The sequence below is a fragment of the Tubulanus polymorphus genome, chromosome 12, assembly GCF_964204645.1.
Source record: "Tubulanus polymorphus chromosome 12, tnTubPoly1.2, whole genome shotgun sequence".
In the NCBI taxonomy this organism is placed as follows: Eukaryota; Metazoa; Nemertea; class Palaeonemertea; order Tubulaniformes; family Tubulanidae; genus Tubulanus; species Tubulanus polymorphus.
The window spans coordinates 1,922,374-2,049,058 of record NC_134036.1 but is presented as its reverse complement, the minus strand read 5'-3'; the positions used below and the strand labels follow the sequence as shown (position 1 = coordinate 2,049,058).

At 38.3% G+C, this 126,685-nt stretch overlaps 9 protein-coding genes, 2 long non-coding RNA genes and 2 other non-coding genes across 13 annotated transcripts; 3 read left to right on the top strand and 10 right to left on the bottom strand.

Moving 5' to 3' along the window:
* Window positions 1-7,908: 7,908 nt before the first annotated feature.
* LOC141914253 (uncharacterized) lies at window positions 7,909-12,153 on the bottom strand. Its single transcript, XM_074805519.1, has 5 exons — window positions 12,088-12,153; window positions 11,839-11,970; window positions 11,650-11,741; window positions 10,343-11,423; window positions 7,909-10,232 (listed from the first exon to the last, which is right to left on the bottom strand). Exons 4-5 carry the CDS (start codon window positions 10,619-10,621, stop codon window positions 8,943-8,945), a joined length of 1,569 nt encoding a protein of 522 aa, XP_074661620.1. The 5' UTR covers window positions 10,622-11,423; window positions 11,650-11,741; window positions 11,839-11,970; window positions 12,088-12,153; the 3' UTR covers window positions 7,909-8,942.
* Window positions 12,154-17,441: 5,288 nt separating this feature from the next.
* LOC141914175 (uncharacterized) lies at window positions 17,442-19,867 on the bottom strand. Its single transcript, XM_074805442.1, has 4 exons — window positions 19,571-19,867; window positions 18,931-19,459; window positions 18,047-18,243; window positions 17,442-17,459 (listed from the first exon to the last, which is right to left on the bottom strand). Exons 1-4 carry the CDS (start codon window positions 19,847-19,849, stop codon window positions 17,442-17,444), a joined length of 1,023 nt encoding a protein of 340 aa, XP_074661543.1. The 5' UTR covers window positions 19,850-19,867.
* Window positions 19,868-21,105: 1,238 nt separating this feature from the next.
* On the bottom strand, window positions 21,106-24,469 carry LOC141914009 (uncharacterized). The gene is made up of 2 exons (XM_074805253.1): window positions 24,185-24,469; window positions 21,106-24,074 (listed from the first exon to the last, which is right to left on the bottom strand). Exons 1-2 carry the CDS (start codon window positions 24,461-24,463, stop codon window positions 22,548-22,550), a joined length of 1,806 nt encoding a protein of 601 aa, XP_074661354.1. The 5' UTR covers window positions 24,464-24,469; the 3' UTR covers window positions 21,106-22,547.
* Window positions 24,470-30,845: 6,376 nt separating this feature from the next.
* Window positions 30,846-33,217, bottom strand: LOC141914174 (uncharacterized). Its single transcript, XM_074805441.1, has 3 exons — window positions 32,927-33,217; window positions 32,054-32,816; window positions 30,846-31,768 (listed from the first exon to the last, which is right to left on the bottom strand). Exons 1-3 carry the CDS (start codon window positions 33,203-33,205, stop codon window positions 30,846-30,848), a joined length of 1,965 nt encoding a protein of 654 aa, XP_074661542.1. The 5' UTR covers window positions 33,206-33,217.
* Window positions 33,218-34,423: 1,206 nt separating this feature from the next.
* Window positions 34,424-38,116, bottom strand: LOC141913999 (uncharacterized). The gene is made up of 2 exons (XM_074805242.1): window positions 37,672-38,116; window positions 34,424-37,562 (listed from the first exon to the last, which is right to left on the bottom strand). Exons 1-2 carry the CDS (start codon window positions 37,948-37,950, stop codon window positions 35,895-35,897), a joined length of 1,947 nt encoding a protein of 648 aa, XP_074661343.1. The 5' UTR covers window positions 37,951-38,116; the 3' UTR covers window positions 34,424-35,894.
* Window positions 38,117-38,804: 688 nt separating this feature from the next.
* Window positions 38,805-39,509, bottom strand: LOC141914319 (uncharacterized). The gene is made up of 3 exons (XR_012620772.1): window positions 39,420-39,509; window positions 39,171-39,302; window positions 38,805-39,073 (listed from the first exon to the last, which is right to left on the bottom strand). It is a non-coding gene; the product is annotated as an uncharacterized LOC141914319 (long non-coding RNA).
* Window positions 39,510-43,964: 4,455 nt separating this feature from the next.
* LOC141914060 (uncharacterized) lies at window positions 43,965-46,263 on the bottom strand. Its single transcript, XM_074805326.1, has 2 exons — window positions 45,966-46,263; window positions 43,965-45,854 (listed from the first exon to the last, which is right to left on the bottom strand). Exons 1-2 carry the CDS (start codon window positions 46,242-46,244, stop codon window positions 44,262-44,264), a joined length of 1,872 nt encoding a protein of 623 aa, XP_074661427.1. The 5' UTR covers window positions 46,245-46,263; the 3' UTR covers window positions 43,965-44,261.
* An 11,160-nt stretch (window positions 46,264-57,423) lies between these two features.
* LOC141914093 (uncharacterized) lies at window positions 57,424-60,083 on the bottom strand. The gene is made up of 5 exons (XM_074805372.1): window positions 60,065-60,083; window positions 59,098-59,279; window positions 58,868-58,969; window positions 58,377-58,564; window positions 57,424-57,846 (listed from the first exon to the last, which is right to left on the bottom strand). The coding sequence occupies exons 2-5, from the start codon at window positions 59,153-59,155 to the stop codon at window positions 57,646-57,648; spliced, it is 549 nt and encodes a 182-aa protein (XP_074661473.1). The 5' UTR covers window positions 59,156-59,279; window positions 60,065-60,083; the 3' UTR covers window positions 57,424-57,645.
* Window positions 60,084-61,507: 1,424 nt separating this feature from the next.
* On the bottom strand, window positions 61,508-63,557 carry LOC141914113 (uncharacterized). The gene is made up of 3 exons (XR_012620705.1): window positions 63,497-63,557; window positions 63,023-63,190; window positions 61,508-62,547 (listed from the first exon to the last, which is right to left on the bottom strand). It is a non-coding gene; the product is annotated as an uncharacterized LOC141914113 (long non-coding RNA).
* Window positions 63,558-64,723: 1,166 nt separating this feature from the next.
* On the top strand, window positions 64,724-66,668 carry LOC141914004 (isochorismatase domain-containing protein 1-like). The gene is made up of 5 exons (XM_074805248.1): window positions 64,724-64,889; window positions 65,068-65,115; window positions 65,283-65,447; window positions 65,841-65,957; window positions 66,143-66,668. Exons 1-5 carry the CDS (start codon window positions 64,731-64,733, stop codon window positions 66,287-66,289), a joined length of 636 nt encoding a protein of 211 aa, XP_074661349.1. The 5' UTR covers window positions 64,724-64,730; the 3' UTR covers window positions 66,290-66,668.
* A 1,224-nt stretch (window positions 66,669-67,892) lies between these two features.
* On the top strand, window positions 67,893-67,965 carry Trnaa-agc (transfer RNA alanine (anticodon AGC)). Its single transcript has one exon. It is a non-coding gene; the product is annotated as a tRNA-Ala (tRNA).
* Window positions 67,966-71,056: 3,091 nt separating this feature from the next.
* On the bottom strand, window positions 71,057-79,293 carry LOC141914017 (uncharacterized). The gene is made up of 5 exons (XM_074805263.1): window positions 79,182-79,293; window positions 76,755-77,037; window positions 76,336-76,477; window positions 72,068-72,202; window positions 71,057-71,990 (listed from the first exon to the last, which is right to left on the bottom strand). Exons 2-5 carry the CDS (start codon window positions 76,977-76,979, stop codon window positions 71,650-71,652), a joined length of 843 nt encoding a protein of 280 aa, XP_074661364.1. The 5' UTR covers window positions 76,980-77,037; window positions 79,182-79,293; the 3' UTR covers window positions 71,057-71,649.
* Window positions 79,294-107,205: 27,912 nt separating this feature from the next.
* Window positions 107,206-107,278, top strand: Trnat-agu (transfer RNA threonine (anticodon AGU)). Its single transcript has one exon. It is a non-coding gene; the product is annotated as a tRNA-Thr (tRNA).
* The last annotated feature ends 19,407 nt before the right edge of the window (window positions 107,279-126,685 follow it).

Below are 126,685 nucleotides of genomic sequence, written 5' to 3'. Positions count from 1 at the left end.
AGAACCAGTTCTGCCGCCATTTTACCGTTTGATAAATAGGTCGTCGTCAATAGATACAGACATAATACAAACACGTAACTTAAAACGAAATTAACAATTGAAGTCGTTTTTAACTGTTGTTGCTACCAACACAAGAAAAGTGAATTGATATCATTCACAGTGTTTGATTCTAACCACGTGACTGATCGGTATTTTGAACCCCCCACGAAGGTACAGAGTCGCAACCTTCAGCGACCTTTACGCCAAACACGTGAACTATCTAGGTGCGCGAATGTTATGACGTCATAATAATCTAAATAAACCATACCGCTAATTTGAAATACAGACCCGATTATCAGATCTAGTGACGCAGATAAATCTTATAGATACAGATAAAACGGTTTCTCTATGAACTATATAATGACGTCAGTAATCAACTCGGGTCTTTTATAAGAACAGTCACGTGATATGTCCAGGGTCTTATTGAATTTGTTTTCAAAGACGAATCGCATTCGTTTTCAATTCGAAATTCAAGAAAAGAAAACTAATCTTCAAAACTATTTGAGCGAGAATTGTTGCAATTCGTCCATAAAAATGCGACAACCCTTCTGAATTACCCGCCCTGTTTTTTCAATGTTTGTTGATGTTGCTGTTCTGTAAGTGACGTCAGTCATACTTCCGGGTTCACCGAGGTCGAAATTACTTATTTAAAAATCCTCTCCAATAATAATTTTATTGATTTTTCGACAAATTTTTGTCATCGAAAATTTATATCATTTTTATCAAAAACGCTTATTTGTGGTAATTTTACAAAACTCATCATTGGCCCTTTAACAAGCCTCAATGGTGCTATTCATTGGACGGTCTTGTCCGTTTCTTGCACTGCACGCATTGCAGGGAAATTCGTTAGATTGGCAACATAATTAAAATGGTCTTCTAAGCAATGACTGTGCATCTGACCTCAGGATGATCCAGTGACCTGATGTTATACAGAAGACCAGAGAGAAAAAATAATAAAGCGGAAATTACAACTGGTTGATGATCATAATAATTATTTTTGTTATATTTTCTTTTTTGACGATACAATTATAGTTAATCACATTATTATTATAATTCTAATAATTATCATTTCGTCAATATATTAGTTTTTTAACAATACAATCATGATTGATTACATTCTTACAATAATTCTAATGATAATTACTTTTTTCATAAAAATTTTCTCTTCTCAACTTTTAGTCTCTTTTCTTTTATATTATCTTACGTAATAGTATGACTGAAAAGTCACATTCCGCAAACAGGTTTCAAAAAACCTTAAATTCTTTCACTTTTAAAAAATCCACATTTTGACTATATATGGATTGAATCCCGAATGAAACGTGTTATATCATAATTAGTTTAACATGTCAAAGTCGAAAACTTAGTGAGTCGGAAAATCCCATAAGTTCCAATTATTACTAACAGATTAGGGTAGAACTCCTCAACTCAGTGATTTGATTTTGCTTCACAAGAAACAGCCCATAATAACGTCAAATCTCAAAAAAGAATTTCAGATCATTTTCCTGTTTTGTTGAGTGAACATGCTCAGAAAATTTCGTGGGAATAAAACTAAAGGGGCTTATTTTATAGACTGGTGTCAACTTCAACCCGGGGGTTAACACAATTGAAAATGAATAAAGTTAACCCCCAGACCAAAGTTAATACCAGTCTATAAAACCGCTACTAGGAACTTAATTTTAAGCGTGGATTACGTATTTACCATTAAGAACTTGCGCCCCACTTTCACCAAAATTATGAATGTGCTTTGAAATAGATTTCAAGTTAACTTTTCTTAACTACTTAAAATAATTCATTCTTTGATAAATTAGTTAAACCTCAAAACGGCTTTTTGAAATCCCCGTTAAATGTACGACTTTATTAGCGATTTAATTACACAGACATTCGTGTCGTCAAACGCTAAATCACTAGACGTTATCGTAACCGTTAGTCTCATACTTGATATAAAATCAGGTTAAAACTGGTTTCTATTTTATGAAGTGTTTACATTATTCGGTTTATTACTTTTATCCTAGTGACGGATAACTCAAACTGTTACACACTTCATATATGTCTAATGTCCAACTTACAGAGCGTTTAGGGTTTTTATTGTGTACGAGTGAGTACAGTGTTTATATTATAAGCTCGCAGTGAGTCCTGTTTACTACTGATATCCCGGTGATGGATAACTACAGTGTTACTGTCACACACTTTGTGTATCTCTAATGTCGCATTGTCTGCAGAGTTCAATACTATACGCGGATGATCTATAAACCCCTCATCATTATATCTCATACTAATCACGGCATTGATTACATTCTCACAATAATTCTAATAGTAATGACTTCTTTCGTCAAATTCTTTCTTCTTAAGTTTTTTTTTTTCTGTTATGATATATTACGTAATAGAATGAATGAGAGTCTCATTCCATAAACAGGTCCTAAAAAGATACATTCTTTAACTTTTAAAAAATCCACATATTTTGACTATCTATGGATTTAATCCTTGATGAAACGTGTTATATCATGTTTGATTAAAACCGAATTTCTATTTTGTACGAGTGAGTACAGTGTTTATATTATAAACTCGCAGTGAGTCCGGTTTATTACTGTTATCCAAGTGACGGATAACTACAGTGTTACTGTCACATATTTTGTGTATCTCACCTGTCACACTGTCAGTAGAGTTCAATACTATACGCGGGTGATCTATAAACCCCTCATCATTATATCTCATACTAATCACGGCTCCTTTGTTACCAGTCCCAGAGTTTACCGATAGTAATACATGTTTATCATTGATTATACACGGGGACCCCGCAAGTGGATCAAATGTTAGTCCGGAATCTTCCACATTGAACGCGTTCTCAAATGTTTTGATACTTTCTCAGTTTGTATCAAAAATATTGCCGATTTTAGGTCCTGAAAGTCCTGAAAAATGATAAATTTACAGTGTAAAATCGTACAAACGTGTCATCTATACCACAAAACACTTTATTTCCTGACCAATTTATGATGTTATGTGTGGGCCATAGACCTCAATATCTGCCTGTGATCTCAACTTTCAATTAAGATTACGTAAGCTACTCGTGCCCAAAACGCGGCAGGCGCACAATAGAAAGTTACGCGCAGGGTACTTTTATTGTCACCGACAAAGAGGACCGATATTTTGCTAATTGGATTCGGGAGGTTTAAACCTCCCAAGGTCAATTTACTAAAATTGTGACCTTCAGGGAGATTCTACGAAAGGCCGATCGTAATCAATTTTGGTTGAACTTGATACCATAATGCTCACTGGTTTTAATGTCAAACCATGTAGTCCATATTTGGTAAGTTGTAAATTACTTAAAACCGAAAGAAAAACCCATTATTGGATCGAGTTTTTCCTAATTACACGAATTACTTGAAATATCTAATAAATGAAATGTATACACAATACCAATAATAACAACCTGATTTGATTCTGTTCGGAATTCATTCCTATATTTTAGTCATAAAAATCGGAGGCAGTATTTCTCATTGATTTTTTCAATAGCGTCATTTCAGCCATGGATTGTAAAAAAACGTTACTGAATCCATGGTTATGCTCGTTTTCGAGTAAAATATTGCATTTGATTCATTTCTCGTTGTGGTTTTGTCAAAGCTATATTTTCACAGTCCGATCAGTGATACAAATAGCTAGTCAGTTACCAACGGTATAGCCAATAATCTACAGAACCACCCGAATAGCGAAAATTAGCAAATTGTACCAGTGATACCAGTTTTTGTCATGATTTATCGAACATGTCATTCAATAATCGATGTGATCGGGTAAAAACTCGCCCCGTAAAGGTCCCTTTCAGTAAAAATCCCCTAGTTAAATATACCCCAAGGTAAAGGCCCCTGGTAAAAACCGGAATAAAGATTTTTCAGTGTCTAGTTGGATGTTCTTTTCTTGTTCCTCTGTATACCTGTATACCTTCTCTATCAGATAGAAATGTTGTTAACTGCAACTATCCGTTAATCAAACTGTTGAATTATTTTTGATAATCGGGAGTGATGAAAAGTTAGGAATGAAAATTAACGGTTTAGCTACTTATATCTAGTTTAAAATCATGTGTTCTGCTTTAACAAATGCACTGTTTTATGTAAAAATATTATCTGACCCGAGTGCCTCAATCAAGGCTACATCAACAGTCCATCTCACTGATTACTTCATCACAAATAATCACCAGCCATTGAAGTGTTTAATCCTCACACAATACAATACAATTATCTCAAATCTAAATTTCATGAGATAAATGCCCCTAGATTTCATAGGTTTTATTCCAACTGTTGCGACAGTCATATCAAAACTGGACTATTCATATCAATAGACGTTAAACTGGACTGTTAATATATGAAAAGTCTTTAAGGCCATATCATATATCTGAAGTGCGCTATGTTTTGCCTTGCAGTAATAATTTGATTTGTCACATGATTACTCCATATCTTCATATAATTTCCAAATAAACGAATACATTTCCATTGTTATGTTAAATGACATCAGCAAAAGCAAATAGACACAAACTACTACACTACTGTGTTTAGGATGGTTTAAGTGATTGGACGCCGATTGATACGAAAAGTAGATTTCATGCAATCATTTTCTTTCTTTAAAATCGTTGCGAATTAACGAGTGTTCGACTCTGGACGAACGGTTAATGGAATTTTATCGGGTTAGTCTTTCTATAGCCGACTAGATATTGAATACCAGTGATTAAGCCATGAGTAAATACAGAAGTTAGTTGGGATGTTTAATCAATTGATGACAATGTACAAGTAAAACCAGGCCTATGAGACACCCGTAATGTAAAATGATATCAAGCAAGATATTCATATAAGCGTATTTTAGTCCTGATTTGAATGAATGTACCCACATTTTAGGCAATTAATCGAGACTTGGTTTTATCCCATAACGTCAGCGCTAGTACATGCTTGAGATGAGATTGTTGGTTTATATTTTGAACTCTGTAAAGAAGTTTTGTACATATAAGCGTGAATGACGCACTGTCATGAACTATTGTACGAAATAACATATTTAATTCAATGAAAGAATCTTAATGCTCCAAAAGAAATATAAGTGACGTTAAGATTAATAGTTGTTTTTTTTCTTAATGAAAACCGATGATATAAAATAATTTAGCTTATTATCCCCAAAGTAAAAATCCCCCGGTAAAATATTCCCAATATTTGATTTAACTAACATAAAATCAACACAATTTATTATGTTAAAAAAAACTCAACTCATAGATTCTAGATTTTATTGCACTTCTATTAACTGAAGATGATAGTAATGATGTATAGATGTATAATATGATGACCGAACGTTTGATGAAGAATGACTACTGTGGTTAGATACAATTCTCATTCTTAGGATACGAATCGGTTGATTGAATTCGGTCATTTAAACTACTGGCTAATTTGAAGTGGTCACTATTGAAACGATTAATTGAAGTGCCCTTGAAATCAAGATAGATTCCTGTTGCATAAATAAACTAATTTTTAAGCGACCACCTTCTTTTGTCGGTATTCGGTTAGCTATTGGTTAGCCAGAAGTTTTACCATACAGACTCGGACTAGATGATTGAATTAAATCTTTGAATCAAAATATTGTCACTGGAGTAAATATATATTCCTTATTACACTTTCAGCAGTGATCATATTTTACATGTAAATTGAAGGTATTACTGTCATCTAAAGTTAATAAGGTATTAGAATCGCAAAATTTAAGTTGTTCAAAACCAACATGAAAATGAGAAGGAAATACACAATCCGTGTATGGTGAATAACGAGACAAATCCCACAATGAATTCAGCTAAAAATCAAATGTTCTACGAGCAATGTTTCGGCTAATGCTATTAGCCATCATCAGGCTCCCGTCAACATGAAAATATTGATACGTAAATCGAATCCATATCATAAGCATACTATACCACAAGTAAAAAAGAGTTATTTAGTTCGAATTAAAAGATAGTATGAATAAAATATGAAAAGAAAGTATGAATAAAAAGTTCATGAATTTCATTTATTCTATGAATTTATTTAAAGATTTATTTCAACAAAAGAGATCAATGCACAGTTAAATATATTGCAGTTGTATTGTAGATGAATATGTTTGAATAGATATCGTGCTTTCAAATGTTCTTGAAAAATCGCCAAGTGAGGATTTTACCTAGGGGAATTTTACCTACAACCATGTAAAATGCCCCAGGCCCTAAATCCAGTAGGTTTATGGCGAGAGATTAAGATTAGGAATGTATTAGCAATATAATTTTTTGAAACAGTATTTTGTTCTCCCGATGATTTGATTTGCAGGTCAGACTTATTGTTGACCAAAGTTCTTAAAGTGAATCGCTTTAAAGTAATAAATATCAATGAAACAATATCATAAATTTTGAAGTGAGTTATTTTGTAATAATCCAATTTAAGTGCACTCCGATGCATGCTAAATTCTTATAAATTCATTTATAAATTTAATTTATACATTTTCCCTCCTCACTTATTCATTCTATATTAGTTTTACTAATGAACATAACAGTGACTTGTGCCTAATGTCAATAAGCAGCGATTGGGTGCCGCCTCTCTGTGTTAATCTATCACGAAAGATTTAACTCGATTAAAGCCGCTGAAAACGTATTTCTTTGCAGCCTAGAGTTTATGCATACATGTTCTAAATCAAGACAATATGCTCTATATCAGAGCCTATACTAAAGCATGCACTCATAATTCGTTTAAGAGTCCGAGGCTTAATTGTGAGAGTTGTTATACAATGAGTAATTGAATGGTGGGATTACAATGGGAGAGATCATTTCATCAGCCACATCGTTACCCCAGGGAGTTAGTTATACTCGTTATAGCCAAAATACCTTGACCATGGACTCTAAAACGTTTTAATGTCTAAATCGTTTTAGAGTCCATGACTTGACAGAATATAGAAATTTGCCCAGAAAAAGTTATGCATATTCCATCAAAAAAGAATCAATAAAGACTTATATTATTTGAATTTAAATGAAGAGACGAGTAGTACTTTAAAGGTTAACTATTTATTTCGACGCACGAGCTTTCACTTCTAATGTATAGAAGCTTCAATGAGTGAATTATTAGAACTGGTACATTTAGTAAATTCCGGAAACAAAACCTAGTCTTAAGAACTACTATTAACCAAGTTTCAAAGAATTTTGTTCCCTTATGATATTGAACGGTGTGAAATTGAAGTGTCCCTAATGATATATCTTTATGTAAGTTCAACTAACTTACCCAGTTAGTGATGATAGTTGAATAATTAACAAAATAATAGTTGGAATATCGTTTAGGACAAATTAGGATTCCCAGAAAATTGTAATTTTTGGGTTCTTGAAAACGGTCAATATGTTATAGCAGGTTAATGTATAAAACCGCATAGAATAGCTACAATAAACAAAATGTATCCAGGAAAATATATATTTCAGAACACGATCGATTTCACTGAATTTAGCCTCATCATGTAGGATAAAATGAACTTCTGTTGATATTGCGATTGTGCTGTCGTTAGCTGTCGCATAGCTTATTCGAATCGCTTATCGAAAGTAACAAAACAATGGTCACATGTGTCAATGAACTTATCGCTATTCGGAGTAATGGGCGTATTGATAAATTTCTCAAGCACTTCGAATTTTCGATTGCTTAATCGCCAAATTTGCATTCGAAATATTAAGCCGATCTATTCTAATTCATACCTGGTCGTGTTATAAGCAATTCAAGCGTTTAGTTTGTACTTTAAAATAAAATGAAATAGATTGATTGATGAAATACAAAACAAGTCAAACAAACTCAACTAACTGACTACTGCTGAGATATTTATATTTGATGAAAGAACATATTCTAGTTACTGACATTGGCTCGAACCTTGATTATTGTCTAAGTTGTACTAGAACTAAGTATGCCAATGGATGTGTACATGCGCCTCTCTGATTGGCTAGAATCCTTGCATTCGATAGAAACTGACGGCATCAGTGAACTAACGGGGAAATTAAAATTGTATGTTTGACCACGGATTCTTCGTTTTTGAGTCCATGGTTTTGGCTCTGGTTTTATCGTGAGTTTGATTAACGTACATTGTAGAGAACAATGGTGGGGATTCGAATAACTTGCATCTTTTATTCAGAAAGAGTATCATTACGTATATACATGTAGAAATTAATACAATAACTTTAATCAGAATTATCTCATCACGCAGAACCAGTGAAATAGCCGTTGTAAAGCCGCAAAGTAAATTGAATGAAATTGACATAATGTCAACGTCTTACGGTCAAAAAATGAAACATATTGTACAATAATGAACGAATCAATGAGTAGTGCTCACGCATTTGTTTCCATTTCATAAGAATCAATTCCAAACAGATGGTTCGGATTCGAATTTTTGCTTCTTCGTTATGCAAAGTTTTTTTTTATACCAGGGACTCTTAAACGATTTAGGTTTTAGAGTCCATGGTTATATGAATATCTTATGATTTCTCAACTTTCATCAAATACTTAGGAATGCCATTGAAAGATTTTCAAACCATTGAACGTTTGGGTTAAAAGTTCTGCTAAATTTGATTACCATCGGCTTTTTAGATAATCTCCACGAAGGTCACAATTTTAGTGATTTGACCTTGGGAGGTTTAAACCTCCCGAATCCAATTTGCGAAATATCGGTCCTCTTTGTCGGCGGTAATGAAAGAATACATAGAGCGAAGTTTCTATTGTGCGCCGGCCGCATTTTGTTCACGAATAGCTTACGTAATAAATTGAAAGTCGAGATCACAGGCGGATATAGCGCTCTATGGCCCACACTCAATTCATAAACTGGTCCGCAAATAAAGTGTTTAGAAGTATAATTGACACGTTTGTACGATTTTGCGCTGTAAATTTATCATTTTTCAGGACTCAAGGACCAGAAATTGGCAATATATTTGATACAAACTGAGAAAGTATCAAAACATTTGGGAACGTGTTATTGATAAAACTGATCAATTCCGCATCAGCTGTTAGATAGAGTAATCTTCCCGATCTATTACAGTATACAAACATGCGTCCCCGCGTGTCGACATCTAAACTGTTGATATATTTGTACTCTCCATCCGGGAGCTGATATTTTTTCACACGGTTTCTATCAATTAAACTGTTTACAGGGTTTTCTAATAGACGTAAAACACGAACGTCTCTATCTAACTGGATGTAAATATTGTTACCGCGAATAACTAGTGTTCCACATCCAGACACAATATCAGTGACATCTTCCTCTAACACTTTGTCCTGATCTTTATATTTTCTCAGGCAGAGTTTCTCGTTTTTCTCCACGACTACAAACAGGTGACCGTTACTATCTGTATCGAGTCCAAGTACATAATCACCATCAACACACTCTATATATCTCTTCATTACATTATTATCATCCATGTAATATATATCACTGGACTCCTCGTAGTCCGCACATATTATACGTGACTGTTGACCCGTCTGCTCACCAGGTATAGACGTCACTAGGTCAGGTAAGAAGTCTGTCTGAACCTGTTTACTGATCGTTAATGAATCAATGACGTCACCAATAGAACTCTCCACTTCATCCACTCTCCCTGTGACGTCATCGATAGCGTTGTTCAGTTTAACTTCTAATGCTTCAAGTTGTTGTTCAGTACAGCACCGGTTCAGCCTCTCTTCAAGTTGTTGTTCAGTACAGCACCGGTTCAGCCTCTCTTCAAGTTGTTGTTCAGTACAGAACCGGTTCAGCCTCTCTTCAAGTTGTTGTTCAGTACAGAACCGGTTCAGCCTTTCTTCAAGTTGTTGTTCAGTACAGCACCGGTTCAGCCTCTCTTCAACTGTGTCTATAGTCCGCTTCAATTGAGAGAATTGATTTTCTGAATTATCATGAAACAGTTTGACATTGTCAATTAGAGAATTAAGACGTTGATCAATGTCTGGTTGAACTGTTCGCGCTTCACTGATCGGTACAGTGTTCACTCTAAACACGTATTCGTTCCCGTGACGACTAGCACCGATCACAAGACCCGAACCTATTGATTGTGGAGATTGTTGAAGTCGCGATTTGTAGATTTCACACATTTCTTCATTTTCACATTTAACGATAAACACGTGATTCTGAGGTTGATGATTGAACGGGATCGGATGATTCGGTATCTCCACACCAGAGGGCGCATCTCTCCATTCTAATTTCACCTGAAATATAAAAAGATTTTTTCTATTTGACTCTCACCTCGCAGTGGTCACCCGTTTAGTATCACACGCGGGTGATGATGAAACTGAAGATGAGAATTACAGATTCTTACCTCATCAAACGGCATCATCTGCACCGCTATTACGTGACCTGTATAGATGGTTTTTAGTTCGTGTTTAATAGCAGCCTCTAATTCTTCACACCACAGAGTTATATCAAGTTGTAATATATTTCCATCCGCAGTTATTCGATCAGATTCCAAATTAAACAGCGGCTGATAAAAGTAATTTTGTGTCGTTCTGTACTCATTATCCTGATCGGACCAAACGGTAACGCGACGTCCTTTGAAAGGTACGGAAATCTCGAAACGATCCGGATTACTTGTAGCCATGTTGACCGTCAGTTATTAACACCAGAAATTGTGAATGCGGTTTGGGCGTAGAACAGTCAGGTGATATTAGTCCCAAGGTCTGATTCTAATCGCGGTGACCGGTATTTTCGGTTACGAACCCGATTATCAGATCTAGTGACGCAGTTTAATGTGTCTGATAAATATTATAGACATACTAGAAATGGTTTCCTGTGAACTAGATAATAAGTAATCAACTCAGGTGTTTTATAAGAAAATTCATGTGATATGTCCAGGGTCTGATTCTAATCAGGGTGACAAATCGGTATTTTGACATTCCTGTCAAATGTCATGAACGCAGTTTTTTGTCGACATACTTTGAAAAGACACAAATAAAATTGATAACAAGAGTTTCAAGTTCTACGTTCCCACTTGGAAAGTGATCTGAAATCTGGTGTTTGATTAGTATTTGAAAGCATCCGTAAAGCGAATCTCTTGATTATCATAAAGGCCAAGGGCAGGAAACCACCAAATGACATCCGCCGTATGAAAATTGTCTTCAAGTGGCGAATTAATATTTCGGATCATTTTCAAATAATCTATGCGCATGACTTTGTTATCACGGATTTTTTTCAAATATGACTCACGAATGTGTCAAGAGTCAAGTGCACGTCATTGAACTATGGAACATTAATGTATAAATGTCTGGGACGATTGAACCGGTTTCGAGCGGGCGACAAAATCTGTTTTTTTTTTACATTTCATAATCAAGTTTATGGAATAAATCAATAGTTAACTTTATCTGGTAAATCGCTGCTCATAAGAACTCGACTTGAACTAAAATCTGTAAAAGGTGAATTACCACATTTAATTTGAAAACATATATTGCAACAATTCATGATAATTTTAGTTTTTCAAACTCGAAGTATCGACTGAACCAAGTCACTGGTCAGAAATTAACTTCCAGTTAAGAGTCTACTGTATCTGTGTTTGTTGTAACGAGGTTCTATCCGTTTGAATAAACTTAAACCCCACCCAAGTTCCGTATAAAACAAACAATGTCTACTCACCAAATTCAGGAATGGATTTTCATTACATGTACATTCACCTTGGGAGATGTAACATCCAAGTTAACAGTATCGGCAGGAGAGGCTGCATCTGTCTGAAAATGTAACGCAAAAATCAACATTAGAACTGTTGATTTAACACAAAACATATACATTCTATAACGGTACCCAATATTAAACCGCTTCGCTCACCCGAAATTTATTTCAGTGTAGAGCATCATGGATTACCTAACAAGGTCTCGAATGAATCAGTGTAGGTCTAGTCAACCTCCGGGTATCGGCAGCAAACAGATCCAGATGATGAGAAAGTAAGGAATCGCTGATCTGGAAAAAGCAACGTCGATTGAACACATGGAACGTCCTAATTCTGAATTGAAACATTATGTATGGGTATTAGGTAAATAATAATGTACAACAGGTCCAGACGAAGCCCAGCCCTACCAGATAAATCCTTTTACTGTCCTTACTACAACATGAGTAACCGGGTATAGCGTCCTTACAATATCCTCCAACATTAACTTATATCGAAGCGGTGCCTAGAAAAACGCAAAATGAGTTCTTTTAATAATTTTGACAAATATAGCGCAGTGTCAATGACCTTGAAATCGATTCGCCACAGTATGGTTGTACTAAGATTGTAGAACGACGGATATCTGTGTGGAGACCAGGACTGAGAGTGAACCCAGCTTTATATAGCGGTCCTGGAAATCTACATGTCACTATCTTCTGATAACGCGCTCCTATTTCCTCTCATCACGGGAGATCAGACCAAATGTCTTACACCAGAACAAGTTTTATTTCATTTTTTATTTTTCTATTTCGATTAATTTAGGAATTTCAAATCAACCTTGCTTAAGTCTTCTCAGCGTTTTTTGACTTATCGAAATGATGACTTATACCTACTCCAGTACATTAAAGAAATAGAATTAAAGATGACGAGTGATTCGATGACTTATTTGATGATGACTTAAGCTAGGTTAACTGTAGTGGCTCGGCGTAAGTCCCGGTGAACGAGGTTGGACACAAAATGCAGAAAGAAAAAATCTTCTGCGTAAAAAGTAAGCCTACGTATGTTACTAACATGAATTCGCCTGTGGGCAGGAGCGCCATCCTGTGCCCACCACCCAGCTAGTCGCCTGTGGGCAGGAGCGCCATCCTGTGCCCACCATCGAGCTAGTCGCCTGTGGGCAGGAGAGCCATCCTGTACCCACCACCGAGCTAGTCGCCTGTGGGCAGGAGAGCCATCCTGTGCCTACCAACGAGCTAGTCGCCTGTGGGCAGGAGAGCCATCCTGTACTCACCACCGAGCTTATCACATGTGGGCCGGAGAGCCATCCTGTGCCCACCATCGAGCTAGTCGCCCCTGGGTCGGAGCAACATCCTGTACCCACCACCGAGCTAGTCGCCTGTGGGCAGGAGCGCCATCCTGTGCCCACCATCGAGCTAGTCGCCTGTGGGCAGGAGAGCCATCCTGTACCCACCACCGAGCTAGTCGCCTGTGGGCAGGAGCACCGTCCTGTGCCCACCATCGAGCTAGTCGCCTGTGGGCAGGAGAGCCATCCTGTGCCTACCAACGAGCTAGTCGCCTGTGGGCAGGAGAGCCATCCTGTACTCACCACCGAGCTTATCACATGTGGGCCGGAGAGCCATCCTGTGCCCACCATCGAGCTAGTCGCCCCTGGGTCGGAGCAATATCCTGTACCCACCACCGAGCTAGTCGCCTGTGGGCAGGAGCGCCATCCTGTGCCCACCATCGAGCTAGTCGCCTGTGGGCAGGAGAGCCATCCTGTACCCACCACCGAGCTAGTCGCCTGTGGGCAGGAGAGCCATCCTGTGCCTACCAACGAGCTAGTCGCCTGTGGGCAGGAGAGCCATCCTGTACTCACCACCGAGCTTATCACATGTGGGCCGGAGAGCCATCCTGTGCCCACCATCGAGCTAGTCGCCCCTGGGTCGGAGCAACATCCTGTACCCACCACCGAGCTAGTCGCCTGTGGGCAGGAGCGCCATCCTGTGCCCACCATCGAGCTAGTCGCCTGTGGGCAGGAGAGCCATCCTGTACCCACCACCGAGCTAGTCGCCTGTGGGCAGGAGAGCCATCCTGTGCCTACCAACGAGCTAGTCGCCTGTGGGCAGGAGAGCCATCCTGTACTCACCACCGAGCTTATCACATGTGGGCCGGAGAGCCATCCTGTGCCCACCATCGAGCTAGTCGCCCCTGGGTCGGAGCAACATCCTGTACCCACCACCGAGCTAGTCGCCTGTGGGCAGGAGCGCCATCCATACCCACCACCGAGCTTATCACATGTGGGCCGGAGAGCCATCCTGTGCCCACCATCGAGCTAGTCGCCCCTTGGTCGGAGCAACATCCTGTACCCACCGAGCTAACCTCCTTAGTCTCCTGAGAAAACTCTACGACAAGTGAATACGAATACGAATACGAATATTTATTACACTCCAACCATCCCCATGGTATATGGAGGAAAAAAAACAGTATTTACAATTATTTACAAAAACAGTAGATAAAAGCACTTTGAAACATAACAAACGTTATTTACAACATACTATTTACACACACTAACGGAGGGATCTATATACATCCAGACCTAATTTGATAAATTTAGCAAGTTTAAAAGTTGGATTTTTTAAAACATCAAGATTCCGAAAGGTATTTGAATTTAGGTAGCTTTCACGGAATACGGTAAGTAATTTACAGTCAAAAATGAAATGTAGTTCGTCGCCTAAAACGTTACAGGTGGGGCATAATCTATCGGTTCTCGGTAGATGGAGATTTGACAATTGATTTACAGGTAGGAGATAAGACCCAATCCTGAACTGGAATAAGCTGGTCACTAAGTCGTCATCAAGCCGATTTATATAGTTTTCAAATTTGATATCCTTCTTATATTGTCTAAAATTAATGTATAACGGGTTATTATTTAGCCTAAATTCTGTCTCCTGCACATGCTGATCACGGAGTAAACGGTGTAATTGTTTTGGGGAAGTCCTAGAGTTTACCATAGATTGTTGTGTCCATATATACGAAAGGCCACAGTCATCAAAAGTCTTCTTAATAAATAACAGCCAGGGGCTCTTAAACCTATCATTCAGATATAAATTATAAGATATCTTATAGAGAATTGAACTAAGTTTACTTTGTTTGCACTCTATCGTTTTGACCCACAAATTAATCATTCTACGCTTTACGCTTATATACATAGGATAACGTCCTAACTCCGCTAATACTTGAAGGTTATGGGAATATTTTGTAACTTTCATGATAATTGTACAAAATAAACAGTGGAGGTTTTCTAATAAGTCAAGGTTTTCATATCCCCAGATTTCGCAACCGTACAACGCGATAGGAGCGACGCACATGTCAAATATTTTAAACATTACATCTACTGGAAGTTTCAAACGTCTGCCCTTTTGAATAATAGAATACATAGCTTTCATAGCTTTATCATAGAGAAATTTTTTTGCTTTAGCGAAACAAGTGAAAATTAAGCGAAGGCGACATCTATTGCGGTTTTTAGAACCACCCTTTGTAGTAACCACAGTCTCCGAACCAGGAAGCGTACATTTTATAACATTAGCCATTACGTGAAATAGTTATAACCGTCATTAGATATTCTATACGCTGTAACCCGGTTTAATCGACTTTGACCGATCAGGACTTTGAAATATAGGTCTATTTACAAAATGAAGCGATCAAGTTACCGTAACGACTGTAGAACATGACTAACTAATAAAATCGATATTGGGCTCTCATTTGAGATTCACAAAAAGTAAATTATATTTTATTTACGAAAATGCAAACGAATAATTCTGTCATTGTTTGATGATGAATTTCTTAAAGATTAATTGCATCCGATTGAATTTAAAATTCAAGAAAAACTAATCTTCAAAACTATTCGATCGTGAATTGTTGCAATAAATCCTTAAACGATGCGACAACCCTTCGCAATCCTTCGCTCAACTCCTCAATCGTCTGGTACTTTTAAGTGGACGGTCTATAAGTCCGCTTCCTTCATTAATTATTTGATCTCCTCTCAGGTATAATAGGACGGTCTCATGGTCCCTCAGTCCTGTATTGCAGGGCGATTCGCTTGATTGGTTATAGAAACGATCTAAAATTCTAAGCAATGACTGTACAACTGTCCTCAGAATGATCCAGGATGATATGAAAACCTGAGACAAATTTGACTATCGTGGAATTTAAAACTGGATAATGATAATAATATTTATTTGTGTTATATTTTCTTTTTACAATATTAGATCGTAATTGAATACATTATTATAATAATTCCAATAATAATTAATATTTTTTTCAAATAGCGAAGTATCCAGTGACCAGGCGCCATTTTGAGGCGGTCCCGCGGGTCCCGCATGGTTGGACAGATTTTAACATTTTTTCAACTAAAACTTCTAGCGCGATTCATTGTAGTCCACCACTCTTTTAGCACAAAAATTAAAGTCATGAATCGTTAGAAAGGAGACAATTTCTATTTTCTGATGGTGTTTAATTCATTTTTCTCGACTGCAACAATCGAACACAGTTACAGTTTAAAAAAGATACGTCACTTTAAGGAAGGCGTACTTCTCAAAAAATTGGTAATTTTGTGTTATTGACTGTAACTTTTTCATGTTAAGAGATACAATGTAGAATTTTTCATTGAAGATAGAGTTTTATCTCAGGATTTTGTTGACACTGCATTCGTAAAAATATGTTCATAGAAACGCGCGTGGCCACCGGTTGAGTCAAGCGCAAAGCGCGCACGAGTGGATGACCGTCGATTTTCTGCATGCGCGTATTGCGCTATTTTTATGGCAATTTTCTAGATACTAAATATTTTTATAGATTAAAATCAGATACTTTGCATTAGGAAAAAATGTCAAGAAACTTGTCTTATCTGACCTAGAATGTTCAATCGTCGAACGTTAAACATTGGACCGAGCGCAGTGTCGATCAGAGAATAGAGGATAACGGCTTCTAGGTGACACGACACAAAGATGCAGTCTTTCAATAAAAACAAGCGGTCGTTGTAAACATCAAGCATCGTTTCAAATCTAATTATGCTGGGGAGACACCAAATACCCTCAATTCAACATGGAAACAATCAAACGATGATTTAAATTTAAAAAAACTTTAAAATTTCCATGAAATTGGCTTAGAACGGGTATGCAGAAAATCGACGGTCAACCACTCTTGCGCGCTTTGCTCTTGACTCAACCGGTGGCCACGTGCGTTTCTATAAAGATATTTTTACAAATGTAGTATCAACAAAATCCTCAGATAACTCTAGCTTCAATGAAAAATTCTTCATTGTAACTGTTAACATGAAAAAGTTACAGTCAATAACACAAAATTACCAATCTTTTTGAGGCGCATTCCTTAAAGTGACGTATATTTTTTAAACTGTAACTGTGTTCGATTGTTGCAGCCGAGAAAAATAAAATAAACACCATCAGAAAATAGAAATGGTCACCTTTTTAACGATTCATGACTTAAATTTTTGTGCCAAAAGACGAATGGACTACAATGAATCGCGCTAGAAGTTTTAGTTTTAAAAAATGTTAAAATCTTTCCAACGATGCGGGACCCGCGGGACCGCCTCAAAATGGCGCCTGGTAACTGGAAACTTCGCTATTGTTTTCTTTTGCGATACAATCATAATTGATTACATTCTCTCAATAATTCTAATAGAAATTACTTTTTTCGTCAAATTCTTTCTTCTTAACTTTTAGTCTTTTTTTCTGTTATGATATATAACGTAATAGAATGAATGAGAGTCTCATTCCATAAACAGGTCCTAAAAAGATACATTCTTTCACTTTTAAAAAATCCACATATTTCGACTATCTATGGATTTAATCTCGAATGATACGTGTTATATAATGTTTGATTAAAACCGGGTGTTTATTGTGTACGAGTGAGTACAGTGTTTATATTATAAACTCGCAGTGAGTCCGGTTTATAACTGTTATCCCAGTGACAGATAACTACAGTGTTACTGTCACATATTTTGTGTATTTCACATGTCACACTGTCTGTAGAGTTCAATACTATACGCGGGTGATCTATAAACCCCTCATTATTATATCTCATACTAATCACGGCTCCTTTGTCACAAGTCCTTGAGTTTACCGATAGTAATACATGTTTATCATTGATTGTACACGGGCGTCCCGCAAGTGGATCAAATGTTAGTCCGGAATCTTCCACATTGATAAAACTGATCAATTCCGCATCAGCTGTTAGATAGAGTAATCTATCTGATTTATCACAGTATACAAACATGCGTCCCCGCGTGTCGACATCGAAACATTTGATATATTTGTACTCTCCATCCGGGAGCTGATATTTTTTCACACGGTTTTTATCAATCAAAATATTTACAGGGTTTTCTAATAGACGTAAAACACGAACGTCTCTATCTAACTGGATGTAAATATTGTTACCGCGAATAACTAGTGTTCCACATCCAGACACAATATCAGTGACATCTTCCTCTAACACTTTGTCCTGATCTTTATATTTTCTCAGGAAGAATTTCTCGTTTTTCTCCACGAGCACAAACAGGTGACCGTTACTATCTGTATCGAGTCCTAGTACATAATCTCCATCAACACACTCTATATATCTCTTCATTACATCATTATCATCCAAGTAATATATATCACTGGACTTCCATCCCGCACATATTATACGTGACTGTCGACCCGTCTGCTCACCAGGTAATGACGTCATTAGACTATGTCTGAAGTCTGTCTGAACCTGTTTACTGATCGTTAATGAATCAATGACGTCACCAATAGAACTCTCCACTTCATCCATTCTCCCTATGACGTCACCAATACATATCTCCAATTTATCTATTCTCCCTTTGACATCATTGATTGTTCTTCCTGTGACGTCATCGATAGTCTTATTCAGTTTTACTTCCAATGCTGCAAGTTGTTGTTCAGTACAGCACCGGTTCAGCCTCTCTTCAAGTTGTTGTTCAGTACAGAACCGGTTCAGCCTCTCTTCAAGTTGTTGTTCAGTACAGCACCGGTTCAGCCTCTCTTCAAGTTGTTGTTCAGTACAGCACCGGTTCAGCCTCTCGTCAAGTTGTTGTTCAGTACAGAACCGGTTCAGCCTCTCTTCAAGTTGTTGTTCAGTACAGCACCGGTTCAGCCTCTCTTCAAGTTGTTGTTCAGTACAGCACCGGTTCAGCCTCTCTTCAAGTTGTTGTTCAGTACAGCACCGGTTCAGCCTCTCTTCAAGTTGTTGTTCAGTACAGCACCGGTTCAGCCTCTCTTCAAGTTGTTGTTCAGTACAGCACCGGTTCAGCCTCTCTTCAAGTTGTTGCTCAGTACAGAACCGGTTCAGCCTCTCTTCAAGTTGTTGTTCAGTACAGAACCGGTTCAGCCTTTCTTCAAGTTGTTGTTCAGTATTGAACCGGTTCAGCCTCTCTTCAACTGTGCATTTTAATTGAGAGAATTGATTTTCTAAATTATCATGAAACAGTTTGACATTGTCGATTTGGGAATGATGACGTTGATCAATGTCTGGTTGAACTGTTCGCGCTTCACTAATCGGTACAGTGTTAACTCTAAACACGTATTCGTTCCCGTGACGACTAGCACCGATCACAAGACCCGAACCTATTGATTGCGGAGATTGTTGAAGTCGCGATTTGTAGATTTCACACATTTCTTCATTTTCACATTTAACGATAAACACGTGATTCTGAGGTTGATGATTGAACGGGATCGGATGATTCGGTATCTCCACACCAGAGGGCGCATCTCTCCATTCTAATTTCACCTGAAATATAAAAAGATTTTTTCTATTTGACTCTCACCTCGCAGTGGTCACCCGTCTAGTATATACACGCGGGTGATGATGAAACTGAAGATGAGAATTACAGATTCTTACCTCATCAAACGGCATCATCTGCACCGCTATTACGTGACCTGTATAGATGGTTTTTAGTTTTTGTTCAATAGCAGCCTCTAATTCTTCACACCACAGAGTTATATCAAGTTGTAATATATTTCCATCCGCAGTTATTCGATCAGATTCCAATTTAAACAGCGGCTGATAAAAGTAATTTTGTATCGTTCTGTACTCATTATCCTGATCGGACCAAACGGTAACGCGACGTCCTTTGAAAGGTACGGAAATCTCGAAACGATCCGGATTACTTGTAGCCATGTTGACCGTCAGTAATTAACACCAGAAATGAACTGAATGCGGTTTGGGCGTAGAACAGTCAGGTGATATTAGTCCCAGGGTTCTGGTTTGCCTTCTCTAAATAGTAAAAAAAGACGGGCGTACAAAAGACGGGCGCGGCAAGAACCAGTTCTGCCGCCATTTTACCGTTTGATAAATAGGTCGTCGTCAATAGATACAGACATAATACAAACACGTAACTTAAAACAAAATTAACAATTGAAGTCGTTTTTAACTGTTGTTGCTACCAACACAAGAAAAGTGAATTGATATCATTCACAGTGTTTGATTCTAACCACGTGACTGATCAGTATTTTGAACCCCCCACGAAGGTACAGAGTCGCAACCTTCAGCGACCTTTACGCCAAACACGTGAACTATCTAGGTGCGCGAATGTTATGACGTCATAATAATCTAAATAAACAATACCGCTAATTTGAAATACAGACCCGATTATCAGATCTAGTGACGCAGATAAATCTTATAGATACAGATAAAACGGTTTTTCTATGAACTAGATAATGACGTCAGTAATCAACTCGGGTCTTTTATAAGAACAGTCACGTGATATGTCCAGGGTCTTATTGAATTTGTTTTCAAAGACGAATCGCATTCGTTTTCAATTCAAAATTCAAGAAAAGAAAACTAATCTTCAAAACTATTTGAGCGAGAATTGTTGCAATTCATCCATAAAAATGCGACAACCCTTCTGAATTACCCGCCCTGTTTTTTCAATGTTTGTTGATGTTGCTGTTCTGTAGGTGACGTCAGTCATACTTCCGGATTCACCGAGGTCGAAATTACTTATTTAAAAATCCTCTCCAATAATAATTTTATTGATTTTTCGACAAATTTTTGTCATCGAAAATTTATATCATTTTTATCAAAAACACTTATTTGTGGTTATTTTACAAAACTCATCATTGGCCCTTTAACAAGCCTCAATGGTGCTATTTATTGGACGGCCTTGTCCGTTTCCTGCACTGCACGCATTGCAGGGCAATTCGTTAAATTGGCAACATAATTAAAATGGTCTTCTAAGCAATGACTGTGCATCTGACCTCAGGATGATCCAGTGACCTGATGTTATACAGAAGACCAGAGAGAAAAAAGAATAAAGCGGAAATTACAACTGGTTGATGATTATAATAATCATTTTTGTTATACTTTCTTTTTTGACGATATAATTATAGTTAATCACATTATTATTATAATTCTAATAATTATCATTTCGTCAATATATTAGCTTTTTACAATACAATCATGATTAATTACATTCTTACAATAATTCTAATGATAATTACTTTTTTCATAAAAATTTTCTCTTCTCAACTTTTAGTCTCTTTTCTTTTATATTATATTACGTAATGGTATGACTGAAAAGTCATTCGCAAACAGGTTTCAAAAAACCTTAAATTCTTTCACTTTTAAAAAATCCACATTTTGACTATATATGGATTGAATCCCGAATGAAACGTGTTATATCATAATTAGTTTAATATGTTAAACTCGAAAACTTAGTGAGTCGGAAAATCCCATAAGTTCCAATTATTACTAACAGATTAGGGTAGAACTCCTCAACTCAGTGATTTGATTTTGCTTCACAAGAAACAGCCCAAAATAACGTCAAATCTCAAAAAAGAATTTCAGATCATTTTCCTGTTTTGTTGAGTGAACATGCTCAGAAAATTTCGTGGGAATAAAATTGAAGGGGCTTATTTTATAGACTGGTGTCAACTTCAACCCGGGGGTTAACACAATTAAAAATGAATATAGTTAACCCCCAGACTAAAGTTAATACCAGTCTATAAAACCGCTACTAGGAAATTAATTTTAAGCGTGGATTACGTATTAACCATTATGAACTTGCGCCCCACTTTCACCAAAATTATGAATGTGCTTTGAAATAGATTTCAAGTCAACTTTTCTTTACTACTTAAAATAATTCATTCTTTGATAAATTAGTTAAACCTCAAAACGGCTTTTTGAAATCCCCGTTAAATGTACGACTTTATTAGCGATTTAATTACACAGACATTCGTGACGTCAAACGCTAAATCACTAAACGTTATCGTAACCGTTAGTCTCATACTTGATATAAAATCAGGTTAAAACTGGTTTCTATTTTATGAAGTGTTTACATTATTCGGTTTATTACTTTTATCCTAGTGACGGATAACTCAAACTGTTACACACTTCATATATGTCTAATGTCCAACTTACAGAGCTTTTAGGGTTTTTATTGTGTACGAGTGAGTACAGTGTTTATATTATAAGCTCGCAGTGAGTCCTGTTTACTACTGTTATCCCGGTGATGGATAACTACAGTGTTACTGTCACACACTTTGTGTATCTCTAATGTCGCATTGTCTGCAGAGTTCATTACAATACGCGGGAGATCTATGAACCCCTCATCATTATATCTCATACTAATCACGGCATTGATTACATTCTCACAATAATTCTAATAGTAATGACTTCTTTCGTCAAATTCTTTCTTCTTAAGTTTTTTTTTTTCTGTTATGATATATTACGTAATAGAATGAATGAGAGTCTCATTCCATAAACAGGTCCTAAAAAGATACATTCTTTAACTTTTAAAAAATCCACATATTTCGACTATCTATGGATTTAATCTCGAATGATACGTGTTATATCATGTTTGATTAAAACCGAATTTCTATTGTGTACGAGTGAGTACAGTGTTTATATTATAAACTCGCAGTGAGTCCTGATTATTACTGTTATCCCAGTGACAGATAACTACAGTGTTGCTGTCACACACTTTACGTATCTCAACTGTCATACTGTCTGTAGAGTTCAATACTATACGCGGGTGATCTATAAACCCCTCATCATTATATCTCATACTAATCACGGCTCCTTTGTTACCAGTCCCAGAGTTTACCGATAATAATACATGTTTATCATTGATTATACACGGGGACCCCGCAAGTGGATCAAATGTTAGTCCGGAATCTTCCACATTGATAAAACTGATCAATTCCGCATCAGCTGTTAGATAGAGTAATCTTCCCGATCTATTACAGTATACAAACATGCGTCCCCGCGTGTCGACATCTAAACTGTTGATATATTTGTACTCTCCATCCGGGAGCTGATATTTTTTCACACGGTTTCTATCAATTAAACTGTTTACAGGGTTTTCTAATAGACGTAAAACACGAACGCCTCTATCTAACTGGATGTAAATATTGTTACCGCGAATAACTAGTGTTCCACATCCAGACACAATATCAGTGACATCTTCCTCTAACACTTTGTCCTGATCTTTATATTTTCTCAGGCAGAGTTTCTTGTTTTTCTTCACGACTACAAACAGGTGACCGTTACTATCTGTATCGAGTCCAAGTACATAATCACCATCAACACACTCTATATATCTCTTCATTACATTATTATCATCCATGTAATATATATCACTGGACTCCTCGTAGTCCGCACATATTATACGTGACTGTTGACCCGTCTGCTCACCAGGTATAGACGTCACTAGGTCAGGTAAGAAGTCTGTCTGAACCTGTTTACTGATCGTTAATGAATCAATGACGTCACCAATAGAACTCTCCACTTCATCCACTCTCCCTGTGACGTCATCGATAGCGTTGTTCAGTTTAACTTCTAATGCTTCAAGTTGTTGTTCAGTACAGCACCGGTTCAGCCTCTCTTCAAGTTGTTGTTCAGTACAGCACCGGTTCAGCCTCTCTTCAAGTTGTTGTTCAGTACAGAACCGGTTCAGCCTCTCTTCAAGTTGTTGTTCAGTACAGAACCGGTTCAGCCTTTCTTCAAGTTGTTGTTCAGTACAGCACCGGTTCAGCCTCTCTTCAACTGTGTCTATAGTCCGCTTCAATTGAGAGAATTGATTTTCTGAATTATCATGAAACAGTTTGACATTGTCAATTAGAGAATTAAGACGTTGATCAATGTCTGGTTGAACTGTTCGCGCTTCACTGATCGGTACAGTGTTCACTCTAAACACGTATTCGTTCCCGTGACGACTAGCACCGATCACAAGACCCGAACCTATTGATTGTGGAGATTGTTGAAGTCGCGATTTGTAGATTTCACACATTTCTTCATTTTCACATTTAACGATAAACACGTGATTCTGAGGTTGATGATTGAACGGGATCGGATGATTCGGTATCTCCACACCAGAGGGCGCATCTCTCCATTCTAATTTCACCTGAAATATAAAAAGATTTTTTCTATTTGACTCTCACCTCGCAGTGGTCACCCGTTTAGTATCACACGCGGGTGATGATGAAACTGAAGATGAGAATTACAGATTCTTACCTCATCAAACGGCATCATCTGCACCGCTATAACGTGACCTGTATAGATGGTTTTTAGTTCGTGTTTAATAGCAGCCTCTAATTCTTCACACCACAGAGTTATATCAAGTTGTAATATATTTCCATCCGCAGTTATTCGATCAGATTCCAAATTAAACAGCGGCTGATAAAAGTAATTTTGTGTCGTTCTGTACTCATTATCCTGATCGGACCAAACGGTAACGCGACGTCCTTTGAAAGGTACGGAAATCTCGAAACGATCCGGATTACTTGTAGCCATGTTGACCGTCAGTTATTAACACCAGAAATGAAGTGAATGCGGTTTGGGCGTTTAACAGTCAGGTGATATTAGTCCCAAGGTCTGATTCTAATCGCGGTGACCGGTATTTTCGGTTACGAACCCGATTATCAGATCTAGTGACGCAGTTTAATGTGTCTGATAAATATTATAGACATACTAGAAATGGTTTCCTGTGAACTAGATAATAAGTAATCAACTCAGGTGTTTTATAAGAAAATTCATGTGATATGTCCAGGGTCTGATTCTAATCAGGGTGACAAATCGGTATTTTGACATTCCTGTCAAATGTCATGAACGCAGTTTTTTGTCGACATACTTTGAAAAGACACAAATAAAATTGATAACAAGAGTTTCAAGTTCTACGTTCCCACTTGGAAAGTGATCTGAAATCTGGTGTTTGATTAGTATTTGAAAGCATCCGTAAAGCGAATCTCTTGATTATCATAAAGGCCAAGGGCAGGAAACCACCAAATGACATCCGCCGTATGAAAATTGTCTTCAAGTGGCGAATTAATATTTCGGATCATTTTCAAATAATCTATGCGCATGACTTTGTTATCACGGATTTTTTTCAAATATGACTCACGAATGTGTCAAGAGTCAAGTGCACGTCATTGAACTATGGAACATTAATGTATAAATGTCTGGGACGATTGAACCGGTTTCGAGCGGGCGACAAAATCTGTTTTTTTTTACATTTCATAATCAAGTTTATGGAATAAATCAATAGTAAACTTTATCTGGTAAATCGCTGCTCATAAGAACTCGACTTGAACTAAAATCTGTAAAAGGTGAATTACCACATTTAATTTGAAAACATATATTGCAACAATTCATGATAATTTTAGTTTATCAAACTCGAAGTATCGACTGAACCAAGTCACTGGTCAGAAATTAACTTCCAGTTAAGAGTCTACTGTATCTGTGTTTGTTGTAACGAGGTTCTATCCGTTTGAATAAACTTAAACCCCACCCAAGTTCCGTATAAAACAAACAATGTCTACTCACCAAATTCAGGAATGGATTTTCATTACATGTACATTCACCTTGGGAGATGTAACATCCAAGTTAACAGTATCGGCAGGAGAGACTACATCTGTCTGAAAATGTAACGCAAAAATCAACATTAGAACTGTTGATTTAATGCAATACAAGCGACATTCTATTACGGTACCCAATATTAAACCGCTTCGCTCACCCGAAATTTATTTCAGTGTAGAGCATCATGGATTACCTAACAAGGTCTCGAATGAATCAGTGTAGGTCTAGTCAACCTCCGGGTATCGGCAGCAAACAGATCCAGATGATGAGAAAGTAAGGAATCGCTGATCTGGAAAAAGCAACGTCGATTGAACACATGAAACGACCTTATTCTGAATTGAAACATTATGTATGGGTATTAGGTAAATAATAATGTACAACAGGTCCAGACGAAGCCCAGCCCTACCAGATAAATCCTTTTACTGTCCTTACTACAACACGAGTAACCGGGTATAGCGTCCTTACAATATCCTCCAACATTAACTAATATCGAAGCGGTGCCTAGAAAAACGCAAAATGAGTTCTTTTTAGATGAGTTTTCATAAATGAAATAATTTTGACAAATATAGCGGAGTGTCGATGACCTTGAAATCGATTCGCCACAGTATGGTTGTACTAAGATTGTAGAACGACGGATATCTCTGTCTAGACCAGGACTGAGAGTGAACCCAGCTTTATATAGCGGTCCTGGAAATCTACATGTCACTATCTTCTGATAACGCGCTCCTATCTCCTCTCATCACGGGAGATCAGACCAAATGTCTTACACCAGAACAAGTTTTATTTCATTTTTTATTTTTCTATTTCGATTAATTTAGGAATTTCAAATCAACCTTGCTTAAGTCTTCTCAGCGTTTTTTGACTTATCGAAATGATGACTTATACCTACTCCAGTACATTAAAGAAATAGAATTAAAGATGACGAGTGATTCGATGACTTATTTGATGATGACTTAAGCTAGGTTAACTGTAGTGGCTCGGCGTAAGTCCCGGTGAACGAGGTTGGACACAAAATGCAGAAAGAAAAAATCTTCTGCGTAAAAAGTAAGCCTACGTATGTTACTAACATGAATTCGCCTGTGGGCAGGAGCGCCATCCTGTGCCCACCACCGAGCTAGTCGCCTGTGGGCAGGAGCGCCATCCTGTGCCCACCATCGAGCTAGTCGCCTGTGGGCAGGAGAGCCATCCTGTACCCACCACCGAGCTAGTCGCCCGTGGGCAGGAGAGCCATCCTGTGCCTACCAACGAGCTAGTCGCCTGTGGGCAGGAGAGCCATCCTGTACTCACCACCGAGCTTATCACATGTGGGCCGGAGAGCCATCCTGTGCCCACCATCGAGCTAGTCGCCCCTGGGTCGGAGCAACATCCTGTTCCCACCACCGAGCTAGTCGCCTGTGGGCAGGAGCGCCATCCTGTACCCACCACCGAGCTTATCACATGTGGGCCGGAGAGCCATCCTGTGCCCACCATCGAGCTAGTCGCCCGTGGGCAGGAGAGCCATCCTGTGCCTACCAACGAGCTAGTCGCCTGTGGGCAGGAGAGCCATCCTGTACTCACCACCGAGCTTATCACATGTGGGCCGGAGAGCCATCCTGTGCCCACCATCGAGCTAGTCGCCCGTGGGCAGGAGAGCCATCCTGTGCCTACCAACGAGCTAGTCGCCTGTGGGCAGGAGAGCCATCCTGTACTCACCACCGAGCTTATCACATGTGGGCCGGAGAGCCATCCTGTGCCCACCATCGAGCTAGTCGCCCCTGGGTCGCAGCAACATCCTGTACCCACCGAGCTAACCTCCTTAGTCTCCTGAGAAAACTCTACGACAAGTGAATACGAATACGAATACGAATACGAATATTTATTACACTCCAACCATCCCATGGTATATGGAGGAAAAAAAACAGTATTTACAATTATTTACAAAAACAGTAGATAAAAGCACTTTGAAACATAACAAACGTTATTTACAACATACTATTTACACACACTAACGGAGGGATCTATATACATCCAGACCTAATTTGATAAATTTAGCAAGTTTAAAAGTTGGATTTTTTAAAACATCAAGATTCCGAAAGGTATTTGAATTTAGGTAGCTTTCACGGAATACGGTAAGTAATTTACAGTCAAAAATGAAATGTAGTTCGTCGCCTAAAACGTTACAGGTGGGGCATAATCTATCGGTTCTCGGTAGATGGAGATTTGACAATTTATTTACAGGTAGGAGATAAGACCCAATCCTGAACTGGAATAAGCTGGTCACTAAGTCGTCATCAAGCCGATTTATATAGTTTTCAAATTTGATATCCTTCTTATATTGTCTAAAATTAATGTATAACGGGTTATTATTTAGCCTAAATTCTGTCTCTTGCACATGCTGATCACGGAGTAAACGGTGTAATTGTTTTGGAGAAGTCCTAGAGTTTACCATAGATTGTTGTGTCCATATATACGAAAGGCCACAGTCATCAAAAGTCTTCTTAATAAATAACAGCCAGGGGCTCTTAAACCTATCATTCAGATATAAATTATAAGATATCTTATAGAGAATTGAACTAAGTTTACTTTGTTTGCACTCAATCGTTTTGACCCAAAAATTAATCATTCTACGCTTTACGCTTATATACATAGGATAACGTCCTAACTCCGCTAATACTTGAAGGTTATGGGAATATTTTGTAACTTTCATGATAATTTTACAAAATAAACAGTGGAGGTTTTCTAATAAGTCAAGGTTTTCATATCCCCAGATTTCGCAACCGTACAACGCGATAGGAGCCATGCACATGTCAAATAGTTTAAACATTACATCTACTGGAAGTTTCAAACGTCTGCCCTTTTGAATAATAGAATACATAGCTTTCATAGCTTTATCATAGAGAAATTTTTTTGCTTCAGCGAAACAAGTGAAAATTAAGCGAAGGCGACATCTATTGCGGTTTTTAGAACCACCCTTTGTAGTAACCACAGTCTCCGAACCAGGAAGCGTACATTTTATAACATTAGCCATTACGTGAAATAGTTATAACCGTCATTAGATATTCTATACGCTGTAACCCGGTTTAATCGACTTTGACCGATCAGGACTTTGAAATATAGGTCTATTTACAAAATGAAGCGATCAAGTCAGCGTAACGACTGTAGAACATGACTAACTAATAAAATCGATATTGGGCTCTCATTTGAGATTCACAAAAAGTAAATTATATTTTATTTACGAAAATGCAAACGAATAATTCTGTCATTGTTTGATGATGAATTTCTTAAAGATTAATTGCATCCGATTGAATTTAAAATTCAAGAAAAACTAATCTTCAAAACTATTCGATCGTGAATTGTTGCAATAAATCCTTAAACGATGCGACAACCCTTCGCAATCCTTCGCTCAACTCGTCATTCGTCTGGTACTTTTAAGTGGACGGTCTATAAGTCCGCTTCCTTCATTAATTATTTGATCTCCTCTCAGGTATAATAGGACGGTCTCATGGTCCCTCAGTCCTGTATTGCAGGGCGATTCGCTTGATTGGTTATAGAAACGATCTAAAATTCTAAGCAATGACTGTACAACTGTCCTCAGAATGATCCAGGATGATATGAAAACCTGAGACAAATTTGACTATCGTGGAATTTAAAACTGGATAATGATAATGATATTTATTTGTGTTATATTTTCTTTTTACAATATTAGATCGTAATTGAATACATTATTAAAATAATTCCAATAATAATTAATATTTTTTTCAAATAGGGAAGTTTCCAGTGACCAGGCGCCATTTTGAGGCGGTCCCGCGGGTCCCGCATGGTTGGACAGATTTTAACATTTTTTCAACTAAAACTTTAAGCGCGATTCATTGTAGTCCACCACTCTTTTAGCACAAAAATTAAAGTCATGAATCGTTAAAAAGGTGACAATTTCTATTTTCTGATGGTGTTTAATTCATTTTTCTCGACTGCAACAATCGAACACAGTTACAGTTTAAAAAAGATACGTCACTTTAAGGAAGGCGTACTTCTCAAAAAATTGGTAATTTTGTGTTATTGACTGTAACTTTTTCATGTTAAGAGATACAATGTAGAATTTTTCATTGAAGATAGAGTTTTATCTCAGGATTTTGTTGACACTGCATTCGTAAAAATATGTTCATAGAAACGCGCGTGGCCACCGGTTGAGTCAATAGCAAAGCGCGCACGAGTGGATGACCGTCGAGTTTTTGCATGCGCGTATTGCGCTATTTTCATGGCAATTTTCTAGATACTAAATATTTTTATAGATTAAAATCAGATACTTTGCATTAGGAAAAAATTTCAAGAAACTTGTCTTATCTGACCTAGAATGTTCAATCGTCGAACGTTAAACATGGGACCGAGCGCAGTGTCGATCGAATAGAGGATCGGCTTCTAGGTGACACGACACAAAGATGCAGTCTTTCAATAAAAACAAGCGGTCGTTGTAAACATCAAGCATCGTTTCAAATCTAATTATGCTGGGGAGACACCAAATACCCTCAATTCAACATGGAAACAATCAAACGATGATTTAAATTTAAAAAAACTTTAAAATTTCCATGAAATTGGCTTAGAACGGGTATGCAGAAAATCGACGGTCAACCACTCGTGCGCGCTTTGCTCTTGACTCAACCGATGGCCACGCGCGTTTCTATGAAGATATTTTTACGAATGTAGTATCAACAAAATCCTCAGATAAAACTCTATCTTCAATGAAAAATTCTAGATCTTAACATGGAAAAGTGACAGTCAATAACACAAAATTACCAATTTTTTTAGAAGTACGCCTTCCTTAAAGTGACGTATCTTTTTTAAACTGTAACTGTGTTCGATTGTTGCAGTCGAGAAAAATATAATAAACACCATCAGAAAATAGAAATGGTCACCTTTTTAACGATTCATGACTTTAATTTTTGTGCCAAAAGACGAATGGACTACAATGAATCGCGCTAGAAGTTTTAGTTTAAAAAATGTTTAAATCTTTCCAACGATGCGGGACCCGCGGGACCGCCTCAAAATGGCCCCTGGTAACTGGAAACTTCGCTATTGTTTTCTTTTGCGATACAATCATAATTGATTACATTCTCACAATAATTCTAATAGAAATTACTTTTTTCGTCAAATTCTTTCTTCTTAACTTTTAGTCTTTTTTTTCTGTTATGATATATAACGTAATAGAATGAATGAGAGTCTCATTCCATAAACAGGTCCTAAAAAGATACATTCTTTAACTTTTAAGAAATTCACATATTTCAACTATCTATGGATTTAATCCTTGATGAAACGTGTTATATCATGTTTGATTAAAACCGAATTTCTATTTTGTACGAGTGAGTACAGTGTTTATATTATAAACTCGTAGCGAGTGCGGTTTATTACTGTTATCCCAGTGACGGATAACTACAGTGTTACTGTCACATATTTTGAGTATCTCACATGTCACACTGTCAGTAGAGTTCAATACTATACGCGGGTGATCTATAAACCCCTCATCATTATATCTCATACTAATCACGGCTCCTTTGTCACCAGTCCTAGACTTTACCGATAGTAATACATGTTTATCATTGATTATACACGGGGACCCCGCAAGTGGATCAAATGTTAGTCCGGAATCTTCCACATTGATAAAACTGATCAATTCCGCATCAGCTGTTAGATAGAGTAATCTTCCCGATCTATTACAGTATACAAACATGCGTCCCCGCGTGTCGACATCTAAACTGTTGATATATTCGTACTCTCCATCCGGGAGCTGATATTTTTTCACACGGTTTCTATCAATTAAACTGTTTACAGGGTTTTCTAATAGACGTAAAACACGAACGTCTCTATCTAACTGGATGTAAATATTGTTACCGCGAATAACTAGTGTTCCACATAGAGACACAATATCAGTGACATCTTCCTCTAACACTTTGTCCTGATCTTTATATTTTCTCAGGTAGAATTTCCCGTTTTTCTCCACGACTACAAACAGGTGACCGTTACTATCTGTATCGAGTCCTCGTACATAATCATCAACACACTCTATATATCTCTTCATTACATCATTATCATCCATGTAATATATATCACTGCACTCCCCGTACTCCGCGCATATTATACGTGACTGTTGACCCGTCTGCTCACCAGGTAATGACGTCACTAGGTTAGGTGAGAAGTCTGTCTGAACCTGTTTACTGATCGTTAATGAATCAATGACGTCACCAATAGAACTCTCCACTTCATCCATTCTCCCTATGACGTCACCAATAGATATCTCCAATTTATCTATTCTCCCTATGACATCATTGATTGTTCTTCCTGTGACGTCATCGATAGTCTTATTCAGTTTTACTTCCAATGCTGCAAGTTGTTGCTCAGTACAGCACCGGTTCAGCCTCTCTTCAAGTTGTTGTTCAGTACAGAACCGGTTCAGCCTCTCTTCAAGTTGTTGCTCAGTACAGCACCGGTTCAGCCTCTCTTCAAGTTGTTGTTCAGTACAGAACCGGTTCAGCCTCTTTTCAAGTTGTTGTTCAGTACAGAACCGGTTCTGCCTCTCTTCAAGTTGTTGCTCAGTACAGCACCGGTTCAGCCTCTCTTCAAGTTGTTGTTCAGTACAGAACCGGTTCAGCCTCTCTTCAAGTTGTTGTTCAGTACAGCACCGGTTCAGCCTCTCTTCAAGTTGTTGTTCAGTACAGCACCGGTTCAGCCTCTCTTCAAGTTGTTGTTCAGTACAGAACCGGTTCAGCCTCTCTTCAAGTTGTTGTTCAGTACAGCACCGGTTCAGCCTCTCTTCAAGTTGTTGTTCAGTACAGAACCGGTTCAGTCTCTCTTCAAGTTGTTGTTCAGTACAGAACCGGTTCAGCCCCTCTTCAAGTTGTTGTTCAGTACAGAACCGGTTCAGCCTCTCTTCAAGTTGTTGTTCAGTACAGAACCGGTTCAGTCTCTCTTCAACTGTGTGCTTCAATTGAGAGAATTGAGTTTCTAAATTATCATGAAACAGTTTGACATTGTCAATTAGGGAATTAAGACGTTGATCAATGTCTGGTTGAACTGGCCTCGCTTCACTGATCGGTACAGTGTTCACTCTAAACACGTATTCGTTCCCGTGACGACTAGCACCGATCACAAGACCCGAACCTATTGATTGCGGAGATTGTTGAAGTCGCGATTTGTAGATTTCACACATTTCTTCATTTTCACATTTAACGATAAACACGTGATTCTGAGGTTGATGATTGAACGGGATCGGATGATTCGGTATCTCCACACCAGAGGGCGCATCTCTCCATTCTAATTTCACCTGAAATATAAAAAGATTTTTTCTATTTGACTCTCACCTCGCAGTGGTCACCCATCTAGTATCACACGCGGATGATGATGAAGCTGAAGATGACATTAACAGATTCTTACCTCATCAAACGGCATCATCTGCACCGCTATAACGTGACTTGTATAGATGGTTTTTAGTTTTTGTGCAATAGCAGCCTCTAATTCTTCACACCAAAGAGTTATATCAAGTTGTAATATATTTCCATCCGCAGTTATTCGATCAGATTCCAAATTAAACAACGGCTGATAAAAGTAATTTTGTATCGTTCTGTACTCATTATCCTGATCGGACCAAACGTTAACGCGACGCCCTTTGAAAGGTAAGGAAATCTCGAAACGATCCGGATTACTTGTAGCCATGTTGACCGTCAGTAATTAACACCAGAAATGAACTGAATGCGGTTTGGGCGTAGAACAGTCGGGTGATATTAGTCCCAGGGTTCTGGTTTGCCTTCTCTAAATAGTAACTGTACAAAAGACGGGCGCGGCAAGAACCAGTTCTGCCGCCATTTTACCGTTTGATAAATAGGTCGTCGTCAATAGATACAGACATAATACAAACACGTAACTTAAAACGAAATTAACAATTGAAGTCGTTTTTAACTGTTGTTGCTACCAACACAAAAAAGTGAATTGATATCATTCACAGTGTTTGATTCTAACCACGTGACTGATCGGTATTTTGAACCCCCCACGAAGGTACAGAGTCGCAACCTTCAGCGACCTTTACGCCAAACACGTGAACTATCTAGGTGCGCGAATGTTATGACGTCATAATAATCTAAATAAACCATACCGCTAATTTGAAATACAGACCCGATTATCAGATCTAGTGACGCAGATAAATCTTATAGATACAGATAAAACGGTTTCTCTATGAACTAGATAATGACGTCAGTAATCAACTCGGGTCTTTTATAAGAACAGTCACGTGATATGTCCAGGGTCTTATTGAATTTGTTTTCAAAGACGAATCGCATTCGTTTTCAATTCGAAATTCAAGAAAAGAAAACTAATCTTCAAAACTATTTGAGCGAGAATTGTTGCAATTCGTCCATAAAAATGCGACAACCCTTCTGAATTACCCGCCCTGTTTTTTCAATGTTTGTTGATGTTGCTGTTCTGTAAGTGACGTCAGTCATACTTCCGGGTTCACCGAGGTCGAAATTACTTATTTAAAAATCCTCTCCAATAATAATTTTATTGATTTTTCGACAAATTTTTGTCATCGAAAATTTATATCATTTTTATCAAAAACGCTTATTTGTGGTAATTTTACAAAACTCATCATTGGCCCTTTAACAAGCCTCAATGGTGCTATTCATTGGACGGTCTTGTCCGTTTCTTGCACTGCACGCATTGCAGGGCAATTCGTTAGATTGGCAACATAATTAAAATGGTCTTCTAAGCAATGACTGTGCATCTGACCTCAGGATGATCCAGTGACCTGATGTTATACAGAAGACCAGAGAGAAAAAATAATAAAGCGGAAATTACAACTGGTTGATGATCATAATAATTATTTTTGTTATATTTTCTTTTTTGACGATACAATTATAGTTAATCACATTATTATTATAATTCTAATAATTATCATTTCGTCAATATATTAGCTTTTTACAATACAATCATGATTGAATACATTCTTACAATAATTCTAATGATAATTACTTTTTTCATAAAACTTTTCTCTTCTCAACTTTTAGTCTCTTTTCTTTTATATTATATTACGTAATGGTATGACTGAAAAGTCACATTCCGCAAACAGGTTTCAAAAAACCTTAAATTCTTTCACTTTTAAAAAATCCACATTTTGACTATATATGGATTGAATCCCGAATGAAACGTGTTATATCATAATTAGTTTAACATGTCAAAGTCGAAAACTTAGTGAGTCGGAAAATCCCATAAGTTCCAATTATTACTAACAGATTAGGGTAGAACTCCTCAACTCAGTGATTTGATTTTGCTTCACAAGAAACAGCCCAAAATAACGTCAAATCTCAAAAAAGAATTTCAGATCATTTTCCTGTTTTGTTGAGTGAACATGCTCAGAAAATTTCGTGGGAATAAAACTAAAGGGGCTTATTTTATAGACTGGTGTCAACTTCAACCCGGGGGTTAACACAATTAAAAATGAATATAGTTAACCCCCAGACTAAAGTTAATACCAGTCTATAAAACCGCTACTAGGAACTTAATTTTAAGCGTGGATTACGTATTTACCATTAAGAACTTGCGCCCCACTTTCACCAAAATTATGAATGTGCTTTGAAATAGATTTCAAGTTAACTTTTCTTAACTACTTAAAATAATTCATTCTTTGATAAATTAGTTAAACCTCAAAAAGGCTTTTTGAAATCCCCGTTAAATGTACGACTTTATTAGCGATTTAATTACACAGACATTCGTGTCGTCAAACGCTAAATCACTAGACGTTATCGTAACCGTTAGTCTCATACTTGATATAAAATCAGGTTAAAACTGGTTTCTATTTTATGAAGTGTTTACATTATTCGGTTTATTACTTTTATCCTAGTGACGGATAACTCAAACTGTTACACACTTCATATATGTCTAATGTCCAACTTACAGAGCTTTTAGGGTGTTTATTGTGTACGAGTGAGTACAGTGTTTATATTATAAGCTCGCAGTGAGTCCTGTTTACTACTGATATCCCGGTGATGGATAACTACAGCGTTACTGTCACACACTTTGTGTATCTCTAATGTCGCATTGTCTGCAGAGTTCAATACTATACGCGGATGATCTATAAACCCCTCATCATTATATCTCATACTAATCACGGCATTCATTACATTCTCACAATAATTCTAATAGTAATGACTTCTTTCGTCAAATTCTTTCTTCTTAAGTTTTTTTTTTCTGTTATGATATATTACGTAATAGAATGAATGAGAGTCTCATTCCATAAACAGGTCCTAAAAAGATACATTCTTTAACTTTTAAGAAATTCACATATTTCAACTATCTATGGATTTAATCCTTGATGAAACGTGTTATATCATGTTTGATTAAAACCGGGTGTTTATTGTGTACGAGTGAGTACAGTGTTTATATTATAAACTCGCAGTGAGTCCGGTTTATTACTGTTATCCCAGTGACAGATAACTACAGTGTTACTGTCACATATTTTGTGTATCTCTAATGTCGCACTGTCTGCAGAGTTCAATACTATACGCGGGTGATCTATAAACCCCTCATTATTATATCTCATACTAATCACGGCTCCTTTGTTACCAGTCCTAGAGTTTACCGATAGTAATACATGTTTATCATTGATTATACACGGGGACCCCTCAAGTGGATCAAATGTTAGTCCGGAATCTTTCACATTGATAAAACTGATCAATTCCGCATCAGCTGTTAGAAAGAGTAATCTTCCCGATCTATCACAGTATACAAACATGCGTCCCCGCGTGTCGACATCTAAACTGTTGATATATTCGTACTCTCCATCCGGGAGCTGATATTTTTTCACACGGTTTCTATCAATTAAACTGTTTACAGGGTTTTCTAATAGACGTAAAACACGAACGTCTCTATCTAACTGGATGTAAATATTGTTACCGCGAATAACTAGTGTTCCACATCTAGACACAATATCAGTGACATCTTCCTCTAACACTTTGACCTGATCTTTATATTTTCTCAGGCAGAGTTTCTCGTTATTCTCCACGACTACAAACAGGTGACCGTTACTATCTTTATCGAGTCCTAGTAAACAATCATCACCATCACACTCTATATATCTCTTCATTACATTATTATCATCCATGTAATATATATAACTGGACTCCCAGTACTGCGCGCATATTATACGTGACTGTTGACCCGTCTGCTCACCAGGTAATGACGTCACTAGACTGGGACTGAAGTCTGTCTGAACCTGTTTACTGATCGTTAATGAATCAATGACGTCACCAATAGAACTCTCCAATTTATCTATTCTCCCTATGACATCATTGATTGTTCTTCCTGTGACGTCATCGATAGTCTTATTCAGTTTTACTTCCAATGCTGCAAGTTGCTGCTCAGTACAGCACCGGTTCAGCCTCTCTTCAAGTTGTTGTTCAGTACAGCACCGGTTCAGCCTCTCTTCAAGTTGTTGTTCAGTACAGCACCGGTTCAGCCTCTCTTCAAGTTGTTGTTCAGTACAGCACCGGTTCAGCCTCTCTTCAAGTTGTTGTTCAGTACAGAACCGGTTCAGCCTCTCTTCAAGTTGTTGTTCAGTACAGCACCGGTTCAGCCTCTCTTCAAGTTGTTGTTCAGTACAGCACCGGTTCAGCCTCTCTTCAAGTTGTTGTTCAGTACAGCACCGGTTCAGCCTCTCTTCAACTGTGTCTATAGTGTGCTTCAATTGAGAGAATTGATTTTCTAAATTATCTTGAAACAGTTTAACATTGTCAATTAGGGAATGATGACGTTGATCAATGTCTGGTTGAACTGTTCGCGCTTCACTAATCGGTACAGTGTTCACTCTAAACACGTATTCGTTTCCGTGACGACTAGCACCGATCACAAGACCCGAACCTATTGATTGCGGAGATTGTTGAAGTCGCGATTTGTAGATTTCACACATTTCTTCATTTTCACATTTAACGATAAACACGTGATTCTGAGGTTGATGATTGAACGGGATCGGATGATTCGGTATCTCCACACCAGAGGGCGCATCTCTCCATTCTAATTTCACCTGAAATAGAAAACGATTTTTTTATTTGACTCTCACCTCGCAGTGGTCACCCGTCTAGTATCACACGCGGGTGATGATGGAACTGAAGATGAGAATTACAGATTCTTACCTCATCAAACGGCATCATCTGCACCGCTATTACGTGACCTGTATAGATGGTTTTTAGTTCGTGTTTAATAGCAGCCTCTAATTCTTCACACCACAGAGTTATATCAAGTTGTAATATATTTCCATCCGCAGTTATTCGATCAGATTCCAAATTAAACAACGGCTGATAAAAGTAATTTTGTATCGTTCTGTACTCATTATCCTGATCGGACCAAACGGTAACGCGACGTCCTTTGAAAGGTACGGAAATCTCGAAACGATCCGGATTACTTGTAGCCATGTTGACCGTCAGTAATTTACACCAGAAATGAAGTGAATGCGGTTTGGGCGTTTAACAGTCAGGTGATATTAGTCCCAAGGTCTGATTCTAATCGCGGTGACCGGTATTTTCGGTTACGAACCCGATTATCAGATCTAGTGACGCAGTTTAATGTGTCTGATAAATATTATAGACACATATAAAATGGTTTCCTGTGAACTAGATAATAAGTAATCAACTCAGGTGTTTTATAAGAAAATTCATGTGATATGTCCAGGGTCTGATTCTAATCAGGGTGACAAATCGGTATTTTGACATTCCTGTCAAATGTCATGAACGCAGTTTTTTGTCGACATACTTTGAAAAGACACAAATAAAATTGATAACAAGAGTTTCAAGTTCTACGTTCCCACTTGGAAAGTGATCTGAAATCTGGTGTTTGATTAGTATTTGAAAGCATCCGTAAAGCGAATCTCTTGATTATCATAAAGGCCAAGGGCAGGAAACCACCAAATGACATCCGCCGTATGAAAATTGTCTTCAAGTGGCGAATTAATATTTCGGATCATTTTCAAATAATCTATGCGCATGACTTTGTTATCACGGAATTTTTTCAAATATGACTCACGAATATGTCAAGAGTCAAGTGCACGTCATTGAACTATGGAACATTAATGTATAAATGTCTGGGACGATTGAACACGTTTCGAGCGGGCGACAAAATCTGTTTTTTTTTTTACATTTCATAATCAAGTTTATGGAATAAATCAATAGTAAACTTTATCTGGTAAATCGCTGCTCATAAGAACTCGACTTGAACTAAAATCTGTAAAAGGTGAATTACCACATTTAATTTGAAAACATATATTGCAACAATTCATGATAATTTTAGTTTTTCAAACTCGAAGTATCGACTGAACCAAGTCACTGGTCAGAAATTAACTTCCAGTTAAGAGTCTACTGTATCTGTGTTTGTTGTAACGAGGTTCTATCCGTTTGAATAAACTTAAACCCCACCCAAGTTCCGTATAAAACAAACAATGTCTACTCACCAAATTCAGGAATGGATTTTCATTACATGTACATTCACCTTGGGAGATGTAACATCCAAGTTAACAGTATCGGCAGGAGAGGCTGCATCTGTCTGAAAATGTAACGCAAAAATCAACATTAGAACTGTTGATTTAACACAGTACATATACATTCTATTACGGTACCCGATATTAAACCGCTTCGCTCACCCGAAATTTATTTCAGTGTAGAGCATCATGGATTACCTAACAAGGTCTCGAATGAATCAGTGTAGGTCTAGTCAACCTCCGGGTATCGGCAGCAAACAGATCCAGATGATGAGAAAGTAAGGAATCGCTGATCTGGAAAAAGCAACGTCGATTGAACACATGGAACGTCCTAATTCTGAATTGAAACATTATGTATGGGTATTAGGTAAATAATAATGTACAACAGGTCCAGACGAAGCCCAGCCCTACCAGATAAATCCTTTTACTGTCCTTACTACAACACGAGTAACCGGGTATAGCGTCCTTACAATATCCTCCAACATTAACTTATATCGAAGCGGTGCCTAGAAAAACGCAAAATGAGTTCTTTTAATAATTTTGACAAATATAGCGCAGTGTCAATGACCTTGAAATCGATTCGCCACAGTATGGTTGTACTAAGATTGTAGAACGACGGATATCTGTGTGGAGACCAGGACTGAGAGTGAACCCAGCTTTATATAGCGGTCCTGGAAATCTACATGTCACTATCTTCTGATAACGCGCTCCTATTTCCTCTCATCACGGGAGATCAGACCAAATGTCTTACACCAGAACAAGTTTTATTTCATTTTTTATTTTTCTATTTCGATTAATTTAGGAATTTCAAATCAACCTTGCTTAAGTCTTCTCAGCGTTTTTTGACTTATCGAAATGATGACTTATACCTACTCCAGTACATTAAAGAAATAGAATTAAAGATGACGAGTGATTCGATGACTTATTTGATGATGATTTAAGCTTGGTTAACTGTAGTGGCTCGGCGTAAGTCCCGGTGAACGAGGTTGGACACAAAATGCAGAAAGAAAAAATCTTCTGCGTAAAAAGTAAGCCTACGTATGTTACTAACATGAATTCGCCTGTGGGCTGGAGCGCCATCCTGTGCCCACCACCGAGCTAGTTGCCTGTGGGCAGGAGCACCGTCCTGTGCCCACCATCGAGCTAGTCGCCTGTGGACAGGAGAGCCATCCTGTACCCACCACCGCGCTAGTCGCCTGTGGGCAGGAGAGCCATCCTGTGCCTACCAACGAGCTAGTCGCCTGTGGGCAGGAGAGCCATCCTGTACCCACCACCGAGCTTATCACATGTGGGCCGGAGAGCCATCCTGTGCCCACCATCGAGCTAGTCGCCCCTGGGTCGGAGCAACATCCTGTACCCACCACCGAGCTAGTTGCCTGTGGGCAGGAGCGCCATCCTGTACCCACCACCGAGCTTATCACATGTGGGCCGGAGAGCCATCCTGTGCCCACCATCGAGCTAGTCGCCCCTGGGTCGGAGCAACATCCCGTACCCACCACCGAGCTAGTCGCCTGTGGGCAGGAGCGCCATCCATACCCACCACCGAGCTTATCACATGTGGGCCGGAGAGCCATCCTGTGCCCACCATCGAGCTAGTCGCCCCTGGGTCGGAGCAACATCCTGTACCCACCACCGAGCTTATCACATGTGGGCCGGAGAGCCATCCTGTACCCACCATCGAGCTAGTCGCCCCTGGGTCGGAGCAACATCCTGTACCCACCGAGCTAACCTCCTTAGTCTCCTGAGAAAACTCTACGACAAGTGAATACGAATACGAATACGAATATTTATTACACTCCAACCATTTCCATGGTATATGGAGGAAAAGAAACAGTATTTACAATTATTTACAAAAACAGTAGATAAAAGCACTTTGAAACATAACAAACGTTATTTACAACATACTATTTACACACACTAACGGAGGGATCTATATACATCCAGACCTAATTTGATAAATTTAGCAAGTTTAAAAGTTGGATTTTTTAAAACATCAAGATTCCGAAAGGTATTTGAATTTAGGTAGCTTTCACGGAATACGGTAAGTAATTTACAGTCAAAAATGAAATGTAGTTCGTCGCCTAAAACGTTACAGGTGGGGCATAATCTATCGGTTCTCGGTAGATGGAGATTTGACAATTTATATACAGGTAGGAGATAAGACCCAATCCTGAACTGGAATAAGCTGGTCACTAAGTCGTCATCAAGCCGATTTATATAGTTTTCAAATTTGATATCCTTCTTATATTGTCTAAAATTAATGTATAACGGGTTATTATTTAGCCTAAATTCTGTCTCTTGCACATGCTGATCACGGAGTAAACGGTGTAATTGTTTTGGGGAAGTCCTAGAGTTTACCATAGATTGTTGTGTCCATATATACGAAAGGCCACAGTCATCAAAAGTCTTCTTAATAAATAACAGCCAGGGGCTCTTAAACCTATCATTCAGATATAAATTATAAGATATCTTATAGAGAATTGAACTAAGTTTACTTTGTTTGCACTCAATCGTTTTGACCCAAAAATTAATCATTCTACGCTTTACGCTTATATACATAGGATAACGTCCTAACTCCGCTAATACTTGAAGGTTATGGGAATATTTTGTAACTTTCATGATAATTTTACAAAATAAACAGTGGAGGTTTTCTAATAAGTCAAGGTTTTCATATCCCCAGATTTCGCAACCGTACAACGCGATAGGAGCGACGCACATGTCAAATAGTTTAAACATTACATCTACTGGAAGTTTCAAACGTCTGCCCTTTTGAATAATAGAATACATAGCTTTCATAGCTTTATCATAGAGAAATTTTTTTGCTTCAGCGAAACAAGTGAAAATTAAGCGAAGGCGACATCTATTGCGGTTTTTAGAACCACCCTTTGTAGTAACCACAGTCTCCGAACCAGGAAGCGTACATTTTATAACATTAGCCATTACGTGAAATAGTTATAACCGTCATTAGATATTCTATACGCTGTAACCCGGTTTAATCGACTTTGACCGATCAGGACTTTGAAATATAGGTCTATTTACAAAATGAAGCGATCAAGTCAGCGTAACGACTGTAGAACATGACTAACTAATAAAATCGATATTGGGCTCTCATTTGAGATTCACAAAAAGTAAATTATATTTTATTTTCGAAAATGCAAACGAATAATTCTGTCATTGTTTGATGATGAATTTCTTAAAGATTAATTGCATCCGATTGAATTTAAAATTCAAGAAAAACTAATCTTCAAAACTATTCGATCGTGAATTGTTGCAATAAATCCTTAAACGATGCGACAACCCTTCGCAATCCTTCGCTCAACTCATCATTCGTCTGGTACTTTTAAGTGGACGGTCTATAAGTCCGCTTCCTTCATTAATTATTTGATCTCCTCTCAGGTATAATAGGACGGTCTCATGGTCCCTCAGTCCTGTATTGCAGGGCGATTCGTTAGATTGGTTATAGAAACGATCTAAAATTCTAAGCAATGACTGTACAACTGTCCTCAGAATGATCCAGGATGATATGAAAACCTGAGACAAATTTGACTATAGTGGAATTTAAAACTGGATAATGATAATGATATTTATTTCTGTTATATTTTCTTTTTACAATATTAGATCGTAATTAAATACATTATTAAAATAATTCCAATTATAATTAATATTTTTTTCAAATAGGGAAGTTTCCAGTGACCAGGCGCCATTTTGAGGCGGTCCCGCGGGTCCCGCATGATTGGACAGATTTTAACATTTTTTCAACTAAAACTTTAAGCGCGATTCATTGTAGTCCACCACTCTTTTAGCACAAAAATTAAAGTCATGAATCGTTAAAAAGGTGACAATTTCTATTTTCTGATGGTGTTTAATTCATTTTTCTCGACTGCAACAATCGAACACAGTTACAGTTTAAAAAAGATACGTCACTTTAAGGAAGGCGTACTTCTCAAAAAATTGGTAATTTTGTGTTATTGACTGTAACTTTTTCATGTTAAGAGATACAATGTAGAATTTTTCATTGAAGATAGAGTTTTATCTCAGGATTTTGTTGACACTGCATTCGTAAAAATATGTTCATAGAAACGCGCGTGGCCACCGGTTGAGTCAATAGCAAAGCGCGCACGAGTGGATGACCGTCGAGTTTCTGCATGCGCGTATTGCGCTATTTTCATGGCAATTTTCTAGATACTAAATATTTTTATAGATTAAAATCAGATACTTTGCATTAGGAAAAAATTTCAAGAAACTTGTCTTATCTGACCTAGAATGTTCAATCGTCGAACGTTAAACATGGGACCGAGCGCAGTGTCGATCGAATAGAGGATCGGCTTCTAGGTGACACGACACAAAGATGCAGTCTTTCAATAAAAACAAGCGGTCGTTGTAAACATCAAGCATCGTTTCAAATCTAATTATGCTGGGGAGACACCAAATACCCTCAATTCAACATGGAAACAATCAAACGATGATTTAAATTAAAAAAAACTTTAAAATTTCCATGAAATTGGCTTAGAACGGGTATGCAGAAAATCGACGGTCAACCACTCGTGCGCGCTTTGCTCTTGACTCAACCGATGGCCACGCGCGTTTCTATGAAGATATTTTTACGAATGTAGTATCAACAAAATCCTCAGATAAAACTCTATCTTCAATGAAAAATTCTAGATCTTAACATGGAAAAGTGACAGTCAATAACACAAAATTACCAATTTTTTTAGAAGTACGCCTTCCTTAAAGTGACGTATCTTTTTTAAACTGTAACTGTGTTCGATTGTTGCAGTCGAGAAAAATATAATAAACACCATCAGAAAATAGAAATGGTCACCTTTTTAACGATTCATGACTTTAATTTTTGTGCCAAAAGACGAATGGACTACAATGAATCGCGCTAGAAGTTTTAGTTTAAAAAATGTTTAAATCTTTCCAACGATGCGGGACCCGCGGGACCGCCTCAAAATGGCCCCTGGTAACTGGAAACTTCGCTATTGTTTTCTTTTGCGATACAATCATAATTGATTACATTCTCACAATAATTCTAATAGAAATTACTTTTTTCGTCAAATTCTTTCTTCTTAACTTTTAGTCTTTTTTTTCTGTTATGATATATAACGTAATAGAATGAATGAGAGTCTCATTCCATAAACAGGTCCTAAAAAGATACATTCTTTAACTTTTAAGAAATTCACATATTTCAACTATCTATGGATTTAATCCTTGATGAAACGTGTTATATCATGTTTGATTAAAACCGAATTTCTATTTTGTACGAGTGAGTACAGTGTTTATATTATAAACTCGCAGTGAGTCCATTTTATAACTGTTATCCCAGTGACGGATAACTACAGTCTTACTGTCACATATTTTGTGTATCTCATATGTCGCTCTGTCAGTAGAGTTCAATACTATACGCGGGTGATCTATAAACCCCTCATCATTATATCTCATACTAATCACGGCTCCTTTGTTACCAGTCCTAGAGTTTACCGATAATAATACATGTTTATCATTGATTATACACGGGGACCCCGCAAGTGGATCAAATGTTAGTCCGGAATCTTCCACATTGATAAAACTGATCAATTCCGCATCAGCTGTTAGATAGAGTAATCTTCCCGATCTATTACAGTATACAAACATGCGTCCCCGCGTGTCGGCATCTAAACATTTGTTATATTCGTACTCTCCATCCGGGAGCTGATATTTTTTCACACGGTTTCTATCAATTAAACTGTTTACAGGGTTTTCTAATAGACGTAAAACACGAACGTCTCTATCTAAATGGATGTAAATATTGTTACCGCGAATGACTAGTGTTTCACATATAGACACGATATCACTGACATCTTCCTCTAACACTTTGTCCTGATCTTTATATTTTCTCAGGAAGAGTTTCATGTTTTTCTCCACGACTACAAACAGGTGACCGTTACTATCAGTATAGAGTCCTAGTACATAATCACCATCAACACACTCTATATATCTCTTCATTACATCATTATCATCCATGTAATATATATCACTGGACCCCCAGAGGTCCGCACATATTATACGTGACTGTTGACCCGTCTGCTCACCAGGTAATGACGTCACTAGACTGGGTCTGAAGTCTGTCTGAACCTGTTTACTGATCGTTAATGAATCAATGACGACACCAATGAAACTCTCCACTTCATCCACTCTTCCTATGACGTCATAAGTAGATCTCTCCATTTTATCCATTCTCCCTATGACATCACTGATAGTTCTCCCTGTGACGTCATCGATAGCGTTGTTCAGTTTAACTTCTAATGCTTCAAGTTGTTGTTCAGTACAGCACCGGTTCAGCCTCTCTTCAAGGTGTTGCTCAGTACAGAACCGGTTCAGCCTCTCTTCAAGTTGTTGTTCAGTACAGCACCGGTTCAGCCTCTCTTCAAGTTGTTGTTCAGTACAGCACCGGTTCAGCCTCTCTTCAAGTTGTTGTTCAGTACAGCACCGGTTCAGCCTCTCTTCAACTGTGTCTATAGTCTGCTTCAATTGAGAGAATTGATTTTCTAAATTATCATGAAACAGTTTGACATTGTCAATTAGGGAATGATGACGTTGATCAATGTCTGGTTGAACTGTTCGCGCTTCACTGATCGGTACAGTGTTCACTCTAAACACGTATTCGTTTCCGTGACGACTAGCACCGATCACAAGACCCGAACCTATTGATTGCGGAGATTGTTGAAGTCGCGATTTGTAAATTTCACACATTTCTTCATTTTCACATTTAACGATAAACACGTGATTCTGAGGTTGATGATTGAACGGGATCGGATGATTCGGTATCTCCACACCAGAGGGCGCATCTCTCCATTCTAATTTCACCTGAAATATAAAACGATTTTTTTTATTTGACTCTCACCTCGCAGTGGTCACCCGTCTAGTATATACACGCGGGTGATGATGAAACTGAAGATGAGAATTACAGATTCTTACCTCATCAAACGGCATCATCTGCACCGCTATTACGTGACCTGTATAGATGGTTTTTAGTTTTTGTTCAATAGCAGCCTCTAATTCTTCACACCACAGAGTTATATCAAGTTGTAATACATTTCCATCCGCAATTATTCGATCAGATTCCAATTTAAACAGCGGCTGATAAAAGTAATTTTGTATCGTTCTGTACTCATTATCCTGATCGGACCAAACGGTAACGCGACGTCCTTTGAAAGGTACGGAAATCTCGAAACGATCCGGATAACTTGTAGCCATGTTGACCGTCAGTAATTAACACCAGCAATGAACTGAATGCGGTTTGGGCGTAGAACAGTCAGGTGATATTAGTCCCAAGGTCTGATTCTAATCGCGGTGACCGGTATTTTGAATTACGAACCCGATTATCAGATTTAGTAACACAGTTTAATGTCTCTGATAAATATTATAGACACATATAAAATGGTTTCTCTATGAACTAGATAATGTCAGTGATCAGCTCAGGTATTTCTTAAGAACAGTCATGTGATATGTTCAACCAGTGATTTAAAAGTATTGAGAAAATCTCGTTCGCATCTTAGTGTCTGTGGTACATCAGACACTAAGGTTCTTGGTGAAGTGATATGTCCAAGGTCTGAATCTAATCGGTGTTTTGACCCCTTTCTCGGATCTCTTGACGCACTTTGTTTGTCGAAATACTTTGAACAGACACAAATGGAATTGATAACAAGAGTTCCAAGTACACCGTGCCCATTTGAAATGTCGTCTGAAGTTTCGAGCCCCCTTCCTAACTACCGATATGTCCATACGAACTTGGACTAGTATCTGAACGCCTCGGCGGAGCCACTCCAAGAAGTCGCCAAACTCAGGCCAAGAAAACCATCAACTGACATCCGTATGACCCGTACTTTCCTGTTCCAAATCATACAGTCGGGCTCTGAGCCATCAGGCGGGTTGATGGCCGTGAAGGTTTCTGACAGTGGGGTTCGAATCCCGTTTAGTTTAGATGTAAACGGAACGCTTTAAACGCGTTTGAAACTCGCTTTCAATTTTCCCCAGGGCCCAGTTTCACGAAAAAGTTTAAGCCTAAAACGGTTAAGTTTGAATTGTTGTCCTCTTTCAAAACATGAAGTAACCAATAGCAATTACACCAAAAATTTGAGTTTAACTTTTTTGTGAAACTGAGACCAGAAGATAAATTCAAGTCACGATGGAAACTTTGGACGCAGACGCCGCGGTGAAGAACGGGAGACATTTGATGAATCAAATTTAAATAAGACAAGCGTCAAGTGATGAATTAACATTGTGGATCATCTTTCTAATATCTAAGAATGTTTCTTGCAAATATGACTTATAAATGTCAAGAGTCAAGTGCGCGATTGAGAGTTTGTGATTGAACTATGGAACATTAATGTATAAATGTCTCGAACGGTTGAACCGGTTACAAGACACGGTCTGCATGCTTTACATTTCATAATCAAGTTTATGGAATAAATCAATAGTTTTCTTCATCCAATAAATTGTTTTTTTTTACATTAGAACTCCTCTTTAACTAAAATCTTTTTAAGCTGAATCAACATCTTAAACTTGGACACATTTTTTGCAACAATACAATATGATGAATTCAGTTTATCAAACTCGAAGTATCGACTGAACCAAGTCACTGGTCAGAAATTAACTTCCAGTTAAGAGTCTACTGTATCTGTGTTTGTTGTAACGAGGTTCTATCCGTTTGAATAAACTTGAACCCCAACTAACCTAAGTTCCGTATAAAACAAACATTGAAATGTCTACTCACCAAATTCAGGAATCGAGTTTCATTACAGGTACATTTCCCTTGGGAGATGAAATATCCAAGCTAACAGTACTCACTCCCTGAAGTCGCCAATATCGGACCAGGTTGGTCTAATGTCCACTATTTATCTTTTTGATATAGTCAGTACGCAATGATGTATGTTAGCAATCGGGTCTTGAGGAAGAAGGGCTGAATCTGAAAAATGAAACGTAAAAATCAACTAGAAAATAGACCTGCTGATTAAACGCAATACACGTACAATCCATAACCCAGTAATAAACTTTTTACAACAAATCTACTCGCTTGCCACAAATATATTCCAGCGTAGAGCATCATCGATTATCTAGAAAGGTCTGGAATCAGTTTTAGTTTCGTCAACCTCCAGGTATCGGCAGCAATCAGATCACGTGTAGGAAAGGCTGCATCTGAAAATGTAACGCAAAAATCAACATTAGAACTGTTGATTTAACACAAAACATATACATTCTATTAAGGTACCCGATATTAAACCGCTTCGCTCACCCGAAATTTATTTCAGTGTAGAGCATCATGGAATATCTAACAAGGTGTCGAATGAATCAGTGTAGGTCTAGTCAACCTCCGGGTATCGGCAGCAAACAGATCCAGATGATGAGAAAGTAAGGAATCGCTGATCTGGAAAAAGCAACGTCGATTGAATACATGAAACGTCCTAATTCTGAATTGAAAGAAACATTATAATCTATGGATATTAGGTTTAATGTAAGAGTGACAACAAACTTATAACTTACACACACACATAGGAAAACGAAAATAATGTCCTACATTGACAACAGACAACAGACAAGTCCCAGCAGAGAAATCCTTCGTCCGTACTACAACACGAGTATCCGGGTATAGCGTCCTTACAATATCCTCCAACATTAACTAATATCGAAGCGGTGCCTAGAAAAACGCAAAATGAGTTCTTTTTAGATGAGTTTTCATAAATGAAATAATTTTGACAAATATAGCGGAGTGTCGATGACCTTGAAAATCGCTTCATTCGGAAATATTCAATGTCACCGAACATGATTACAGATTATACAACGCCCAGTTATAAACTGTTTGACCATTGTGAACGGAGATACGGTTCGAACCCCGTGTTATGTGCGGTCGACTTTTGGAAGAAAACTATTTCAATTTCGGCACCGAACACAATCCTCAGGAGGCGCCAAACACAATCCTCAGGAGGTACCAAACACAATCATAAGGAGGTACCAAACACAATCCTCTGGAGGCACCAAACACAATCCTCTGGAGTCACCAAATACAATCCTCAGAAGGTACCAAACACAATCCTCAGGAGGCGCCAAATACAATCATCAGGAGGCGCCAAATACAATCCTCAGGAGGTACCAAACACAATCCTCTGGAGGCACCAAACACAATCTTCAGGAGGTACCAAACACAATCATCAGGAGGTACCAAACACAATCGTCAGGAGGTACCAAACACAATCTTCAGGAGGTACCAAATACAATTTACTTCTGCTTTCTATAATTTCTATCGTGGAGGATTTCATAACTACAGGTGCTATATTTACGGGACGCCTTCTTCGGATTGGGTCGGGTTGATAATTTGCAGCACTCGGGTTAGAAATACATCCAGGATGATTGATGGAGAATTGTGTTGGAGGAGTTTCATACAGGAAGGTCAAGGTTAGAACAAAATCAACCAAAAGAAATAAAACAAAAACTGAAATAATTCTCATGCATTTAATTAAGCAATTATTTTTACCCTATCACGTGAATATGAAAAAAATCTGAATTAGAAATTGATTCATTTGAATGTAAGATATTAATCTGAATCAATAGAATTGAGACGATTACAAGATTGATGAATAAACACATTCAAAATAAAACTCAAATCCTCAAAAATTTGTTTTAGAAATTTAATTATTTGAATCTCTTAACACAAAATAAATCAATAATCAAGATATAATTTTACATTGAAATGAAAGAGATATGAAATAAAGAGCTTATAACAATAATGTGTGTAAATCTATTGATATCTGAGCATATGCAAAACTGAATTAAACAAAAATCGAAATGAGCAAGTCAAACATGTTTGAATGTGTTGAAATATCTATGTAAAATCCCAAAGAATGAATCATAATTTTCTTTTAACGAGTTTGAATATATAAAACATTAACAGACTCTAATTAATTGAATTAGAATCAGAATTTTAACGCATACAGAATAAACGACAATTTGATCTATCGCAAACACATTGCGAGCTGATTCACTTTTGATATTTGTAAACAGATTTAAAATGTTGTACTTGTACTTCAACAAACAGATTGTCAGAACAAATTCAAAAATTAAGACAATTACAAGATTAACACTACGTGCAATATTAAATATAGAGAGATATTAAATAAAATGCCTGCAACAATGTGTAAATCTATTGATATCTGAACATATGCAAAACTGAATTAAACAAAAATCAAACATGTCAACATAAATTAAATTTGCGAAACAAAATCATATTTGATTGAATTCGAATCGGAATTTTTACCCTATGAAATAAACGAAAATGTAATCTGTAACAAACCCAACTCGGGCTGAGTTACTTTTGATAACTGAAAAAGAAAATACTCAACAGATTTGAACCGTCAGTCAGAACGAATTCGTTCGATATTTCTAGAATGGCATTCTTTGCCGTGTACGTAAGAATCTAATGTGAAACTCGAATCAGAACAGAATCTAAAGCAATCAATATTTAGCACTATGGATGATTATAAATTCGTAAATTTCTATGAAAACAAATTCATTGAATATTTCTAGAATGACATTCTTTGCCGTGTATATAATAAGTATCTAATATGAAACTCGAATCGGAACAGAATCTAAAGCAATCAATATTTACTTCTAAGATGAAAAACAATCTTCCAAAATATAAATCCGATCATTAATTTAATCATTCGTTTAAAACTAAGCCTAAAAAGCAAAACATGTTTCAAATTCCGGTAGGGGGCGTGTGAGTCGAATTAACAGAATCGATTGTTTAAACAAAATGAAATAAGAGAAAAGCAGAGAAACCGCGGAGTAAATCATTGTATTCATCCTTAAGTAAAGAAATCAATTTTAGTCCTAAAATGAGAAAAAAATCTTCTAAAAAATATGAATCAGATCATTAATTCAATCATATTAGTATTAAGATGAAAAAAACACGAATCGTCTAAAATCCGCATTTGGTTTGAAATATTAATTAAATCATTCGTTTAAAGTGAGATATAATTCAGAAATATGAGATATAATCTCCGGTAGGTGGCGTGCGAGTCGAATTTAAAAGAATCATCCAAAACGGAATAACAGAAAAACCGCAGAGTAAATCATCATGTTCATCCTGTAGATGGCAGCACTGTTGCACATTTTGTCTTCGTTACAGCACAGCACATTGATCGTGTCTTTGCCATTTATCGACCACTCGCCTTGACATTTATCAGGATTCTCAGGCATACAACCTCGAATAACCGCCACTTTTTTGTACTTGAATTCCTGAATAAGAACGAAAAAATACAAATTAGCCAAAACCAACGAATGTCAGCTATATGTTTTCATCTAAAAGCATGGATGATTTTTCCAGTTGGGATATGGAGTATTCTGAAAACACACAGTCTCACATGCCACAGGCGGTGCCGTCGCGAAAACTTAATTCAGTATGATCGTACCTGAGGTCGAGGAAATAATGAAAACGGTCTGCGATGGAGATTTAAAATACGTCCCGATATAGGGAGAGGGAGAGCCAGGAGAGGGAGAGGGAGAGCCAGGAGAGGGAGAAGGAGAGGGAGAGCCAGGAGAGGGAGAGGGAGAGGGAGAGAGAGAGAGCCCCTTGTGTTTGGTCCTACACTTACCACGCATACGTGTTTTTCGGGGCAATCGATACCGATAATGTTTTTCAGGTAGAACTGATAATCTTCATCAACGCGTACCAATGGTCCATTGTCACCCTTGATAACCAATACACGGCGCATGCATTCCATGATGAAATAAGGCAGTTTACCAGTTCCGTTTGCGGTATTCGGATCAAGCATTCCAACTGAAGTTAAGTGAAATAAAGTTGTTAGACCCGTGCAGGGGGACTAGTAGGGGACTCGTGCTGGGGAGTAGGAGGGGGCTCATGCTGGGGACTAGTGATGGTTGAGTCTCGTGATGGTCGTGTTCTGTAAGGGAGTATGACCACTGGATGCGGTCTCGTGGCAATGGCGTGGTCCCGCGTGATAGTTCGGATCTCGTGGAGGTGGCACTAGGGGGCGTTCTCTGACACAGGATCCCTGCCATCACGCGATCATTATTATAACTAGAGTAGGGTTGCGTGTGAATTTCAAAGCTATAAATCCAACCATCGATGTGGAATGAAAAGAGGTTCTTCTTCTTTATCTATGACATCGCCAACGCCGCTGCGTCACGATGTGATGTACAAGGCACCTCCAATTATTACGGTCTACAGTAAATTCCTCCAGGAAAGTTAACGTTTCGCTTGGTGATGTGAATCAATAACTGATAACATTAAACAGGCCTCATCCTTGGCCTTGAATTGCGATTTACTTAATAAAGAATAAACTTACGTTTATCGGCAAAGTTTTTCATATCATCATAGATAGCCTTATCACCATCACGATAGTGCGCACAACTGGCACAAGTCAAACTCGTAACGACTGTGACTGAAAATAAGATTCCAAGGTATCAGAATTGAAGATAGCTGATCCCTTTCTAAATTAGTAAGTCATCGAATCGTTGCAGTTGTCGCTATTTTTGAGTCACAATTTTAATAATTTACAATTCAATTTCAAGTCGTCATTTCAATAAATCGTTTAAGGCTGGCTGTCGACAAGCAACGCGACGCCTTCCGACGCAACTGAGAGCAACCGCGATCGCAGCCCAGCTTATGTCGACTGCGCTCCGATTCGCAGCAACTGAGGTCCTCGATCCTCCTAGTTGCTTCCCTGCTTAATGTCGGTTACGATTACTGACAACTGCAACGGCTCAGATGGTCACGTGATAAGCATTTTGAGGATAAATTTACATGAACCTGTCCCGGCAAAGTTTTTCAGATCATCATAGATAGCCTTATCTCCGCCATGGCAAGCACACATGGCACAAATCAGTTTATCAGGACGAGCTGCAGTGCCTGAAGAGACAGCCACACTGCCAGGACTGGGTGGACATTTCAATAAATCGTTAACGTCCTCGCTATGATGACTTGAACGAAGTCAACTGTATATATTAGTAATAGGGATAATAGGCTTTCAGGTTAAAGGTTGAAAGGTTGAAGAAGTAGAAATTATTGTTATTTTCACATTTGGAAAATTTCTCAACCTTTCAACCTTTAACCTGAAAGCCTATTATCCCTATTACTCTTAAAATATTCATATACATGAATAAAATATAAATGAATAACATAAATAAGTAATTAGAAAAGCAGGCTTTCAGATCAGAGTACGAGAGTACGAGCTCTTATAGAATAGATAGATAGATATATCTTAAACATATTTCAATATTTATATTTGTATGAGTTAGATTTTTAAACATTAAAAGTGTAAGTAAAGTGTGATTGAAATAATTCATATTTAAAACAGTGAATATTTATATTTATATGTGTTAAATTCTTATTTTATGTTTAAAAGTAACGAGTAATTAACGAGTGAAATAATTCATATTTAAAACAGTGAATATTTATATTTATATGCGTTAAATTCTTATTTTATGTTTAAAAGTAACGAGTAATTAACGAGTTAATGAAAATATAAATTTTAATAAAAAAAATTATTTATAAATATGAATGAACAGATACTACATTTCAAAGATATCGATTTAAATGAATTAGAAAAAAATTTTTAAACAATTAAAAATTTCATAAAAGATTTCATTAAAATAGTAATTTAGCATCAATAAGAATTGAATAAAAAACATTAGAAAAACAATAAGTTACTTTAACAACACTAGCTTATTCAATTGTATTGTTTTTTATTCAATTCTTATTGATGCTAAATTACTTTACATTTGACTAGAATAATACTAGAAAAACTTTACCTTGAATAAGTTAGTATCATCTCGTATTATTCTAGTTTATGTAAAGAAATTTTATAACATATATGAATAAATTAAAAAATAAATTACTTCTGTGACTTAAATTTAAAAGATAAAGCATAATATGTATTTAATACCATTAATATGTATTAAATACATTAATACGTATTTAATACGTATTTAATACATTGATACCTCAACCCCCCTTTTTAATGAAATATAATTTTTTCAATATTTCAACCAATTTAACAGTCTTATTCTCAATTTGAGATATATTAATCTTTAACCACTCAATAAAGATTCAACATATTTTTCATTATTTGGATCACTATTCCATAATTCAATGAATTTCTTTGCTTTATCTAATTGATCCAAATATAATTTCATATCAAGTTTGTTATGTTTGATCATATTTTCTTTCTTTTCAAGAGGCCTTAAATTCTTCCAATTCCAAATAAGTTTTTTATTGTATTCATCATCCATATCAAATTTAGATATTGGTAACACGTGATCAATATGAAAATAATTTCCATAATTATTAATATTCATTTCATCATTGAACTGAAATATAATCCATGATTTTAAAAATTTATCTGAACAATCCAATAAATGTGTTAGTGTAGTAGTCTGAGTTTTTATCTTTACTGAATAAATGTAATAATCTAATTCTTAAACATTTTTTAAATTCAAAATTGAAATCTGTTTGATATCTTTCTTTTTGATAATTTTTATTCAGTTCTTTATAATATTCTCTATTATTTGCTCGATATTGCTTAATCTTATCTTTGCGTGTTTCAGTATTATTTCTATAATTCTGTTTGTTTAGTTTACTACAAGTTTTACAAATATTTCGTATACCACCTTTAGAATATTTATGATTATAATATTCTGTAAATGGCTTACTTATTTTACACTTAGAACATTTCTTCTGATGTATATTAACAACACTATGCGTAATATTTACAGTTTGTGGCTGTTCCATTTATTATAGATATTTTTATTAAAATATCATTAAAAAACTTAATTTGAATTATACAGTTTATCATTTAGCTCATGAATATATTTATGAGTTTTTAAACTCTTTAAACTTTTATATCTTTTATTACATACTTCACAACACTTAATATTATTAATTCTATCTGATAGATAATTTATATTTTCTTTCAATTCTGTGTATCTAATTTTACAGCAATCATAAAATTCTAACAAATGTTTTATACTATAAATCGAAAAAGAAAATAAACCTGTAAGCATAATAATTGATTTAATATTCTTTTGATTTTTATATATTAGATGTAATAAGTTTAATATATTTTCACTCATTTTTATAGTCAAAATATATGAAATTAAAAGATGCTGTTTTAATCCTCTAAATCATTTTCTAAATTAACTTTTTTTATTGTTATTCTTTCTGTGATTGTTTCCATTTAACTTCTTTAATTTTTTACTCAATTTATTATTTTCATTCATCAAATCTTTTGAAATATTCTCATAGTAAAAGTATAATGCAGCCAAAATTAATCCTCCTGCTACTAAATAATGCTTCAAATCACTTTTTCCAGTTGTAATGCTGAAATCATCCATTTATTTAAAGAAAAAAAATTAAAAGTAATTTGAAATATCTTATTTTGAATATGAATATTTAGAGTTGAATTATTATTTTTGAGTTATGATATTTTGATTTAAGATGGTGTGATTTATTCCTTCGAGTATAATATTTTCCACAATTACATAAAACGCTTTCATTAGGATTATATTTAGGCGCAACAATTTCATCATCTAAATTACATTGAATTCCAACATCTTTATATGAAAATATATACAAATATAAATATTGAAATATGTTTAAGATATATCTATATATCTATTCTATAAGAGCTCGTACTCTCGTAGCCTACTTTTCAAATTACTTATATATGTTATTCATTTATATTTTATTCATGTATATGAATATTTTAAGAGTAATAGGGATAATAGGCTTTCAGGTTAAAGGTTGAAAGGTTGAGAAATTTTCCAAATGTGAAAATAACAATGATTTCTACTTGAATTAGGAGTGTACGCGACTAATTCAAGTAGAAATTATTGTTATTTTCACATTTGGAAAATTTCTCGACCGTTCGACCTTTGGCCTGAAAGCCTATTATCCCTATTACTTATATTGATTACACAAATGATAAATAGAAGCTTTGATAAAACCTTTTTGAGAACTATTTATAAAATACGAACTTACCCTGAGCTAACAGAACCAACAGAAGTGCTGTAACCGTAATAAACTGTATCAGTTCCATCCTGTTGTCTTTTGAAGTTTCAGCAATTCCACTGACGATTGGTTGGGTAATCTTTGTAGCGACTGTAACTGCAAGAGTTCGAACAACTAACTGATCAGGCGGATTGGAGATTTATATATTTTGACTGAAGATACCGTTTAGGCTTCTAAAGAATTTATCAGGACACTGGCGGTATCGGCTTACATTTGTTAAATCAGTATGATCAGCCGGTCCAGTTACCGTTTAGGCTTCTGAAGAATTCGTGTTCTATCTGAATCGGTACAGGTTTGTCATGAAATGATTCATTTATTTGTATCCAAAACAATAAACGTTATGGTTACTTTCCTTATATTTTTTCCAGTCTCGTAGGCGTTGAAAAAAAGAAAACTTTCGATTCGAAATAATTCAAATTAACGGAGAAAAATCGAAATTCTCAGAGCAATGACGCTACAATTGTTGTGAGTTAACGGTAACGGTTTGTCGAGATAAAGAATTTCATTAATAATAGCAAGACGTTTATTGGAGATTGACAAAAAAGTTGTTTTTTTTAAACTGATAGAAACGCTGAAATAAACGGACATTCTTTTACTATAAGTTGGATAACAGATTTGACGGAGTTCAAAATGATTGCCGAGGTGGGAAAAATATTTTTCGAAAATAATTTTTTTCCTCAAAACATAGTAATTCAGTGAACGAGGAATTCAAAAGATAAATGAACAACTTGTCTTGGAGGTTGTTTCGGGATAGTTATATCCGAATGTAGTCTATTTACTGCTTACAGTCAACTGACGCCGCCATTTTTGCAAGTGACGCTATTTACCGAACGAAACCGACAAATATATCATCCTGATAGTCCATGCTCATTTCGATCAAAAAAGTTATGCTGTTCTACTTCTACGTTCTATAATTGCTATCGTGCAGGTTTTCATATAACTACACGTGCTATATTTACTGGACTAATCCCTCGGTTTGGGTCGGGTTGATGAGATGCAGCACTCGGGTAGAAATACATCCAGGATGATTGATGGAGAATTTTGTTGGAGAAGTTTCATCCAGGAAGGTCAAGGTTAGAACAAAATCAACCAAAAGAAATAAAACAAAAACTGAAATAATTCTCATGCATTTAGCGATTACTTTTACTTTATCGCGTAAAAATGAATGTAAAAATTTCAAATAAAAACATAAAATTTGAATAGAAATATTAATTAATTGATAAATATAATTGAGAAAATTACAAGATTATGATTTGTACATTGAAAAATGAAACGAAATTCTTGAAATATTAAATATGAATTAAAATCGATTAATTTGAATTATTTAGATAAAAAAAATCGCTAATCAAGATAAATTCGACATAGAATGAAAGTGATATGAAATAAAGCGCTGGTAACAATAGTGTGTGTAAATCTATTGAAATCTGAGCCTATGCAAAACTGAATTAATCAAAAATTGAAATAGCAAACTCAACTCGGGTTGAGTTACTCACCTAACAATAAGCCTAAAAAGCAATATACATTTCAATTTCCGGTAGGGGGCGTGCGAGTCGAATTAACAGAATCGATTATTTAAACAATATGAAATAACAGAAAAACCGCCGAGTAAATCATCATATTCATCGTAAAGGTGGCAGCACTGTTACACATGTTGAAATCTTCACAGCAGAGCACCTTGACCTTCTTGTCACCGACCAGCCACTTTTCTTGGCATTTACCAGGATTCTGAGGCATACAACCTTTGATAACCAGACTTTTTTTGTACATGAATTCCTACAAAATGGAAAACAAACCAAATCTGTAAAAAAACATAGTTATAATAGCGATGTGAGTTATGAAATCTTTAAGTGCATTTTCTCTCGAGCTTCTGTTGAGGACCACATGGGCCACATGGGCACCACGCAGCGAGACTTGGTCCAAAACCATTTGACAAGGTTGGAAGTCACCATTTTGATAGGATAACATTTTTCGGTATGGCCGTTTTTTATCATTAATTTTTTTATATATCTATGAGGCTTATTTCGACATATTTCACCGGTCCATGGATTTCTGCTTGATTCTTGGAGATTTGTCTCATCTCGGACACGCCTCTCAGGAGAGAAGCCTTCACCCTAGATACCCCTCTCAGGAGAGAGGCCTCCACCCCGACACGCCTCTCGGGAGAGGGGCCTCACTCCGGATACCCCTCTCAGGAGAGGGGCTCCAACCGGGACACACTTTTCCTGGAGAGGGGCCTCACCCCGGAATCCCTTCCCTGGCGAGACACGACCCTCCCAGACGGAACCGTAATGCTCTACACTTACCACGCATTCATGTTTTTTGGGGCAGCTGATCCCGATTATGTTATCCATAAAGAACTGGTACCTATCATTGTTAAGTTCCATGGAGTCAGACTTTCGATCATCATCGTCCCATATAGTGCGCGTGCATTCCTTGGTGAAATATGGCTGTTTACCAGTTCCGTTTGCGGTTTTCCAATCAAGCATTCCAACTGAAGTAAAATTGAAAAAATTGGTTAGACTCGTGCTGGGGAGTAGGAGGGGGCTCATGCTATGAGTATCACTACTCGGCACGGTTCTGCGGCAGTGTCCCGCATGATGGTTCTAATCCCCGTAAGGATGTGGGGCAGGGGATCTTCACTGACACAGGATCCTTGCTATCACGCGCGATCCTAACTAAGTCCGGGATTTCCTATAAAAACAAATCTCATTATCGATGTGAAATAAGAAGATGTTGAATTTCTCGCTGCTGACCGACACAATGAATAAATAATCAAAATATAGTAACAACTTACGTTCGTTTGCAAATTTTTTCACATCATTATAGTAGGCCTGATTGCTGGCATCATGGTAACCACAACTGGCACAGGTGAGATTATCAGGACGACCTGCAGTGCCTGAAAAATAGAATTCCAACGTATCAGAACTGAGGAAATGTGAATTTCCCTGATCACAACCTCTTAGGGTTAATCAAATTATGAACAATTGCTTCGAGGGCTGAGATATATATTGAATACAAACTTACCCTGAGCTAACAGAACCAGCAGAAGTGCTGCAACCGTAATAAACTGTATCAGTTCCATCCTGTCGTCTTTTGAAGTTTCAGCAATTCCACTGACGCCACCGATGGATGATCTTTGTAGCGACTTCGAACCACAAACTACTGTCGATGAGGCGGATTGAGAAAACCCGAAGATACCGTTTGGGCTTTAGAAGAATTAATCCAAGCATTTGGGGGTAATGGCTGAACAAGATAAAGAATTCATTTATTTCATATGTGTTTGGTTCATATGATCAGTTGGTCCGGTTACCGTGTGAGCTTCCAAGGAATTCGTATTAATTCTGAAAATCGGTCCAGGTAACAGGTTTAAATGAATTCATTCGCATAAGCAATCAAACTTTTCTGCCAGGTGTCGAGCCAGTGTAGAACTCCAGGAAACCAATATTGATTGCATTTTAAAACTAATCAAAGACTTGCCTGTCAACAAAGCTTGCGGTCCTGGGGCCGGTTGCATAGTCATGGCTTAGACTTAACACCAGTCTAAGACTAACTTAGTTCTATAGCCAATCTAACCACTTAAGACCAGTCTTAAGATTTAAGAACACTTTTGGACTTAAGTCACGGCTGTGCAACTGGCCCCTGATGGCATTACAAATCAGATGCTCAAACTATCTATCCGCTACGCATCACCTTTTAATTGCTGGACTTTTTAATAACTTAATGGCAAAGGAAACTTTTCCATCGGCGTGGAAATTAGGTATTGTCACTGCAATTTAAAAAAGGGGATTGATCTGATCCTAATAACTATAACTACTCAGCACCCTATCAAATTGTTCGAAAGAGTCCTATGTGATCAATTATAATTATTTCACATTTAAACTCACACGATTTATTGTATTCTAGAGAGACTGCTTCCAGTTCCACAGTTCCAAGTTAAGATTTAACTATGAGTTAGCTCATTGAAAATGAACTAACTTTAAATCTAACTCACGATATAAACGATATCACTATATTCCTCAATCGATCTTGAAAATCCAAATGTTGGTAACCGAATACTTTTGAATGATCTTGAATGGGTGTCTCGCTTGAAACTTGATTTTAAAGTTTGTAAAAGCTATGACCTAACTTTTTCAAAAAAGAAGTAATATATTATACGATCAATTGTATCTGCGTGACAACCCGATACCAATAGTAAATAAACATAAGCGCCTTGGATTTATTATTGGATTAAAAACTTTCATTCGAAGACCATGTTAGCTATGTGTATGAAAAAGTTTTAAGATGCCTAAACCTTATTAAATCACCGTCTTATAAACTTAAATCATCACATCTAGATACTATCTATAAATCATTTATATATCCTCATTATGAATATTGTGATATCATTTACAATAGTGCTCCTAAAATAATATCTTTACAAAAGCTAGAACGTTTAAGGCAGCACTATTGGTGTCGGGTTGTATACATGGTTCAAAATACAAGTAAATGTTTTAAATGTACTCTACTGGCAAATCTACTGGCAAACTTTGTCATCAAAATGGCACGAGCTGCTACAGTTACTTATGTATAAAGTATTTAAATGTAATGTAATGTAATTTATTTCATCATCAATTATAAATACAAATAGAATTTATATAATAATGAATAATAGGAGATTGACAAAAGAGTTGTTTTTTAAACAGATAGAAATACTGAAATTAGCGGACATTTTTTCTCATAAGTTGGATAACAGATTCGATGGAGTTAAAATGATTGCCGAGGCGGTGAAAATATTTTTCGAAAATTATTTTTTTCTTAAAATCATTGTAATTCAGTGATCGAGAAATTGAAAAAACAAATGAACAACTTGACTTGGAGGTTGTTTCGGGATAATGATATCCGAAATTACTGCTTACATTCATAACTGACGCCGCCATTTTTGCAAGTGAAGCTATGTACAGAACGAAACCGACAAATATATCATTCTGATAATCCATGCTCATTTCGATTAAAAAAGTTATGTTTTTACAAATGGTTTTAGCAACGTTTGGCAACTTTGAAAATCGGAGGCAACAAACAATCCTCATGAGGTACCAAACACAATATTCAGGAGGCACCAAACACAATCTTCAGGAGGCACCAAAACACTATCCTCAAGAGGCACCAAACACAATCCTCAGGAGGCACCAAACACAATCCTCATGATATTAAGCGAAACTACTTTTAAATTCTATAATTTCTATCGTGCAGGATTTCATCACTACACGTGCTATATTTACTGGACTAATTCCTCGGTTTGGGTCGGGTTGATGAGTTGCAGCACTCGGGTTAGAAATACATCCAGGATGATTGAGGGAGAATTGTGTTGGAGGAGTTTCATCCGGGAAGGTCAAGGTTAGAACAAAATCAACCAAAAGAAATAAAACAAAAACTGAAATAATTCTCGTGCATTTAATTAAGCAATTATTTTTACCCTATCACGTGAATATGAATCTAAATATTTCAAATAAAACGAAACGAAACGAAATTCAATAAAGTTTGAATTAAATATTGATAACTTGAATGAAAAAGTACTGAATTTAATCAATAATATTGTGAAGATTACAAGATTGATGAATTTACATGTTAAAAAAAGATAAAAACTAAAATCTTCAAATCGGAAATATTTGAATTAAAAATTGATAAATTTGAATCTCCTGACAAAAGAATGAATAAATAATCAGATATAATTTTATATGATATGGAAGAGATATTGATTTAATCGCTCGTAACAATAATGTGTGTAAATCTATTGAAATCTGAGCCTATACAAAACTGAATTAAACAAAAAAGAAAGTCAAACATGTCAAAATAAATAACATTTACGAAACAAAATCAAATTGATTGAATTCGAATCAAAATTTTAAACATATGAAATAAACGACTCAACTCGGACTGAGTTACTTTTTTAATACTAAACAGAGTTGAAATATTGTACTGCAACAAACAGACTGTAAAAACAAATTCGTTCGATATTTCTAGAATGACACTGTTTGCCGTGTACGTAAGCATCTAATATGAAACTCGAATCGGGACAGAAAGAAAAGCGATCAATAATTAGCCTTAATGTTGATTGCAAAATTCGTAAATTTCTAAGCATGAACACAAATTATTTACTTCTAATATGAAAAACGATCTTCTAAAATATAAATCCGATCATTAATTTAATCATTCGTTTAAAACCAAGCCAAAAAAGCAAAATATGTTTCAATTTCCGGTAGGAGGCGTGCGAGTCGAATTAACAGAATCGATTATTTAAACAAAATGAAATAACAGAAAAACCGCGGAGTAAATCATCATATTCATCCTATAGGTGGCAGCACTGTTGCACATGTTGATTTCGTCACAGCATTCCACCCTGACGTCCCTGCCATAAATTTCCACATCACTTCGACATTTAACATATTTCTCGGGCATACAACCTTTGATAACCAGAGTTTTTTTGTACTGGAATTCCTGTGAAACAAAATATATTAGCAAAAAAACATAGTTATAATAGCGATGTGAGTTATGAATCTGTAAGTGCATTTTCTCTCATGATTTTGTTGCGGGCCACATAAGCCACAAGGGCACCACGCAGTGAGACTTGGTCCAAAACCATTTGACAAGGTTGAAAGTCACCATTTTGATAGGATAACTTTTCCGGTATCGTCGTATTTCATCATCGATATTTCTTATATCTATGAGGCTCATTTCAACATATTTCACCGGTCCATGGATTTCTGCTTGATTTTTGGAGATTTGTCTCATCTCGGCCTCCAACTCCGGTACACTTTTCCTGAAGAGGGGCCTCACCCCGGACACCCTTCTCAGTAGAGAGGCCTCTAACGCGGGTACACTTTTCCTGAAGAGGGGCCTCACCCCGGACACCCCTCCCTGGCGAGAAATACCCCTTCCAGATGAATCCCTATATGTAATGTTCTACACTTACCACGCATTCGTGATTTTCGGGGCAGTCGATAGCGATTATTTTATCCAAGAAGAACTGGTGCGATTTTCAGCGGTTGAGTGGTATCATCCCATATACTTTCCATGCATTTCTCGTGTAAATATGGCAGTCTACCAGTTTTGTCTGCGGTTTTCCAATCAAGCATTCCAACTGAAGTAAAATCGAATAGATTGGTTAGACTCGTGCTGGGGAGTAGGAGGGAGCTCATGCTATGAGTATCACTACTGGTCACGGTTCTGCGGCAGTGTCCCGCGTGATGGTTCTAATCCCCGTAAGGCTGTGGGGCAGGGGATCTTCGCTGACACAGGATCCTTGCTATCACGTGCGATCCTAACTTAGTGCGGGATTTCCTATAAAAACTAATCCCATTATCGATGTGGAATAAGAAGATGTTGAATTTCTCGCTGCTGACCGACACAATGAATAAATAATCAAAATATAGTAGAAACAACTTACGGCCATTTGCAAATGTTTTCACATTTTCATAGAATGCCTTATCTTTGCTGTCACAATAATAGTAAATACAAGCGGCACAGGTGAGATTAGCAGGACGACCTGCAGTGCCTGAAAATTAGATTAAAACGTATCAGAATTTAGAGAATGTGATTTTCCTGATCGAAACCACTTAGGGTTAATCAAATTACGAACAATTGCTTCGATAAAATGTTTTCGTAAAGAACTGAAATATACACAATATGTATATTGAAGTCCTTAACAAAAAAACTTTAACTTACTTTGAGCTAAGAGAACCAACAGAACTGCTGTAACCGTAATAAACTGTATCAGTTCCACCCCCTCGTCTTCCTAAGTCCAGTGACGAAACCGTTTAGATGATCTCTGTAGCGACTGTTACCACAAGAGTTTGAACCACAAACTGATCAGTCGGATTGGAGATTTATATATTTTGACTGAAGATACCGTTTAGGCTGCTAAAGAATTCGTATTATATTATCTGGATATTGGGGGTAACGGCTTCGCGAAATAAAGAATTCATTTATGCATCTGATTATTACAAATAAAATGAATTAATCAAAAACACAATAAACGCTATGAATAAATTTTCGATATATTTCTCAACTTTCATCACACGAATTGAGTGATATTACATAGTTTGGAGATTGGTAACGGTTTTAACGAGATTATGACTTAAATTTATATGCATTATAACAATTAAAATGAATTAATGGAGAATTCAATTCTAGTCTAGATAACTTTTATTATATTTTTCAATTTTCTTTATTGCATCTTGTTTGTAGGCTAAAAGGCGTTGCTAACGAAGGCCAGCATTAATGCCAATCCCACTGAGTTTAAAAGTTGACCCGGCCGGCCGCTTCTACTGCATAACATATTTCAAACTCGTGATCAAGCGGACAGTTGTAGAAATGAACTGATTACGACCCGAACGATTAGGAGAAACAAGGTGTTATTTATTAGACTAAATCACTAACAACCCGAACCGAACCGCAAATGCACGCCGTCGTGTTCAATATAGTACATTTGCATTGAATTTGTCAACTGTACCGTGCTGCCACCTTGCAAGATCGAAAACAATTTTGCAAATATTTTCTATTATTGACAGCACGCTAATTGACTTCTGAAATTATTATGTCCCTGCGTTTATAAATATTCGTTTTATTCCTGGTAACTTCTTGATTTCTATTCGCATTACGGGCACAACAGCGCAGATCACATGACCAGTTCCGTGGACAAAATGGCGGCGCCCATGTCGGTAGAATATTTAGGAAATTTAGAACCGTCCCGTACGGCCGTGTTTATGTGTGACATACAGGAAAGGTTCCGGCCGTCTATCAAATATTTCAATGAAATTGTGGAAATCTCTAAAAGATTGGTGAGGACATCAAATAACACGTCGAATATGGGTTCGAACTGTGCACAACTATTGAATCTCTCCTTTCCCCCCTCTCTTTCTCTCCCTCTCCGGCTCTCCCTCTCCCCCTCTCTCTCTGATGAGTCTAAGTCCTCTCGCTTGACTCTTCTGATCATTTTTGTCTCTGTTTTTTTTTTAGACTGAAATGACGAAGATTTTAGAAATTCCACTCATCGTAACTGAACAGGTAAGCGAAAGAAAATTCACAAAAGTTTAGCGCTGTAAGTAGACCATTTCATCGTTACCTCTGGTGGTGGTGTGAGATTTTCTTTGAAATTCCTTGAAAACTTCTTATATCCAGAAATGACTGATCTGTAGTCAGTACACATAATCAATAGTTTATCGTTTCTACAGTATCCTAAAGGATTGTTGCACACGGTCGCCGAGTTGGACATCTCACATGCCACAGGCGGTGTCGTCGAGAAAACTAAATTCAGCATGATCGTACCTGAGGTCGAGGAAATAATGAAAACTATTTGCGATGGAAATTTGAAATACGTCGTTCTTTTTGGTGTCGAGGTTTGTTGAAACCATTTGTTAATTTTTTCCAAAAACCGGTCTCTGAGACTTTCAATAAGTTATGCAAGGTATTGTGAGCCTTTCTTGATACCGTATTGAGGGCTAGGCTGGGCTGAAGTGAACCTGGGTTAGGTTACAGCATGTTGGTTGTAGGTTCGGGTTTGGTTGAAGGATTATGGGCCTAACTCAGTGGAACTAGACAAATTCCTGGACTGCGAACTGAGGCCAGCTGCTGCTAGTGCTGCTGCTGCTGCCGCTGCTGCTGCCAATCTATCAGATGCATTTAACTTTAAATCTTCCAGGATTCCTTCTTGACTGCAAACTTTTAGACCTAACTGCAAGATGTCTCACAATCTCATGTCAACCTATAGTTCGTTTCAAATTAAATTTCAGACGCACGTGTGCATACAACAAACTGCTATCGATTTGATGTCGAAAGGCATTAAAGTTCATATTGTCGCTGATGCGACGTCGTCAAGATTTCAATCAGATCGACTCATCGCATTCGACGTAAGAAAATTGGCTGCATTTCCTCGAGTCCTCGATATATTTAATATATCTATTGATTATTATTATCATTATTTTGACCATGTCTGTACGGTGGTGCCGTCTGACCGGAAAACTAAACATTAATATCTGGGAATATAATAAATCTCACCTTATCTCTCTCTCTTTTATCGGTTGTATATTTGTAGAGATTACGCCAGTTCGGGGCTATTATTACCACCAGCGAATCGGTCCTGTTTCAACTACTCGGCGATAAGGATCATCCACATTTCAAACAGATTCAAGCCCTCGTGAAAGGCGACACACCCGATACTGGACTCTTACATAGATCGTAATAAATTGCTACTATGAAATAACTTGATATTTGTTAATACAGTCAAACCCGTTTAGTCCGGATTTTTGTCCAATCCGGACTATATTAATTGCAGTTTATTTGTTTGATTATATACAAGAAAATGACTCAATCCGGATTTCTCGTAGACTGGATGAACTTTGTTGGTCCCAAAACATTCTACTGTAAAATCATCGAATAACTGTTAATTGTGAACATGACTGTGTTAGACAGCTGTCGTGTTAAATGTTCGTTGTAAATGTGCATGTGCAGTATAGTCTCAGCCTTCGTGATGTACATTTACGTCGATGTTGCTTTGGGTGTCACTGTATAGAGTATCTAACTTGCAATTCTGTACTTAGAAAAAATATATTGAAGTATACTTGTAATAAAGTGGTTTGTGTTGTAGATTCTTTTCAAAGTTTTTTCTTACGAAACTTCAAACCTTGAATTGGAACAAATAACATTTAGAGGACAACAAGGATAGATAGAGATGGAGCCTAAAATCATATCCCAAAACTGTGGAACTGGGTTCAGAGTCAAATCAAACCCACACAACTGTGGAACTGGGTTCAGATCAAATTAAGTCACGCAACTGAGGAAAGGACAATTGCTACACAAGTGTTGTGGACCTTGTATGCACCAGGTAAACCCCTCACTAGTAAATCTCACTGAAGAGAATTGCTTATGATTTATCATTTCACTTATCACATTTACTAGTTACATAATTCAGATAACTAAATCTCTAGTTAGTGTCATTACTAGTGTTACTTAGTACAGAAAAATCGATATTTAGTTTGATTGGCATATTGTCCACTTGTAACAGTGCTATCCACTTGAATTAAGCGCTGATAATGTCAGTACTTTTTTGATATTCTGCGCCTTAACAAAAACAACAATATATCCTAAATACCGCAGCAGTGTCAGTGCGCTACTGTCAAATAGTTCCAAAGATTGATATTTGTGTCATCTTTACTTGATTTGTTATTTAGGCCTACCAGATTAGCTTTTGCGTTATGAGTACAGAGTGCGTGGTTAATTAAGAATATATCACATCTATAAAGACGATCATATATGTAAATAATCTTTTGACTGAGGAATTGTGTTTAGATAGATTCGGTATTATTCTTGAAGATGACTAAATTTAGGATTAGAACTAAAAGAAATATTTCGGACTCTTTGATCAAACACTTGTGCATCGGAACAGGGAAAACGTAACTCCCGAAAACGTTTGAATAATCGATAAATTGTTTGCTCGTTAGTGAAAATGAGACTTCGTTCCTGCTGTTTTTTGCTACTGCTGTCTTTCAATCTCTGGATATTCAACCGTTTTCATTACGATGATTTCTTTTTACAACTTCCAGAATTGTTAATCGAATTAGAAGTCCCACAATTCAAATTTTATGACGAAATAATTTATTAAAATGAACCCACATAATTTCGGCTGAAATTCGCAGTTGTTGGATACCCTTTAGGAGACATTGAACTCCGTAACACAAATGCTCCCTACGCAAATTGCTTCTATATAAAATTTGACCATTTTCCCTTTTGTGAACAAAACATGTGGAACACAACAAAATACGCCCAACACGACATTTTTTGTCACTGGGGAACTAGCTCAGATGGTAGAGCGCTCGCTTAGCATGCGAGAGGTACCGGGATCGATGCCCGGGTTCTCCAAGGCATTCTTTTTTGTCAAACCCCAACAACCCCAGTGAGGAGGACAGACCAAGTCGAGACACCCAGTGGTTATTATGACAGCGGAACTACAAATCGTGGGGCACCTTTTTGAACTTCGATATGTTTTGTTTCAACCCGGAAGAAAGGCACTATCCTAAAGCCCGATTCTACCTAAAAACACTCTGCTATGATATTCTAATAAAGCCAAGTTGAATACTTCATAACTTGTATCAGGTGAATCTGATATCAAAGAAATTTACTTTTTATCTATTTCTAATAAATTCTAGATTTACCAAAAATAGACAAACTAATCAATGCGCATGCGCTATTCAATTAACAACTTCTCGTGTAGTCTGAGAAATTAATTACCTTCCAATAATTCAATTTCAGTTATCTTTACTTCTTAGTATTTTTGCCGCTCACTCCTCTGTCTCTCCTCCTCTCCCTCCTCTTCTCTCTGTCCTCTCCCCCTCTCTTTCATCGCCTCCATAGTATTTTTCTACTCTGGAAGATGATGGAAATGTCAAACGGCAACTTTGTTTTACAAAGAAGGGATTTATAAGGCTTCTGTCCCCACTCAATGTTCACACGTCGTCTCCGTGTATTTTGTTATAGTAGGTTTCTTCGTTTTCAAGAGTTTGTCCTAATCGTAGTCCTAATCCCGTAGTCCTAATTGTAGTCCTTAACCCAGTCCTAATCGTAGTACTAATCCCGTAGTCCTAATTGTAGTCCTTAACCCAGTCCTAATCGTAGTACTAATCCCGTAGTCCTAATTGTAGTCCTTAACCCAGTCCTAATCGTAGTACTAATTCCCAGCGCCCAGTTTCACAAAAACGTTCAACTCTCAAATCGATTTAATTTCTTCATTACTTCAGATTATCTTAAATCGATTCGGGCTTTAATCATTTTTATGAAACTGGGCCCCGGGTCCTAATCCTTAAGTCCTTATCCTTGTTCGTTTGTTAGGAACACATGTTTTTCCATATTGCTTTTTACAATTTTAACTTCGGTGCCAGCCATGCAAGGTATACAAACTAGACGAAAGACCCCCTATCTTATCGGCCTCAATCTACTCTCCCCTTTCTGATATCCCCTCTTCTCATTCATTCAATCACCATCTAACTCTCCCCCTCTCGTTTCTGTCTAGACTGGCAGACATAAAAGTCACAATCGAATGTCACCTTTCAACAAAAAATGGACAACTTCATATCGGCTTTTAACATCTCCGCAAGACAAATCTCTTACAGCGTTTTTAGGCCTTGGGCTTCACGTAAAGCTTCACCGCTGCTTTGCATGGGCGTGTCTCCTAACGCATTGCGGACAACGAAAGTAACAAAGCATTTAAAAAGATTAATTGGATTTTATTGAGGAAGCCTCCAAAAAACTTTTTTTTTGCGTTCAAAGAAAATTCAGTTATTCAATTCCATTCACTTTTGAGATACACAGATAAAGGGTTTCACAAAGATTTTTGACAGGATATTCTAAAGAGATAAAACACGGATAAAATTAAAGCCTTCGTTGAAAAATCTGGATAAAACCAAAGAGAACACTTCGCATTAAGGATTACCGATATTCAACTAGATGTATTGTAAATTTTCCAGGCTATCATCGATCAATGTTTTTGATATTTTGATAGTTTCAATTCCAACCGAACCGTAACCAATCGACATTAGATATTTTGATATTTTCTATGCCTTACAGTCAAAGTCCGTTATATTGCCAAGCTGCAACTGTTGGGATCGCAATGGCAATCATGGCGCTATAACGAAATTGACAGCGTTTTAAAGAAAGGTATTCTCATTGAATTTAAGCAAATTTGTTCGCTGGAAAATGATGGCATTGTAAGCAAACTTTTACTGAAATTCCAATAAAACCGCAACCAATCCACAATAGATAATCTAGGTTTGCTGGTATTTTTATATTTTCTTTATCGTTTGGCCTATATTTTTTTAAAATCCGAAATCAAGTCATACCACTGACGAGTGCATTCAAGTACGAATATTATACCGCGTTGCAAAGTTCGAGGGTTCGCTAAACGATTTTTAATTATTCTCCCCATGATTTATTTGTTCGTGACGCGAATCCGATAACACGAAAAAAAGTTATGCGCATGCGTGTTCGCTGGTTAGTTTTTGTTTGTGGTATCTTTGTTTATTTGTCGACACGACCACGGTTCAAAAATCAACGGTGTAACTCTGGACCCATTTCCACAGTTGTGTGGGTTTAATTTGTCTCTATGAATCCAGTTCCACAGTTGTGTGGGTTGTATTTGACTCTGAACCCAATTCCACAGTTGTGTTGGTTTAATTCGTCTCTATGAATCCAGTCCCACAGTTGTGTGACAGATTTAATTTGTCTCTGGATCCGAAAGATCTTCAAAAATACGTATCACGTGTGGCGACGTTTTTGCTGTCGTCCATAACGACATCAGCAGATGAGTGGGGAGAGAAGATAGTTAGTAAAGTCTGGGGCATTGGGAGTCGTCTGCGATTAACGCATGCGGGTGATACATCATAGCAGGTGTAGTTATTAACGGCCGGAGGTCGCAGACGATTCCCTGTCCGCGTGTCTGGCTGTTTAATTAATAAATAGATTATGAATCAAAGCAATAAATGCGACTTTTATTGGGAGCCGAAGAAAATGATAACATAAACATCACGCGCCGACCCGTTTTTTTTTTTTATTTAAAAAGGTGAATATTTCCGTTGCGTGGAACCACAGAACACAGGGTGGAAACTCAGAACACGGGGTGGAACCGTTTAAAAGACGAACACAGAGTGGAAACTCAAAACATCACAGGTGGAACTCCTTGAAACGACAAAAGACTATGACAACCCAGTAAAAAGTGTTCAGCAATATTTCAGTGAAGTAAAGAAGTATGCATCGTGAGAAATCAGTGATCAAAGGGGTCTAAGACCGAGGGTCATTTAAACAAACTTCCTTTGCAAAACCACTGGAAATGAGTATATTCAAGTTGGAATTCTAAAACCTACAGCGAACAAACCTCTGATCGGAGAATTATATACCATGTACTCTGAAAAGCGATTTACATTTTTAAACAACTTTATTTCATTTATCAACAGATGAAATGCTTCTGCGGAGTCCATTACACAGTACACAATATATAACAAATAACCATATTACACCCAGTGTCCAGTTCCACAGTGGAACTTGGTTCCCATATACAAAACTGTGGAACTGGATCCGCGGGCCATACATACCTATCTAATTGATATGATAGCTACATTTATTAAGTAGAATGATATGTAAAATTAATACATCGGCAGATTATTGATTTATTTAATAAAGTCATATTTACATATTTACTCTCCATTCGCAGTGAACCGCAGGATCAACTGGACAGAGGAACCGCCCCACAACCTAACCGACTGTACCACCCACACGTGGAGGTTGCATTGCTCCTAAATTCCACTGCAAATTGAGAGTTTCTTTAAACATTTAATACTCAGTTCATTGACATTTAATGTGTTTTCTAAGGCACGAAATAAATCGATATCGACACAATAGTCAGAATACTGTTTTATGTGACAAGTAACGCCCTCTTTATCTCTACGCAGCACCGCGTGAGGCCTCGTGAGCTACAGTCCTTCCCGAAAACTAGGACTATCGGATCGGTGCACTGAAAATGGGACATTTTCAAAGATAATACTTTTTTTTCGGTGATTAATGGTCTTTTTCTTTGTCGTGCGATTTCACCTCTTCATACGGGTACTTCATACGCGATAGGTCGGTGGCCGGCTCGATAACCGTGGCGCCACCTATATTAGCACGTGACTCGTAACACGTGTATATAGGTGGCGGTGGCGGGTACGCGTTACCGGCAGTCACCAGTTGGTGATGCGACGCCGGTGGCCAGGAGACAGTGGAAAGCTGATGCGGCTGCGTGACCGGACCGGGATCGCCGAGAGACGGACGCGGACCGATCGAGGGCGGGGGCCACGGAAGAAATGGTTGGTAGAGACCGGACGAGTCGGAGGCGCTGCTCGACGGAGCTGAGGGTGAAACTGAAAAAAAAATAAACACAACGAACCCTTAACAACATTAAGTGCTGCCATCTTCCGGCTGTTAATGTGATACGTACCTTCTCTGAGTTTCTGAATGGCCAAACTGACGTCATCGTGGCAACTATTTAACACGTGCACGAGGAAAGACGTCGGCAGTTCAGGGAAGAATTTCGACAGCATTTTTAAACGACTCGTTGTACGCGTGGTCTCTTCTGGAAAAAAAACGAAGCAAAATTGGTAATTAATGATGTTATCAGTGGAATTATGGAAGGTGCAATATCTTCTGGAAGAGTTTGTTTGCCGTAACCGTTTTATGGAGATCAAAGAGATTTCTGTAGAACCGGCCATTTATATCACGTGATTCTCGTTAACTTCAATGAAGCTGTGATTAAAATGCATGCTAATCATTAAAATGCATATTAATCATTTAAATGTAACTAATCATTGCTGATGATGTAAGGGGTTAGGGACGCAACAAATGATTATAAATCAAACCAATCAATAAAGGAAAATAGAAATCTGTTTCATTCCGTGTTGGTTTGACCGGTAGGTGTGATCGGTGGGTTTGTTTAGGAAAAACAACAAATAAATATCAATGATCAAACCGCTCAAAGGAACAATTCTTTCCCTATTTCAAGACGCCCGCTGCTGGGAAACTCTAAGTAAAAGGAAGCATTTCAAACCCTTCTTATTCTTCGATTGGCCCAATGTGTCATAATCACGGTTAATGATTTTTGATCGACATTCCTGGTGATGACTTGTAGGAAACAACTATTAGAAATCAAACCAAAGAGGAAGAAATCTTCTTTCTTCTTATTTCAAGATCAAAATGATAAACGCGATCTCTTCGCTTCATTGACAGTCAGCGTGAATGTAACTGATATCACACGTTAACGGACCGATAACCTTGGCAACCTTGTATCAAAACATCGTCTAATTAGAGGTGTCTAATGACACGTCGTCTGACGGAGTGAACATATATATATATAAATTCGGTCTCGTCTGCATTCTCTTAACAGCCGCGTCTGTTGTGACTTGACAAAATCCAAGGTCGTCGGTCGGCTGTCAGAATCCCTTTAGGTCAAAATACCCAATCCCACGGGTATGCACAGATAGAAATCCCCATTTTCGATTTTTAAATAATATTTTCCGAAGCAAACTATCAGGATTAAGTCGAAACGTCGAATAGGAATTAACTACAAGCAAAAAAAAATAAACATTTCAGATTATTTTTTTCTCTTGCCCCAAGTTGTGTTAAAACCGCCTTTCCGATTCTATTGACGACTTTGTGAAAAGAAAGATTGTTCGAGTTTATTTCAAAAACGTTACTTTGTACCAAGTTTCACAATAAAATCATTCTCCATTTTCTATTCTAAAATCTTCCCGATAACGCCGGGTACATTGTTAAAAAGGCCCCGTTTACATTCCAAAGCGTTATTTTGTAACGAAACGATAAAATGAATAGCGACACATCTCTTAATGTGTAGACACCATAAACTACCGCACACGTCTGAGCCGTCATGTTGAAAATAGATAAGGCTAGAAAAATTGGATGTCCTGTTTCTTTTCATTTCTGCAGAGTTTGAAAGTTGACCCGGTAGACCGCCTATCTACTCTGCTGTACGCGGTACATGACTTTGTTTTAAAAACACGATCAAGCTAAAAATAACAGACCCGACATCTATGGGAATGAACTGATTATATCCTTCTTTGCAGTTTACAAAATGAGCGAACACGGCCTAGGAGAAACAAGGTATCATTTTTTCTCAGCCTAAATACCCCACTTTTTATGAGAACCATTTTCAAACAGATACTGTGTAACTCAATAGATCAAAAGATTCGAGGACTTTGAAAAGAGCAAACACTAATAAGATATAGCATTCAACCGCGAGATAAGCGCCACAACCTAATTTTCTGAACGCATTTGAAACATGTTGCTTTTTCTGTCAAGCGCTGCTGATTTATTGTACGGGACAACGTTTTTGAGCGAAAATCTCCCGATTTGAAAAAAAAGAACGGTCTATAGTTCAACAGGATGTGAGTAATTCAATCAGATTTGGAGACTATTATAGCCACGATCTTTCTTGTGAGTCTTACTTTTTCGAAGCAAGCCTTCGTTCTTGTACTTAAGCTTGATGCAGAACAGGGGTCTTGGTTGATGATGAAATTGGAACGATGTTAGTTTTAAAGTTCTATGCTGTGTAGGATGTGCTTTGATATTTGGTGCTCAAGAGGCCAAGATGGGTTGGGTTAGAAGGCTCACCTGCTTGGGTTGGTGATGATGATTTCATATTAAGCATCTTGTTTACAGAAATGGATCATCAGAATTTAGTTCGCCTTGAGATGGGTCATTAGCACTGCGATATAATGAGTCTTAATATTGGTTTTCTTTATTTACCAGCATTAGCGGCGTTAACAATGGATAGCCTCGTGGATATCATGGGCTTGTTGGACACCGGTCACGGCCATGGGCTACATATGAATGTGAAGCTAAATGTACATAATATCCACACAATCAGACTGATGTACGATTCAAAGATGTGTTGGGTTATAGAAGAAGGCTCTCCTGATAGGGTTGGTGATGGTGGTTTCATATTTAGCACCTTGGCTACATAGAAATGGATCATCAGAATTTGGTTGGTACGTTGGAAACGTATGTACATTTTGGGCTTATGTTTATAGAATTTAGAGCGGTCAACCTTGCGCATTCATCATTCGCAATTATTACCACTTTTGTAGCGAACAGGCGAGAGTCGAAGTCGAAGTGAAATTTGTTAGTTTTGAAGGCTATAGTATAACCATTCTCCGGTTCCGGGGTCGCTACGGCGGACCTTGTTTATTTCCGTAAGCCATGCGAGGATTTCTTTTTTACGAAGTTGGATTGAACTTTGAAAGTCTGTTGCCATTTAAAGAGTATATCCGTACATAGAATGTTTTATTATGTAATAAAATAAACGACATGAGTCAAGAGATGAAGGCGACGCAAACTGAATTATCTGTTGCAGATTTTGAAGCGTGGGATCAAAATGTAGTCGAAGCAAACTGAATTATCTGTTGGCCGTTAGAGCTAAGTAAACTTTGATTCGAAATATTTGGTTAAAGGTTAACCAGTGGATAGTTGACATAGTGAAAATTAAAAGTTCATTGTCACTATCAGGGACTGCAGTTGCTCAAAAGTTGGTTAGACTTAACCAGTGGATAGTTGACATAATGACAATTGAAAGTTCATTGTTAATATCAGGGGCTGCAGTTGTTCAAAAGAGTTAACCAGCTGGGTCAAATCTCAAAAGTTGGTTGGACTTAACCAGTGGATAGTTGACAGTCAATTCAAATTTCATTGTTACTATCGTTACCGCAGCCCCTAGCCGTTGAATGGAAGGCAAAACAATTTCTGTGTTGCATCATTTGGTGATTCAGGGGACTTTTCCTAATTTTTTGACTTGGTCAAAAGTCAAGAGTTAGTCACCTTGGCTTTAACCTGTTTTACTATTTTTGTTATTCAGTTTTTAAAGCATTTTATCACCCGTTTCCAAAATGTTCTTTTTTATTTCCCGAAATTACAAGAGAATTCGTGTTTAATTTCTCCTGGGCCTGTATGAAAGAAAGACCGCTGTCAAGAAACCTTCATAAATCTTCTCGATGCAATAACAATTACAACGCGGATCCCTTTGTTATTTTTCTTTAAGGCGACGTGCGCAGAAAACAAACAATCGAGACATGTAAGTAATTTTGTTGCCAGACAAGTTCCTCCTAAACTCGCTGATTTAATGCCATAGCTGAAATACCATTCACGATGTAAATACTATTATCGTATATAGTTACATTGTTATTTTGGCCTATAGGCTAACCGATACCAGATACGGGATGCCGCCTTATCATCATGACGAATTTGACCGTCTCAAAGGTCCATTGACGATACACAACCAAGCAGTTGAGATTAAAATAGTTAATCTAAACCATCGGCTATTCAATGAACAACCATCTTCAATTTTTTACTATCACTAAACTCCATGGCCCGGTTCCACAGTTGTGAGTTAGAGTTCACTCAGAGTTAAAGTCTGTTCATCTTCAATGTTTTAACTCTAGAATCAAATTTAAATCAGAACTGTGGAACTGGGCCACTTATGTTCCGCGTTGCGTTCACGACGTTTTTATAAATTTCGGAAGATTTCCATCGATTAAGTCGCATAGCAGCCATCTTTGTATTTTCTCAAATTTGTGTAAGAATTCATATAGCTGCTATAGCGGCCATCTTAGTTTTTAAGATATATATTAAAGAGGCCAAAAATTTGGCTCTGATCCTACTGCGAATATCAAAGCAACCTGCTACCCCTCGGGAACTCACCTTGGGTGATACAGTTGCCGTGTAAGAGGGCCAGTCTTTTCAGTTTCGAGGGTGAGAAGGTGGTATTTTCCGAAGAAGCAGTCCCACCGTCTAAAGTCGATATGGGTATGGGCACACACAATCCCATCGCTACTTCCTGTTCCTGGAAATATATCCAGCAAAAAAAATCTAAGCATCATTCTAAACCGATGTTATGCCACAGAACGTTAAATGATAAAACCCACTAGGTGGCGTTTAAGTGACATTAAATTATTTATACGAGTTAGCTAGTCCTGTCCCCTGGTGTTCATTACAATTCATTGAAATGCAACGAAACACAACTAGGGGGCGCTATCAGTTGGGTTTTCCCCATCTAAGAATCCTATGTTGTTACATTACTAGTGTTAACACTGACAGACAAATATCGAATCTATAATTACCTGTTGCCGTCGCAGCGCCACCTGGGCCGCCATTACTCGTTGTCGCTCGTTGATCAATAAACATTTCACGCAGCGACAGTCGCGCCACCTACAGTAGCGCTTATGTCCTTTCAGTTCGGCTATCACGCCATGGTTTCGACATCTAGAACATTTTGGAGAACGCAGACGCTTACTGGCAGCGCCACCTGCAGCGTTGGTTATCACTGACGTAACATCTTTCGGCATTGTTACCGCCGTAGTTATGGCAACGGTGGTGTTGTCTGATTGAAGACTCGACAATCACCTGTAAAAAACGTAACGTAACGTAACAAGCGTAACGATGCCGTAAGATCAAATGACGTTCATAGTTTTGGAACGTTAGAGTCCCTCGACTGAGTAATCAATCAACCAATGGCTGATTTTTATCATAGCACGTGACACTATCGGGGAGAATCTGATTGGTTAACAGTTAGGCAAACGATATGTTTTAAACAGTTGGTTACAATGTATATAAAGATCGGTTGTTTGAGTGGGTAGCGCACACTTCCAGCGGGGTGTGGCACACGTCTCGTTAGGTGTCGCACACGGAATGTGAAGGTATCGCACACTGAATGTAAAAGGTACATTTTATATTAGTTTAGGAAAAAATGTGTGATCATGAATTTACTGTTTGACAGTAAACCTCTAAATCCATTTGAACAGTTCGAGCTTAGTATTATTGCAGCATTTCCATTTCTACGTCTCTTGTTGAGTCCATCTATTTTTAGACTCTTACCAACACGCTCACGATTTACAATTTATATTTTCAGGTCGAACCCGATTCAGATGCCAGTAGCGACACATGTTTAAAGAATGATTTAGGAGATGTAGCTTGCTGTTTGAGGGAGTGCCGTTTGGAAAAAGTTCAACGTCATGTTTTGATGTGCACGCGAAATGTTGTTACTAAAACAGATTCTTTAGAGCGCGTTACACCACCGGACGAAATCGTGTTTGGCTTCATTAGTCTATAGTGGCAAAATAATGTAACAGTGGTCTCGACAGTGGAAATATTTTGGAGGAGAACGCCATAGTAGTGGCTAGGATTGGCATAGCGACGCATGGGTTCCGATACCATTGGATATTTAGGAAAATAAAGGCCAAAATAGCGACAATGGCGAAAAGAATGATTCGACTTCTAAAGACATAGGTCTGGAAAATGAGGCCTTTAGTTGATGGCAAACCACGTCATGGTTTCGACGTCTTAGATATTTTGGAGAAAAACGAGGCCTTGGATTTTAGTTTGTCGCAAAAAACGTCATGGTTTCGAAATCTAAAGATCCCGGCCTGAAAAATGAGGCTTTCGATTTTTAGTTAACACGTCATGGTTTCGAGATCTTAAATATTTTGGAGGAAAAAACAGAATTAAAACACCTTGGATTTGGGTAAATGGCAAACAAACGTCATGGTTTCGAAATCCAAAATACAAACATATTTTGGAAAATTTAAGGCTAAATATTGAGCCCTTTGAATTTGCGTTTTGGGCTTAATGCACGTCATGGTTTCGACATGGAAAATATTTTGGAGAATAAACTGAATTTGGGCAAACCACGTCATGGTTTCGATATCTTAGATATTTTGGAGAGTAAACAGAATTTGGGCAAACCACGTCATGGTTTCGATATCTTAGATATTTTGGAGAGTAAACAGAATAAGGGGTTTGCATTTTTGTCAATGGCAAAAACGTCATGGTTTCGAATCTAAATGTTTGCTTTTGTTTGTAAATATCGGATATGCATAATCTATGCACAATATTAATTTATTTCATTTTTTGAAAAATCGATAATAAACTTTCTTCTGTGAAAATCTGTTCGTTTTTTTTTTCTTTTTGAAATTCTATGATGAAACTCTTACACTTTCGATGGCCTTTTAAGCAGAATAGGCCTATTACTGAAAATTCAAAACTTTAAAACAAACATGTCGAATATATACCAGGACCCAGTTCATTGAGTTAAGATAAGGGCCGTACCAAAAAAGGGCAGGAAACCCGAAAAAGGGCAGTTCTATAAGACATAACAATTAATATGTACAAAATATATACAAAAAGGGCACTTTCCCAAAATGTCTGGGTCCCTCTGCTAGGTATGACCGTGAAGATGTGACTCATCAGAAAAATCAACTTATTTTAAATCAAGTTATGTTTTAACTTTGAGTCAAACTTTAACCTACGGCTTAGAACTGGTTCCGTAGTCGTCGGATACCAGCCGATAAACCCCTCAACCTAACTGGTTCTGTCACGACAATATGGATGAAAACCATGGCAATAATTCTTACGTAAATCGAAATTTAAAATCTTACCACGAATCATTTCGCCCCGACGTGGGACATGCTATAGGTGATACTGACCGGTACCAGAAGTTCGAGAATGATAAAGTGGAAGAGTAAACAAATGAAAGAAAACAAAAAACTTACGTTACTAAGCTCCCGTGATGTCATCGATGAAAAAACGGTTCCGATTGTTGATCGATCAACTTGTTCAAACGAGAGAAAAACCGTTAGTGATTATCGATCGGTATCACGTCAGCGCATAAAACTGTGATCAACTTTTTTTAACATCGCGCGCAACGACGTCTGGCGGCATTTACAGATAGTAATTCCCAGCGACTACTAGCGGCAGTGATGGAAATGACGGTACGTGCTTTTCGGGTGCAAGCACTCGTTCGCCATCTGGTGGATGAGCAGGTTATAAATAATGCATGGGACTAGCGCAGCGAATGTTGAACATGAAGTCTTGGTTGTATTACACCGAGAAACCGATAGATGGCGATTGCATCGATATTGGTATCAAAGACGACCAGTGCGTTGAGCTGTCACTGGGAACGTTTCATTATTCACCCGATAGATGGCGATACAGTACAACGTATTTATAGAAGTATTGCTGAAATTTGTCATTTTGTAAATGCTTGCTCTGCAAATATCTCTTGGAGGTGATGAATGTAATAAAAATCTTAAAAATTCATCAATTTCATTTCATAGACTACGAGATATTTTTCGATAGGAATTTGTACATAAACGAGAAACTGGCTAAAAAAACAGAAAGGGTCCTACCTGGTTTTCAGAATACTGGCACTAGAAAACTAAAAACAAATAAGTTCTACCTAATCGTGAGAATACATGTAGCTTCGAATCCGCGGTCTGAGGAAAGATGTCCTCTGTATGTTCCCCATTTGGTGGTCGTGGATACATTTCGACCATCCCGATCTCTTTTTTGGGTTATCGCCATTGTATCACACGGTCCGGTGCCTTCTCGGTAGAAAATATCACCATCTTAAAGAAATCTGAATGTATATAAAAACAAAAATTGTCTTTAATGGCGCAAAAAGGACTCTTTTCAACGTCCCTCAAAATCCTTATCAGGCCTACATAGAACTGGTCCATATTTTGAGTCCCAATTCTGTATTTGTCAATATTATTATCAACGCCCTGTACCTTATCAACGCCCTGTAACGTATCATTATTACTGCCAAAAGGCAGAGGCAGAAAAATTCAACCGGCCTGAAAATTATAATTTTTTCTATGAAATAATTCTCCTGAAAGCCCCAAATGTCTCGCGTCAAGGGATTGAATGCGCGTATACAAAAAATAATATAAACAATGTAGAAATAATATGAATAATATAGAAATGATCTAGATAAAATAAGAATTATATAAATGATTTAAAAAATAATATAAATGATACGAAAATAATGAATATAAGAATAGTAAAAATAATACAAAAATAAAATGAACAATTGAGAAATTATACAGATGAAATAAAAACATTTTAAAAAATATGAAAATGATAAAAGAATGATTGACTTTTGGTTCTTTTTTTCATTTCGAATAAGTTTTTTTTCAGATAAGAAAGATATCAGAAATATATAAACGACAGACGAAGTGCTGCATGGCTTGTTTTTGAGCACGTTCCTACAGATATAAAACAGAAAAGACACAGGAAAAAGTAACTTATCAATCTTAATTAGGGCTGGGTACTAAATCTTCTGTTTATTTTCATATATGGTGTATATATCATTATAATAAATAAATTAATAAATTATATATTATACCACCTTACAGAGTTAACATAAATAAAGAGCGTTATTAGAAAGAATTGGAGAAATCGCAAGATTTCATTCGTTTGATTCGTGCCCGAGGGACAGTGACGGGGAGTGGGAATGTGGAGGATCAGGAGGGGCGAGGGAGTGTAGATTATAGGGAGGGGGTGAGGGTAGAGGGAGTGAGGGGGAGAGACGGGATGGGGCGACGGGTGGATTTGTGTATGACGTTCGTTCGCGCCGACTAATCCTCTAAATTCCGTTACCATAGAAACGGGACGATGAGATGTCTAATAATGGTTTGTGTGCGCGCGCGCAAATTGTTCAAAGGAACGTGAACTGAATTCCTGAACACGAAACGACGAATAGGAGCCGATGAATATTTATGGCCGGTTAAAATGTCGGTCCTTGTCTGAAGCCTGGAACCTGCTCCCCCCCCCCCTACAGCCTGGAAGCTGCTCCCCTGCACTCGGACAGGTTAAACACTCAGGGTTTGAAAGTGCGCTGATGAAATGTCTAATGTCTGATGACTGTGGTTCATGTTCAATTAGAAATGTCTGATAACTGATGTCGGTCGCAGGGGGTTCACTCGGTATAAACCCTGAAGTAAGTATTTACGGATGGCGGTAGATCCAAAAAAAGAAGAAATACCGAAGACGAATAGACAATCGAATATAAGCCGTTTATTGCGTTATTTACGTCGTTGTTATCCAGTGCCCCGGAACGTCGTTGCCGTGGTAACGAATAGATGGAATTCTTTTGCGATCTCTGATGAGAGCGATGGCGCAGTGAAGTGAGACGCGCCCCTCGGGCTCCGGCGTGCCGACAGGAAAACGCACCAATCAGATTCAACCACGTTTAGGCGGGACCTGGGAGCCAGAGACAGACGAACCTTTTATTCCGTTGACACGTCTCTCTGTCTCACTCTCCTCGTCAGACAAATTGTAGAAAATTATTCGTAAATTGGTCCAAGGTGCAATCAGTACATTGGAGCACAGACAGACGACAAGTTTTCTACGAATACGAATATTACTGAACATTTCCGCTGTTGTCTGGCGGGTCACAGTAGTTTATACCTTTACTGCACACTAGCGACACCTGGTGGATCCTCACGTGAAACAGTAGTTTATACCCTTACTGCACACAAGCGGCGACACCTGTCGGATCCTTACAGTAGCGTTGCCGAGTTGTCATTTAAATAGGAGAAATCTCACAATAAGTTATGGCCTACTGTACACTAGTGACACCTGTCGGATTCTCGATAACCACAGTACTACTGGCGTTCAAAATCTTCAGAGATTGTTATTTGATAAAGAACGATCATTCCGTTCATCAATTGTTGCCAGGCAGCCGAAACAAGTCTTTAACAAACAAATCCGTTACTGATGGTTTCCCGTCGTCGACTTCCGGTTCGACCGTGTACAAACTTCCGGTGGCATTATCCCCCATGAGACTGGTTCCGGTGGGGTATCTCAAAAACGATACTCACAACAGACGAAACGACGGTCTAGTACATATTAATGCGAGGGCGGTTACAAAGACATCAATCGGGGTAGGGATGTTCACGTCCCATTCTTAGACAAGGGGCACAAGTTGTTCAAAAGTTGGTTAAAGATAACCGGCGGATAAATACCATAGTAACAATGAACTTTTAATCGTCACTATGTCAACTATCCACTGGTTTACTAAAACCAAGTTGTGAGCAATTGCAGCCGCCGTTGCATAATGCCACAAAATCCACGCAATTTCAGCAAACCTGACTATACAATTAGAAGGTTTGATTTAGGGCTGGTGCAGTTATCAATTGTCTCTTTATTTCTGTTGGGTTCACCAAGAACTTAAGTGTCTGTTGTACCACAGATGGGTACAAAAGGACCGTAGATCAACGTAGATCACCGTGGAGACAGCCGCACTACACGACTGGGTGAACCTTTGGGCAACTGCGGCCAATAAAGGTTTTGTAAAGGAATTACTGAAACAACGAAAATCTGCTAATCGTGAGATTCTGTGCAGATGGTGCTGGGAAGGATCAGGCGATCTTTGAAAATATTTCTGGCATTTCTGGACCTTGTTACACGTCGCTTTCTTCGAGGAAACGCCAAGGGTATGGGATCGGTTATTACAAGACTGTTAGCGATGGATCAAAATGAAAATGGAAAAGCTCCAGTTGATCCCATACCCTCGTCGTTTCCTCGAAGAAAGCGACGTGTAACAAGGTCCAGAAATGCCAGAAATATTTTCAAAGATCGCCTGATCCTTCCCAGCACCATCTGCACAGAATCTCCAGACGAGATGAAACTGACCAAGAAAGCCTTTTATTCAAGCGAACATTTGAACAAGGAACCAGGTTCACACTAAAAAACTGAGTTCAGTTGTGTAGTTCAGGGATCGAGGAACTAAAATGTATTTCCCGATTTTGAAACTCGAGAATTTTTACAAAAAAAGCTTTCTTCAATGGCTTTCTGAGCATTCAACATCCGTGAATAACCATCGCCATCAGCAGCCGCAGCATCCGCGAATCCTGATCCATCCGACCGTATCAGTTTCCATCCTACAATTCCGATATATCCGATATATCGTCATCTCGCTCTTTCTGTCTGTCGTCCTCGTTGCAGCAGATGTTTCGGGATGCAGTTACTATGGAAACGGATTTAGAGAAGTAATGAAATTACGACGACGACGGGCCGTGTAACTATCGATATGTGATAACCGGGATGAAAGGGAAGCTGGAGGCGGGATGGTGATACATCGGATGCAAGATGAGAATTCGTTACTAAAACCGTGGACGATATTCACCACTACAGTGCCTGCAGCTGATGAAAATATTAAACCCACACAACAAATTGTGGATCTGGGTTCAGAGTTAAATCAAGCCCACATAACTGGAGCCGGAGTCAAATTTAACCCACACAACTGTGGAACTGGACCCTGAGTCAAATTAAACCCACACAACTGTGGAACTGGACCCTAGGCCAAATTAAACCCACGAAACTGTGGAACTGGGTCCAGAGTTAAATTAAACCCACACAAATGTAGAACTGGGTTCAGAGTCGGATTAAACCCACACAACTGTAGAACTGGGTTCGGAGTTAAATCAAACCCACATAACCCTGTGCAACTGGGTTATTTAGCACAATTTTGAATTGTGTAGGAAATAATTACAGATGAAACCAAACACCTAATTGCAGTAGTTTTCTTAAAAAAGAGAGTTATTTCACATCATGAAATAGTCGTTTAAATTAAAATGAACTATGAATTATTCAGATTTTAAGAGTATTTTGATATTTTTGAGAGAATTTGAGCTTTTAGAAAGAGTAAAAATTACTCTCAAATAGAAATTTTAAGCTATACTTTCATTATAGTATAATATTCGCAGTCCGATCTATGAAATCAGATGCTCTCAAAGCAGGGAAAGTCAATTGCGCGCAGCTTCTGGAATAAAAGCTCTGCCTCATGAAAAACTTAAACATCAGCAAAGAAAAAAATTAAGAAGTAGTGTTGAAGCAGCAGCAGCAGCAGCAGTAGCGGGTTGCGTATGTGTAATTCGAGTCGGGGTTTTCATTCTATTATTGATTCAGTCAAAGAGAGACGCAATTAAAAACTAGCGAAGAAAGAAAAATGGGCGCAATTCGGATCGTGTTTCCTACTGCGGCAAGTGACTAGTCGTGTGACTCATCCAGCAGCAAAGTTTCTCATCTCTAATTCACTTTCCGATATCCATTATACTGCCTTATCTCATCTTATCCCAAGCCTCTTTCTTTTTTTTAAGTCCCACCATCGTAACTTACTTCCAGCCCATCTCTCTCGCCTACATCTTTACCCCTCAACCACTGCGTGACTGCCTTCTCTTAAATTCTCTCAGTATCCCCCTCTCTCATTTTCTCCCGTGCTCTATTTCAAGTTTGTCCTACATCCCAATGTCCTTATCTTAGTGTAGAGAGAATCCAACACTGATAAGGAAAAAGTCCGAAAATGTAACTTTGAGATAGTAGTTTATTCAACGTTTTGACTATATCCTAAAAGTCATCTTCAGGAATACTGTATTCCTTGAGCTAGTGTAGTTTATTCAACGTTTCGACTCTATCCTAATAGTCATCTTTAGGAATACTGTATTCCTTGAGCTAGTGTAGTTTATTCAACATTTTGTCTTTATCCTAATAGTCATCTTCAGGAATACTGTATTCCTTGAGCTAGTGTAGTTTATTCAACGTTTCGACTTTATCCTAATAGTCATCTTTAGGAATACTGTATTCCTTGAGCTAGTGTAGTTTATTCAACATTTTGTCTTTATCCTAATAGTCATCTTCAGGAATACTGTATTCCTTGAGCTAGTGTAGTTTATTCGACGTTTCGACTATATCCTAATAGTCATCTTCAGGAATACTGTATTACTTGAGCTAGTGCAGTTTATTCAACGTTTTGTCTTTATCCTAATAGTCATCTTCAGGAATACTGTATTCCATGAGCTAGTGTAGTTTATTCAACGTTTTGTCTTTATCCTAATAGTCATCTTCAGGAATACTGTATTCCTTGAGCTAGTGTAGTTTATTCGACGTTTCGACTATATCCTAATAGTCATCTTCAGGAATACTGTATTCCTTGAGCTAGTGTAGTTTATTCAACGTTTTGTCTTTATCCTAATAGTCATCTTCAGGAATACTGTATTCCTTGAGCTAGTGTAGTTTATTCAACGTATTGTCTTTATCCTAATAGTCATCTTTAGGAATACTGTATTCCTTGAGCTAGTGTAGTTTATTCAACGTTTTGTCTTTATCCTAATAGTCATCTTCAGGAATACTGTATTCCTTGAGCTAGTGTAGTTTATTCAACGTTTTGTCTTTATCCTAATAGTCATCTTCAGGAATACTGTATTCCTTGAGCTAGTGTAGTTTATTCGACGTTTCGACTATATCCTAATAGTCATCTTCAGGAATACTGTATTCCTTGAGCTAGTGTAGTTTATTCAACGTTTTGTCTTTATCCTAATAGTCATCTTCAGGAATACTGTATTCCTTGAGCTAGTGTAGTTTATTCGACGTTTCGACTATATCCTAATAGTCATCTTCAGGAATACTGTATTCCTTGAGCTAGTGTAGTTTATTCAACGTTTTGTCTTTATCCTAATAGTCATCATCAGGAATAAGAAAGAAATTGTGGGATTCTCTCTACATCGCGTCAACACGGATATAGTGTTCTATCAATCGTGATCCTTATCTTAGTATTTCTCAATATCTTGCTGTCTGTCCCCGATCCCACAAGCTATCGCTCTGCCCAACTCTCTCTAACCCGGCCACCCCCTTTTACGACCTTTGTCAAGCCAAAAATTCAGCATATCTTTTTGTATTGCAACTGTCTTCAATCCTCCTCATTCTTCTCCTTCTCTCCATCACATCCTCTTCCTCTGCTTCTCTCTCTCCCTCTCCTTTCTCTCTCCTGACTCTCCCTCACTCTAACTCCATCTCCCTTTCCTCTCTCTACCCCTCAATCCCAACTCTTCTTTCTTCTTCCCTCCTCTCTTCGATCAAACTATCTCCTCCCATCTCTCCATCTGCCTCGCATCCCTGTCCACTTAATCCCCACTCTCCTTTCGTCTATCCCCTCACTACTCCCTTCTCTCTTCTCTCCTCTCCTCCCCCATATCTCTACGTCTCAAAACGGAGTGTGGCATTTTTTAATGCCGCACCGGACTCAGCTCAGCCTCAATTACAGCGATAGACTCAATTCGGATCAATTACTCCGAACGCAATTTCCATCATCTCTCCACGAGTCGATGTAAAAAAATACGAGAACGACCACTTAACAGTTTAATGCTGCATCATCATCATCAGCAGCAGCAGCAGCAGCAGCAGCAGCAGCAGCAGCAGTGGTCGATTATTTGACGTTAACCGACGCTGGCAGCTTAACGGACGCTATAAAACAAAACTCGGCGAAACGAAACCACTCTTCCCGCTCCATCGGTGCATCTAAAACCCTAATTAAGCTTAATTACAAGTGAAACGCGGTGGAAAATAGCTTTTGTTTCGTGGTGATTTCGTCCTATTTCAGTCGTTTAACAAAGTGCTTTTGTCGTCGATCTCAAAAAGGCAATTTTACATCTGGGATATGTCAAGGGAAGGTAAGTGGTCCTAAAACGTTCTGGACTAAAGTGGTTGATGGTAATTCAGTCTTTCTAATATAGCTTTTTTAAAGGAGAATTTTCATCGATCTCACAAAGGCAATCGAATCTGGGGTTTGTCAAGGGGCGGTTAATGCTCCTTATATTTTCTCTCGAATCTGGGAGTTTGTCAAGGGGAGGTTAATGTTCCTGTTAATTTCCTAAAACACGATCAAGGGACTCTTGAAAATAAACGTAAATCAAAAAGCCAATCTCAATACCACCTGGGTCACTTAATCTAATAGTGTTCGATACTTTCCAGAAGTAGCCATTTCTAAAAAAGCTATCTACTCTTTAAGAGTAGCCCCTCTTGGCTCCGTCCAGCATAAAATACTCATTTATATTCTGCCCGGCCATAATTGAGTTTTACAGTCGCAACCGCCGCGTATCTGCGAGAGTGTTAGTCCGTGCCTCTCTCGTTCCAGTATCTCATGCATAATTCACCAGCATCCCGCGAGATTTCACATGTCACCGCGAGAATTGATGAGAGCACGGTTAACATTCTCGATCTTGGCATCGTGCCAGAGAAAATCGGAGAGCCGTGAAGCAGCAGCAGCAGACGAATCGAGCAGACGACTTCTCAGAAAACTGACGAAATCAATCACAGAAGCGTCGGAGCAAAACCGGATAAACAAATTGTTTAATGAATTCAGGGGCTGTAGATGATTGGTTGTTGTGCTTAAGAAGCCGTTTTCTATGTTAAGCCAGAATGTCCTTTAGTTAGCGATTAGTTCAAACCAGAATGTGGTTTATGTTAGGTATTTCCTTTTTTGTCACAACGAGCTCGGGTTTGCTGTTAGAGAAGTGGGAAGTTATTAGAAGGTAACGCCACTAGGGTGCTGCTACCATAGCTGTGAGGGAGGGAAAATTATTTGAAAGTAACGTCACATGGGGCTTCAATAGATTTTCTATATGGGGCTATATGTATGATTAGGAATACTCCCAGCATCTTTTGGAATCCTAGATTTCATTATTTCATATTCAATAAATTCAATCCGGGGGACTCTTAGGAAAATATGGAAATTAGAACAGTATAAAGTTTGCGCGCGCGTTCGTCACTCGGGAAATTAGGGACTCGAACCCGATCCTCAAATATTTACACTTTTACTTTCATTATCGAATTTTTACTCGTGGACATTTACGCAGACGACTTTTTCAATTACACCAGTCACGTGGTATATGTATATACGCCGTGAATATTAGGCGAGCGACGCGATATATTGTCACGTGTCCTGTTATAAACTCGCTTCCCACGGGATGTTTGCCTGTGGTGCTTTATCCTGGGGAAGATTGATACTGTAACGGCGCGTTTGTTATTGAGATCAAGAGTTATCGACGAAATGACGAAATTAAGTTATTCATAAGATTCATCAAGAGAGCAGGCGACACAATCTCGACTGCTCTCTCCCTCTCCTGGCTCTCCCTCTCCTGGCTCTCCCTCTCCTGGCTCTCCCTCTCCTGGCTCTCCCTCTCCCTCTCCTGGCTCTCCCTCTCCTGGCTCTCTCTCTCCCTCTCCTAGCTCTCCCTCTCCCTCTCCCTCTCCCTCTCTCTCTCCCTGTCTAAATGTATCGCAGAAAAAGAAGAAGCCTGCCTGCGGCAATTTCGCATAGTCTCAATATTGACTTGTGCAGCAGATATGTTGAATGCACAAACCAAGCAGGCTATAGCAAAAAGGAACCAAGACCGAACGAAGTATATAAGTTAAGAGAGTCCATGAGTCAAAGATTTGATTTGAAAATGGCTAAAGTCCAAGACAGCATTCGGTACTTTAGTTGAAACCATTAGTCAAAATTGCGCGGTCAAAATTTTGATTCCAGTCCGGTCAAAGATCAAGATTGCGTGCAGTATTTAAGTTAAGACCATGAGTTTTAATTTAAGACCGGTCCAAGAACAAAATTGCAAACCGTTTTAAAGTTAAGACTATAAGTCAAACATTGCTAAGGTATCAAAGTTAAGACCATGATTAAAAGATGCACGGTGAAAGCATAGATTTAAGTATGGTATCCACGAACAAGATTGCACGCATTATCAAAAGTTAAGAGCATTATCATGGACAAGCCCAAAAGCAGCTTGGTTCAATCTGCCGATCAACTAAATTAAGACCAGGCTTTGGCTTCTTTTATGGTCCGCATAACCAATTGTGTCGTTTGTTCCTGTTTAACCGGGTCCAAACTTGAATAGGCTGAGATATGATCCCTGAAATGCATACTCAATCGACGGTTGGCGATGAAAAATTGTCATCTCTCACCGATCCATTACGGAGGATCTCAAAGTTCTTAATCTCCCACCAATAATAATAGATCAAACCATGAACTTATAAATCGGATTATGCTCCTGCTAAATAGATCCCTATGCGAAGCGGTATATACCTACAGTTTAAACATGACTTGGTTTTAAAACCCGAGTAACTTTCGTATGATAAACGGCTTTTATCCCATAAAACCCTGTAATCGCCTGACCGGCCGCCTCATTTGCATAATCCGTCGTCATCGTCAACGGCGTGCGTCACGACTCATTTGCATAATTCGTCATTCGATTTGTTTATCGTGAATCGAGGAGCGAAAGTTTGTCCCCAGAGTTTTGGATTGTAGCTGGAGATGATAAACAAGAGAAGAGATGGGAGAGGAGAGAGGGGAGAGGGGAGAGGGGAGAGAGGGGAGAAGAGAAAGTGAGAGATATCAGAGAAAGAGGGATAAAGAAAGGAGATGGGAGTAAGAGGGACAGAGATTAGAGAGATTGAAGGAGAGGGGAGATGGAATGCAAACAGCAGATAACAAGAAGAATAATTGGGCAGAGTGAGTGAAGGATACCGAGGAGGGAGAGCCAGGAGGGAGAGGGAGAGGGAGATGAGAGAGGGAGAGGGAGAGGGAGAGCCGGAGAGGGAGAGCCAGGAGAGGGAGAGGGACAGCCGGAGAGGGACAGCCAGGAGAGGGAGAGAGAGAGTCAGGAGAGGGAGAGGGAGAGCCGGAGAGGGACAGCCAGGAGAGGGTGAGAGAGAGCCAGGAGAGGGAGAGGGAGAGCCGAAGAGGGAGGGAGAGGGAGAGGAGCCGGAGAGGGAGAGGGAGAGCCGGAGAGGGAGAGCTGGAGAGGGAGAGGGAAAGAGGTGATGAGAAAATAGAGCAGGGAGTGTATTGATGAAAGAAAAGGAAAATATGTGTAGCAAAAATTTAAGTCAGGGGCAAAACAGGAGGAGTGGTAAAAGTAAGAAGTGTATGACTACTGGTAAATATAGCTGGTATTGCGTGACTTGAATATGTAACAATCGATCAATAGTATCTAATATCTATATATACAGCGAGATAGCGAATTTGTGTGTCAGACAAGGAGTGGGCAACGGCGCAGACGAGATGACAAGACACACCAGACGAGAACAAGATACTTAAAGAGCTTCAGAACAAGGAAATACACTTACAGGAAACCAGCAGACTATGTGATAATAATTGTCTTGTCTGCTCCCCCTCTATCTATCTATCTCTCCCTCTCTCTAATTTACAATGAACCCTGTAGCGACTGAGGCTGAACCCCCCCCCTCTATCTATCTCTCTCCCTCTCTCTAATTTACAATGAGCCCTGTAGCGACTGAGGCTGAACCCCCCCCCCTCTATCTATCTCTCTCCCTCTCTCTAATTTACAATGAGCCCTGTAGCGACTGAGGCTGAACCCCCCCCCTCTATCTATCTCTCTCCCTCTCTCTAATTTACAATGAGCCCTGTAGCGACTGAGGCTGAACCCCCCCCCCCCTCTATCTATCTCTCTCCCTCTCTCTAATTTACAATGAGCCCTGTAGCGACTGAGGCTGAACCCCCCCCCCTCTATCTATCTCTCTCCCTCTCTCTAATTTACAATGAGCCCTGTAGCGACTGAGGCTCAACCCCCCCCCCCCTATCTATCTCTCCCTCTCTCTAATTTACAATGAGCCCTGTAGCGACTGAGGCTCAACCCCCCCCCCCCCTATCTATCTCTCCCTCTCTCTAATTTACAATGAGCCCTGTAGCGACTGAGGCTGAACCCCCCCCTCTATCTATCTCTCCCTCTCTCCAATTTACAATGAGCCCGGTAGCGACTGAGGCTCAACCCCCCCCTATCTATCTCTCCCTCTCTCTAATTTACAATGAGCCCTGTAGCGACTGAGGCTCAACCCCCCCCCCTATCTATCTCTCCCTCTCTCTAATTTACAATGAGCCCTGTAGCGACTGAGGCTGAACCCCCCCCCCCCTCTATCTATCTCTCCCTCTCTCCAATTTACAATGAGCCCGGTAGCGACTGAGGCTGAACCCCCCCCCTATCTATCTCTCCCTCTCTCTAATTTACAATGAGCCCTGTAGCGACTGAGGCTGAACCCCCCTCTATCTATCAATCTCTCCCTCTCTCTAAAAGCAATTCACCGTGGTTGATAGACGCGCAAAGATACGGAGACTCTTCTCTTGTTGTCTCTCTTCTATTTCTGGCTTTTGCTTGGCCCTCATAAGAAAGCCTTCTCAATTTTATTTTTGTTTCGTTTCGTTTCGTTTCGTTTCGTTTGTTCATTCTTAAAGCATGCGTTCTTATGAGATTAATCGAAATTTATTTGAAATTTACTGCCGCCATTTTGAAATTTCAAAGTTTATTTTATTTAATCTCATTTAGCTAGTATTACTACGGTATGCATGATAATTATAACTTTAAAAATATCTACAATCAAAACAAAAATAAAATCTATTATTGGGGACAAACAGAAAGCCATTATATATTAAACATAATTGTTTAATAGTATATTTCTAGTTACTTTGACTAGCAATTCAGGGTTCAGTTTCGCAATTGCGAGTAAAGAATTGACTCTGAGTTAACTCATTGAAAATGAACTAAATCTAACTCAGAGTTAACTCTAACTCATAACTGTGGAACTGGATCCGGTATCATATACAATATATTATGATATAATAATATATATAATTTATATCAAGAATTATCATAAATGATATAATGATATAATATAACAAGTTTAGGAATTGTTAATCGTTCTACTAAAGAAATAATATGTGAGAAAGAAAATGACATTTTAGGGAGCAAAATCCAGCAGGAGCTCGACAAGGCGACAATTCATACAGACAGAGCCGTCTATCGGTGGACGAAGGAACTAACCCGATTCCAGGAACGTATCATACTGCAATAGGAATGCGCATGATCTAAATATCGGGAAATTACATTAAAAAATAGAAACACCCCAGTATCGGTGACGTCATCGTATCGATTTTATCTGTGAGATGGTTTAAATCAAATATTTGCGAGCATTTGCAAGAAACACCGTAAAAATAATCTGATTGTTTGTGGTTTAAATCTTCACGACAACAACGATCGGCTAGCTTGATTATTATTATTATTTTATTATTTTTGGGCTCCCCACAAGGGGGGTAAATGTGAAAATATTTTAAGATAAGCGTCCAAAGTAGCCTTGGAAATCAATCCATATTTCACGATTGGTCCTTTCTCGGGGTGGCTTATTGATTACGAATTTACTTCAATTTCGTCAAAAACATGGTATCCAAACAAAATAAATTCAATCTGTAAATTATTACCGCTGCTTTAGCCACATTGCCGATTTTTCTTAGCTCGCTTTTATGCAAATAAACGAAATCCAATGTGACCTTTTTGACCTCTGTCTCGAACAAACACAGACGACACTTTAACTAGAAGAGAAGCACCACTCGAGAGATGGGTTTTTTAATCGATTCAAGCCTAAAGCGCAGTTAATAAAGCTCGCATCTCAAACGGTGCGTGTTCACTAACGGCGCAGCTGGTTAAATTCCGTAGGCAGGGGGTCACTCCAACCTTGGGAATAAAGACATCCAGTCTAGACTACCTGATACCTGATGCCTGAGTTTCAAAACATAGTAGTTTCGTTGAAAATGAACTAGAAATTATTCTATATTATTGAGTATTTTGATATTTTGGTAGAAGTTCTTAAAAGGAGTAGAAACTACTCTGAAATAATCAGATCTATATTCTATAAAACGGATTTTCAAAACATGGATCTTCTCCGTCCTAATTCGGGATCTTATCGAAGCTGATCCTAACTCGCTCTTACTAGAGCCCCCTCATGAAAATGCAACCCGACACAGAAAAACTTGACAGAATTACTGAGAACTTGAACGGCTGCTCATACCAGACGAAGTAGGACTTTGTTCCAGGACAGGTTTCAGAATACCTCATATTCTATCAAACTGCATTCATCAAAAGCCTCGTCATACAAACTAAATCTGTGCTGATCCTACTGAATGAGCGGCTTTGAAATTAATGAAATTTCTGCTGAGCTTAAAAGTTGACCCGACCGGCCGCTTATCTACCATGTATATTACCTTTCTTGTTAAGAAATCATGATCAATCTAACAATAACAGACCCGACAATTATAGAAATGAACTGATTACAAATTTTATTGCAGTTTAAGAAAATGATTCGGATAAACAAGATATCATTTTAGCCATAGTACCAAATTTCATGTATTAATTAATTTGTTGAGTCTCTTGTCTCATTCACTAAATGGTTAAGAAGCTTGAAAAACAATAATTGAACTTTTCGGCTTTGTATCTGTCCTTAATGAACAGGCGAACAAAGGAAATATACTGAATTTCTATCTGGACAAAACGTCCGAGCTATTTACCTAAACGTGGTATGACTAACCAGCTACAGATAAAGAATAAAAAAGTGTTAACCGTGTATGGAAGGGCTACAGAAAAATGATGCCTTCACACTACAATTACCGGGTTCTAGATTAAGCCAATAAATGATTCTATTCTGGTCACGTACTCGTGTAGCCGCGACCACTCAAACACGAGAACGATACAAACTCTCTCCACTCTCTCCACTCTCTCTCTATCTCCCTCTTTCCTTGTCTTTCTCTCTCTCTGTCTGTGTAAGACTCGTGCTGTTGGTAAAAAACGTGATGGTATCACTAACGGGTATATTTTTTTATGTCCATTCCGCTGATTATTCGCACATTGCGAAGATGTCTATATAAGTGGCTACAGATACGTGTACATGTGTTTCCTGGGGGACGGGGAGACAGATCCAGTATTCCTGTAGATGGTTATCAGGATAGTCGAATTCCGGAAACTTTGAATAAACTTGCTCAAGGAGTGTGCAGGGATGTCAAATTTAAGATTGAAAGATGAAAATTGGGTAATCTGGTAGTGCATATGCGCACCGTAATAGTGCAAACCTGCAATTGAAGCAGAACATCATTTTTTCGCTGTAACTTTGATATTCGTCTATGAGCAGAATTGTTTTTTTTTTTCGCTACTTTTGTGAACACATTCCTGAATATGATTACCTGTATAAGGACAAAGTCAAAACGTTGAATAAACTACACTAGCTCAATGAATACAGTATTCCTGAAGATGACTATTAGGATAAAGTCGAAACGTTGAATAAGCTACACTAGCTCAAGGAATACAGTATTCCTGAAGATGACTATTAGGATAAAGTCGAAACGTTGAATAAACTACACTAGCTCAAGGAATACAGTATTCCTGAAGATGACTATTAGGATATAGTCGAAACGTTGAATAAACTACACTAGCTCAAGGTATACAGTATTCCTGAAGATGATATTAGGATAAAGTCGAAACGTTGAATAAACTACACTAGCTCAAGGAATACAGTATTCCTGAAGATGACTATTAGGATAAAGTCGTAACGTTGAATAAACTACACTAGCTCAAGGAATACAGTATTCCTGAAGATGACTATTAGGATAAAGTCGAAACGTTGAATAAACTACACTAGCTCAAGGAATACAGTATTCCTGAAGATGACTATTAGGATAAAGTCGAAACGTTGAATAAACTACACTAACTCAAGGAATACAGTATTCCTGAAGATGACTATTAGGATATAGTCGAAACGTCGAATAAACTACACTAGCTCAAGGAATACAGTATTCCTGAAGATTACTATTAGGATATGGTCTAATCGTTGAATAGACTACACTAGCTCAAGGAATACAGTATTCCTGAAGATGACTATTAGGATATAGTCGAAACGTTGAATAAAAAAGTTCTCAAAAAGTTTTCGGGCTCTGTTTGTTCTTATTGTGTGGGAGGTAATCTGTACAGCACGAACTCGGAGTGTTTCATCAAAGGAAGCCTGCTAAACTACCCGCAGAGAAGAGAGACTTTTTAGACCCTACTGGCATCAACACAAACATCATCAAATTGATGTGGACTTGAAAAAATGTCCGCTTCAAAAGTCTCCATATAGCATCATAAAATTGAGGCTGATATGAAGTTCTTTAAGAGGGGAGATGTATCATTCATTCATCTTCTTGATAAATTAATTTCAACACAAAGTATTAATCGAAATACAGTAAGCTTTCTGATAAACAAACCACAAATCGATTGATAAATGCATTTTGTTTGACTAAATCTTTTTTGGGAATATTTGAACTTCGAAAACCGAGTTCACATCAGCCTACTAGTCAAATACAAATTAGTTTTGTTCAGTAAATGTACGAGAATCTGAATTTAAAAAAAAATGAGAAGCGCCAAAAAATAAGAAGCAATACATTGTCTGCGCAACGACAGAAGAGGCCTTCTGTTACAACGCAGGGACAAACAAAAGTTTTAGAAGAGATAAAACACTTGGCGTAAAAAGCGATTCCCGAATGCTGTCAGCCCAAGCTTGAAGTAATCATTCAGTGTTATTATTACTGCAAGGACGTTCACGACAAGAAGAGTCTAATGTCGTCTCGATTTGAAGAGACGTGTGTGAATCGATTAGTTGAGTTTCTGACGAAATTAGACACATTTTGTCAGAGGAGAGATAACTAACGCAATATTCCTGCTGTCTCTCCAAGCTTGAAGTATCTGACAAATGATTACACGAATGTCCAATGCAGTCTTCTCAATCGAAGGAGACAGACACACTGTGCAAGTAGAGACCCCAACGCAATATCCCTGCTGTCTGCCCAACCATGTCAGTCCAAACCCTTATTAGACACATTGTCTTGCTAAGATGATCCTCCAAACGCAGTACCCCTGCCGTCTTCTCAATCTGATTTTCAAGTGTCGTCTGCAATACTCGAGAAGCAGTGCGTTGTGGGTTAATGTTTATTATTGGTCGATTGGTCCGGAATTTGGCCAGATGGCTACGTCCATTATCTGTCATAATTCAGATACAATTGGCGCAATCACCTCCGGGATTTTATCGAGTGGCTTCCAGCGTTTCGATTACGGCGATGTGTTTGTGAGTTAACAAGCAGCGCATCTGTCAAATCACGATGTGCACTGAGTGGTCAGTTGGGTAATTTAGATGCCAATGACAGGTGTCCAGGATTACGTGCTATTCGCATTGGCCGCATCAATTTCCCGTCCGTATCAGAATCCCAATCGAGAATACCAAATCGTTAATTTACTTTTGTTTGCACAGTAACGAACGTCGATGGCCTGAGGGTCAGTTGTACAGACATTCCGATAACTTAAGACTAGTCTAAGCTCATCTTAGTTCTAAAGCCAATCTTACAAGTTAAGACCAGTCTAAGCTCATTCTGGTTCTATAGCCAATCTTACAACTTAAGACCGATCCAAGCTCATTATGGTTCTATAGCCAATCTTACAACTTAAGGCTATTCTAAGCTCATTTTGGTTCTATAACCAATCTAATAACTTAAGACCAGTCTAAGCTCATTTGGTTATATAACCAATCTAACGACTTAAGGCTGTTCTAAGCTCATTTTGATTCTATAACCAAACTAACAAATTGAGACCAGTCTAGATCTATCTTAGTTGAATAGCCAATCTTATAACTTAAGACCAGTCTAAGCACATCTTGGTTTGATAGCCAATCTAACAACCTAAGACCTTATGGACTGACAAGACCTTATAAGTAAAGAAACCGAATAACACGTGGACATCGATGTAAAAGTACAGTTACAAGATTAAGTCGCTGATGTGATCCATTTTTCCCCTTCGGCACTTATTCATAAAAAGTTTCTTCTCATCATTAAACTGCAAAACCGACTTGAAAGAAAGATTTTCCCTTAGAAAGCTCGCTCGTGCCCTAAACGAAATTTATGCCGTTGCTATCCACATAACAGAAAGAACAACAATTCGTGTTCATTGTCTCCGGGTCAAAAATCACAAGAATTCGATTCGGACTAACCCACTTCGACACTCGTGTTGCGACACGTGCGCATTGGTCCTCGAGTGGTATATAGATATAACCGTGTTTACTCGAGAAAAAGCGGAGAATAGATTGTAGTATTCTCGAGAGATGGGAGACGTCAAGTAGTGGACGGGGGTTAGTCACGCCGTGCTCGACACGTGTCCGTCGCAAAGAACCAATCTGTATTTTACGCCGCGTCAAGAGTTGGGTAAATAGTAGAATATTAGACGCCTTGGCGACTTAATTGCTGATATATCACACATGTTTATAGACTAAAGTCTTGCGAACAGAATACAATCTTCTATATCCAGAGATATACTGGCGGCCATTTTTTCGACGTATCGAAAAATGATGATTCCCTTCGTCGATATAGCCGGCGACCTTCCAGAACTGGTGACCGCCTCGTGGTATCATCAACATTATCAACAATATATCACTACAATCCTAATAATACTGATGATGATATTAATGATAATATTCTTGGTATTATTTCTAGTATTCTTACCACCTTTCCAGGAAAAAAATGATTGCCACCACCTTCTTCTTCAATGTCAAATCGATAAAGCGACCTCTCACTAGGGGTCACTGCCTTATTATAATTATCATTTATCGTTATCGGTATTATTGTTATCATAATCAATATCATTATTACACATTTATAGGGCATCTTCCCTCTTCTGGTACAGCCCTCGGGCTTGGAAATAAAGTATGCTTATTATGTATCCATCTGCATTGCTAGATTGTCCCAAGTAAAGATGTCTGCCGTAAAATTACCAATATTATAGAGTATCACATTAATTCATGCCTTCGTCATTATTTATCAAGTTCTAGAAGTTACTTCAAAAAAACTTTACCATTTTCAACTTAAAACTTCTTCGCGAAACTGCGCCCGGAGAAGGCGGCTTTACGTTGCACTTACAGCAGCGAACAAAGAAGACGTTTCCAGAGACGCGTAAAGCTGAGACGAGTCAGCATCAACGTACGGAAAAAAATATGGAACCAATAAAGATGTCCCGGTCATTACGAATCTCGTGGAAGCCTCACAAAATCGCAAGTCTCGTGGAAGAATTCGGCGATATTAGTCGAGTGCCAGGGGCTGTTTTGACAGGCATCGCTTTGATGGTGGGATTAATTCCCATCTGTCAAAGGCAGATGAGCTCACGCCTGAACGGTTCGCGGCGTCTTCTCTGTATCTCCATCACGACGAAGCAATATGTAAATGACTATTGTTATTAAATGACTTCGGGGCCAACATCGACGATAAACGTTGTTTTATGAGGTGGCGGTTATAGTACCTAAGGCCGGTTAGTCATGTCTTAGACTTAAGAGCCGCCTTAGACTTCTTGGGCCGGTTCCATCTAGTTGAGATTTAAGTTCAAAATTGATCTTTGATCTTAAGACTGGTCTTAAGTTGTAAGATTGTTTACAGACCCAAGGTTTTAGGCTGGTCTTGAGTCTAACCCATGACTATGGGACCGACCCCGTAGTTATATAGCCAATCTTACAGCTTTAGACTAGTCGTAAGATTCAAGACCAATTTTGGACTAAAGGTCTCAACCAAACCGGGACCAGGCCTACATTTAAGCAAACCAACTTCACGACAGTAGCCTAGTGCACAGAGTGGTGGTGCTGTGGTGCTGTGGTGCTGTGTTGTGGTGGCCAAATTGGACTGAAGGTCTCAACCAAACCGGGACCAGGCCTACATTTAAGCAAACCAACTTCACGACAGTAGCCTAGTGCACAGAGTGGTGGTGCTGTGGTGCTGTGTTGTGTTGGCCAAATTGGACTGAAGGTCTCAACCTAACCGGGCCCAGGACTACATTTAAGCAAACCAACTTAACGACAGTAGCCTAGTGCACAGAGTTGTGGTGCTGTGGTGCTGTGGTGCTGTGTTGTGGTGGTCAAATTGATCAATGCAATAACATTTCCACACATATGATCGAACACAGAGCAGGCGGACGAAAATAGATAGAACAGACATGGGTAATCATTATACCAAAGGAGAGAATCTCAAAAGTGCTCCCGGAGCATACCGGATGTCGTTACGAAGCGACAAGATCATCTTGCCCAGCGTACTTCGGTATTGTTCGGCATTGTTCGTGGATTAGGAACTATTCCACGCATTCAAATCGCTCGGAAAATTCTACCACTTTCCCGCGGCGTAAATCAAATCACATCGGTCTCCATTGTTGCCCGATTTAAACAACTCATGAATATTGAATTTGTTCTGAGTGGATCTGATGGATTCCGGCTCGCCTGTGTAGGGCGAGTAGATGAGCACAAGCTAACGATGTGTCTTTGTGAAAATCTGAAATCTTGTAATCTTGACGAGCAAATGCCCAGCCCGAAGCTATGCACTAATTGATGAGTGAAATAGGCTTTGATTGTGTTGTAAATGTTTGTATAAGTGGAAAATGCAAGATTATGTCCTAAATTGGGACATGCTCTTTGTCTTGATGAACCACAGTACTGACCACCATAATCCCCATTCCGACTTCGAGGTCCATGGAAAGTTATTTGAAGGTAACACCACTAAGATGCTGCTACCACAACTGTTAGGGGAGGGGAAGTTATTTGAAGGTAACACTAGGGTGGTGATACCATAGCTGTGAGGGGAGGGGAAGTTGATGAAGGTGACACCACTAGGGGGCTGCGACCATAGCTGTGAGGGGAGGGGAAGTTATTTGAAGGTAACCCCACTAGGGTGCCGATACCATAGCTGTGAGGGGAGGGGAAGTTATTTGAAGGTGACACCACTAGGGGGCTGCGACCATAGCTGTGAGGGGAGGGAAGTTATTTGAAGGAAACCCCACTAAGGTGCCGATACCATAGCTGTGAGGGGAGGGGAAGTTATTTGAAGGTGACACCACTAGGGGGCTGCGACCATAGCTGTGAGGGGAGGGAAGTTATTTGAAGGAAACCCCACTAAGGTGCCGATACCATAGCTGTGAGGGGAGGGGAAGTTATTTGAAGGTGACACCACTAGGGGGCTGCGACCATAGCTGTGAGGGGAGGGAAGTTATTTGAAGGAAACCCCACTAAGGTGCCGATACCATAGCTGTGAGGGGAGGGGAAGTTATTTGAAGGTAATGCTTTCATTCGGATTGTCTGGAAAATAGAATGATGATTCATTATCTATGTTGAGAAATTAATGTTGATGCGTGTTCTTTGTGACATTCATAATAGATCATTTTGAGTCATTAAAGAGGCACACATCCGTGCGCGCACACCAGCCGCGCGCACACACTCGGACGGTGACGAACTCGTAGGAAATCTTTTACGAAAACAAAAATCACTTCATCCTAAACCGAGAATCTGAATTTGACGTGGGATTTTACATAAGTGGATTACGGTGTCTGGAAACAAATGGATGTTTGCGCTGCCCCTTGGCGTCCATACGCGGCTTTCATCTTAAATCTCGTCAGCTGTTCGTGACTGGTCTCTCGGCGACTCTCGCTCGCCAGGGGTGCTTTCCGTAGCATGCCACAACGATCCCGCAAACTCGCTCGCCAGGGGCTCGTCACAACGTCGTCGAAGTATCATTTCGAGTGCCGTATTACTCTCGGAGAGACCTCACGCGCCAGAGGTGCCTTCGCGTGAAGTATCGTCATGTGTCGCGATCTCAGGAAACTCGATTGCCATAGATCAACCATCTCAATATTCTCATCATGCGTGACAGGACCTCGGAAACCTCGATTACCAGGGGTCCCTCTAGCATCATCTGCCAGTATCTCAGGCAACTTGCCAGGGTTGCCTTCATCGCGAGATCTTTACACGATTTCAGAGTACTCGCTTTCCAGGGGCTCCTCGCCGCCAAAAGCACTCATTTCGGTACAATTACACTTTCAAACTGATCTACTATACTATCTCAGGGCATGAACTCACTGGCCGCAGGTCCCTTCTCGAACTCGCATGCCGGCGCGGGTCGGTTCATCTTTTTATTTACCAAATCGTGCCAATATCCTGATAAACCTTATTTCGATTGATACTGTGAGATAGTCTACTGTCATGTCAGTTATTTACCTGACAAATCATCGGCGTTTCTAGAGTCCATGGTCCAGGGAATTATAGATTAATGCAGAATTTTCGTGACGACAGGTTTGAATGCTGTATCAGAGTCCCTTCCCCTGTCCCAGCGCGCCAGATGCCAGACGACCATTTCATATCCTAAATTCTAAAATGCGCGCACATGGCTTGGTACGTGTGGATGAAACAGTGCCTCAACAGACGACAGACGGCTAACGGGGGATTTTATATTTACTCCCTAATCAGATTAGTGCGGGATTAATCTAAACGTCGAGTAGTAAACGTCATGAACGGTTCACTGGTGTATACAGAGAGAAAGAGGGGGTGAGGGGTGAGGGGGAGGGGATGAGGGGAGGACCAGCCATACTACACACACATTACAGACCATTATCTCGTCCAATCTACACCAGTGAATTCGGCTGCTCTCCCTCTCGACTCGTCGGCCATCTGCCCGATCGATCGATACAAATTGGGAATACGTTTGTTGGCCTCCTGCCAGCGCTTCCTTATGACGTCATTGTAACGAGCACCAGCTTCTGCTGCTGCTGCTGCGCGGCATCTCTCTCGGGGGAGAGAAAGCCTTTTGTCAGCGCGGCTCGGATTTGTCCTTCGGTCATACTGTAATTACCATTCGAGAAAAGGCTGTAATTAAAATCGACGCCTGAAGACGAACATCTCGCGTGCGCACGTGACAGGTGCGAGAATTTACGCGATTTGAGACGTTTTTGGCGTGTGAACACCAGTCTATCGGAGACACGTGTCGGGCATCAGTCTCACGCGGAAGATTACGATCTCTTATGAATAGAAACAATGTCTAATCATTATACATCTCAGACGACCATAAAGAGTTTCAGAGACAAAAAAATTATGGCTGCCCCAATAAATTCTCATTCAACACCACCATGGATGGAGCCATCTTTTCCAGAAATAGCTATGTTACTACATCTTGATGATGTCATAAGGGGATTTATAGACGTAGCCATCTTTTCTTGAAGTGCATATGTTATTGCTACCTTATTTGATGATGTCATAGGGGGATCTACTGAGGTAGCCGTTTTTTTGTGGAGTGTCTATATTACCAGCTCAACCGTGAGAAACTGATGTCATTGTGGAGGATTAAGTAAATCAGACATCTTCTTTCTGGCAGAGAGTTATTCATCACTTCATTGTGACGTCATATGGGGATTCAGCTATGTTTGTTTTTTATGACGTCTATACGTGAGATTTCAAGTAAAGCGACTTTCCTTTTTGCCCATATCAATTATCAATATATCGCGTTACCAATTTCATACGATATCTCATGAGATATCATCTTTGCTATCGAGGTATCCTTGAATGTGTGATATATGTTAACGAGATGAAACGTATCTACGCTCTTTTTGAAACCTTACCCTGGCAGGCGAGCGTGATTCAGATGAATCACGTGTGTGTTTGTGGATCTAAAGGATGACGATAACAATGATGATGATGATGATGATGATGATGATGGTGACGATGATACCAAAGTGAAGCGAGCTTAAAAAAGTCGTGATATTGTCTACGAACTGGTTCGAAGCCACGCTGAATCTCGTCGCTTTGAAGGTCCTGTTATCGTTCAGGCAATAACAGCAATAGTTCATCGAAATTGGAGACGAAATTATTTTCCATCTGCCGTTTGAAATAAGCATTTCAAAAGTCTGTTATTTTTTTAATATTAAGACAGACCCCTGTCGCGATCTTCAGGTAGGTCTAATCGAGATATTCAACAACGTTCTAAATTTCGAGTTCTTCGAAACGTTTAAATTTCGAGAAATATATCCGCAGCAAAGATTATAGCGAAAATAGCGAAAATTCGAGTCCGACGAAAATATCTATCGACACAACATAACTCCTCGGCGCTGGGAACGGAGCGAAGAAGATTCGTTCCCCTTCGATCTTATCTGCAATTCAAATTGATGTTGCTGACATTGAATATTATTGACTCAAAGATGACGCAGTTTCATCATCAGACATCTGAAGTAACAGCAGCAGTAGCAGCAGCAGCAGCACTTTAGGAGACTGATGAAACGACCTTCGTAATATCAATCACGGCATCCTCGAATTCACCGCTCTCTGAATTATCAGCAATCTATTCTAGCGGTCGATGATGATGTGAAATTTGTTCGATTGAAATTTGTGCTGCTCCGAAGAAAAATGAATTAAACGCCGCACGCGATATCGAAGCGATCGTGATAGCGATATAGCAAGCGAAAATATCAAATAATTCAGGATCCCGGTTCAACTGTTCTAGGTTAGGTTTTCAACTCAAGAGATAGAAATAGATGATTCAAAGCTAGAATAAAATGATACCTTGTTTCTCCTAATCGGTCGGGGGTCACTTTCGTCAACTGTTATTAAATCTGTAATCAGTTCGTTTCTATAACAGTCGGTACTGTTCCGAGTTGGTATTTTACAAAGCTAAGTCCTGACACCAACCCTGACATAACTGAAAAAAAATTTGATAATGTCAGTGTTTTGAAAGAAGCGCCTGTCCATCCATTTGGCATTTGACAGAGGCTACATCCTGGCACCAACTGTTATCAGTGATAAAACCGGTAATGTCATCAGTGTGCGTTTGAAAAGTACATTTGGCATTTCACAAGGTTCAATCCCGACACCTACTGATATTACTGTTACACGAAGCCGTTGATATCAGTAAGCTGAAAGAAAGCTGATATTCTACAAGCAAGCGACCTGGACACCAACAGATATCGCAGATAAAAAAACCAGTGCTGTGAAAGAAGATCCCCGTCCAAGTGGTGTTTCACAAGGTTTAATCTTGACATCCACTGATACATGAAGCTGTTAATATCAGTAAGCTGAAAGAAAGCTGATATTCTACAAGCAAGCGACCTGGACACCAACAATCTCGCTGATAAAAACCAGTGCTGTGAAAGAAGACCCTGTCCAGTTGATATTTGACAAGGCAACGTTCTGGTATCAACTTCTGGTATTTTTTCAAAAAATGATAATGTCAAGTTTTGAAAGAAGATCCCCGTCCAAGTGGTGTTTCACAAGGTTCAATATTGACATCCACTGATACACGAAGCTGTTAATATCAGTAAGCTGAAAGAAGGCGATATTTCCAGTGGTCATTATTGAGAACTGACACCTACTGATATTAGGTCAACTGATAAAAACTGTTGATAAGTATCAAGTTGAAAGAAAGCTGATATTCCAATATCGCTTATATTACTGAGAAAAAAAAACTGATAATGTCAGCGTTTTGAAAGAAGACCCCGTCCACTTGGTATTTCACAAGGTTCAGTCCTGACACCAACAGCTATTGCTGATAAAAACCATAAAATGCTTTGAAAAAAGAAGCTATGTCGGGTAGGTATTTGACAAGGCAACGAACTGAGACCAACTGATATTACTGAAAAAAAAACTGATAATGTCAGTGCTCTGAAAGAAGACCCTGTCCAGTCGGTATTTCACAAGGTTCAGTCCTGACACCAACAGCTATTGCTGATAAAAACCATAAAATGCTTTGAAAAAAGAAGCTGTGTCGAGTAGGTATTTGACAAGGCAACGAACTGAGACCAACTGATATTACTGGAAAAAAAAAACTGACAATGTCAGCGTTTTGAAAGAAGACCCCGTCCAGTTGGTGTTTCACAAGGTTCAGTCCTGACACCAACAGCTATTGCTGATAAAAACCATAAAATGCTTTGAAAAAAGAAGCTATGTCGGGTAGGTATTTGACAAGGCAACGAACTGAGACCAACTGATATTACTGAAAAAAAAACTGATAATGTCAGTGCTCTGAAAGAAGACCCTGTCCAGTCGGTATTTCACAAGGTTCAGTCCTGACACCAACAGCTATTGCTGATAAAAACCATAAAATGCTTTGAAAAAAGAAGCTGTGTCGAGTAGGTATTTGACAAGGCAACGAACTGAGACCAACTGATATTACTGGAAAAAAAAACTGACAATGTCAGCGTTTTGAAAGAAGACCCCGTCCAGTTGGTGTTTCACAAGGTTCAGTCCTGACACCTACTGATATTAATCATATATGAAGCTATGAAAGATGACCTGATCTGAGCGGACGGGGAGGGATTAAACACCGCGCACGAAGATGAAATAATCGAATTCATAAATAATTCATCGGAATCAAAGCCGTCGCTAAAATCAGGACAAAACCGAGAACTGCACACACTAAAATCAGGACAGACAAAAGGTCTTGTAATGAATAATTAAAGATAGCTACAAAACGGCGAAGAACTCACGCGCGAAAACACGCATTATGCGTGCGTGCGTGCGTGTTTCTGGTGGCCATAAATATTACATCATCGCGTGATGATCTCAATTGTAAGCAGTTTACACAAACACGTGCCGAGTCACGTGACGAGTCACGAAGATGGGCAGACGATAAGAAGATCAGTGATAGCGGGAATTCCTCTCGCGTCGTGCGTAAATATTTTCGCCTCTGGCCTCCTCTGGCATGCGAGTGGATATATATCAAGGGATCGGTACAAACCGGAAGTGACGGTCGGTCGCAGGTCGCGTAACGTACCGGAAATGACGTGCACGCCGTATCGTGTATTGATGAGATTGGTAAACTGATCGATCGATCGATAACCCCAGTTTCTGGTAACCATTGATCCATGCCCGGGAGGAGGCTAGAGGGGAAGCAGAATGTGGTCAACTGATACCCCGTGCTGGTGAATTTCCCTTTGATCCGCGAGTTCGTAAATTCTGGGGCCACTTCCATGGTTGGTCATAAGTTTGTATTAGAACAAGTCATACGTAAGTCTAAGCCCTGACTGTGGAACCGTTCCCTGTTTAAGTCATCGAAGTGACGTTACTCGTTGGATTTTGAAAATAGTTTTCCCGAAGAATTTGTCGAACCATCAAACTTCAATGCAGTCAAACATCCTCGACTTAATATCATAATCCCGAAACTATTGGCGAGTAATCTCATGATTCGGTTACGATGGTAACCCGGTTCGCTCGGCTTCGATTGTTAAGCGGAAATATCTCTCTCGGGAGATTCCGTGAAGTTTGAGTTTGGCAGCCGCGACCGAGAGATCATTGAATAATTCATCAGAAATTTAAATGCGGGGATGTTATCGCGACTTCACAGCGTTCAATAAAATGGAGCCCAAGTTCATTAGATCTATTCGGTCGAGTAAGGGCACCAGAAATTAGATTTTGAGAGAGATTCGACGGTCCAGGAATTTTCAAACATATCAGTGCCCATAGACCTTGGGGCTGTCTGCATAGTTATGGCTCGGACCAGTTTAAGTTTGGTTCTATAACAAATCTAACAACTTAAGACCGGTCTAAGGCCGTCTGAGTTCTATAATCAAAAGTGTAGAAATTATGTTTAGAAACGATTAATAAATAGTTGCTCTCGCAAGTTCTCGTTGAATATGGTTTGTTCTCGCGAGACACATGCGAATCTCTCCATCTCGTTTCAGCACCGGCATACACCGGATACAGATGAAAGCTTTGAAGACACGACCTTGAAATTCAAGAACGAACTCGATTTGACTCGCGCGCAAAAAAAGACGACAAAATGAGGGAAAGAAAGGAATTTCACTCTTACGCGGTTGCCATCGTTACGACGGATTATTTCAGTGTCTCATTGTCATCATTAAATTGCAAAAGAAGGTGACGTTGAGACGTTGCCTGTGTAGCTGATGAAACTGATGACGCTGATGCTGGGGCAACGGGGGATGTTTTGTGATGCACGAAATGCACTGGGAAAAAATGACAATTAATGACGAAGGAGAAAGTGAGCAATTTATATTCGTTATCTCCGCCTCGACATCAGTTGTGTTATAGAACAAAGGTTTAATGGGCATAGCTGTGACGGGAGGGGGTTCACCGAGAACTTATTGCGTCTGTTCTACTCGCTGTTCTCCAGGCACATAGCTGTGAGCGGAAGAGGTTCGCCAAGAACCTATTGGAAGGAATATTAGGCTATTCTAGTTGCCTTCTGGCTGTCACTGTCACTGTTATATTGTCCTTATCACGCATACACTCACTGCTAACTGACCCGAACATGTCACCACCAGAAGAACTGACCTGGACTCTGTCCGAGCTCAAATGGCTACAAGCGGCGCCGTGGCTTAGCGGTTAAAGCGCCTGTCTAGTAAACAGGAGATCCCCGGTTCAAATCCGGGCGGTGCCTTTTTTGCATTTTTCATCCTTGTTTGGTTTAGTAGCATCACTGATCACTGGAATATACGTCTCATCTGCAGAAAATCTATGAAACATTTGATTTAACATTTTCGTTTTTGGTTTATTACATATTTGTTTGTTTGCACCGCAGTATCTTTCTAAATGATATCTACCTCGCCCTCCCCCTTCCCTCACTCTCCTCTCTCTCCTCTCCCTCTCATCCTTTCACCTCTCCTTTCTCTCTCTCCTCTCATCATTTCCCTTCTCTCCTCTCTCTCTCCCTATTGTTTTCTCTCTGCTCTCTTCTCCTCCCTCTCCTTTCTCACTCTCTCATCTCCTCTCTCTTCTCTCTCCCCTCTTTCCTGCTCATATAAATTAGATTATTTTCAGTGGACTCATTTCGTTTTACAGCGAATTTCGTTTCAGAAATCAAATTACGCGATGGAGAATCTCGCGAGATCCCGCGAGAGTAAACTCGTCTGCTGAACGTAATTAACATCCATTGACTGAAGTGTGTGTACTCCTGTCATATACTCCCGAGTTCATCTCAAAACTCAGCTAGGAGTATCTCAAGGGGAAACCAGGCATACGTAAATACACGTGAACAGTATCTATCATAATTACATCAATTTAGAAACTAATCAAACATAGACGCACACTCGTGTGCATCCTGGCACACACGTGTGCACCCCCACAGTGTGCGATCAACGACCTGCGTTTGAAATTCGTTTCGAAAAATCACGAGATCGAAATCTCTAGTTTAAAATGCGAATAAATTCGCAAAAGAGATTTCATTCAATTCGATTTCAATTAATCTCGAAAGATAGCATGGTTCAAAAAATGTTATTTACAACAAAAAAAATAAAAAGACAAAATTGTGAAGGCTCTGAATTAATTGTTGACGCTCGCTTTTCAATTAAAATCTTATGATTTACGATGAATAGATTAATCAGTACCATTAATAACAACGTTGTTTTCGGTTTAGCTACCGTTTTATCGTTTATGGGTTAAAATATAAAAATTATTTGTATTTTTTCGGTGAAATTCGAATTCGACTTTTAGGGACAATCCTTATAATTATAAGATGAAAAAAATAATTCCGTTTCCGTTGTAGCCACGGAACAGTCAGTATATGTTAAGACGTCATACCAGTAGGACATGAACGTAAAAATGATTGTTGGCGTGTTCCCCCGTCGCGTCTTGGCAACGGAGGAGTTAAAATTCACACGAAATTGTCACCGACACGAATTTGAATTATGTTTGTTTCGATACAAGTCGTACGAGTTTCAACTTTCGCCGACAATAATAAGACAGGCGCGCTAACCCAAGCCTGATAATTATAGCTTTGATCCAGTCACAGATCACCAACCAATCCGTCGTCATTTTAACGAAGTTGACCACCGTACACGCGTGACGTCACGATATCGCGCGTTAAACAATACACACAAGGCGACACACGAACGTAAAACGCTGTGTATCCATGGCCCCGACGCGTGTACGTCCACTTTCACCCGCGGACAACAATGAAAATCGTTAGATATTGTTAACGTAAAATTTAAAATTTTGAATTCAGATCGTCTGCGCCGTTTGAGGAAGATACGATCAATTGCGTTTTAAATGCGTTGCGTTAACAACACGTCTGTCGTTTGGTCGATTGTCGAGAGCGGGCGTCATTAGAAAATTACACCCCACTTAAAAATAATAGTTGTTACGAGTGACCATTTGGAACTATTGTATAGAAACTCTCTCTCACTTTCTCGTTGTATCAATAGTCGATTGACCCATTGTCTAATTTTCTAACGCGCACCTGTCTCCGAGGGGTCTCCAGATAGCTCATAATGTGGTGGGTTTTATATATTGCGAATAGAGGGAATATTTGAATCGAGAAATTATGATATCAATGATATAATGATGAATTTGTTTTCGATGAAATGATCTACTCTTCGTAATAAAATGATATCGAACTGATGATATTAGCATATTTACCTGTATCAATATTATCAGTGCCATATCATTAACTATTTTATATACATTAATTCATTTTCATCAGTATGATTATTTTAATATTCAATAATATGATCTTATATAACTATAATAATAAGTGCCATATCATTAATTATTTTATATACATTAATTCATTTTCATCAGTATGATTATTTCAATATTCAATAATATAACTATTAGTATCAAAATGATATAAAACTGCTAGTAAAACTAGTAATCAGTGTACATTATGCTAGTAAAACTAGTAATCAGTGTACATTATGCTAGTAAAACTAGTAATCAGTGTACATTATGCTAGTAAAACTAGTAATCAGTGTACATTATGCTAGTAAAACTAGTAATCAGTGTACATTATAAATTATCATATATACATTAATTTATTTTCATCAGTTTGTTTATTGTAATATTCAATAATATGATCTAATATATCTATTAGTATTAAAATAATATAAAAATGATAGTAAAACTGATCAGTGTACATTGTTAATTATTATGATAATTTATTCAGTATAATTCTATTATAATTATCATCGATATCATACTTATAGGTTATATATATATATATATACCTCCAACAGGTAAGAGTTCGGGTATGTCCTTTTCTCCAATAAAACCAACTACTCATCTAGATACCCGTCGAGCAGCGGTTATGATACGGGCCTATTATTAATGTTACATTGGATATTGAGGGGGATTATTAACCAATTATTCGAGTGACTATTCATAGAATGAGTGCCTCTGATCGACTACGACCATCTGCCAACAATTCAGATCCGCGTGTTTCGACATAAACAACGTTTCGAAATGTGACGAGAAATAAGGCTGGAATAAAATGATACTTTGTGTGTTTTTTACCTGGGTGGTTTCTTCAATTTTATTGGGATTCGAGGAAGTCTTTGAAATCCTACACATTAACACAACAAAATGATACCTTGTTTCTTCTAATCGACTGGGTCACTTTTGTAAACGGCAATTAAATCTATAATTAGTTCATCTCTAAAACTGCCGGGTCTGTTATTTAAGAAAGGTGGTGATAAGGCTAAAATAAAATGATACCTTGTTTCTTCTAATCGGCCGGGTCACTTTTGTAAACCGCAATTAAATCTATAATCAGTTAATTTCTAAAACTGTCGGGTTTGTTATTAAAGAAAGGTGGTGATAAGGCTAAAATAAAATGATACCTTGTTTCTTCTAATCGGCCGGGTCACTTTTGTAAACTGCAATAAAATCTATAATTAGTTCATCTCTAAAACTGCCGGGTCTGTTATTAAAGAAAGGTGGTGATAAGGCTAAAATAAAATGATACCTTGTTTCTTTTAATCGGCCGGGTCACTTTTGTAAACTGCAATAAAATCTATAATTAGTTCATCTCTAAAACTGCCGGGTCTGTTATCAAAGAAAGGTGATGATGAGGCTTTTATTTTAGTCAAGGTATCATTTGCAATGATACCTTATTTCTCCTAATCGGCCGGGTCACTTTTGTAAACGTCGGTAAATTCGTAATATTTTTAGAAAATATTTTTAGAAAATATTTTAGAATTTAGGTTTATTTCATTCAACACACTTAACAATTTCTTTTTTGCAAAATCGAAGAAGAATAATATTTCGAGAAAATATAGCTCTTTTATATCGAACAATTTTTGTTTTGTTTTGCAAATTCGATGACTGTAAAAAAAAGAATAAATTTTCGTGAAAAAAAATCGCGTGGTTTGATTTAAAGCCGTTTTGCAAAGTATTTCAAAATAGAAACTAATACTTCTTTCTAAAAAAATAATCCGGCGGATGAAATACACGACGAAGAAAAATTTTCCGCCTAATTAATGAAAACCCAACGCAGTACGCGCTGATATACATTTACACTCTGTTCCGATATTTAATTTCCTGATTCTGGGGAAATTAACAGAACTATCGTCGCATCCGTCTCATCGCAAATAAAACAAGAAAGAAAACTCATTGATGATAATGAGATACCCAAGGAGGGGAGGGGGGGGTAACTTGAGGTGAGGGGGTGTTTATAGTGAGGAAAGGTAAGGGGGCGCTTGTGTGAATATTGGCACCCCCTCACTTCATGTTAAAATTTATGAATTCATTCTATTTCCAAACTGTTTATAATTTTTTCATGGAGCACCAGCAGCAGTACCAGCAACACCATCACCAGCATCAGCTCCAGCTCCAGCACCAGCAGCGACATTTCCATGATAAAAGGGACCACACAATTTATTTTTAGACATAATTATTATCTATCAAAGAGCTACTTGACACGTGCTCACGCTTCATAACCACTCTTATTTTTCTTTCTTCTTATTTCCTCTCTCCTCTCTCCATACCCCACTCTCTCCCTCTCACGTCACAATAGAATCACAGACAGTTTGAACAGAGCACACTTGAAAAATAGATATTACATCTTTATTTAAAACGGTTAGATCCCATGAAGTGAGAGAGTGACGCAGGTCCATGGACGGACACGAGTCCATCGGTGGTCGTTGTGAATACGGAATCCTTATTCAGCGTAAATAACATTTCCGATTTTCCTTTTCCCCGAAATAAATTTTGAAGAGAATCGTAGAGCGCTAATTTAGAAGGAGGTCGTTAGTACGTATAGAATCCAATACAGTCGAAACGGATTTCTGACCATCTGTACCTTCACATCGAAATGCTCAAAAAAGAAGAAAATTGTTTTCGTTTTCTTGATAAACATATAAGATAACAGGATTTTCCTTTTCTTGAAATAAATTTGGACTTATAAGAAATAATGTAAAGCCTTAAAAAGAGAGCAGGTCTGCTTCTGAATTTGATGCAAGAGTTTCCCTTACAGAGAAAGTGTGCGCACGAGTCAGACATTACTCTAAAATCCATCTTCGGATGATGCGGTCCCGTTGCATCCATATTAAGAGGATGCTGACGGCGCGTGGAAACAGCTGCTGCTGCTGCTGCGGATGATCACGTGATACGCGTAAAACTCCGCCCATATTCGTGACGTCACGAATAGGAGGTTGATTATTACTATGAGGGTATATAAAGCGGGTGCGAGCCTCGACATGCGGCACACAGACGGGTGGAGGCGCACGCAGGACGCAGGACGCACACGGGACGCGGCTGCAGGATGCCGGGCCGGATTCGCGGAGACGCCGGATTGACACTCGCGTTTAAACTAAACACGGACAATATTCGTCGAAGCGTTTAAGGTGGTATTGTGAAATTTTTGGAGAACTTTTTTCAACCGTTCAAAAACTGACTCGATTAGAACGGCGTGTGATTGAAAGAAAAATCGCGAGATTTCGAAATGTCGGCAGACGGCAATTCGGTGATGTGCTGGTGTCGGTTTACGTGTTTGTCAAACTTCGTTCTCGTCAAACTGCTCCAGCTGCTGCTCAATGTTCGAGAACGTTACCGGTCACTCGGTGTCTGGTAATTATTTTTCCGGTTAGAAATGACGTGTCCCACCCGCGTGAATAGACCATCGGATTTTCGGCTTTGAAGAAAGTTAGTCGCAGAAAAGACCGAGCGCATTTTTGACCGCTGTGAAATCGAACAATTTCGTTTACAGCACGGTTTGTTACCGGCTGACCGTTACAGCAGATGCCGAGAGAGAGAGAGAGGTCGAGGGAGAGCAGACGATAAAATCTGAGATTGAAATATCGCTTTCTTATCTCTCAGTGAAAGAGAGCGAGTTATAACTGTAAAACTGTGGACAGATGGCCGACAATCAGAACGCGAGCAGATGGGCTGATCTCCTTTTTGATACCATTCAAAGTTTCCAGTGAGCGACATTTTTTCTGCTCTTTCTTTTCGCCGCCGTTAGAAAAGATTAAGCACGATACGTTACTACAAAAGGTTTCATCCAGCGTGAAGAAAAATGCCGAGTTTGACGAATGAAAAGACTGCGTTTCTTTGAGGGGTTTGCGAAAAGAAAAAAGCGAAGAGCCTCAATTGCTCCGGGGTCTGGCTTTTCGATTCGCCGACGAAAAGACGCTGCGCGCGTGAAAAAAGCCATCATTAACATTTACTCGTGTGTGATTTGATTGAACTGCGGCCGGTATTGTTGACAAGACGACGCTCCATTGTTGAAGACAATACGCTCGTCAGTCGGTGCATTGTTGAAAACAATAGCGGCTGAATTACGAATCACGACGGTGAACAAATGGCGAGCGAACGTTGCGCCGTCTAGAAACCGGAGAAGTGCCCGAAATACGTTAGAAAAATCTTCAGAGGTGAAAGAGGTGAGCAACATTTTTTTTCTTTTATTGCATTTTTTAATTTTCTTAAAGCTTTGATCGTCACCAGCGGGAAAAATGTCAAATTTGCTTTATCTCACGTGCACGTTAAATTTTTTTTTGATGTTGTAAAATCTTAAAAGTAAATGAAACTAATTCTTTGATCAGATGGGAGTGCGCGCTCGCACCCGTACCCTCGGGGCTTGAGAGAAAAAAGATTTAATGGAATAATAAATTTTCCCCCTGGTAGTGTGTTGAAATATAAAGACCCCTTGTAGATTCTGTAATTAAAAGCAAAACGAATCGGTAATTTAATTACGCAAGGAACTATAGCTCGGGAATTTAAGTGAAATCTTAGCGATAGAATGCAAATTTATTTTAGATATTTTTTCTTTTAAATCCGCATTCCTTTCAAGGTAGTCGAATAATGTAATTTTGGGGGAAAAAAGGTTTGGAATATTCATTAGAAACTTATTTCAGAAAAAAACGAGGAATTCAGTCGTTATTGTTTGAAAAGTTCCTTCAAATTCACGTCAGCAAATTTTCCCCGATTTCATGAAAGCTTTCGATTCAGTCTCGAGCGGGAAACGGCGATCGAAACGGTTTAATATTTAAAAAGAAGCAAATAATATCGGATGAATTAAACCGATAATGAATTATTCATAGAATGTGGATATTTGCGGTGAACAAATAAATCAAATCATCATCGTCTGCAGCGGCGGCGGTGGTACGGGGGGTCTCTAACAATGGAACAGTCACGTTTCACACGTCTACAGTACAAAGTGGCTATGAATAAAAGGTTAAACAACATCTTCACGACAATCACTAGAGAGAGAGAGAGAGAGGGGGGAGGAGAATCCGAAAACGTCGTTTAATTTATAAAAAAATAAAATTCGCTTTTAATCTTTGAAATTTTGAGTAAAAAATAAAATAAAAGTGGTCTTAAATCTTAAAAACGGTATCAAGTTGTAATGTTAGATTGGCTTAAAATATCTAAAATGATTATAGACTGTTCTTAGATAAAAGAATTGGAACTAGAACCTTACAGAAATCCCCCTATGACGTCATCTGATTCCCTATTAGCTATTTGATCTTTTCGCAATATATCGATTTTGAAAGGTGGAGCGCTTAAGTGTTCATCGTGATAGAGATCACGTGTCGTTAATTAGTAACCGGAAGTGTATGAAATCCGTCTGCTCAGTGCGCGATAACGTGTCCCGGATGTATCAACAATCGGGCGGTATTTCCGGATTAATTCGATCGTTATTAATAAACAAACAAAGACCGGGTTTAATTAGAGAATCGATAAACGCCGGAACTCATTATGAGCAGTTTCGAATTCCGTGGAAGCTTCGCTAAACCGGAAAGTATGATCAGTTTCGAATTTCGTGAACTAAATCATATACATTCAGGCGACGAATTTATCGAGGACGAAATTAAGGTCCCTGTAAGAATTGATCGGTCAGTTCTAGAGTTATAGATCGAATGGAATTTGATTTTAAAAATGGCAAAAAATGCCCGAAACCAGTTTTACAGTGTCGTAAGACTAATTCGATGAAAATTAAAATTGTGGGATGATCAAAAATTTGAGAAAAGTAATAAAAGTAAAAATAAAATAAAACAAATTATCTATCGAAACCAACATCTAACGTTGTCTAATAAAATATGATATTGAAATATAGCCAAAGATAAAAAAACGGCTGAAAAAATTGATGAGACAAAAATAGAAAGACTTTCCGAAGAAATATGGCCACGTCGAAAATAGAACAGATTTAGATAAAGCATTTGACTCGAGTCAAGTCTGGGGCGGTGTAGGTTTGGTAATTTACTGTTAACACAATAATCCAATTCTGTGACCTTTGGGTGGGCTTAAAGGTCAAAGACGCTGACGTCATAGATTCATAGATCGACATTGCGCAGACAAAGCAGAGAATATTGATTTATAATAATATAATAATATGATTTGATTAATTCGCGAGATTCCCGCACGATGGCGCCAGTGTATAGTCACGCCGATCAGTCAGTTTGTCGTATGTCGGATGTTGTCGTGTCGTTTGTCGGTTAGTTTGTGTGTGTGTTTTCGTTTTTCGATATTCGATGTACAACTTTATCAGTTCTCCCGTCCAATCAGAGAACCATTTTTTACAGGTTGAATGAATGATTTGTGTGAGTGTGAGGAGGAATGTGAGGGTTTGAATGGGGTGAGTGGGGGTTATGTGAGTGTGTGAGTGCGTGAGTGTGTGAGTGTGTGGGTGAGTGGGTGATAAATGGAGTATAATTGGTATGAGTGGAACATAATCTCAAATTCTTTGAAAATTCTTTTAAGAATTTATTTGAATGATACATGTGAAATCTTATTTATATTGAAGCTCGAAAATTCAGATAATTCTTTGATTTCAAGAATCAATTTCTTTCCAAATTTGTCCCAGGCCCTGATCGTGTGATTGATAAACTCTTCGCTGTCGAGACATTCCAAATTGTCAGAGTTGGCAATTTTTTCACTAAATAAATACGCCGAGATTCTCAATCATATCGGGATTCGAACCTGATTGCACTGTCACTGTACCACCAAGAAAAAAAATCCAGAATGAACCAGCTAGTTGGAAAACGTAGTTACTTTGCATAACGTCGAAATTCCTAAATAAAAGCGGGATTCGAACCTGTTTTGATTGAAATTACGTTACAGCCACGGCGCAACAGTCGTGTTACTTTTACAAATAATTCTCAGGGTGTTAGTCGCAGGCGCGACCCTCAAGCGACGACATGGCCTCGATCTAGTCCATCCAATCATCTAAATGGCTGCGAAAAAGCCGCCATTATAGATTTTACTGCACATTACTTCCTGCTTTAGGAGATAATTGGTTCATTCGGCTGCTGTTAGCACCGAGTGAAACCCACATAGGCGAAGCAGAGAGTATATATATTAAATATATATATATATATATATATATATATATATATATATATATATATATATATATATATATATATATATATATATATATATATATATATATATATATATATATATATATATATATATATATATATATATATATATATATATATATATATATATATATATATATATATATATATATATATATATATATATATATATATATATATATATATATATATATATCCTAATAACAATTCCTACTAATAGTCGTAATTACGACAATTATGTATAATTAGGCTATTATTATGATTATATTATTATTGTTATTATATGTATTTGATGAAACGAGTAATTTTTGAACAGGGTATAATTAACGTCATTCACATGTATGTGAAAGCACTTTGTTCGATAAATACCCGGTAATTTTGTGTCTAGGGAAAAATTATCCCATCACAGATAAAACCTACATGCATTATTCATTACATTATAGATATACACGAAACTACAATATATCTGAAAATGCTTGCATTAGACATTTTATCAGCACACTTTCAGAAAAATTTAGGATGTTATAAATTGGAAATGAACTACAAACACCAGATATTAGACATTTTATCAGCGCACTTTCAAAAACTGATCGTCCACACTTCACATGTGTTCAGTGCTTCATTTGAGACATTTCTAATTGAAAATGAACTACAAACACTAGATATTAGAAATTTTATCAGCACACTTTCAAAAACTGATCGTCCACACTTCACATGTGTTCAGTGCTTCACCTGAGACATTTCTAATTGAAAATGAACTAAAAACACCAGATATTAGACATTTTATCAGCACAATTTCAAAAACTGATCTTCCACACTTCACATGTGTTCAGTGCTTCATCTGAGACATTTCTAATTGAAAATGAACTACAAACACCAGATATTAGATATTTTATCAGCGCACTTTCAAACACTGATCGTCCACACTTCACATGTGTTCAGTGCTTCATTTGAGACATTTCTAATTGAAAATGAACTACAAACACCAGATATTAGACATTTTATCAGCTCACTTTCAAAAACTGACCGTCCACACTTCACATGTGTTCAGTGCTTCATCTGAGACATTTCTAATTGAAAATGAACTACAAACACCAGATATTAGATATTTTATCAGCACCATTTCAAAAACTGATCGTCCACACTTCACATGTGTTCAGTGCTTCATCTGAGACATTTCTAATTGAAAATGAACTACAAACATGAGACATTGGACATTTCATCAGCGCAACTTTCAAAATCTGATCGTCCGCACTTCACATGTGTTCAGTGCTTCACCTGAGACATTTCTAATTGAAAATGAACTACAAACATCAGACATTAGACATTTCATCAGCACATTTTCAAAAACTGATCGTCCACACTTCACATGTGTTCAGTGCTTCACCTGAGACATTTCTAATTGAAAATGAACTACAAACACCAGACATTAGACATTTTATCAGCACACTTTCAAAAACTGATCGTCCAAACTTCACATGTGTTCAGTGCTTCACCTGAGACATTTCTAATTGAAAATGAACTACAAACACCAGACATTAGACATTTTATCAGCACACTTTCAAAAACTGATCGTCCAAACTTCACATGTGTTCAGTGCTTCACCTGAGACATTTCTAATTGGAAATGAACTACAAACTACCAGATATTAGACATTTTATCAGCACACTTTCAAAAACTGATCGTCCAAACTTCACATGTGTTCAGTGCTTCACCTGAGACATTTCTAATTGGAAATGAACTACAAACTACCAGATATTATAGATGCTTAATTAGCTAAATCATCCTCACACTACGAATATCTAAAAGGGTGTGGTTCCAACCTTCGGATTCATACCTACATTAGATAGATAGGAAGCCACTATATTCAATGTCATACAATATCTCTACTAACAAAATCTAGATATCTGTCGTTTAGAATGAGGAAGACATAACGCTTGAACAACTATCTTTCGAATCAAGTAAAGTATGCGCACCCGCATCCTGTTCCTTGTCAAATGCCTTTTGAAACTCGAGTGCTTTAATGCATTAACTTACTCGCATTGAAAGCGACTATAAAAATGCATTCACTACCCGAGATAGAAAATAGAATTCAATAGATGCCGAATTTGCATATATATATTGAAGAGATTTTTCTCCACGGTGGTAAAGTCTGTTTTGAAATGTGAAAAGTTAAAATGGCCGACGACATAAAGATGAATATGCACATAGACCTTACCTAACTCAGACTTGCTGAGACCGTGGTAGATTTGGTCGGAGCTAACCGATAGCCTGAATTAAGAAAAATTTGTTAGAAAGTCAGAAGTCAGACCATGGAAATGAACTTTAAATATTCTATAAAAAAAAGGTTCTAATATTCGTGCTTAGTGTTTAGATTGATAATTCCTAAGAAGGGATTCAAGTTTAGAGAATTTTGAGGCATCTGAAGACGTGCTTATAGTCGTTGCTATCCGCCCGGTTCGGTGCAATACGATCAGAAGATCAGAAGCGTCGCATTTCCCAAATCATTATCGCGACGTTGACTAATTTACGCCGTTAGAATTTGCACCCATGGTTATAATAGTATACAATCTAGTTTATAGATTGCCCGGGAATTGTTGTAAGTTCGGCGGCCGTTTGAAAGACTTTATTCGCGATCGTATGACCACCGCCGCTATAGGTAACACGTCCGGTGAATGCACGTGAGAAAGAGATGTTAGTAACAAAAGTTGTCAGGCAGATGAGTGTGTTTGTAGTGATGATGTGATGAAGAGCGTTGTTTAGTGGTTTTGTTGGGATCCTAGGCTATGAAGTGGTTTGATCTCGTCAGGGAGGTGCAAGATCTCGTGTGAGCTGAGGTTTGATAATGATTCTAATTGATGGGATCAAATGGCGCCTTGGCGAAATTGTTTCAGAGTTGACACGGTCTCGAATGTGTTGATGAAGTCTATAAAGAGGACTGTTTGCTAATCTGAAGAAAGCTTTCAAGAGCTTCAGTGAAGGCAGTTTAAGATAAGATGGGTAAAAATCAAACGCTTTAGTGAAATCAAAGAAGAAAACAGCGGAAAAAAAATGCCTTGGAAACTGTTGATTATCATCCGATCAAACGCTTTTCGAAAATCAACGGGTGTGTTTTGTTCTAGAGTTTGAAGTGTGTAATTGAGTCGAAGACCTTTTGTGTGTTAAAAACCGACGATTTAAGTTAACTTTTAGTCGGATTGCAATAGAGTCAAAGGCCTTGTCAACCAAACCAAGGCCGACCGTATAGATAGATAGGGTTGAATACTAACGGACCACAAGACTTTCAAATTCCTTCTCCTTGGGGGCCTTCAGTCTTTGATACTAAAAACGAATTACATAATTCTATTCAAAACATTCATCGCTTTAAATGCAACAGTTTTAGAAACCGTTAGAAGTTTAAATTATCACCATTATTATCCACACTATTTATAAAATAAATGTTATCGTTGTCACTAGGGAATTATTGGACATTTCGTTATTAAGTGAAGATCATCATTTAATGATAGCTATAGTAAGTGTCGAGTTTAATTGGACGTAAAATTCACGAAGCTCGAAGCAATTTTGATGATACAATGAAAATGAGACTTGTGATGAACAGAGGCGATTTTAGTATAGGACGTTGCTATGAAAACCACAGATTCTTATATATCAATTGTTGCGTAATCAGTAATCGAATAACGGTTAGTTATGTTGGATTGGAAATTAAACAGTTTGAAGTCATTAAGATTCAATTAGATAATCTTTCTAAATGTCTTTTTATGATAGCCGTCGTAATATCTCAAATTTCTGTCTCAATTTATTTTACCGACGGATGATATTCTAGTGATATCCAAAGGTAACCTAGTTTTCGAGATTTCAATAATAGGACTGCTTAGGCTACACTGTTGATTTTAGACAATAGCTGACTTAACCAATATCGTCACAGGTGGGCTACATCCTCGTCGAAAATGTCATATAATTCAAATCAGTAAACAACGCATTATCAGTAATCTATTGACCTCCATAAAATCTCAAATATCATCTCAAAATCAATCTCAAATATCAAACGTATCGATGAGAATGTGTACTTTAATTTTGAGATGTGTGTCTCTAAAATGTTTGACCTCGTCATCTTTTATTATCAGTATTTGAAATCTGTCTATTCAACTGAAACTTAACGACTCCCATTGTTGTCGCGATACAAAAGTTTGTAAAGTGCAAAATCAATATAACCACCTACTCGTAAAAGTTCACCACAGCCGGGAGAACCATAAACCTCTTATTGCCTATAGCTATTGGTCCGTTTAGCCGGGAAGAGGAGAAATCCCTCGCGAGACTTTGTTTTTACATTGTCCCTTAAACATCCGGTTTTTTGTAATGGAAGGCGTCGAGCCTTGGTCTAAGAGTAATATTTGAATACTACAACAATCTCGTTCGTTATGTTAATAACGGCAACGTCCGAACGATTGACGAATGACCTTGGGATAGTGCGGTTTATACATGAACGGATTCGATCAGAAAGTTTGTGAACTTTGTGACCGCGAGCAAATACTGAGTATTATAAATACCGGGAGGAAGGGGGGATGGGGCGTGGGCTGACGCCCGGGCGCTATCAATCAATCATAATTCCCAAATCACCAGACTGTATAAAAGCCCTATGGACGATGATTCACTATTTCGAGCGCTCAATCGAAAATAATTATAATAGGTTGTATCATTATTCTTTATATCATAATAGAATATCCCCCCCGTTTAAAATTTCGGCTACCTCTCCCTCAATCTCTCTATAGGCGCAGGTGGGTCTCCAGGTCGTACAATAGACATCCTGTTCATCCGTATTGAAAACCGGTTTCTTTCACCGAGATCTTTATTAAACGCACTATTTGCGTCGTGTCCTCATCAGAGACATTTTTGAGAGCATTGTTACGATCGTGATCTCTAGATAATATAGGATCCAGCAGCTTCAGGCTTTCGCCATAAGAAACAGACAACGAACAAATAATGAAAAATGCAAAAATTATCAGAACCCTATATAAACAAACACATGATGCTTCCTCTTTAGACATTTTTTTTATCTTCCGACAAATATTTGAAAGCAGCATATTTTCTAGAAGTGTCCTTACCACCATATCTTTATAGAGGTAGCCATCTTTTCTGAAAGTATCTACCATATCAATTTGTTGATGTCATAGGGGGATTATGGTAGATGTAGCCATCTTTATCTATAGATCAGTTTGGTGATGTCATAGGGGGATTCTCTTAGGAGCAGACGTCTCTCGAAGAGTCTACGTATATCACTATATCAATTTCAAGATGTCGTAAGATTATGGTAGAAGCGATCCTTCTGCCACCTTATTGTGGGGATGGTTCCGTCACTTTTTTTCTAAACAATTGCCTCCATAATACGACATGCTTTAAAACTACGACGAAACTAATTCGGACGAGCACCTGTGAGAACCCCAGTCGCCATGGAGTCGCGACGATATCCGATAAAGTCCTGTACATACACATTATTACATGATAGGCCTCATCGCGTGACTCTGGTTCTAATTATGCAAATTCTCTACAATCAAGGAGAGCAAGATGAAAAGATACTTTCTAGTTTTTATTCTATAGAGAAAGTAAACTTAACCCGCGCTATATTGGGCAGGTCTCCGTTATTGTTCACGGTAAACTCTTCGCGCTGGTAAATTATTATGTAAAAGCCTCTTCGCGAGCATCAACTTCACAAAGACGCGGAAGTACTTGATGATGCTGGCAAGTTTCGAGTGTAACTCTTAACTCAACCCACTGACACGGCGTCGCCTTACTAAACTAGAGAAACTGCATCAATACCAGCCTATATACCTATATTGAACTTCAACAAACCGATCGCAATAAACCCAATGCGGAAGAATCTAGGAAAATCGATAAATCTGGAAGAAAACTGCAAGGAATTTGATAAATTTTCCCCAAAATCTGGAAAACTCAGGGAGTTTCTCATGACATCAATAGCCATACATTCTATAGGTCTTACGCGGGCTACATAAACATAGCTTTCATCTAGCCTATGAGCAATAGTAATAATCCTAAATTGGAATCAATATTATTAAGTTGTCCAGTTTCCTATTCATTTGTTCTTTTTTTCGTGACATCAATAGCCAATTGAATCTATTAATGGAGTTTATATTGGTTGCGCGCAGGTGAAAACCGTTCTCCTCCTTATAAGCTAATAGACAATGTCATTGCGCAATCACCGGTACACACCGCAAGTATGTTGTTCTTTTGTGTCCACTAGGCCTTATTGGTCGGATAAATCCGCTTCAATTCATCAATGATATCAATAACACTGGCTATAATCCGTTACCTACGATAATCCCTCGTTAATCCCCTATTTACGCGTCCGGCTGTTAATCTGTTTGACCGGTGACAATGGCGTCGACGCGCACCTGTCGTAAAAGGAGATTATCCGTTAATTGTGGATTAGATCCGAACAGCTTCAATAACAGCAACATCAGCTGCTAGTGCAGCTAAATCTAATTCTTTAAGAATTAAGATTTATTTGTCTTTGAAAAATCAGAGGCCGGCTGTTGTAACGTAGTTTAAACTAAATGTGACAAAAGGGTAAAGTCAGAAAGAAAATATTATTTTAAAAATAAATTCAGACTCTAACTATCGATTTCTGAATATGCAAATCATCTTGACGAATGAGAAATTACATTAGAAATTAGATGACAAAGATTAATTTCGTCCAAGTAAAGTTTGAGGAAGCTAGTACTGGGTACCCTAGTATTGGGTACCCTAGTATTGGGTACCTAGTACTGGGTACCCTAGTATTGGGTACCCTAGTAATTTTCGTTATTATTGTGGCATTCTCTCTGCATGGTATTGGAAACCAAGTCATTGTATTGCGAAAGTTGGTAAAAACCGCTTATCTGCAAATAAACGACAAAAATTTCATTATCATCCGATAAAGATGTTTTAATGTCGATGGTGATGATTCATCTCCGGGTTGATTCGATTCCGAGGAGGGGAACGTAAATTAACACCACATAACTGAATGATAGTTTGTTGTCAACGTGTGGGAGTCCGAGAGAGGAGAGAGAGGGAGAGGGGGAGAAGGATGAGAGAGGAAGGGAGAGAGAGGGGAGAGAGAGAGATAGGGGAGAGAAGAGGAGAGAGAGGAGAGAGTAGAGAAAGAGGAGAGGGAGGGAGAGGGTGAGTGTGAGAGGAGAGGGAGGGAGAGAGGGGGCGGGGAGAGAGAGGGAGGGAGGGAGGGAGAGAGAGAGGAGAGGGGAAAGTGAAAGAGAGAGAGAGAGGGGAGAGGGAAGGTCGTGGACTGTCATTTGTTTTTTTAAACCTAATCGCGTTTAGTCATCATTACGAACCGTGACTCATGATTCGTATTGAAGCCAACGCGACGAAACGAACAATACAAGCTGGGAAAGAAACCGCGGGTTTTTGTGTCGGATACGTAGGACGATTTTGAATAGAAAAAGAAATGGAGTTATTGTCAGATGTTGTATAGGCGATGGCTGGTGATGGTAGTGGCTGCGAAATTCCGATGTTACTCATTAGAAAGCTTCGCGTGGGGCCGTCGTGGTAGTTGAAATAGAAAAAAGATTGGTTTTAGCACGGATTGGGGCAGTTTTCTCTCTCGACGCCAAATTAACACCTCCGCGATCAAGTGAAGAATGGCTTCATGCTCACTCTTTATGAAGACGGATTCCAAAGCTTCGTGACAACACAGTATCATATATACCTCCATGTAGCTGAATAGAAAATCTTACAATTTCGTTAAAAAACTGGGTTGTATAAGGCCGGACCTATTTATTCGTCTCACAGTTTTGCCAAAGCCGCATTGGTGGCGAAGATGGATGAGAAATCTAAATCCAGTTGAAATCAGTTCATTTTCAATGAGTTAACTCAAAACTAGAATCAAACCTTACGAACCGTGGAATCGGACAAAGTTTTGCGAGTCCAAAGTCGTTGAGAGGTGATGAGTGGGTCACCAAAACTGGCTATATCAAACTCCTGTACACTTCAGGCGTGGATCCAGGATTTTTACAGGAGGGGGTTCATAAAAAATGTTAACGTTGAACTGTCGACTAAAATCTCAAAATGATAAGGTACGGCATTATTGTTCGGTCACTAAACTGGCTAACAAACTCCTGTACATTTCCAGGCTTAGAATGAATATCCTTGAAATATCAAACGGCTCTGATGAAACCATGCACGATTCAACTGAATCACGACAGATGGCTTGAAAAAAGTTGCCACTCGAATTTCAAATTCCGGACAAAAGCCTTTTTGACATTTTAATGATCTCTGTGATGGTCGTGTCATGAGTCACGTGGAGTGGTGGATGTGCTTTTCACGGGACATGATCCAATCCATTTAAATTGAAAAAAAGAATCTAAGAGGTATATTAAACAAAGGAATGATCCTTTTGAAAAAAAATTGGCTTGTTGTTCCGATCTCAAGTAATAATGGGATTCGAACCTTCTTGTGGAGTGGAGTTAAAATTGAAATGCGACACGAAACGTCTAAAAGGCAAAAAAAAAACAAAAGAAAAACTGGCTCGTCGCTTTTAATGGGATTCGAACCTACTTCAAATGGAATTGGACAAAAAAAAACACGACACGCACAGAAACAAAATGGCGTCGGATGACGACGTGATTACTGTGTAACATAAGCTTTAAAATAAATCTCCTATTATTGGAAATAAAACTTCGTCCTGAAAAGGAGACAGGTGTCGGGATACCAACAATACCTCCCACCGTCATCGCCTACCAAATCCGTTCCCCTGGCGACACTTAATTCGAATTTTTTTAAGGCTTTCTTTCGTCATCTCGGGAGACAAGTTGATATTTATTTAATCTGGGATTCAGAACAAAGAAAAGCTGTTTCTGGTGATTAGAAAATACTGAAGTGCGCGTTCTATAACTAGGTGCGTGGGAAAATGTTTTAAATCTCAGCTTAGCTCGACAGGGAGGTGTCAGGAATTCTCAACGGGGGTGGGGTGGTGAGGGGTTTCCATATCTACTTGCATGTTGAACATGTGTATATATTAGAAGTTCGATAATTTAATAAATTCTGGGCTTCTAAAGCGGCACCAACGATTCGCGAATGTTAATCTATATTTCTATTGCCAGGTTGTGAAAATTTTACCTTGGGAAAAATAGGAGGAAGTTTGGTACTAAATACAACCCTGAATAATCTTTTTCTAACCTCATATCTTTGATGTATCTAAATAGAAACGAAAAAAACATCTTGTGGGTATTGTTGTGGGTTTTGGGGACAAGGTCATGTTTGAATTATCACGTTTTGAAAAGCCCACACAACCTTTCGCGTATCGCGCGCGCCGTCTGTGTTTGTTTAGAGTTTTGAATTAAACCGCGCTGCGCGCACCTGCTACTGTCGCGCTATGACGCGCACCTTGCCTCGCGCACTGAACATCAAGCGACTGACTTTATACCAACACGTCATTGAGTAAAGGGTCACTCGTGGTGATGTGTTGCGCGGTGATGTGTATTGTTGAGTACAACCGCTACGTTTGTTGCGTATCAGGAACTTAGGACTTTAGTGAATAGTTCATTTCGCCGAGTGACAAAAGGTGAGCGGCCTAGATCGATACAAAATTCTTTTTTCAATATTCAAAATGAATTAGATTTTATAAGAAAAAGCTTTGATCGAAGAACAGGAAAAACTAACTTTTTATTCTCTTTGATGGCCGACTATCATAAAAAAAAATCAAAATCTAATCGAAGTTAATTGGTATCTAAATTCAAGCATCAATCATTATTGAAAAAGGATAAAATAACTATTTTTTCTACTTTTTATTTTCTTCTGATATCTGGTTAGATGTTATCAATTAAACTATAATTGGTTACTGAAAAAGAATATTTTCAGACTCACAATAACGGTTATCTAGTTTTTCGAAGATAGTTTAAACTTTAGAAGTCAACAGAATCTATCGTACAATGCTTTGTGTTATTGGGTCCATTTTTATCGAGCGCCACGAATACGGTTTACGTGTTACTGTTTGTTTACAATATGCGCAGACTTTCTGCCACTTGATCGAAAAAAATTCTCAAGTGGAGTTTCTTCAACCCGCAGAGTTAGACAAACACATAAATATTTACGGTTTACCAGTTTTGTTGGGTCAAATAATAAAGCAGGGGCTTAAATATTATTCAACGAATATTTTGATACGATGCGATCGAGTCGATGCGGCAGATTTTATGTTTGAAAGTCGTTGAAATACTTTTTGAGTTGGAATAAGTTAATTG

Bases quoted from the DNA above. Each gene is read 5' to 3' on its own strand.
- LOC141914253 (XM_074805519.1), bottom strand. From the start codon at position 10,621: ATGGCTACAAGTAATCCGGATCGTTTCGAGATTTCCGTACCTTTCAAA. The intron at 10,233-10,342 runs GTAAGAATCTGT...TTTATATTTCAG, and splicing joins AGATGATGCCGTTTGATGAG to GTGAAATTAGAATGGAGAGA.
- LOC141914175 (XM_074805442.1), bottom strand. From the start codon at position 19,849: ATGGCTACAAGTAATCCGGATCGTTTCGAGATTTCCGTACCTTTCAAA. The intron at 19,460-19,570 runs GTAAGAATCTGT...TTTATATTTCAG, and splicing joins AGATGATGCCGTTTGATGAG to GTGAAATTAGAATGGAGAGA. The intron at 18,244-18,930 runs GTACTGAACAAC...GACTCGATACAG, and splicing joins AGAGAGGCTGAACCGGTGCT to ATAGTAACGGTCACCTGTTT.
- LOC141914009 (XM_074805253.1), bottom strand. From the start codon at position 24,463: ATGGCTACAAGTAATCCGGATCGTTTCGAGATTTCCGTACCTTTCAAA. The intron at 24,075-24,184 runs GTAAGAATCTGT...TTTATATTTCAG, and splicing joins AGATGATGCCGTTTGATGAG to GTGAAATTAGAATGGAGAGA.
- LOC141914174 (XM_074805441.1), bottom strand. From the start codon at position 33,205: ATGGCTACAAGTAATCCGGATCGTTTCGAGATTTCCTTACCTTTCAAA. The intron at 32,817-32,926 runs GTAAGAATCTGT...TTTATATTTCAG, and splicing joins AGATGATGCCGTTTGATGAG to GTGAAATTAGAATGGAGAGA. The intron at 31,769-32,053 runs GTACTGAACAAC...GTGACGTCATAG, and splicing joins AGAGAGGCAGAACCGGTTCT to GGAGAATGGATGAAGTGGAG.
- LOC141913999 (XM_074805242.1), bottom strand. From the start codon at position 37,950: ATGGCTACAAGTAATCCGGATCGTTTCGAGATTTCCGTACCTTTCAAA. The intron at 37,563-37,671 runs GTAAGAATCTGT...TTTCTATTTCAG, and splicing joins AGATGATGCCGTTTGATGAG to GTGAAATTAGAATGGAGAGA.
- LOC141914060 (XM_074805326.1), bottom strand. From the start codon at position 46,244: ATGGCTACAAGTTATCCGGATCGTTTCGAGATTTCCGTACCTTTCAAA. The intron at 45,855-45,965 runs GTAAGAATCTGT...TTTATATTTCAG, and splicing joins AGATGATGCCGTTTGATGAG to GTGAAATTAGAATGGAGAGA.
- LOC141914093 (XM_074805372.1), bottom strand. From the start codon at position 59,155: ATGGAACTGATACAGTTTATTACGGTTGCAGCACTTCTGCTGGTTCTG. The intron at 58,970-59,097 runs GTAAGTTTGTAT...TCTATTTTTCAG, and splicing joins GCTGGTTCTGTTAGCTCAGG to GCACTGCAGGTCGTCCTGAT. The intron at 57,847-58,376 runs GTAAGTGTAGAG...TCCATTTTGTAG, and splicing joins CCAAAAAACATGAATGCGTG to GAATTCATGTACAAAAAAAG.
- LOC141914004 (XM_074805248.1), top strand. From the start codon at position 64,731: ATGACCAGTTCCGTGGACAAAATGGCGGCGCCCATGTCGGTAGAATAT. The intron at 64,890-65,067 runs GTGAGGACATCA...TTTTTTTTTTAG, and splicing joins TGGAAATCTCTAAAAGATTG to ACTGAAATGACGAAGATTTT. The intron at 65,116-65,282 runs GTAAGCGAAAGA...TCGTTTCTACAG, and splicing joins CACTCATCGTAACTGAACAG to TATCCTAAAGGATTGTTGCA.
- LOC141914017 (XM_074805263.1), bottom strand. From the start codon at position 76,979: ATGCCGAAAGATGTTACGTCAGTGATAACCAACGCTGCAGGTGGCGCT. The intron at 72,203-76,335 runs GTGAGTTCCCGA...TTTTTTTTCCAG, and splicing joins CGGCAACTGTATCACCCAAG to AAGAGACCACGCGTACAACG. The intron at 71,991-72,067 runs GTACGTATCACA...TTTTTTTTTCAG, and splicing joins CATTCAGAAACTCAGAGAAG to TTTCACCCTCAGCTCCGTCG.